General features: G+C 45.2%; 3 protein-coding genes across 6 annotated transcripts in view; all 3 read right to left on the bottom strand.

Annotated features, from left to right (window-relative positions):
* LOC104678805 (cTAGE family member 2-like) overlaps positions 1-1,388 on the bottom strand; it is a 2,745-nt gene extending 1,357 nt beyond the window's left edge. For 2 of the 4 annotated variants that reach the window (XM_030915395.1, XM_030915393.1), the window contains exons 1-2: positions 908-1,209; positions 1-835 (exon numbers count right to left, since the gene is read on the bottom strand). The exon at positions 1-835 is cut by the window's left edge. In XM_030915395.1, coding sequence (XP_030771255.1) covers positions 1-835; positions 908-1,209 — 1,137 coding nt within the window. The other 2 variants (XM_010384170.2, XM_030915394.1) reach the window with 2 other exon arrangements.
* Positions 1,389-7,880: 6,492 nt separating this feature from the next.
* On the bottom strand, positions 7,881-16,927 carry OCSTAMP (osteoclast stimulatory transmembrane protein). Its single transcript, XM_010384169.2, is given in 5 exon segments — positions 7,881-8,352; positions 8,354-8,415; positions 8,418-8,772; positions 11,689-12,682; positions 16,880-16,927. Coding segments are annotated over 5 exon segments (1,689 nt in total). The 5' UTR covers positions 16,924-16,927; the 3' UTR covers positions 7,881-8,118.
* A 7,303-nt stretch (positions 16,928-24,230) lies between these two features.
* On the bottom strand, positions 24,231-116,862 carry SLC13A3 (solute carrier family 13 member 3). Its single transcript, XM_010384168.2, has 13 exons — positions 116,717-116,862; positions 79,041-79,306; positions 76,061-76,224; positions 64,806-64,872; positions 61,979-62,164; positions 58,297-58,422; positions 54,858-54,953; positions 53,748-53,852; positions 49,281-49,378; positions 41,509-41,621; positions 32,633-32,794; positions 29,838-29,975; positions 24,231-26,604 (listed from the first exon to the last, which is right to left on the bottom strand). The coding sequence occupies exons 1-13, from the start codon at positions 116,825-116,827 to the stop codon at positions 26,428-26,430; spliced, it is 1,809 nt and encodes a 602-aa protein (XP_010382470.1). The 5' UTR covers positions 116,828-116,862; the 3' UTR covers positions 24,231-26,427.
* Between the last annotated feature and the right edge of the window lie 27,317 nt (positions 116,863-144,179).

Below are 144,179 nucleotides of genomic sequence, written 5' to 3' on the forward strand. Positions count from 1 at the left end.
TTCCTCTACTAGTAATTTCCTGTATAGCTTCATTCCATTTTCTTGATATAATTCTGTCATTACCTTAAGTTTCTGTTGAAGCTTCTGATTCTCACTTTCAAAATGTGTGTTTTCCGACTGCAAAGATGCTTGCTCCATCTGAAGATTTTTAATATGCTCTCTGAGCTCTTTCTTGGTTTCATCAACTTCAGATAACTGAATATGATTTTGGTTTCTTTCTCCTTCTAAGGTTGTTAAAGAAGCATTTAACTTAGCTGCAAGAATCAGTTTCTTCAAAGCTCCTTTTGGAGGATTATCTAAGTTAGCATCATCTTCCAATTCACTGTTCACGTCTAATTCCAAGTTACCATCATCCATTATGTCTTCTCCAAGCCTAGCAGCCCGATCTTTCATCTTTAGCAAGTGTTCAGTCAGAGTCTCGATGTGATTTTCTTTATCATTTAGAACTTGTTCTGCGTGTACTTTGGAGTCTTCAAATGTTATTTTCTGTTTATTAAGTTCACTCACTTGTTCTTTCCATACTTCAGCTTCTTGAAAAAGCTGTTGCTGGCTTTCCTGAAGTTGACAATTTTCATTCAAAGCATCTTGTATTGCTATCTTCAGTGGTTCTTCATTCATTTGAAATCTCTTGAAGGTCATTTTGGCTTCAGCTACTTGTGATTCGAGGGGTTTTGACTCATCTTCTAGCGACTGTACCCTTTTGGAAATATCTGCCATCAATTCATTTTGTTCAGAATGTTTAGATTTCTCTTCTTTTAATTCTTTTTCTAGACAGAGTATATCATGCTGAAGTTCAGAATTGAACCTGTTCAGCTTTTCACAGGTTGCCTCCAAACTTTGTGCTTCTGTTGCCTCCTTCTCAAAGCTGGCATCCTCTAAAGATGACTCTACTTCATAGGCTTCATACTCTTTTTGAATAAGGCTAAATTTTTCAAGTAGTCTACATTTTTCTTCAATTAGTCCAGAAAGTGCTACAGCAAGCTTTTTCTCTCTTCCCACATAAAGCCAACTCCTAACCGATCTAAAACTTCTCCACAAGAAAAGAACAGCAAAAAATCCAACGACAGCTGCACATATCACCAATTCCCATGGAAAACCATAAGGAGTCAAATCTGGTCTCCTGCCTTCAGGCAGTGCTGCTGCAACCCTGCGTGGCTCCTCCAGGACCAGCCCCCAGTAAGGCTGAGGGGTAGCCCTGGGCTCTTTCATAGCGCCAAGGCTGCTCTGGCTGCGGCCACCGCAGTAACCCAGGCCTGTCCGGGCCACAGTTAGCCGCGAAGAACACACAGGCTTAGGTTAGGAACAGAATCCGCACCTGGCAACCGGAGCGGACCACTGGGGAGCCGGCTGCCGGGGGAGCTGGTGGACGCGGGAACCCACAGGCCTCACAGGCCCGTAGAAAAGGTACAGTAAAAATATAGTATAAAAGATTTTTTAAAAATATATATACTTCTATAGAGTACTGACCATAAATAAATGGAGCTTGCAAGATTGAAAATTGCTGTGGGTGAGTTAGTAAGTGGTGAGTGAATGTGAAGGCCTAGGGCATTACTGTGCACTACTGCAGCCTTCACAAGCACTGCACACGTAAGCCACACTAATTAATTAAAATTGTTTTCTTCAATATAAATTAACCTTAGCTTACTGTAACTTTTTTACTTTATAAATGTTTAAATTTTTTTCACTTTTTTACTTTTTTGTAATAACACTTCACTTACAACACACATTGTATAGCTGTACAAAAATATTTTCTTTCTATCCTTACTTTATAAGCTTTTATCAATCTTTTTTATTTTTTAATAGTTTTGTGTTAAAAATCAAGACATAGACACACACATCAGCCTCGGTCTACACAGGGTCAGGATCATCAATATCACTGTCTTCCACCTCCACATCTTGTCCCACTGGAAAGTCTTCAGGGGCAATAACCGCATGGAGCTGTGGCCTCCTATGATAACAATGCTCTCTTTTGGATACCTCCTGAAGGACCTGCCTGAGGCTGTTTTATGGTTAACTTCTAACCGTACACTCTAAAATAATGACAAAAATTATAGTACAGGTTGGTCCAGTGATAGTGGGTTATCAGGACTTATTAGCATTTAGTGTCACTAAAGTTGGTATAAAACCCTCCACTGCTAAATTTAAATGGTTTACAGTTTTTGTGTTTTTTTTTGTTTTGTTTTGTTTTGCTTTTGAGAAAGATAGGCTGGGCGCGGTAGCTTATGACTGTAATGTCAGCATTTTGGGAGGCTGAGGCAACCAGATCACTTGAGGTCAGGATTTCAAGACCAGCCTGGCCAATATACTGAAATGTCTCTATTAAAAGCACAAAATTATTTGGGCATGGTGGTGCACACCTGTAATCCCAGCTACTCAGGAGGCTGAGGCAGAAGAATCACTTGGACCAGGAGGCAGAGGTTGCAGTGAGCCAAAATAGCACCACTGCATTCCAGCCTAGGCAATAGAGCGAGACCCCATCTTAAAAAAAGAATAATATAGTATATACATAAATATCAATTCCTCATTCATGAGGAATCTTGTTGATCATTCCAGCTGCTTCATATTGAGGAGGGGCATCCTGGGCAGCCGCATACCGTGGGTAACTATGTGGTCCCCCAGGAATTATAGGTTAATCGAATACTGTCCTTTTCTTCTGAAACAATCTTTCTTTTTCCAGTCCCCTACTTCCACCAAAGACAAATCTCAGCAAGACAAACCCACCTGCAAAATAAGTTGCAGTCCCATAAATGTGGCCTGATTATCCCACAAAGTACAGCAAGAATTACTGTCCACATAGGCTCTCCTAAATTGGCCTTGCTGGAACCTCTCACAAGGCCATTTCAGTCAAAGACCTGGGAAAATAGCCAGTTCATCCACCTGTGTCACAGTATAAAATAAAATAGATTCTTACTGAATGTATGCAAACAAACACATTGCCATGAATTAAGAACATTCACAAATAATTCACAAATTATGAAGAAATTAGGCATAGAGAGAACTATGCCTCAAATTCTGTTTGAGGAAAGCACCTTGTATTCAAGATACTTAAAGTATACTCACAGGCAATAAAGGCTCCAAAGAAAAATAATTATCCAGGCTCTGAAAAACAAAACAAAAAAAAATCAGCAATATTTCAAAAGAAAAAACCATAAAAAATTATTTCAGTCTCCATTAATTCAGTCCATGCAATCAACTTCTGGTATGCTTCATACTGAGTTAGCAATCTTTATGAACATATCAGCATTTCAGTTAGTGCCCTGGAAGTTTTCTCTCTAATCCAATGGCACAGTCTACAAAGTTATCAGAAACTTGCATTCAAGAGGTTGAATTTTTCATAAACTTCCCCAAAGAAGAAAGCCCTGGACTGCAGCTGATTATAAGTCACTTTTTGAGAAGGATCAAAGCAAAACTACAATTGTGGATGACGAAAGTTTTAAGACAGCCATAGTTAAAGGCACAGTTAGCAAGGGTATTTTGTTATTCCTGTGGCATACAAGTTAACACAATAATAATAATTACTGTGACAACATATATTAAGACATATCAGAATTTTAGAATTCTCATATCATCCCGGAACTTCAGAAGGCCAAAGCGGGTGGATCACCTGAGGTCAGGAGTTCAAGACCAGCCTGGCCAACATGGCAAAACCTTACGTCCACTAAACATACAAAAATCAGTTGGATGTCGTGATGCATGCCTGTAAGCCCAGCTACTTCGAAGCTTGAGGCACAAAAATCACTTGAACCTGGGAGGCACAGGCTGCAGTGAGCTGAGATTGTGCCACTGCACTCCAGCCTGGGCAACAGAGCAAGACCCATCTAATAAATAAATAAATAAATAAATAAATAAATAAATAAATAAATCCCAAAGGAAGCTGAATACCACCTCTGATTGACAATGCTTCCTGCATAATTCTAACATAACAAACAACCCAAATAAACCTAATATGCCTCTCTTGGACTTCAGGGAACCTTATACCCAAAAAAGTTATTTTGAGGTCAAAAAGACTGAATTTAGAACTTGAAATTTTGCCATTGGAAAGTTTGTCAGAGATCAAAGTTTTGAGACACCTGACATCACAAAATAGGATTATACAGGTCACTATAAAATAGCCATTCATTTAGCAAAAATGATAATACAAAACAGCTTACCCTTTGATAGTGAGGGACTCAGCTTCCCAAACAATAAGCCCTAATAAAGACAGCATGAGGCCAACTAAGAGGGAGAGACTCTCTTTTTCTGTAGTTTTACTAAAAAATCTCTTATCTCTTACATGAATATTTTGTTCAAGAGAAAACCAAATTTTACCTTTATATGGTATATTATTAATGTTAAAACTAATTTTAATAAAACCTTATAAACAAATCTATCCAATTGTAATCAGTTTCATCGTAAGGTAAGATTTCCATAAACTTTTTATAATCTTTTACAATTTTCTGTTAAGGAGTAGATTAATGCTCCAGGAAGGCCCAGATGCTGGCCTTGCATCAGTGTGGTTTTGGTGTTAATGTTTAATTTATAGAAAAATTGAAATAATTTTTTTTTGAGACAAAGTCTCACTCTGTCACCCAGGCTGAAGTGCAGTGGCATGATCTTGGCTCACTGCAAGCTCCGCCTCCCGGATTCATGCCATTCTCCTGCCTCAGCCTCCCGAGTAGCTGGGACTACAGGTGCCCGTCACCACGCCCAGCTAATTTTTTTGTATTTTTAGTAGAGATGAGGTTTCACAGTGTTAGCCAGGATGGTATCGATTTCTTGACCTTGTGATCCACCTGCCTCAGCTTCCCAAAGTGGTGGGATTAGAAGCATGAGCCACTGATCCTGGCCCTGAACTAATCTTATCCCTCAAAACCGGCCCTTACAATCTCATGTGCCTACCTCTTCTGCAGCAGTCCCTGAGCCCAGAGGGATTGAATAGTTTTAATTTCTGGCCCTGTGTCTTTTTTTTTTTTTTTTTTTTTTTTTCCTGAGATGGATTGTGGCTCTGTCACCCAGGCTGGAGTGCAATGGCGCAATCTCGTCTCACTGCAAACTCCACCTCCCAGGTCCAAGCGATTCTCCTGCCTCAGCCTCCCGAGTAGCTGGGATTGCAGGTGTCTGCCACCATGCCCAGCTAATTTTTGTATTTTCAGTAGAGGTGGAGTTTCACCATTTTGGTCAGGCTGGTCTTGAACTCCTGACCTCAGGTGATCCACCTACCTCGGCCTCCCAAAGTGCTGGGATTATAGGCGTGAGCCACTGTACCCAGCCAGCCCTGTGTCTTTTGAAAGCAGATCACGGCTGGGCACAGTAGCTCATGCTGGCAGATCACGTTAGGTCAGGAATTTAAAACCAGCCTGACCAACATGGCGAAACCCCGTCTCTGCTAAAAGTACAAAAAGTAGCCGGGCATGGTGGTGCGTGCCTGTAAGCCCAGGTACTCAGAGGCTGGAAGCAGGAGAATTGCTTGAGCCCAAGAGGTAGAGGTTGCAGTGAGCCAAGATTGCACCACTGCACTCCAACCTGGGTGACAGAGTGAGGCTCCATCTCAAAAAAAAAACAAAAACAAAAACAAAAAAAAACCCCAATCATTTTGATTGTCAGCTTCTCCCAGGTCTGATGACAGGGCTTTGACTGGTGTCAATGCTCAGGATTAAGCAGGAGCCAGTGCCTTCTTCAGACCCAAGAGTCAAAGCCCTGTAATTTAACAGCACAAGGATTAGTTAATAGATTTTTTACTCCAGAAAATCCTATCATTCTAACACGTCACAAATTAAAACACTGTGATTTGGTGTTTAGGAGCTACGGCCTGCAGCACTTCAAACCACAGTATTAAAGTAGTTAGGTTATTCCTTGCATATGTCTCATTGCTAGCATTCTAGAGACAGAATTGTGGCTAAAAGCATAAAAAATGTGATAGGTCCTATGCTGAACTTATCAAAGTAAGACAACTAACATTTCTCTCCATCACTAAAATATGGTAAATACAAATATCAGTTTTGGAAGTTCAGTATGAGGATAAATAATCTCCTTTCACTTAAATGCTATACAACAAAACAAGGACAAAGTAAGAACAAGCACACAGTAATTTCTTTTCAGCTATTTAAAAGAGCATCATTGTCGGGTACGGTGGCTCACACCTGTAATCCCAGCACTTTGGGAGGCTGAGGAGGGCATATCACTTGAGGCCAGGAGTTCAAGACCAGCCTGGTAAGAATTGTGAAATCCCGTCTTTACTAAAAAATATTTAAAAATTAGTGAAGCATGGTGGCATGCACCTGTAATCTCTGCTACTTGGGAGGCTGAGGCACGAGAATCATTTGAACCCGGGAGGTGAAAGTTGCAGTGAACCCAGATCACCCAACTGCACTCCTGCACTCCAGCCTGGACAACAGAGTAAGGTTCCATCTCAAAAATAAAATAAAATAAATAAATAAATAAGCATCATCATACATGTCCAAGATTGGTTTCTAGATACAGTACTGTCAACTGACCAGGTAACTTTCACCACTAAAATTTTCAAACCAGTGCAACACTTGTGTATATTTTGTTTTCAAGTACACATATGAAGGCCCATCAGTGATAAACACCTTGGGATCAAAAATCACTAGAAAGTCTCATACTTGTTTTTGTTACTACTTAATCCAAGTCAATGCCACTTAATGTTTTTTTGTTGTTGTTGTTGTTGTTTTTGAGACGGAGTCTCACTCTGTCGCCCAGGCTGGAGTGCACTGGCGCAATCTTGGCTCACTGCAAGCTCTGCCTCCTGGGTTCATGCCATTCTGCCTCAGTATCCCGAGTAACTGGGACTACAGGCACCTGCTACCATGCCTGGCTAATTTTTAGTATTTTAGTTGAGTCGGGGTTTCACCGTGTTAGCCAGGATGGTCTCGATCTCCTGTCCTTGTGATCCGCCCACCTCGGCCTCCCAAAGTGCTGGGATTACAGGTGTGAGCCACTGCGCCTGGCACTTAATGTTAATAATAGTAAACACAACTAAAGTAGTTTGAAAAAAATCTCAATCAATATAATTTCCATAAGGACTAGGCCAATTTTTCCTGAGCATTAAAATTTTGTGCCCATATTACAGTTGTTCCTCATTAAAGAAAAAGATCTGAAACCAACTCAAACTATTGATTTCATTGAATTACCTTGGAAATAGGCTAGACATGGTGGCTCATGCGTGTAATCTCAGCACTTTGGGAGGCCAAAACAGGCGGATCATTTGAGGTCAGGAGTTCAAGACCAGCCTGGCCAACATGGCAAAACCCCGTCCCTACTAAAAATAAAAAATTAGCGGTAGTGGTGCACGCCTATAATCCCAGCTACTCAAGAGGCTGAGGCACGAGAATCGATGGAACCCAAGAGGGCAAGTTGCAACAAGCCGAGATTGTGCCACTGCAGTCCAGTCCAGCCTGGGAGACTAAGCAAGACAATGTCTCTAATAATAATAATAATAACAATATGAAAAGAATCACCTTGGAAGTAAACACCATTTAAACATTTTAATTCTCACCTGTCTTTTCAAACAACAAAATAAATGTACTATCTGCTCAAACCTTATAAAAAATGGTATTTATTTATTTATGTATTTATTTGCCAAGAACCTTAAGGCTCTCATAGATCTCAAGATCATCAGAGGTAAGCAAAGTCAATCAAAAAATTATCTGACCATGTTGCAACCCCCAGAGTTGCTCTGAACCTATGCTGGCTCTGGGGGCTGCATTCTTTGCTCAGTTAAACTCTGCTACATTTCATTTAAGTTTTTAATTAAACAAGTATTTGTTGTTTATCTGAAATTCAAGTTGAACTGAGTGTCCTATATTTTAATTTGACAATCTAATCCTGGCAATGGAAAGACCCTGAAGGAATTTGAGGCAGAGGAATAACATAATCTAAGATTTAATAAATACATTTATTTATAAAATTAAAACTGTGGGTGACTATAAATGAGTTTAGAGGATTTTGAGGCATATAAATAAGTTCCAGGAGCATTTCTAGAAATTCATGATGCAAGCTCTCCATCTAACAGGTAGAGCAGTTGGTGCAGATGAGATAAGCCTGATCTCCAGCAGGCCTGGAGGAACCACGAGCTGTCTCTGCACCCCTTGTCTTCGCCTTTGCGTGGTTCTTTACCGGTTATCCAGGTCTGTCATGCCCAGTATTTCCTTCCATCCTGACCACATCCCTGCGTGGGAAGTAGGTCCCATCAATGGTAAATATGTGGTCGTTATGCAGAGGTGGAAGCCGAGGCTCAGAGCGGTGAAGTGACCTACCCAAGGTCACACAGGGAGGCGGCACAGGACCGAGGTTACAATTCAGGTCTCTGCAACTCCAAAGCTCTTTCCCCTCTCCCTCTCTGCTCTCGGTTCTTCAAGGCATCCAGCCTGCAGTCTATCCATGCCGGAGGCTTGCAGGCAGGTCTGGATGTGGGGCGCAGGAAGGAGCCCCCAGGGACAGCTGCTGGCCTTGGTGCCTGTCGTGTCTTCGCTGAAGGCGGGCGTGCAGGTGGAGGACTCGCCTCGCCTCCTGGGCTGTGAAGAAGGAAGCGGCGATGGCGTGCCGCAGTCGGCGGGCGTAGGCCTCCAGGAGCACCGTGGAGCACGCCAGGAGCTGCAGGGCCCCCGCTGCCAGCGGGACAGCCGCGCGGGGACACCGGGCGGGTAGCAGTGGGCAGCGGGCGGAGGTGAGGCTGAGCTCCCATTGGTAGGAGCTGTGGACAGAGAGGAAGGGGCTCTCCGGGGACGGCTGGTTGAAGAGGAAAGGGATGAAGCCCAGGACAGTGTATGCCACCTTGAGAAAGGAGAAAAAGACAGCGTCAACTGAGGGCCCCTCTGGCCACTCCCCACCTCTAGAGGAGGCTTGTCCAGCTTTCCCTGCCTTCATCTGCAAAATGGGTACCGAAATAACCCCATTTCTGTGAAGGAAGAAATGGATGGAATAAGACATCTAAAGTATTCACTAAGGACTCAGCAAGGAGCAAACATCCATAGACAATTTGTTTTCTCTAAAATATTCTGCTCAAAGATACTAACGATAGTAACATTTGTATGGTGATTTTTATTTGGCAAAAGAATCTGTTTCAGACTCCTAGTCTCATTGGGTCCTCCTCAAACCCTCAAACCCTCCTCAAAATGCTACCAATTCAACTTTGATTGAAATTCTACATGATAAGAAAGCATTGTGTCAAAGTTGAATTGGTAGTGTTTTGAGGAGGGTTTGAGGGTTTGAGAGGGACCTCAAGCCCAGGGTTTGAGGACCACCCAATGAGACTAGGAGTCTGAAACAGGTTCTTTTGCCAAACCATGTTGTTGGCCAGGCTGGTCTTGAACTCTTGACCTCAGGTGATCCACCCACCTCAGCCTCGCAAAGTGCTGGGATTATAGGCATGAGCCACCATGCCCAGCCCCCTATTTTTTCTTTTTTATGTATGCACGAGAAATATATGACAAAATAAACCTATGTTAAATCATAAGTGAACTATTTTATACAAATACAATTAAAATTCTAAATGATAAGAAAGCATTGTGTCAAAGTTGAATTGGTAGCATTTTCTGCCCTAAGGATACATAAAACAATGATGTGACTTGCAATTGATGACTATCTGAGATTTGGTGAAAAACAGTAAATCAGGGAACATACTTAGAACATTGCCTGACACATTTCTTTACTGTGACCTATAGTAAGAAACGCATTTTACAGGCCAGGCATGGTGGCTTATGCCGGTAATCCCAACACTTTGGGAGGCTGACGTGAGAAGAATGCCTGAGCCCAGGAGTCCGAGACCAGCCTGGGCAACATAGTGAGACACCATCTCTAAAAACATATTAAAAATTAACTGGGTGGTGGTGCATGCCTGTAGTCTCAGCTACTTGGAAGGCCAAGGTAGGTGAAGTGGGAAGCTCATTTGAGCCCAGGAGGTCAAGGTTACAGTGAGCTGTGATTGCACCATTGCACCACTGCATTCCGGCCTGGGCAACAGACAGAAACCCTGTCTCAAAAAAGGAAAGAAAAGAAATGCATTTTACAGCACCTTGAAAGCACAGATTGTATTGTAATTGAAGAAAATATTCACAAAACCATACACTTCCTTATTGTTTAAGATATAATCTTATAATTTTCCAGTCGATTCTATTTCATTAAAAAAACTGTCTATGACTTCTTAAATTGATTAAATTGATTTTGTGCAGTTTGAAAAGCACGTTCTTAGTATGTAATAAATACTTGATAAATATAAGCTGTTAATATTATTAGCTCAGAGTCTGACACTTTGATATGTTTTATGCAGTGGACTTTTGTGTGAGACCTCTCTACTCAAAATTAAAAATAAAAAGATCTCTGGTGAAAGAAAGGATCGAAAAATGCGACTCTCGATCTGATAGTAATATATCCGATTATAAGTCAATAGTAAATATTTTCTATATCATTTTTATTTTTTTATATATTTATTTTATTTTATTTTTATTTTTTGAGACGGAGTCTCGCTCTGTCGCCCAGGCTGGAGTGCAGTGGCGCGATCTCGGCTCACTGCAAGCTCCGCCTCCCGGGTTTACGCCATTCTCCCGCCTCAGCCTCCGAGTAGCTGGGACTACAGGCGCCCGCCACCACGCCCGGCTAGTTTTTTGTATTTTTAGTAGAGATGGGGTTTCACCATGTTAGCCAGGATGGTCTCGATCTCATGACCTCGTGATCCACCCGCCTCGGCCTCCCAAAGTGCTGGGATTACAGGCTTGAGCCACCGCGCCCGGCCTCTCTATCATTTTTAAAATAGTAAATATGGCCGGGCGTAGTGGCTCAAGCCTGTAATCCCAGCACTTTGGGAGGCCGAGACGGGCGGATCACGAGGTCAGGAGATCGAGACCATCCTGGCTAACACGGTGAAACCCCGTCTCTACTAAAAAAATACAAAAATCTAGCCGGGCGAGGTGGCGGGCGCCTGTAGTCCCAGCTACTGCGGAGGCTGAGGCAGGAGAATGGCATAAACCCGGGAGGCGGAGCTTGCAGTGAGCTGAGATCCGGCCGCTGCACTCCAGCCCGGACGACAGAGCGAGACTCCGTCTCAAAAAAAAAAAAAAAAAAAAAAGTAAATATTTCAGGCTTTGCAGGCCATACAGTCTCTGTTGCAATTACTCAACTTTGCCTTTGTAGGGCAACCACAGACAATATATCGACAAATGGCATGGCTGTGTTCTAAAAAAAACCTTATTTACAAAGACTCTGGAAGGCTATAGTTGGCTGCCTTCTGATCAAGCCCATTCCAAAGTCCTCTTCCAGTCCGATATAGACAGATGTGAGCTATTAATAACAGCCACTCTTTATTAAATATCTCTTATGTGCCATGGAGCTTACTAGGTACTTTAGGACAATATCACACTGTAAGACACAATAGCCTCGTAGGATTAGGATTGATTTGATTTGTACCAATGAGGAAAATGAGGCTAGGACATCCTGCCACTTGTGAAGGGTGACCTTGGACGCAAGTTATTTCAAGGTGTCTGGGTTTCAGCATCCTCATCTGCAATAGGAAGTGGAAATGGAACCCACTTCCTAGGGCTGTTGTGGGTATCCGATGAGTCCCACTACCCGTGGTGCAGGGCCCCATGGCTATTTCTTGGAGGCAAGTCAAATTTAATCACAAGTCAAGGGTTTAACAGACCGCCCCCCTCTCAAAACAACAACTCCCTTCCTTCTTCTCATCATCATACTTACATCGTACTTCACCGTGAGCGTGATAGGCACAGTTGGCAACTTCTGAGCCCAGTCCACGGTCGCCTGTGCCAGGAGGAAGGCTACATGGTCTGTGGCCACTGCCACAGCTGTGGCCACCAGGAGGAGGGCAAGCAGCCCCAGCCTTAGAAGACAGCTCATCAGCTCCTCCTGCGACAGCCTCAGCCGAGCCGCCTGGAGCAGCCAGGTGGGTTGAGGGGTCACCAGGTGTGTAGCCTGGGCCTGTGCCAATCGCTGGGTGAGCTGTTGTGTGGCATAGATATTGTCAAACCGCAGGTCTGTCAGATAGCAATGGAGGTAATATGCCGACTCCACCAGGAGGCCCAGCATAAACAGCACTGTGACCACTCGCTGGGTCCCTAGCGCTGCTGCCCGGGCCAGGGACTCCAGGCCAGAAAAATCCTCCAGGACCTGCTGAGTGACCCTGAGCATGTGAAGGTAGAAGGCAGAGCCATTGTCCTGGGCCTCAAATGTCAAGCCCCGGCTGCCTGCCTGGCCTGTGGAGCCCAGAGTCCTGGATGCTGCATGCAGCTGGTGAGTGGTGTTGAGCAGACTCTCCAGGGAGCCCTCGGTGACACACCTCAGCACCTGCCCGGCTGCACCCACGTTGGCCAGGATGTTGGGCACCACAGCAACGGCCAGGGTGGCAGTGCTGTAGGACAGGAGCAGCCGGCGTCCCTGCTCTGTGCCCAGGGTGGGCACGCTGAGTGCAAGCAGGCAGCGGACTGGGGGCACCAGGCCCAGGCTCAGGAAGACCAGGAGGCCACAGACAGTGGCCACCATGGCTGAATGTCCGGGAGGATAAAGCAGCAAGAATGCCAGCCAGTGATAAACCAGACCTGCAGCAGCAGCGGCCAGGGAGGCACACAGGAAGAGCTGGGTCAGCAGCTGGCCACAGCTGGCTGGAACAGGCTGGGAGAAGGCGTCCCAGGCAGCCTGCAGTGGGGCAAGGGCCTTCCAGAGCCAGGACCTCCACCTGCATGCAAGGAAATTGAAGGGCATCTCTATCAGGAGGTGGATGGGTGTCTGTCCACTGCCCCTGCCCCACAAACCCATCAGCAGGCTCTGCTAACAGACTCCACCCTTTTAGTTAGCCACGTGGACCCATCAGAGTAACTCACTGTATACCCACGTGACACAAGCTGAACCAATCAGAGCCTTCCCCAGGATTATTCTTGCTAGAACTGTCAGGGAAGAGCCCAACTCAGATGCAGTTCCTGAGGATGTGAGGATGAAAGTCTGTCCTGTTTGAGTCCACCATTACAGTTTTGTGAAGGCAACTAACTGGTCCAAGAGAATGAAAGAGCACAGGTGAAAGAGAGAGAATGAGTAAGAGGAGAGGGAAGAGAAACAATTTCACTTGAATTCATAGTCTTGGTGGCTTGCTGTATGATTCTGGACCTTCTATTCTTTCTGGACTTCAGGGTCTCATCTATAATTTAGGGGTGAGGAGGGTGGACTAGTTGACCTGTGAGGGACTTTTATATTCTGTTATCCTTATATTTATTCATTCAACAAGCGTTTATCAAGCAACGACTTTGTGCTAACCATTGGAGAAACAGGAATGAAAAAAACGAAGTCGCTACCTTCATGGGCTTGCACTATATTAAGAGCGATGGCAGAGGAATAGTAAGGAAAGCTTGGATTCTGAACACATTTTATTGGCAGAGATTTGCAAGATTTGCAGAGGCCGATTGGTTGTGGGTTATGAGAGAAAGAGGGAAGTCAAGGATGATGAGGAGCTTTTGTGTCTGAGTAACTGGAAGTACTGAGGTGTCATTTCTTGAGATGAGAACTCTGTGGTCAAAACAGGTTTGAGTGGAGGGGGAGAGAGGAGGAATTCAGTTCAGAACTCTTGAGTTGGAGATTCAGTTGAGCCATTCTGTGGAGGTTTTGAGAAGGTGGTTGGAAATAGAAGTCAGGAATTCAGAGGGGAGGTCAGGCTGGAGTTATAACATTGGAAGTCATTGATTTATAGATGTCTCCCAACTTTATATCCCTACCTAAAGCCACGGTGCACGATGAGATTCCTCAAGAGAGTGTGTCACTGGGGAGGAAAGACATCCAAGGATATGCCTCAGGGCACCCCAAGGTTAGGGGCTCTTAGATGAGAAGGAACCAGCAAAGGAGACTGGAAAACCAATGTGGTGCTTAGGAAGCCAAGTAAACAAAATGTTTCAAGGAGAAGGGAGTGATCAAGTACGTCAAATGCAGCCAACAGGCCAAGAAAGATGAGGACTGAGCAATGCCTGTTAGCTGCTTAGAGGTCACTGCTGACCTTGGCAGGGACAGTTTGGTGGCCTTTTGGGCCAAAACCCAACTATATTGGGTCCAGGAGAGACAGGAAGGAGAAGAATAGGAAACACAGATATAGACAACTCTTTCCAGTAATTTCTGCAGTAAAACAGCAGAGAAATGAAGCAGTGGCTGGTCACTATGGGAAACTGGACCAAGAGGATTCATGTAAGGTGAGGAAATCTATAGCATGTTTACAGGTGGGAGATCTCACCAAGAGGGGAGACATTGACAAAGGGGAGACTCCCTGGAATGACACCTGTAGGGGTGGGGGCAGAGGGTGAGACTGAGAACATGCAAGGTGGGACTGGTCTTAGAATGGAGCAGGGGTCGTTCATTCTTAATAGCAGGTGGGGAAGCACAGGAAATAGGTACAGATGATGGTGAATGAACAGGCAACATGTGTGCACTTGTGAAAAGTATCCTCTGATATACGCAGAACAGAGTAATGCTTAGGGCATGACCTCTGGACTGCCTGGGCTCAAATTCCTGCTCCACCACTTGCCAGCTTTGTGACCTTGGGTACATATCATTACCTCTCAGCCGTCTCATCTGTAAAATGGTACAATCAAAGCAGGTACCTCCTGGGGTCACTTTGTTTCTGGCACATGGTAAGCATCACATTAGCTGTTATCTACCACTAGAGTCAACTCCACTGGGGCAGGGACTTTGTCCCTTTTGATCACTGATATGTTCCAAGTGCCTACAATAGTGTCTGCCGTGTTGTGAGCCCTCCAAAAATATTCACTGGGAGTAGCATGACCGATTGCTTCTGTTTGCTCAGGCTGGCAGGAAGCAAGCTCAGCAGAGAAGGTAAGATGCTGGAGGAGGTGATGGATGCTTGAAGAGGAAGAAGAAAGTACAAAATTGTTGCCCAGGAAAGTGGGAGAACAAATGAACTAGGGCAATAACATATGTGCTGGGCAACCATGAGGCCCAGCTGAGGTTAGAGATCATACATTCTCTTAAGTGAGAGCAGGCAGAAAGGTTATACAGGAATATGATGATAAAGGGCAGGGAGGGTGGTGGGGAGGCTATCGCTGTGTTGGTTACAGGCAAAGCCGCTGACTTGCTCCACCATCGTCAGCTTGAAGGATAAGCATGTGACTGGGTCTAGTTGATCCAAGTACCTCTGATCCCCTGGCCACAGTGACTGGTGCAGGGATTGCACCTGCCTGGAGGTGGACCAAGAGAGCTTTCCTCAGGGCTTTGCTGCAATGACAAAACAAAACAAACCAAAAAAACCAAAAAAACTGCTCCTTGTCACCTTGAAAGCTAAGCTGGTAGGAGGGATGCCTCAAGCCTTGGGGACCACCATGTAGTGTGGATTGGCCTGGGATGAAGGCAACTCAAGGAAAACAGTGTTAGGAAAGAGAGAGTCCCAGTAGCCTTGCTGGAGTACCTGGAACCAGACATGCCTGAAGCCCAAATCTGTGCCGGACCACACACTAGAAAATGTCTGTTTTTCTCAAGGCAGTGCAAGATCAACCTGTCACTTGCAACTCAGTGATTCCAGACTAATACAGAAACCTTTGTCAAAGGGCTTCTGGGACAATAAAATGAAATAATGCATGTAAAGCACTTTATACAGGGTCTGACACAGAAGAAGGATCCTATAAAACTGCACCACTTGTTACTCTGACGATACTTATGTCAACGATGTAAATGTTCACTCGAGTCTCCTCTGTGCCAAGCTCTGTGCTGACCCCTGTGGACCCCAAGAATTAAGTCCTGGTCCCACTAAAGGAGTTCACAGTCTAATTGAGGAGACTTAAATAGATCATTAGCGTTTAAGTTCATTAAAAAGGAATTCTGAGCATGGTATGCCTGGGCCTGGACTGGGGTGGGATAGATGGAGAGTGACCCAGTTTTACCTGGGAGTCAGGAAGGCTTCCTGGAAGAGGTGACATTCCAGCTGGGGGTGGAAGGACAAGTATCAGTTTGTAGGTGAAGAAGGGAGTTGGACATCCTTGACAGAAGGAACAGTGTGTGCAAAGGTTCTGTGCTCTGAGTATTGGGAAACAGGCAGTTGGGAGAACCAGAACAGTGGGAAGCAGAGATGTAGTAAGGCCTGTGGGGCTGGAGTGGAGGTCACAATCTTGAAGCCCTGAAGGCTGAATCATATGCAAATGTGTTTTATTGTGGCCAACTGTGTGTGTGTGTGTGTGTGTGTGTGTGTGTGTGTGTGTGTGTGTGTAAGCTGCGCCCGTTTGGAAATAAGGAAGTTTCACATTAAAATCTGGGTTTCCAGCTTTTCTTGAGAAATGAGATCTGGGTTAGAGCTCCCAGCTTTGCAACAGGTAACTGGAGCTGAGTATCCACTACCTGCCTTCGACAGGGGAGCAACCCTGCAGACTGCATCCCGCTGATCAACGAACGGTCTGTCTGCACATGCAGGTGGCCTCCCACGGGCGCATCTCCTTCCCAGCTCCTGAAGGCATTTGAATTTGGGACTAAACACCCCCTTCTACTATATAATTAATATTTGGAACACAGTAGCTTTTGGAATAATAGCTAATAATAAAAACCATTGAAAGGGTTGAAAGCCAGTCCTAAGTCATACTGGATGACAATTCCTGCACGGGGTATTGAAAATGGCAAGGAAACCAGCTGCTGTTTAGTGAGTGCTTACTCTGAGCCAAGTATGTGGCAAGTCCTAAGGATGCGTTTTCTCATTCAATTCTGGCAACAGTCTCGTAGATGTCATTATTACTTACATTTCACAGATGGGGAACTGAGGCTCAGAGAAGTGAGGATTTGCCTAAGATCACACAGCCAGGGAATGGCAGAGCTGAAGATTTGGGTTCATATCCATCACCCCCAACGGCTGACTGTTTTCTCACCTGTAGCCCTCAGTGTCCAAAGTTCCCAGACCTACCTGGTCTTGACAAGGTGCTCAGCTGCTCCTGGGTGGCCTGGCATGCTGCCCGAACAGCAGTGGTTTCAGGCGGGCGGTCGCTGGCCGCCGTGGCAGGTGGAGAGGAAGTGAGGGAATCGCTGGGACTTGGGAATCCCTGTCACTTCTGCTTTTCCACTCTTTAATGAAGCTCTCCTGGCTGCCTTGTCCCGCCCTCTTCGGGGTCCACCTCCCAGAGGCTTGGGCAAGCTGCCTCATCCTCTGCCCACAAGCAGGAGCGGGTGGAAGGTGTGGGAAGAGAAAAAGACAGCCTTTTCCAAGCAATGTCTCTAATCTTGGTAGCAGGATGGTAGAATTAGCCCCATTTTACAGAGAAGGAAACTGAGGCACAGAGAAACCACATAGCTCCCCTTTCCCTCCCACTCCACAGTTGTGTGCCCCAAGGGGAGCCTGATCCCTGCTCTTGGGACTCAGGTGATAATCAGATCCCTGCCAAGTTCTGGGAGCAGTGGCTCTGGTCTCCTTCCCTAGCCCCCTTTAGCCTGACTTGACCTGACTTCACATTTCAGCTCTGTCCCTTGCTAGCTATGAGAGCTTGGGCTGGTGACCTAATATCTCTCTGCCTGTTTTCTCCCCTTAAAAAAAGGTTAATGAGGCCGGGCGCAGTGGCTCACACCTGTAATCCCAGTACTTTGGGAGGCTGAGGCGGGTGGATCACCTGAGGTCAGGAGTTTGAGATCAGCCCGGCCAACATGGTGAAACCCTATCTCTACTAAAAATATAAAAATTCACTGGTTTGTGGTGGTGCTTACCTGTAGTCCCAGCTACTCAGGAGGCTGAGGCAGGAGAATCGCTTGAACCCAGGAGGCAAGGTTGCAGTGAGCTGAGATCATGCCACTGTTCTCCAGCCTGGGTACAGAGTGAGACTCTATCTCAAAAAAAAAAAAAAAAAAAAAAAAAAAAAAAAAAATGGTTAATGAAAATAACAGTTAACATTTATTGAGCACTTACTATGTATCAGGCACTCTTCTAAACAATTTCTCTTCAAATTCACTGAACCCTTACTTTGAATATCTCTTTATGGTAAGGATGTTATTTTCATTCTTCAGCTCAGAAAACTGAGACTCAGAGAGCTACGTCGCCAACCACACCGCTCAGCTATTAATGGCACTGCCATGATTTCTAACCAGCAGGCTGGCTTCAGGGTATACCAGTTAGCCACTGGGCTCTGCTGCTGTGGAGGGGATAATTCACAGACCTTGTGATTACCTCATAGTGCAGCTGGTACTGCAAATAGTAGGTACTCAATAATGTAAATTCCCCATGCACACCCTCTGCAGTTATTGCCATGCAGGTCTGCCTTCAGGCTGTTCTGAAAGCCAGTTCCTATCTGAAATGCAGACATCTCTCCAGCATCTCTGTGCCTCATCACTCCCAGCAGGCCTACCCTGAGCCCCCCAGGTTCCCCCTCTGTGGGATGGACCAGTAGGGGCACAGCCATTTTCCCTTATAAGGACATGTTGCCTGGGTCACTCTCAGGCCAGAAGGGGAATGTCCTGTGGCCTGGATAGGGGAAGTGACATTCTCCTAGTCACACAGTGATTGAATGGAATACCTGTGGCCAGAACCCTAACACACTTCCCAGACCACGTATCCCTCCAGGATGTTAGGCCAGCCACCAGGTCTGCAAAGAACTAGGTACGTGAGGCAGATTAGCAGCAGTAAACTTGTGTACCTGCAGTGACCAGCCTGCTCAGGTCATGAACAAAGCAGGATGAATGCAAATAGCAGTGAGCTGCAAAGTGTAGCCCCCTGGCTCCCTCCTGTCTGGCCAGCTGTTACTCATCTCAAATTGAGGATCAAAGCCCCTTGAAAATGAGATCCACCATGACCAGATTTTCCAGCTTTTCTAAAGACGCCAGTCATTCTCTTTTTAATGTAAATGTCAGCATTTTTTTTTTTTTTTAATGAAAGACTACCATGCAGACCAATCTTAACAGGTCTATAGGCCAAAGCCAGCATGAGGACCATCAATTTTCACCTTCTGCAGGAGGCCTTAGTCAGGCCTGCTGTTAGCTGTCGCTGCAAGGAGGTGTCTAGCTATTCTCTCAAACTGCAGGGGCCCTGGACTGGAGGCAGCAGACCTGAACTCAAATGCCAACTTTGCCACTTACTGTGCTGTGTGACCTTGGGCAAGACACTGTCCCTCTCTGAAGTTGTGCATCCTCTGCAATAATGAGGGTAATACAGTATCTACTTTAAGGACTGTTTGAGGATTTAATGAGATAATGCATATAGAGTGTTCAATAAGCAATAGGTAAATGCTCACACCTCGCTCCCTCCTACCTGGGGTGACAGCTCTGCCGAGTGAGCCCCTGTCTGCTCACATCTGATTGTTGAGACTTCTGATGCTCACCAGGCCACCCTGGCCTGGATCCCATCACATAGCAAACTTCAGGGTGTTGTGCTGGTCAGACAGAAACAGTCCTAGAAGGCAGCCACCAGCATCTGTCCAGTTTCTGCACAGGCACTAGGGAGCTGGTCGGATAAGGACCAGGCAGTTTGTTTCCAGAAGGCCTCGGGTGGATATGTAGGATTTGGGAGCATGGGGACATAGGGAATGAACAGGCAAAAGATATTTTTGGCTTTTCTTGGTACATGTAGGCAGTTACCTCTGTCTATATAAGGCTAGCCTGACCTCAAGGCCCACAGCATCCGGAAGGTGCTTCTGAATCATCAAAAATAGAATCAGCGTTGTTTAGGGGAATTTGTGGGTGGAGGATTCAGAGCCATAAGACAGAAGAGGAAGAGGAAGAGGTAAGCCTTCAGATCTTCCTGGAGAGCCTGGCCTGGGATCAGAATCAGAGATCCACAGAGTATTATTTTCAGGAGAGATGGACTTTTGCCATGTTGCCCAGGCTGGTCTCAAACTCCTGGGCTCAAGTAATCTGCCCACCTCAGCCTCCCAAAGTGCTGGGATTACAGGCGTCAGCTACTGCACCCAGCTGCATAGAATATTAGAGTCATTGAATTCTTCAGCCTTCTTCAATGTTGCCACTGTCCAGATGGTTTGAGAATATAGAGAAGCAGTCAAAATTTTCCTATACTGCTGATGCTATCCAATAGCAACAGTATGCGAGCCAACTCGAACCGTATGCACAATTTAAACTTTTCTAGTAGCCCTACTCAAAGTCCACTGATTCAAATGTTAGTCTCATCTAAAAACATTCTCACAGAAATATCCAGAATAATGCTTGACCAAATATCTGAGCACTAGGCCCAGCCAAGTTGATGCATAACATTTTTAAAATTTAAAATATTGAATTTTTAAAAACAGAAATTAATCTTAACAAAATATTTTACTCAATGTAACATGTCATAAATATCCTTTTAACATGTAAATAATATAAAAATTGACAGGATATTTTACACTTATTTTCTCATATTACAATTTTCTACTATGACAAATCTCAATTTGAACTAGCCACATTACAAATGTTCAATAGCCACACATAGCAAGTGGCTACTGTGTTGCACAGGGCAGTTATAGACCATTTCCACCATTACAGAAAGTTCAGTGGGTAGTGCTGCTCTAGGTCATTAGAACCCATGACCACTAATGCTGAAACAGACCTCCCACATCACGCAATTCAAAGGTCATAGATTCAAATACTTTCACAAGCTAGGAAAGTGACAGAGTTGAACAAAGAGAGCCAGTATAAGACATTAAAGAGTGGTGGGGACTGAGGCTGATGAATGCTTATGTTCCAACTTAAGATTTCCTCCACAAACTACTCAGCTCCAAACAATTGTTGCCAGATGCCAGTGAGGGTCTCATATTGTTAGATCTGGTATTTTCCTTTCCAAGAGAAGCAGAAATCCAGGTTTTTATGTGAAATCTCCTAAATTTTAATGACTAGCAAATAATAATTTAAAATTCACCAGGGGTCGGGCATAGTGGCTCACCCTTGTAATTTCAGCACTTTGGGAGGCCAAGGCAGGCGGACCACTTGAGGCTCAAGAGTCTAAGACCAGCCTGGGCAACATGGAAAAACACCATCTCTACTAAGAATAGAAAAATTAGTTGGGCGTGATGGTGTGCACTTCCAGCTACTCTGCAGGCTGAGGTGGGAGGATCACCTGAGCCTGGGACATGGGGGTTATAGTGAGCTGAGATCACACCAGGCCAGTGCACTCCAGCCTGGGCCGCAGAGCGAGACCTTGTCTCAAAAAAAACAAAAAACAAAAACAAAAAAAAAAAAACAAAAACAAAAAACATAAAAAAAAACTCATTGGGGAGAGGACAAACAAAACTTAGCTGAGGGCTGGCCCCAGATTTGAAGCTCTGATGTGTCAACCCTTTGTGCCGTACTCTTCTCAAAGCTTGTTTCTCCAGACCCCTCCCCATGCTCCTCCTCCCTGCCTTGCACCCGGGAGGTGGACCTGGACAGGCTGCATCAAAGCCCCTCTTGCATTCTGGCTCCTGTTGGTGCAACACGTAAAATCTCATGTGTCAACTTGGCTGGGCCGTGGTGCCCAGAAATTTAGTTATGCATCACTCTTGATGTTTCTGTGAGTATGCTTTGAGATGAGATTAACATTTGAGTAAGTGGGTTTTGAGTAGGGCGGATCACCCTTCAGAACATGAGTGGGTCTCATCCATTAATAGGAGGCCTGAATACTGCAACAGACTGACCCTCCCTGAGCAAGAGGACTCTCTGCAGCAGACAGCCTTTAGGTTCCAACTGCAGCACTTTCTTGGCTCTCCAGCCTACTGCTCTCTCCATCAGATTTTGAACTCACTAAGCCTCCACAATGGTGTGAGCCAATTCCTGAAAGAAATCTTTCTCCTTCTGTCTTGATGAGAAACACACACACACACACACACACATGCATGCACACCCTGTTTGTTGGTTTCTCTAAGGAGCCCTGACTCCCTAGAAGAGCTGAGGGATGGAGGAGAGGAAGAGCCCTCCCCTTCCTGCAGTCACCAAGAGCCAGCTGTGTCCCTGGACCCAGATCCCATCAGGGAGCTTGCTCCCTTAAGGCCTTGGGCTGGGAGGTGCTCTTCTACTTCTCGCTCCCTGATTTCTCAGCACTGGAGTCCCATATTTTTCCTGTGGTCCCCCTACTCTCTGCTCACCTTGTAACTTGACCTTTCACTGAACTCTCCACAAATTCGCTAGTTTGCATGCTTTCTACTTCCTCTTGAGATCCCACCTATGTGCTCTCATTTCTCAGATGAAAAAATCGAAATCCAAAATAGGCCAGGTGCGGTGGCTCGTGCCTATAATCCCAGTGTTTTGGGAGGCAAAAGCAGGAGGACTGCTTGAGGCCAGGAGTTTGAGACCAGCCTAGGCAACATAGCAAGACCCTGTCTCCAGAAAAAATAAGAAAATAAGTCAGGCATGGTGGTGCACACCTGTAGTCCTTTTTACTCAGTAGGCTAAGGTGGGAGGATCACTTGAGCCCAGGAGTTCAGGTTACAGTGAGCTATAATTGTACCCCACACTCCAGCCTGGGCTACAGAGCAAGATCCAGTCTCAAAAAAAAAAAAAAAAAAAAAAAAAAAAAAAAAAAAAAAAAAAAAAAAAAAAGTAAAGAGATCTGCTCAAGGTCACACAGCATGTTACGGATGGAGCCAAGATTCCAATAAGGCTTATTGAACTCCTTAATGACTTTCATTTCATCTCTTTTTTACAACTACCATGACCCCCTCCATTTCTCCACCTACTTGACTCTGTATCTGTTTGACACCCATACTGGAATATGTCTGTGTGTACCTGTCACTCTGTGTATCTGTAGTTCATCACTTCTATGTGTCCTGTGTTTTCCTTACTGTATTTCCTTTATATTTTATTTCAATACTCCCCCGGTGATGGTCACCTTGGTGGCCTCAAACAACCGTGGCACAAATATCCTTTGACACTGTCTCCTTAGGACCCATGGGGTAGTTTTCTGGGTCATAGGAAATACAGATAATGAATACCCCTAATTATTTCCAAGTTGCTGGCCGGGCTGACAGGGTTTCTGTTTCCTTATATCCTACCAGGACTTATTGTCTGCTTTTCTTATTTTTCCCAGTCTGATTGGCATGTTGTTGAATTTCTTTTAATTTGCATTTCCCTGCAAATTATAAACATGTCGGTTTGGGTATCTCTTCATAATCCTGTTGGCCAGGTAGATATCTCTTTTCAGGATGACATGTCACAACTTTTGTCCACTTTTCCCTTGGGACCTATGGTAAGTGGCTTCCAAACATGGCAGCCCACTGTCCCTCCCCTCCCTGGTGGATGCTGCCCCTACCATCAAGGGCTGGAGTCTGTTTCCCTCCCCTTGAACCAGGGCAGTCCTGTGGGCTACTTTGACCAATAGAATTTCAGAATTGACATCCTTAGACTTCCACATCCTGCCCTTAGAGGCCTTTTAGCTTCGATTTTTGTCGTTCTTGAAGGCCACTATCATGTAAAGAGGTCCAGGATAGACTCCTGGAGAAGCCACGTGAAGAGAGACCCTGAAGTGTCAGCGGCCATTGCAGACCTTCCAGGCCTAGCAAAACTCCCAGCTCATGGGGCACAGACAATGCCACCCCTGCAGAGCTCTGTCCAAACGCAGAAACGTGAGCCGAGAAGTTGCTGTTTCAAAGTTCTAAGTTTGGGGATGGTTTGTGATGCAGTCACAGATAACAAAAGCAAGGTTTTGTTCATTTTGTTTGTCTTTTCTGAGTTGGGGTGCTCCGCATATCTTCTGGACATGAGCCCTTGGTGTATTCCAATGACTCTGTACCAGCCCTGCCATCTCCTTGTTCCCACGCTGCCATGAGCACACCATAATGGTGCTGCTGTCTTCTGCCTGCAGATCTTTTTCACTAAGAATGGCAAAGCCCTTCAGGTTTCAAGGACTGAGTAACATCCGGTCAGAGTAAGCTAGGATGCCTTCTCAGGAAAGCTGCAGAGAGGCCTGGTAACCAGCCAGAAGAGGCAGACTCTAGATGTCCAAATGCCACAAAGCTCCAGCTCAGAGCACCTGGCTAAGGGAAGCAATCTGCTCATCTGAACCTCTGCACTTGCAGTCCCCCTGCCTGGAATGTTCTCCCCAGGGACTCCCCATCACTCCCACCTTCACCCTTCCTCCCACATTGCCATGAGCATCTGGCTGACTCCTTCAGGTCTCAATCTAATGCCACCTTCTCAGAGAAGTCCTCCCCAACCACCCTGGCTAAAGTAACCTCTGAGTCACTTTAACATCTTGGCCATTTTCCTCTTAGCCGGCATCATAACCCGTGACTTATTTGTTTATTTTCCTATTGCCTGTCTCCCCTGCCAGCATGTAAGTTCCATATGGGCGGGACAATGAACCAGAACATGACAGGTTCCCAATAAATGTTTATTGAATGAATAAGTGGAAGAAGGAGTGAACAAAGTAATGAACAAAACAGACCCCAGATCAGAGGGCGAGATGGCTTTCTTGTTAATTTTGGTGCAGATTCAAGCAGCAAACATTTACTGAACAATTGCTACGTGCTGGAAATCATTCTAGGAACTGGAGTTATAGCAGTAAAAAAAAAATCATTTGTATTTTCATAAATTTACATTCTAGAGGGAGAAGATAATAAGAAAATAAGTTATACAGTGTCCTAACTATTAAGGAGAAAATATAGCAGAGTAAGGGGGTGGAGAGTAATGAGGGTGATATTTTAGACAGGAGGTCAGGGAAGCCTCTCAGGGAAGGTGACACCTGAGAGGCACTTGAATAAAGTGAGTTGGGGAACCAGACGTATATTTGAGAGCAGAGTGTTCTAGGCAGAGGGAACAGCACATGCAAAGGCCCTGAGGCAGGAGAGTTTGAGTATGTGGCTGGAGAGGGGAGGGGAGAGCAGCTGAACATCTGACAGGTCAACTCTGTGGAATCCCCAGCCCAGGAATCTGGGGTTTTGAAGCTTTCTTAGGTTCAGAAAGGCAGATCATCTCCAGGTCCAATGTTGATTAACATTCTTTATTTCACAGTATTTTTGATCAGAAGTCTTTGAAATCATGATTCATCTGGTTACAAATCCCAGCAGTTTCTCTTTGAATGAACCTCTTGCTTTCAGTCCCATACAACGTACCTCCCACCAGCCCCAGTGGGTTGTAACTGTGATTCAGCACTGAGTGCTCGCTTGGAAAGGAGGTGGAGCTCAACCTCCAACTCAGAGGGCCTCTCCCACTGCTCTCAGGGAAATGCCCATGATTCACTTATGCTGCATCAACAAGTACAGCTGGGTGCTGCCTTCCCAGCTGGCCAAGCACTCCTGGGGGAATCTCCACCCTCAGAGGCTTAGGAAAGGGAAGTGTGACGATTCAGGGCCCTTGGGCTAGTGTCTTTTCTGATACTGGGCTAACGCTGGGCCATTCCATTCAGCAGACACTGAGGGCCTGTGCTCTTCGCTGGGATGCCAGAATGCTTCTGCTTGGAACAAAGAGGGATTAACCCTTGAGGGCAGACACCACTTCCAGCCTCGGGTTCAAGGGGATGTCTCAGTTTTACCCATATGTAGACGGGGACAATCTTTTGCTTGCCTGAGACATTTTACCCCGGCCTTTTACAAGTCCCCAATTTATCTTTTGACTTTTCTCTCACCCCTGACAAATGGGGCCTTTGATAACTAAACATGCTTACCACTTAAGGTGGTGCATGGAGAGACCAAGGCCACCTGCTGGGACAAGCAGCAACTGACGGCCTTGCAGCCACAGACGCCTCTGGGGGCCACATGTAGGAGGGTCCTGGCTGGAGGGGTCATGAGTCACCCCATGGGAGGGCAGGACCCAGGCCTGGCCTGACCCCAGAATTATGGCCAAACTGACCCAGAAGAAACAGGAGAATCCTAAATCTCTCGGGTCGAGATGACAGCTGAGGTTTCTAGAACTTCCCCTGGTATGCTTAGGAGCCCAGAGAAACAGCAAAGAGGCTTTGCACAGTCTGATGTCCTTGGAAAGCTATTTGTCCCTTTCCCTGTCTCCAAGGATTGAAAAAGAATCTCTGACTGCTGGTTACCGGCAGGGGTAAAACAACCGGTGCAGAATGGGCACCAACTAAGCAAAATCACACATTGGTTGTGAGCAGCTGGAACAACTCGGTTGGAACATTGCAGCCCAGGAAAGTGATCTTGAAAGACAAGGTGGTCTCTCCAGTGTAATTGAAAGTGATCACTGGGGGATAATGTCAGCCGTGCCCATGGGAATGAATGGCCTCCCATCCCAACTGTACCAGACAAACACGATGCCAGATTTGCTCACTGTTGATGAAACTGGGCTCTCTTGTATCGTAACGATAAAACAGCTCACTGATAAAGGAGCTTATTTCTCAGGCAGCAGATCTGAGAGATATCTGGGCTTTGAACTGCATGAGAGAGACAGAAAGTGTCCTAGATAATGGCTGGTGGACCCGAGTGGGCCACCGGAGGTCACCCTTGCTTGCCGCATATTGGATTAAAGAAAAGAATTATTTGATTGCTTTGTAGTGTCCTAGCAGCAGGTGATGGTGACAGCCCTTTGAGAGGGTTCAGCCTCCAGGGAGTCCCCCAGGGGGACTCAGAGGGTCCGAAATGTGTCGTTGGCCAAGGTGGGTGGCAATGCTGTGACATTGACCAAGTGCATATCAGCCCAGTCTGGGAAGGTGCCCAGCTGGAAGATGGTCTGTGCCCAGGTATTCATAGCCAAACTGAGCAGCAGGACACCCATCAGGTTCATCAGGAGGCCTGTCCGCACCTGAAATAGAGCCCAGACAGAGGGAGGGGTCAGCACCTGACCCACCATACAGATGCAAACATTCAGACTCAGAGACAGGAAGGCACTCACCCAAGATCGCACAGCCAGGAAGTGATGGAGCCAGGACACAGTCCCAGGTCGGTCAATGCCTGGGACTCTTCAATCTTTACACTACCCTAGGCTGTCACTCAAAGAGCTGCAAATGTCCCCATTCATTGATGGCCTCTAGGTTCCAGGCACTGTGTGCTATGCAGTTGTCATAGGGTTATGCCATTTAACCCAGAAAGCAACCTTACAAAGGTGATTCTTATTAATCCCCATTGTACAGAAGAGGAAAATGAGACCTAGAGAAGTTGACTTGCCCAAGGTCACCTAAAATAATCTTGTCTGATCACTAAATACCCCCATCCCACACACATATACACACACGCATGTACACACACACATGCATGTACACACACACATAAGTACACATATATACAGACACACACACACATACACTTCAGCTCCAGTCCAGTCAGGGAGTCCTAGTCAAGGCTACCCTTGTCCATTGGGAAGCATTTTTCTTCTGTCAGTGGAGGATGTGCCCATCTGCTCCCCACCCTGGCTGGCCTCTTGGATGTGCCCATCTGCTTCCCACCCTGGCTGGCCTCTTAGACCATTCAGTCCACCCTGGGCTGAAAATCCCTATTTTCCCACCTGGGTCTTCTGGCTGCCCCGCCTTCACATAGCCCAGCCTGAATCACGTGCTGAGACAGTTACTTCCTTTCTAATTCTCTTTCTGTCTATTCCTCCCAGAGAAAGTCTCACTTAGGGGGTGATAGAAAAATGAATCTTGGGGCCCCCAAATCACTAAGCTAAAGAAAAAAGTCAGACTGGGAACTACTTAGGGCCAACCTGCCTCCCATTCTATTCAGTCATCCCTCTCCTCACTGAGATGAATGCATATCTGATTGCCTTCTTTGGAAAGGCTCATCAGAGACTTAAAATAATGCAACCATTTGTCTCTTATCTACCTATGACCTGGTAGCCCCCTCCCCTCTTTGAGTTGTCCCGCCTTTCCGGACCAAACCAATGTTCATCTTACATATGTTGATTGATGTCTCATGCCTCCCTAAAATGTGTAAAATCAAGCTGTGCTCCACCCTCCTTGGGCACATGCCGTCAGGACCTCCTGAAGCTGTGTCACGGGCGTGTGTCCTTAACTTAGGCAAAATAAACTTCCTAAATTTACTGAGACCTGTCTCAGATTTTTGGGGTTCACCGGGGCCACCATGGCTTCAGCACTTCTCTGCTTCTGTCAGTTGCCCTTTTAACAAGGAGAGGCCCAGAACCTTCTCCAGTCCGCTGCTATCAGGGAGAGCTTAATTCTTTTGTTTTTGCCGCTTTGCATTTATTTTTATGCCATGGCATATATTAATAATACCGGTTTTCCATTGATGGATGCACTGGAAACATTTCTTCGGGAATATTCTTAAATGAATTTAAGTTTTTTTGTTTTTTTGTTTTTAATGTTAAGCTGATTTAGAAAAGGTGTTAAATAAGTATTACCATGGACGGGTGGGGGACATACTGCGTGTGCTGTCCTGCCTCTCTTCTGAGGGCACAGAGGTGGAAGCCCTGGCACCTTCGGAGGATTAGAGAGAGCCTGGCCGACACGTTGGGGAAACTGGGGGAGGATTGGGTCTCCCTTTGCCAGGGCTTGAAATTCTTTCTAGTCCCATGTTAGCTATTTAATTAACACCTAACTCATCACTCTCAGGAACAAACCTGCAGGTGGGCCATCCCTGCCCGGGACTGACAGACCAGGAGTGCCCCTTGTATCCCTCCACATCTCTTGCAAGTCTCTACCTCTTGGGGACTCTCCATTTCTCTGGCTCTCTTTGTTCTCCAAATCTGTGCTGTTCGCAATGCTGCCCTCTCAGTCTTTTTCTCTAAGGAGCCTCCCTGCTTCCACACTTGTCCCTCCCACCCTAACCATCCACTCCAGCCAGCAGCCAAAATGATCTTCTACAGACAGAAGTGAAATCACATCATTGCCCTGCTTACTGAAGGTCCTCACCGTGGTTTGAATAAGATACCAACTCTGCCCTGCCCCCGCTGTTCCCCAACCTCATCCTTCCCCAACTCCACTGCAGCCACCCCAGTCTCCCAGCCCTGAATTTCTGGAGCACTCATTGCTATTCCTCACTTCCAGGCCTTTGCACTTGCTATGCCCTCCGTTGGGACTGCTCTTCCCCTTTTTCTTTGGGAGGCTGGCTGCTTCCCATGATCAGCTCCCATGTCACCTTCCTGGAGAGGGCTTCCCTGCCACCCCTCTCCCCCGTCTCTTACACTTCCTCATGTTTTATTTCCTTCTGAGCACCTAGCAATATTGAAATTTACATAATTTAAGAAAATCTGCTGCACTTGTTGACGCCTGTCTCTACCAATAGAAAGCACCCTCCTTGGAGGCAGATCGGTGTCTCTCCCACTCTGCAGTGCCCCCAGTGGCTGGAACATGAATGCACTCAGTAAATACTGCTGCAATCAATAAACAAATTAATGAGCGTCTCTGTCTCCTGTCTTCTCTGTCTGCTCTGTGTCTCCCTTTCTGCCTCACTCCCACTCTTGCTCTCTCTCTCCCCATGTGTCCTGCAGGGGTCTTGTGCCTGGAGGGCCTGCATCGTGAATGGGTTAAGCAGGTCGCCCTTCTTGGCTTTGACAGCTTTGGAAGGGTTATTTGCAAAGCCAGTGGGAAGGGAAAAGGCTGCAGGAGTCAGGAGTGGGAAGGGAGGAGCTGGTTCAGCAGGGACCTTCCGGGAGAGGAAACGTATTGCCAATGACTGGGCCCTGCTGAAAGCTGGTGGGGTCCTCCCACTGCTGCAGTCCTCAGCTCCTGTCTCCTTCCCAGCTGGCTGAGCACTGAGGCCCACCCAAGTCCCAGGGTGTGCCTGCTGCTTCTCTCTCCTAAAGATCGTGAGCATGAAGTGGGGTTCAGAGGGAGGGGGGAGTCCCTTGTCCCTGGAGCAAATTTTTGAAACCAGTCACTAAGGCAGTGTTTCCTGAGATTGTCTAAGTGCAAGAATCATCCCAGAGTCTCTGCTAAAATGTATGTTCCTGGTCCCACTCAGAAAGACCTTTCAGAGACTGGGGAGTGGGGTCAGGGTGCAGGAATCCTGCATAGAGGCCTTGCCCACCCCCTGCTGCCCACCCACCTCCCGTGGCCTCTGCTGGGAAATGCCCAGACTCACCATGTCTTTGACCAGCAAGTGTCCAGAGGCGAAGGCGATGGAGTTGGGGGGCGTCGAGACCGGGAGCATGAAGGCAAAGGAGCAGCCGACTGTGCCCGGAATCATCAGGTACAGGGGGTGCACTCTCAGGCGGATGGCCTGGGCCCAGAAAAGGTGGGAGAGACCCGGAGAGAGAGAGAGAGAGAGAGAGAGAGAGAGAGAGAGAGAGGCAGCTGGAAAGAGAGACACAAAGACGTAGAGACAGAGAGACAAAGACATCCACAGATTGGCAGAGTGGCAGAGAACAACAGGGACAAGTGCGAAGAGAGAGTTACAGAGACAGAGAGAGAAAGGCAGTCAGAAAGATACATGCACAGGAAGAAACAGACACAAGCAGGTATGAAGAGAACCAGATTGAGAGAGAGGTGGAGAGAACATTCCCAGGGTTAGTGACATTCAAGGGCCACACTGTGGTTTGATCAGGGATGGGCTGCGGGGATGTACCTAGAACGCTCCTTCTCCAATGTGAGAGTGCAGAAAAGCACTTGGAGGGCTGGTTAAAGCCCACAGGGCTGGCCCCACCTCACCTGGAATTGCTGATTCAGCAGGTCTGGGGTGGGACCCAAGGATCTGCATTCCTGACATGTTCCCCTGGTGCTGCTGGTGTAAGGACTGTGCACTGAGAACCAGGGCTTTATAACACTTCCCCTGCTTGCTCCTTCCCTCAGCCAAACAGTCTCAACCCAGAGTTGGCCTCTGGGTACCTCTTGTTGGGGACATCCCTGGATTTCAGTGTGAAAGAGCTCATGAGAGCATCTGTTGGCAGCTCTTCCAAATTTCTAAGACTGTGTGCATCAAACCCCCCTGCGAGCTGGCCGCAGCTACTGGGCCACTAGTTTGTCACCTCTCCCGCCTACAATTCATGTTGATCACTTCTCTGGCATTTTACTTAAATGGGATGTTTTTGGGCCTTCTAGGGAATTTTTGCAACCCAAAGCATATTTATTTTCTCAAAAAGCTCTAAAATCACCCCCTTGCATGTAAAATGTTTTTTGATTGTGATGATAAGCAAAGTTTACAAGAATGAGTCATTTGCAAGTGTATTTTCCAGCAAAAGCTGCCCCTTATAGACCTGGCTGGGTTCTACACTCCCTCATCTTCCCCATACCCCCTTTAGCACTCCCATTTCTCTCAGTCACCAGGTTTCCCTGAGGACCCCCATCCCATATTGCTGTAAAATGGTGAGCCACTTTGGAGGGCAATTTCCTCATCTCTAACAACATTTCAAATGCACATGCTCTTTGACCCAGGAATCTCAGTTGTAGGAATTTCTCTAGATGTAATCAATGACGCATAGAGAAGGCTCACGTGACGCGTCATTGTTGAATAACAGCAAAGTCTGGAAATACCTATATTTCCACTGGGCAGAGAGATTGCTTAAATAAACCAACAACTGTCCATTTATAATGGAATATTCTCCAGTCATTGAAAAATAACACAGTGTCTATCTGTGTGCTAACATAGATAAATTGATGCATGAAATAAGCAAACAGAAAGCAAAGACAAAGTGCTGCAGGTGTGTGTGCTGGGGCATCACTGTTTGCATACAAAGCATTTACTTGCATCATTGATTTAATTTTACTAGCATGGGTTATATTAACATAATTATATGGTCTGGTCTTTAATCTGTTTAAATATAAAACTATCTTGATAGTTTCCTTTTTAAGACTCCTAGTATAAAAGCTACCTGATCATGTATATATTGTTCTTTTCATACAATCATGGTTTCATTTTGGTATTTGCATCTCTTTTTACAGGTGAGATTGAATTACAGCTTTTTCTTCCCTTGCTCTCCTTATCTGGTTTTGGGGCCAGGGTTTTGCTAGCTATAAATTGAGTGATCTTGTCTATTTTTCTCTGCTGGTGAACAGTTCAGCTGAGTTGGAAACTCTCTGTTCCTTGCAAATTTGCTAGCTCTCACCCAGCAAACCACCTGGGGCTGGTGATTTTGTTTTTGATTTTGAGACCGGATCTGGCTCTGTTGCCCAGGCACCTGCCACTAAACCTGGCTACTTTTTGTACTTTTTGCAGAGATGGGGTCTCACCATGTTGCCCAGGCTAGTCTGGAACTCCTGAGCTCAAGCAATCTGCCTGCTTCAGCCTCCAAAAGTGCTGGGATTACAGGCATGAGCTGCAGAGCCCAGCCTGGGGCTGGTGATTTTTAGCTCAGTAGTTATCAGTTGGGTGGGGGGAAGGAAATTGTTCCCCCGACAGGGAATATTTGGGAATGCTAGGAGACATTTGATTGTCATGATTTACGAAGGCGCCACTTGTCTGTAGTGAGCAGAGCCCAGGGACGCCGCTGCACACCCTGTAGTGCATGGGACAGCCCCATACAGAGAACGATCAAGCCCCAAATATCAACAGTGTTGAAACCCCTGCTTTAGACGGAGGCTACTGCTTTGCTTACCATTAGAGTTTCTCCTATGGCCATTTGTTTACTCAGATTTTATACTTCTTCTTAATCCAAATTTGGTAATTCACCTGTTCTAGAAAACTCTCCATGTCACCATGGGTTAATTTTCCCAAAAGAGAGAATTGGGAGCACTTTGAAAATACTTGCTCTATGTATGCATTTTTTGAACAAAAACATCCAGTATTTTAAAAAATTGTACTGTGGTTCTGACACCCTTTCATGTATTTTGTAAGACAGCAATGGCAACTGTAGACCCCAGTGAAGCTCCCTTGGCAGGTGGAAGATTTCTGAATGTGTGTTGGGGGAGGGGTGCTCCCCTCTTCCCCAGAAGGACCCTCACCAGCTCTGCCAGGACCGGCAGGAAGATGATGATGGTGGCTGTGTTGCTGGCAAACTCAGTGAAGAAGGCGATGACCACAGTGATGAGCAGCACAGCCAGGGCAGGGGGCACATTCTCCAGCGGGTGCAGCTGCCCGCCAATCCATACAGACAGCCCTGATTCCTGCAGAGGGAAAGGCATTCCTTCATACCCCAGCCTGTCCCCAGCTGCTGCCCCCAGAGAGGGTTAGGATAGATCACAACAATGACAACTGTACCCCTTCCCAGATGGGGAGACTGAGGTGCAGAGAGGGCAGGTGACGTGTCTGATGTCACACATTTGAGCTAAGGTCGCACATCTGAGCCAGCAGCCTCTCTGCTTCTTGAACTGCTCTCCACTCTATCTCGTACAGGCCAGGGACCCAAATCCCTGGGTCTCCAATAATCCATTTGGTTTTAGCACCCCTAAGCGCCAGTTTAAGTGGGAGAGGGAAATCAAACCAGACCCTCAGTAGTAAAACTTTTCATCCCTCCAATGAAGGTTATTAATTACCCAAATAGTAGTAGTCACTTATATAAAATAGTCATTATTTTTATAATTATTATTTAATAATATATTAATATGTATGAAATATATATACAAGATTTACTATATATCATATATAAAACAGGTATCAGATATACATCAAGTGTAACACAATCAATGTAATTATCAATAATGGTATTTATACGCCTGTAATCCCAGCACTTTGAGAGGCTGAGGTAGGCAGATCACTTGAGGCCAGGAGTTTGAGACCAGCCCAACCAACATGGTGAAACCCCGCCTCTACTAAAAATACAAAAATTACATATGCGCCTGTAATCCCAGCTACTCGGGAGACTAAGGCACAAGAATCACTTGAACCTGGGAGGGAGAGGTTTCAGTGAGCCAAGATCACACCACTGCACTCCAGTCTGGGAGACAGGAACTCTGTCTCAAAAGCAATATATATATATGTATATATATATGATACACATATATATGAACATATATGTATATATACACACATATATGAAGTATATATGAACATATATATGAACAGTAATAAGGATAATTATTACAATGATAATACAAATATTAACGTTGCATTATTATTCATTCTCATAAGAATCACCATTATTGAGACTTTACAGGGGACCAGGCACCTGCCAGCATTAGCTCCTTGACTCCTCCCAACCATCCTGAAAGGAAAATATTATTGGTCCCTGTTTTACTGATGAGGAACTTTAGCCTGAAAAAGTTTTTGTGACTTACCCAGGGTCCCTAAAAGTAGTGCCTGAGACACCCATCTACCTCCATAAGATGATGTGATTCTGCAAAGCTCCCTGCGAATCAGCATCTTCATCTGGACACACCAATCCATCACCTTGCCTCTAAATTAAGAGCAATGCCCAGTGCTGACTCCAGTCCTCCAGGGCAGAGATGGGTAGAGAAGTTCACCGAGACTCCACTCCCCTGTCAGTGCTGCAGAATTATTTGGGTGCTCTCTCTGCTGACTTCTCCAGAAGTTACCCACTTACCAGTGTATAACATCTATAATACTCTTCCACACCTCTGTCCTCTCACCATCAAATGCATCCTTAAATAACTGACCCAACACATCATTATAACCACAAAGCTGCAAAGCAGAGGATGTCAAAATATGCTCAATGCTGCCCCCTGGTGGAACTGTGATGCAGTAAGAGCACAATAAAGCGACCGTTTGCTTAGACCTAGAACAAAGCTGTAGGTTTTGGAGCTGAACTAGGGCAGAGCTGGGTTAGTTCGTTAACATTCAGAATCCAATGTATTGCTACCATAGCCCTTTTATCAACCCAGTATACCAAAGACACTTTATATATATACTTTTACGTTTAATAGAAAAGTCTTTGTTTACTCAGAACTTAAAAATTTCATAATCAATTCTAGAAGACAGCATACAGGGCCAGGCATCATGGCTCATGCCTGTAACCCAGCACTTTTAGAGGCCAAGGCGGGCAGGTCGCTTGAGGTCAGGAGTGTGAGATCAGCCTGGCCAACATGGTGAAACCCCATCTGTACTAAAAAAATACAAAAATTAGCCAGGCGTGGTGGTGCACGCCTGTAATCCTAGCTAGCCGGGAGGCTGAGGCAGGATAATCGCTTAAACCAGGGAAGCAGAGGTTGCAGTGAGCTGAGATCATGCCACTGCACTCCAGTCTGGGTGACAGAGTGAGCGAGACTCCATCTAAAAAATAAATAAATAAATAAATAAAATAGAATACGGCAGTTTTTACATAAATAAAATAGTACACTTGCCCCTACAATTTGACTTAAAAGTTAGCTTCAATGGAAGAATAATAAATGCTTAAAAATATTTTTCCCCAGAAGAGTCCTCGTAAGACTAAGGTGTTTCTGGTACATCTGCAGTTTGTCTGCTAGCCTGGGGAATACGGTAAGTGGCAGCGTGGAGGCCACAGCCCCTCCCCTAGCTGCAAAGAGTGCTGCAGGGAGAAAATGGGACCTCTGGTTTTTCCTGTAGGCCACAGCTCTAACAAAGAGTCTGACCTGACAGCTCTGTGCGCAATCAAATGGAGAGGGGCTAGAGAGAGGGAATATTAATGACTCGGGCAAGTGAGAAGCCAGGAGCTGCCCCGTAGCTAGGCCTCTGAGTGACCGGGCTTCCAGCCAGCGTCCCCGCAGCCACACAGGCCTTGGTGCAGCTCCAGCACTGGAGGGAGGTCTGGCAGCTTCCTAAGAGAGGAAACCCCTGTTGCGTAGGGTTCTACTGGGGACTCTAAAGGGACTTCACCTGCCCTTTCCCATTTTATTTGTTTTTTTGAGACAGAGCCTCACATTGTCACCCAGGCTGTAGTGCAGTGACACAATCATAGCTCACTGCAGCCTCTATCTCCTGGGCTCAAGCAAGCCTCCACCTCAGTGTCCTGAGTAGCTGAGACTACAGGCACACACCACCACGCTTGGCTAAATTTTTTAAAGTAATTTTTTTATAGAGACAGGGTCTTACTATGTTGCCCAGGCTGGTTTTGAACCTCTGGGCTTAAGCGATCCTCCTGCCTAGGCCTCCCAAAGTGCTGGGATTACAGGCATGAGCCCCCATGCCCCAGCCTCTTTCCCATATTCTTAGGAATTGGAACCTTTGTTTCCTTGGAAACACACAGCCCCACAGTGTTCCCAGGGACTCCAGGGACCAGCAACAGCCAAGGTCAGAGGTGGCATGGCCAGAAGGTGAAGAGAAGGGGCTCTGGAGTCAGTCTGAGTTTGCTTCCCAGCTTAATCCTTTCTAGCTGTCACTTAACTTCCTAGGCAAGTCACTTAACCTCTCTGTGCTAAAATTTCCTTATCTGGAAACCAGGGATAATGATAGTGCCTGTCCCAGAGGGTTATTGTTGGGAGAAAAGGAGTGAATCTATAAAGGGCCTAGGAAAGTGGCTGGGTGCTTGGTTAGTGCCTGCCATAACTAGTAGCATGAAGTCACAAGATGCCTGAAGTGGTGGAACTCAGAAATTGCCCAGTGCAGTGGTTGTCAAATTAATGTTCCTTATTGGCCTTGAAGATGACCAGAAGTACCCAAGGCCACCTTGCAAAGATGGGAGGTGGGGAGACTGAGTTGGCAGGGGTGTTTCCCTCTTCCTCCTGTTTTCTTACTTCAACCAGGTCCTCTCTTCTTGGTGTCTTTGATATAGAGTAGAGGAGCATCTTATAAGGAGGTTTGTTATGCATAAGTTCAATATTCATAACTTAGCCCAGCCTACTACCTTCAGTGTGCTCAGGACACAGACATTAGCCTACATTGGGGCAAAATCATCTGGCAATGCTGTACACTGTAGAATCTCTGTTGTTTACCCTCATAATTGTTCAGCATCTACAAGAGAGTATCCTACCACATATCATAGCCTGGGAAAAGATCAAAATTCAAGATTCTAAGTACCTTTTCTACTGAATGCATATCACTCTTTCACCATTGCAAAGTTGAAAAATCATAAGTCGAATCATTGTGAAGTCAGGAACCATCTGTACAATTATCTCCATTTTATGGTTGAAGAAACTGAAGCACAAAAAAGCTCAGTGATTTGCCCAAATAAATAATATGATGTGCCCTAGTAAGATTCAGAATCTGGATCTTAGTCATGTCGTCAGGCTTGTCTGTCCAATAAAATGAGGGTAATAATAATTGTATTAGTCCACTCTCACTCTACTAATAAAGACATACCCAAGTGTGGGTAATTTATAAAGGAAAGAGGCTCAATTGACTCAATTCAGCATGGCTGGGGAGGCCTCAGGAAACTTACAATCATGGTGGAAGTGGAAGCAAACACATCCTTCTTCACATGGTGGCAGCAAGAAGTGCCAAGCAAAAGGGGGAAAAGCCCCTTACAAAAAAATCATCAGATCTCTTGAGAACTCACTCATTGTCACAAGAACAGCATGAGGGTAACTGCCCCCACGATTAATTACTTCCCACCAGATCCCATGACATATGGGGATTATGGGAACTACACAATTCAGGATGAGATTTGGGTGGGGACACAGCGAAACTGTATCAATAATAAAGATGACAGATTTCTGGCAGAAAATGAGAAATGGGGAGAATACACATTTTCTCCTTACCTCTATCACCACAATATATTTGTAAGTTTGTTGTGCCAACAGAATAAGATCAACCTTTCATCAATGAGTTAATGCAATAATAACAGTAATAATAATAGTGAAGATGAGCATGGCTCCTAGTTTGAGCACCTGGGGTATATCACCACTCTTCTGGGTACTTTCCATACATTATGTTAGCAATTTTCAAAGCAGCCCATCTTGTAGGTCATAGCAACAACGATGTGTTAAGCACCATTATGCACCCAGTGTCTTCTAGGTGACTAGAACAGTGGTGGATAAAACAGACACGATCTCTGCCTGCCTCATGGAGCTTCCATTCTAGTAAGAGACACAATCAATAAACATGCCCACAGGATCATTTGGGGGGTAGATGTGGTATACAGGAATAGGCAGGGTCATGAGAGGAAGAGGGACTGGGGTGGGAGGCTATTCTAGACGTAGGGGCTTGGGAGGGCATTTCTGAGGGGCTGAGACCTGAAGAGTGAGGACTCAGAGCTCTCAGGATGAAAATTCAACAGAGAAAGGGAAGACGCAAAGGCTGTGGGGTGCATGTGAGTCTGATGTGGCTGAGGAAGGGGCCAAGGAGACTGGAGGGGTGTTAGGAGGGAAGAGAGGTAGGTGCCAGTGTTGGGACTTACATTATCCCATACAACTTTCCATGTTGGCCAAGGGAAACCTTGGACTTGAGTTTAAGTCTATGCAGAGTCATGATTATATGGTTTTGCGGCAGAAGAAAACTGCAGTGAGGACCCTAAGTGGGCTTAAGCGAGTTGCCGAGGCTCAGAGTAAGCACTAGGATACGCTTCCTGCCCTTCAGAACCAGCGCTGGGAGTCAGCACACCCAGGCTCACCCTGGATTGCATCCAGGGACCTCCGATCCTCAGGAGGCTGCCAGGCTGTGGTCTGATGAGAGCGTGGGGCAGGGGCCAGGAACCAGGATGTGCCATAAGCATTCTGGTCGCTCCTGGGCCAGGCTGCGGCTGCCTGGGGAGGGGATGGTACGGCAGAGGCTGGGGAAAGGAACAGCTACTACACAAAGCCCCTGTTGAAGAGAAACTCCGGCCAGCTGCCCAGGGCTGGGCTCAGAGCCAGGGTGGCCTCTTAGCATGCCCAGCATCCCGCAGCCCAGCCTCCACTGAGAGCCAGTGCCCCCCACACCACTCCTGGAGCTTAGGGAAACCTCTGGATCAGGGTCATCTCATCCAGCCTCCTTCCTCTAGTCCAGGCTGGGTTCAGATCACCGAGGTAAATGGCACCATTTCCACCAAGTTGCTCAAGCCATGAACCTCCACATGATTCTTGATTTTGATTTTCCCTTTCCTCAGTGTCTAACCATAATAACCAACTGTGCTGGGCTGTGTTCTCATTTCTCTGCATATATTGACTCACTTAATAATCATGACAACTTTACCAGGTGGGTGCCATTGTGATTCCAATTTTACAGATGAGGAAACTGAGGCCCAGAGAGGTTTAGTAACTTGACAAAGATCACACACCTAAGAAGAGGGAAATCTGTGATTCCAATCCAGATGGTCTGGTTCCATCGTACAGCACACTTCTTCAAGATCTGGATAACATGTCACTTCCTTTAGAAAACCTTCCCTAAGACACCCCCAGCAGGAGGCAATAGCGTAAGTCAGATAGACATGAGTTCAAATCTTAGCCCTGCTACTAATGAGCTGTGTTACCAAGAACCAGTTACTTAACTTCTCTGGGTCTCAGGAGTCCTAAAATGGAGACAAATAACAGTACTTTTACTCATCTATTCCTTTGTTCCCTTTGAAGTCTGTACTGTTATTTATGTGTTTTTTTAATAAACAAAGTAAAACATATTTTATTTTAAAATGGGCACCCGTGCAGAGCGCCTGAATGTGCCACCCAGATCCCCGTCAGTGGAGGTCTTGTTGCCCCCACTAAGGGAGTGCAGTCAGCTGTCTCAGACCCCAAAAGCAGCCTCACTTGAGGCCATATCTGCACCTGGGGCAGCTTGTGTCCCCAGACAGATGCATGCTGGGATACAAAGGCCTGGCTGTCTCTGATTACTTGTACTGCTGGTGAGGGCCATCTCAGCTCCAGTGGTCCTGTGGGGTTGGGTCTGCCTCCAGCTGCATTTCTCCCTCTGCCCTCTCCTGCTTCCTTCCTCTCCCTACCACAGTGACCCCAAGGGCACAACCCTAATGATGCCCACACTTGCGAATCTCCACCCTGGAGTCTACTTCCTGAAAGCCCAACCTGTAGAAACCATGGCATAAGGATTTATGAGCTGGTGTGCTGCAGTTTTTAGCACTTCTTATCAGCTATATGTATCAGGCAGTTATTCTTTAAATTTTCTCCAGCAACCCTGTAGAGTAACAGCTTTGAGCCTCAATCTATGGATGAGAAAAATAGGAACCCAGAGAGGTTAAGAAACCTGCCCAAAGTGTCCCAGCATGGAGTGGTAGAGCCTAGATTGACCAGATACTGAGATTCCCAAGCCTGGGCTTCCGACCAGTATACACGGTTAACAGGTGTCCAACATTGTAACTTCATTTGAAACTGAAAATTAAAATTGAATTAACAAGAGAAGGCAATAAAAGAAGTAATTTCAGCTTCCCTTATCCTTAATTGCAGACTGACTCTTAACTGGCTGTGGTTTTGAATGCCTCGGTTTATGAGGCGTTCAGGGATGGGACGGAGCTCAGCCACACGAGCTGTGGTTTCAGATCCTGGCTCCACCATCTCCTGGCTGTGCAAATGTAGGCGAGCTATTTAGCCTCCTTTTGCCTCCGATTCCTCATTTTTAAAATGGAGACAGTGATAGTATCTGATTCAGTGGTGTTTATAAAGATCAACTGAGTCATATTTGATTCACAAAGCACTTCGAACAACGGCTGGCATGTGCAAAATTCTGGAGTGAACAATTTGGAGTCTGGACTGTGAAATCAGGGAGAATTTGAACCCCAGCTCCCAAGCAGAGTGCAATTGTAAGAATTTAAGAGAGTTGTTTAATTTTTCATGTCTCAGTTTTCGTATCTGTAAAAGAGGCAGAAAACCATTACCCAGCTCTTAGAGCTGGTGCGGCGATTCAGTGAGATAATCCATGGAGACAGAAGCTGGATGCCGACATCACACTGCCTCCGAGCTGGGCTGGCTGACCCGCACTGGCACACCCTGGAGAGTGAGCACTCCCTGAAATTCTGCACTCCCTGTGCCTCATTTGCTCCACCCTGGTCCCAGTCCCGACTTTTCAGCTCACAAAGCCCTCTGGAATAACATTAATAATAACATCCATGAACTAATTAATATTACTATCTAGTACTTATATGAGAGTGGTTGAGCATAGACTCCAGAGCCAAACTGCCTGGATTCTAATCCTGACTCCATAGCTGTGTGACATTAGGGAAAAGGTATTTTTTCTCCCTGTGTCTCAAGTTCCTTATCTAGAGAATGGGCATAATAATGGTATCTACCTTATAGCATTGTTGGGAGGTTTAAATGAGTTAATGTGTAAAGCATGTTTTTTTCTTTTTCTTTTTTTTGCGGGGGGTGGGGAAGATGAGGTCTTGCTCTGTCACCCAGGCTGGAGTGTAGCATTATCATCATGACTCCACTGGGATCACCACACCCGGCTAATTTTTTTTTTTTTTTTAAATCCCATCTCTACAAAAAAATACAAAAGGAAATTAGCTGAGCATGGTGAGGCATCCCTGTAGTCCCAGCTACCTGGGGGGCTGAGGTGAGGGAACTGATTAAGCCCGGCAGGTTGAGGCTGCAGTGAGCTGTGATGGTACCACTGCACTCCAACCTAGGTGACAGAGCGAAACTCTGTCCCAAAAAAAAGAGAGAGAGAGAAAAAAGAGAGAGGGTCTCACTATACTGCCCAGGCTGATTTTAGACTCCTGGACTCAAGCCATCCTTCTGCCTCCACAAGCATGTTGAACAGTGTCTGGCATTGGGTGAGCACAATATGTTATTATTCCTCTTAAGTCACAGAGCCCTCGAGTCTTAATATTATTAGTATTAGTATTATATTAATATTTTGTCCATCATGAGTTCCTTAAGGATCCAGGTCGTAACTCATTCCTTTCTTTCTCTGTAGCACCTGGTCCTGAGTGTGGACCTGTGAGGAATGAACTATGATCATCTCAGTTTGGCAGGTGAGGAAACCGGCTGTGCCCCCAGGGCGCGTGCAGCTCACCTGCTCTGATCCTGGTGCTGCAGCCAGCACTGGGACCCGCCCACACCTGCCTCCCGCTGTTCCTGCTGGCTGGGGGGGCCGGGGATCTTACCTCACAGCCTTTGGCCATGGCGAAGCCCCCTCCCAGGAGAAGGATGATGTTCCAGGGCACTGTCTCCTGGGCCTTCTTCCAGGTCAGCAAGGGCTCTGTCTCTGTGTTGGGAGCTGGGCAGAGAGAGGGATTCAGAACACACTCAGGGCCGCTCAGCCTGAGGCAGAGGCCACCAGCTCTGCAGCCCCATCTTACTGGGGACACTCAGGGGTCCCCAGGAAGCCAAGTGGTGGATCCAGCATCTGGCTTGGAGCTTGAGGGACAGAGTGCACAGGCATTGTGATAGGGGAGCTGCTCTATTCCCAGTGAAAACAATTTTCTCCCACAGCTTGAGAGTTTTAAAAAACTTCACATGCAGGACATAACTTAACTCTCCCAACAGCCCTTCGGCACAAGAGCTATTTTTACCCTCATTTATAAGAGAAAAGGTTTTCTTTGTACTGGAACATGCACAGAGAGGAAAGAAAAAGAGGAAGGACATTTAGAAAAATAGAAACAAAGGGTATTTTTGAGCCCTGAAATGATGGGATGATTTTTATTTCCTCGAAAGCGGCAGTGCTGCAGCGGTGAGGACAGTGGGCGGGGGAGTCAACAGACTTTCTGCAAGGGGTTAGCGAGTGAATCATTGAGGCTTTGCAGGCCACACAGACAGGCTCTGTTGTCACTACTCCGTCACTGTGGCATGAAAACAGCCAGAGACCATACCTAAACATGTGGGCCTGGTTGTAAATAAAACTCTATCTACAAAAGCAAGTGGTGGGTTGGACCTGGCATGTGGCTGGTAGTGTGACATCCCTGGGTTGGGGGCATAGGCTTGGAGACAGACCGTCCTCAGTCTTGGCTCACTGCGTGCCCTTGACAAGTGACTTTGCCTCCCTGAGCCCCATTTCCTCAGCCGGCACATGGCACATTACAGAACCAGGGGGTTTCCTGTGAACACCAACCAGGACAATGATGGATCTGCAGGGAGATGAGGCATTTCCAGTTAGCTGATAGTTGCATCCCCAGGGTCTAGAACAGTGCCTGACACCTGATGGTTACTCTGTAAATATTTGTCAAATAATGTATATGACACACTTAGACCCATGCCTGGTGCGGGGTAATCACTCCTGAAATAGGACTTTTCTTGGCAGACTGTGACCAGGGAAGCAGGGAAGATGGGTCTGACTCCTTTAAGGCAGTTTGCCATCTTCCAGGACAGTTCCTGGTCAAGCAGTTATGGACATTTTGCTTCTCCTTTTGAGCTTTTTCCAAATGTTACACAGTGGTTTACCTAAAACAAGATTTTATAGTCAGGAAATAAAGATAATAAAAGCTACTTAATAAAATCCCTCTACCAGCAAGCATGCAGTCCACAGGTGTATGCAGCCCACAGGTGTATGCCGCCCACAGGTGCATGTTGCCCACAGGTGTATGCGGTCCACAGGTGTATGCAGCCCACAAGTGTATGCAGCCCACAGGTGTATGCAGCCCACAGGTGTATGGAGTCCACAGGTCTATGAAACCCACAGGTGTATGAAACCCACAGGTGTATGCAGTCCACGGGTGCATGCAGCCCACAGGTGTATGTGGCCACAGGTGTATGAAGCCCACAGGTATATGAAGCCCACAGGTGTATGCAGCCCACAGGTGTATATGGCCACAGGTGTATGAAGCCCACGAGTGTATGCAGTCCACAGGTGTATGTAGCCCACAGATGTATGAAGCCCACAGGTATATGCAGCCCACAGGTTTATGCAGCCCACAGGTATACGCAGCCCACAGGTTTATGCAGCCCACAGGTGCATGCAGCCCATGGTATCTACATGCGGTGCAGGTATCATATACCTTGAGGGGATTCTTGGGCCAAATGCAACATACACTTAAGCCCAGAACTGGACAAGGCAACCAGACATGGCAGGTGGCCCAACCCTCTGCCTTCAGGTGATAAAATATTTCATTAAAGAAGTACAAAAGGTCTGAAAAAGTGAAGGGACAGAGGAAGGAAGAAGGCCTTGAGCAGGGTCCCATGTAATGCAGATTAAATGGCGAGTGCGTATCAGACTGTCTGTCACATGCCAAGCGCTCAGTTAACGTTAGCTACCATGGTTTTTATTGTTTTCCCATCCAACCATGCCTTTGCTGCTATTTCTCATAAGCACAATCTCTGACTATGTGGATTTCCCACTGTAGCTCAACCTGATATTCGCTGGCTGTCTACAGCAGTAGCTAAAGGCACAAGCTTTAAACTAGACTTGAATCCTGGCTCTGCTGTGCCCCAACTGTGTGATTTGGGCCAGTGTCACTACCTTTCTGAGCCTCAATTTCCTCTTCTGCAAAATGGGGTAACAGCACTTCCCTCAGAGACTTACTGGAAAGATGAAATGATCCCTCTGTGCAAAGGACTCATCCCAGGGCCTTGCCCAGAGCAAGTCCTTGGCTATTTATTTAGCAAATATATAATGAGTACCTGCCATGTGTCAAACACTCTTCTGGGCTCTCAGGATACAGAAATGGCCAAAACAGAGAAAATTCATCTCCTTGGAGAACTTATATTCCAGGGGGGAAGTCAGGTGATAAACAAATAAATATACTGGCCGGGCATGGTGGCTCATGCCTATAATTCCAGCACTTTAGGAGGATGAGGTGGGTGAATCACCTGAGGTCAGGAGTTCAAGACCAGCCTGGCCAACATGGTGAAACCCCATCTCTACTAAAAATACAAAAATTAGTTGGGCCTGGTGGTGGGTGCCTATGATCCCAGCTACTTGGGAGATTGAGGCATGAGAATCGCTTGAACCCAGGAGGCAGAGGTTGCAGTGAGCTGAGACTGTGTGGGTGCACTCCAGCCTGGGTAACAGAGCAAGACTCTGTCTTAAAAAATAAATAAATAATGCCAAGAAATTTCATGTGGTATGAAGAAAAATAAAATAAGGTAAACAAATAAAGAGTAACACAGGAGGGAGATTAAGTGCAGGAGGGAGATTAGAAGGTGCAGTCAGGGAAGGTTTCTCAGGAGGTGGCATTTGGACAGAGCCCTGAATGAAGTGATGGAGTGAGTCACGAAGATCTCTAGAGGAACAGCTAGTTGACAAAGAGGAAAGAGAAGTAGTCGTCATCCTCATCATCACCATCATCATCAACTACTTTTCCACCACAAGCACAGTGCCTAGCACATAGTAGGCACTCGATCAATACTTGAATGACCACAAACGCTGAGAAGCGCAAGTGCAACTCAGACCCATAAAAGAACAGTGGGGTGAGTATAAGAAGAAAATCAAGGCTGGCTTGAACGTCTGGTTCTAGGTCCTATCTCTCTCTTTCTCTCTGTCTCTCTCTCCCCCTCTTTTTTTTTTTTTTTTTCTTGAGGCAGGGTCTCACTCTGTTGCCCAGGCTGGAGTGCAGTGGCGCCATCACAGCTCACTGCAACCTTGAACTTCTCAAGCAATCTTCCTGCGTCAGCCTCCCAAGTAGCTGGAACTACAGCACACACAGGCTAATTTCATAATTTTTTGTAGTCAGGTTCTTGTTATGTGGCCCAGGCTCTTCTTGAACTCCCGACCTCAAGCAATCCTCCCACCTCAGCCTCCCACAGTACTGGGACTACAGGTATGAGCCACCACACCTGGCCCTGACTCTTTTTAATGAGCAGTGTGACCTTGAACAAGTCACTTACTCTCTTTGGAAACTTACTAACCACAATATAAGACTCCACAAAAGTCTTTAGTGTTAAATAGCAGAAAGTATCGCATCAGCCAAGTCTGCACAGGGTCACTGGTGGCCAAAGGACAGGCAGTGCTCATGGAGTTCCCTCCCCACCCGCTGGGCAATGCTGGAAACTCCAGTTCAAAGACCCCTGGCTAAGGGCACACATTGGCATTCCATGGAACAGACTCAACACACGTGTTTTAGTGCTACTGTGGTTGGCCCACATAGTATTTGTTTTTCAACTTGAATGAGTTGCCAATATTTAAAACCAGGGAGATTCCACATAAAAATCTAGATTTTTGGCTTCTTTTGAAAAATCAGCAAATCTGACGAAACTAATTCTGTTTTCCTGCATGGGTACAATCAGTGGAAACTAAGTAATATCTGCCCCCTTTAATTTAAGTGGGGATTGGCTCACCAGTTTTCCACAGACCCTGCCTTGCCACGAGACTGAGGCTGTCATTACTTCCTTTTTTTTTTTTTTTTTTTTTTTGAGACCGACTTATTCTTTCACCCAGGCTGGAGTGCAGTGGCACGATCTTGGCTCACTGCAACCTCCACCTCCCAGGTTCAAGCAATTCTCCTGCCTCAGTCTCCCGAGTAGCTGGGGTTACGGGCATGCGCCACCACACTCAGATAATTTTTGTATTTTTTGTTAGAGACAGGGTTTCGCCATGTTGGCCAGGCTGCTCTCAAACTCGTGACCTCAGGTGATGCACCCACCTCAGCCTCTCAGAGTGCTGGGATTACAGGTATGAGCCACCACACCCAGCCTCTCACCACTTCTTACTGACCTCAGCTGTTGTCTCCCATTGTATAACAAGGAAACTGTTCTTTGTTTCAAAAATGGGAAAGGAAAGACTGACAAGGAGGGTCATGTGTTTCTTGAGACACATTTTCCTGAACTCAATCTGCTGCATATAAACGTTACCTTCCATCTGGAGACAAACATAGGTCAAATATATATATATAGAGAGAGAGCATATAATCTATATTATATATTATATAATATGTTTTATAGATGATATATTTATAAAACATATGAATATATGTCTTACATATAAAATAAGTGTTACCTCCCTGTAGGCAGTTGAGTTTGCAACCCCTGATCTATAAAGCCAGTAAAAGCCAGAGGTGGAAGGCATCTAAGGGACTCCCTCATTTTCTAAGTGAGAAAGCAAGGCTCGGAGAATATAGGAGCCTCCCTGAGGTCACCCAGAAAATTAGTAGCAGAGCTGGGATGCCAGTCAGCTATGTCATAGTGAAGTAGGAGACGGGACTCACTCCAGGGGTGGGGCTTGGGCACCAGACCAAATTGAGGACCAGCTAAAACAGGTCCTGGGTGGAAGCAGCTTTCCATAAGACAGACATGCCCACCAGTATACCATGTCAGTTTACCATTGCCATAGCAACACCCAGAAGTTACCATCCCTTTTCATGGCAATGACTCAACAACCTAAAAGTTAACACCCTTATCCTAGAAATTTCTGCATAAACTACCCCTTAATTTGCACATAATTAAAAGTGCATATAAATATGACTGCAGCACTGCCTTTGAGCTACTACTCTGGGCACACTGCCTATGGGGTAGCCCCACTCCACAAGGAGCAGAACCTCTGCTCATGCTGTGCACTGCTGCTTCAATAAAAGTTGCTGTCTAACACCACTGGCTTGCCCTGGAATTCTTTCCTGGATGAAGATGCCAAGAACCCTTCCAGACTAAGCCCCAATTTGGGGGCTCCCTGCCCTGTAACAATAGGGCCTTCCCCATGGCCCCAGCTGAGAGAAAGCCCTGGGCATTGTGAGTTCACCCCCAGGTGCCAGAACCATGGATGGGCACCTGACCAAGGGCAGCTGATCCATAGGCTGGCCAGGGATCTATGAGGCTGTGAAGTAGCCTTGTGAGAGGAAATCTGCCCAAAGAACAACAAGCTGGACCAACCCGACTCTTACATCTTACAGATGCATCAATGGGAAACAGAGACCCACTGGGTGAAGAGAAGTGATACCTGAAGGTGAAAGAATGAACAGAGAGGCCACATGACACACAGGGGGCATGACTGGGCTGAAGTTGGGTGAGGAAGCAGAAGCCAAGAGGAAACAGATACTGTGAGGACACAGAGGCTCGGGAGAAGCAGAGGCTCAAGGGAGCAGATGGATACCATGAGGAAGTGGCCGCCACCATGGGGAAGAAGCTAGGAAGGGGCAGAAAGTGTGAGGGGTGATGCCACAGGGAATAGAAAACATGAGGAAGTGGAGCTAGCAGAAGCCACGGGGATCAGACACTACAAGGGAACAAAAGTAGAGACTAAAATGAAGCAGAAACTATAAAGGTACAAAACCTAACAAGCAGCAGAAACTAGGAAAAGGTTAAGAAATTATATACAGAGGGAATGATGAGAATAGCCAGTTGGAAGACTGACTGGAAGAGAAGCAGAAATGGAGAAAAGCTGAATCCTGTTCAACTGCAGAGTACGCAGGCCCACAGCTCAGCCTCCTTAGACCCAGTTCCAGCCTCCCTGAGGTCCGGCTATGCTACAGGAACTGACTATGGGTCACACATGGTAGCTCATGCCTGTAGTCCCAACACTTCAGGAGGCAGAGATGGGAGGGTCACTTGAGGCCAGGAGTTCAAGACCAGCCTGGGTAATGTAGCGAGACCCCTGTTACTACAAAAAAAAAAAAAAATTTTTTTTGAGACAGGGTTTCACTCTGTCACCCAGGCTAGAGTGCAGTGGGTGCCATCACAGCTCATTGCAGCCCTGACCTGCCAGGCTCAATCAATTCACCCACCTCAGCCTTGCAAGTAGCTGGGACTACAGGCATGCCTTACCATGCCCAGCTATTTTTTTTTTTTTTTGTATTTTTTGTAGAGATGGGGTTTCTCCATGTTGCCCAGGCTAGTCTCAAACTCTTGGACTCAAGCAGTCCACCCGCCTCAGCCTCCCAAAGTGCTGGGATTACAGGTGTGAGCTACCATGCCCAGCTGCTACAATTTTTTTTTTTTTTAATTAGCCAAACAAGGTGGCTCACACCTGTAATCCCAGCTTCTTGGGAGTTTGAGGTGGGAGGTTCACTGGAGCCCAAGAATTCAAGACTGCACTGAGCTGTGATGGCGCTACTGTACCCCAGCCTGGGTGACAGAGTGAGACCCCACTAAAAAAAAAGAAGAAGAAAGAAAGAACTGTTTATGGAGCCTGTAAAATCCTCATCTTCCTACAGGACACGTACACTATACTACTCCCCACACTCAAACCCTGACTTTTCCATGGCTGGGGCTATCCTGAGTGACACTATTTTTCTCAACAATAGATAATAGTTTGATTATGGTCCCTATTTCCTGACTCCGGAGGAGTTCATCCAACTGCCCCAGGTGGCAGCCTCAGGTGTTGGCGTCACCTTCTGGCAGACATCTGCTGGACACCAGAGGGAGTCGCAAGCTGGCAATCTGAAGGCCACAGTCTACGACATTTTGTTTAGAGGTACTCAGCGATTTTTAAAAAATGGAATCTGAATGCCTTCAGGCAGTTTTTTCTCAGTGCCCAACACTTCCTATACAGTTGAAACCCAGCTTGTGTTTTCCATGCATGGCCAAGGTGCAACTCCTGCTTTGGGCCAAGGGGTCATTTTTCTGCAAAGGGCAAGAAAACTAAACATTTTTTGCTTCGTGAGCCAAGAGGCAAAATTGAGGCTATTGTGTAGGTACTAATATAGCTAAAGAAAATAAATTTCCACAGGTTCCTTAGGGGAAAGCAAAATTTGATACGTGGACACTGAAATTTAGATTTCATGTAACTTTCACATGTCCTGAAATGTTTTTCTTTTGATTTTTTTTTCAACCAGTTAAAAATCTGAAAACTGTGCTTAGCTCACAGGCTGTTCAAAAACAGACAGCCGGCTGGATTTAGTCTGAAGACTGTAGTTACTAACCCCTGTCCCCAGACAAGGCAATGGCTCAGACAGTGAAAGGAGAAGCAGGAAGGACCATGTGGTTAGTGCAGTGGGGGGCTCCAGGCCCTTGATGACCACACTCCACGCCGCAGTCCTCACTGAGCCCACCAAGATCCCAGCCTTGACCACCTTACCTTTGAAGTCAAACCACCACTTGAGAGAGGGCCTTTGGGATGGGAAGAAGAACAAGATGGTGACAATAGCCACGCCGGTGACGGCATCAGAAAGAAACCTACAATGAGAAGGCCCCAAAGCATGTGACCCTGGGCATCTCAGTGAGCCAAGGTTTGGCAGATTTGTAACGGAGGATTTGTGGAAGGGAATTAGGCCTGCTGTGAAGGGGCCATTGTTGGAGGCTGGGCCACTGGATTCTGTCCTGCAATGCACTAAGCACGGTGCAAAGCTCTTCATTCACAGCTCCCCGGGGCCATTTAGATGCTGCTTGTGCCCAAGCAAATGCTTATCCTCCCAACTCAAGGACCCTAGGAAGAGGGACTCGACCAAAGAGGGGAGAATCTGAGGGCTGCAGAATATTGGAATCCTTGGAACCCCCATAAATCACCCTCCCCAGGACTCCTGTAAGAACCCTGCCTTTGTTCAGCTTGTGCTTGAATCCCTGCTGGGATGGGCAGCTGACCACATTGAGATACAGCCCACTCACACCAGTGGAACCCAGATTGACCCAGCCTCATGGCCCCTCAAAACCTAACTGTCACCTTTCAAGCCTCCACAATGTGTCCTTTAGGGGAGACATTAAGCCCTCAGGGCAGGCACTTTCCATTTCAGGTGGAGAATCAGAGGGTCAAAGAGCAGAAATAACCTGTTCAAGGCCAGACCCTGAGCAAGTCATTTTGTTAAACTGACATACAAATACAACCAAGATACCCTGTAAATTTTATTTTTAAAGTTTTTATTTTCAGCATTGGACACAATTCAATAAGGAATTGGTTAAATACATCGAAGTGTTCCCATTCTGTAGACCCTGGCCTTAAACTCAAATTGTTCTGGCTCCAAGTTCAACGAAGCCTAGAGCTCATTGCTAACCAGAGCTCTTTCCACTCACACATTTGGAAAGGAGAGTATTCAAACAGACAAGAAGTTGGAAGAGATGGTCAATACCATTATAATCAGAGAAATGCAGATCAAAACACTAATGGTATACCATTCATCTGCCAACAGGCAAGACTTGAAAAGGGGAGTAAAACTGGTGAGGGCACTGGGAACATACGCCCTTAGTGAAAGAATAAACCAGTTTAACCTCCTGGGGCATTTAGTAACATGTTTCCAATTTTACATGTAAATACCCTTTGATCCAGTTATCCTACTTCTAGGTATTTAACCTTGAGAAATAGTCGTACTTTTGTACACAGATTATGTGCAAGGATGTTCATTATTGATAAGAGTAAAAAAATTGGAAGATTTTTGATAGACACATTTAAAGAAATTGTGTTCCATTCATATTATGAAGTACATTGCATCTGTTTAAAAAAAGATAAAAGATAATGTCAATCTCTATGTATTGACATAGAAATACAACCAAGATACCCTGTAAATTTTATTTTGAAAGTTTGTATTTGAAGCATTGAACACAATCTAATAAGGAATTGGTTAAATAAATCAAAGTGCTCCCATTCTGTAGAGTCCTATGCAGTGTTTTAAAAGAATGAACTTGTGACCTGAGTCCAAGAAAATAAAATTAAAAAAAAAGAATGAAGTAAGTTCAAAATGGCAAGTTGTCCATGATCATATTATCATATTTTACAGTCTTTTGTTATATGTATACATATTTGTATGTGTGTATGTATGAAGATATGTGTGCATATCTGGAATGTCACACACCAAACTGCTCATTGCGATCATCTCTGGGCAGTGGGACATAAAGTGGATAAAGAGCCACTAACTTATTCTTTTTCAATTCAGCATTGTTTGAATTTTCATGAGTATGCATAACTTTTGAAATTCTATACAAAATTAAAAAGCAGATTGCAAATAATATGTCGACGTGATCATGTTTCTGTTAAAAAATACCTTCTTTTTAATAGAGTTCTAAAAGCCAATTGGCATATGTTTCATTGAGGTGTAATTAACATGCAATAAAAAGCACCCATTTTAAGGGTATAGTTTAACAAGTTTTGACAAATGTATACAGTCTGATAACAGCGTGATCACAATGTAGAACAGTACTCAGATAGGCATTTTTTAAAAGTCAGGAAAGATGTGTATCAGAATTAGAGACTGAGATTTGGCTGATTTTCACATTTTCTGTATTGTTGAAATGCTTATAATGCTCATTTTGCATCTGAAAAAAATAAAGCATCTACATTTTGGAAAAATAAAAAAATGGTAAGAGCAATGGCAGCTTCATGGCTTTATGAAATTATATTGTTTCTTGCTTATGACAACCTTCAGGAGATCAGAATTTATGTCATCCATTTTACCAGGGAAGAGGTTGAGGCCCAGAGGGTGAGATATCGCACTGTCCAGTATGGTAGCCACAAGCCACATGTGGACTAGTGGGCATTTGAAATGTGGTAAGACCAAACTGACATGTGCTTTAAATGTAAAATACACACCAGATTTTGATGATTTCACATAAAAAAAGTCAAATATCTCACTAATAATTTATACATAAAATATATCATTCATATTAGTTTCACCTGTTTTTCACCTTTTTAATGTAGCTACCAAAAAATTTAAAATATATATGTGGCTCACATTATATCTCTCTTGGATGGGACTAATTGAAATAATCAGATTTCACCAAATCCAGCAGATACATCTCTATTTAATCATGTTCCCACCCACACCAGAATTTGACATGGTGCCCACTCACACTTCTTAAAACACTCCCCTCTCTTGGCTTTTACTGGTCCATAGCTCTAAGTTTTCCTTCTACCTCACTCACCACCTCTCTGTTTCTCTAGTAAACTCCTTTTCCTCTCCCCAGCTCCCAAGTGCTGGGGTTCCTCATGGTCTTCTATACTCTCCTTAAACACTTTCCATAGCTGAGCCCATTGATTCCTATGGATTTAACTCCCAAATGTATACAGTAACTCCCAGATCTATGTATGCAACCTAAACATCTCTTCTAAGCTCCAGTCCTGCATATCCAACTGGCTATTGAGCTTGACAAGTCTAAACCAAGTCCAAAATAGAATTATGAATAAGCCATTCCCAGCCCTCTAAAAAATATTCTTCTCCAACTAACCACCATTCATGCAGGCACTCCTTTCATTCACACCCCCCAAACCAACCCAGCGCAAGTTCCACATTTAACTTTGAATGATATCTTGACTGCTACATTGCCATTGCTACCACCCTCACTCAAGCCATCCCCCAGACCAGGGGTCAGCAAATGTCTCCTGTAAAAAACCACACAGTAAGTATTTCAGCTTTGCAGGCCACATGGTGTTTGTCTGGACTCACATTTGACATTGGAGTGTGAAAGCAGCCATAGACAATATGTAATTGAATAGGTGTGGCTGTGTGTCAATAAAACTTTATTTGCAGACACTGAAATTTGAATTTCATATAATTTTCGTGCATTACAAGACATTGTCTTTTGATTTTTCCACAGCCATTTAAAAAACGTAAAAGTCATTCAAAATCAAGTGGCAGATCAGATTTGGCCCAAAAAGACAGGGGCCATCTAGATGGTGTTATAACTCCTAACTATTCTCCTCATCTATATTTTTGCCCCCACTACCTATTTCCTAATGAATACAGCTAACAGTTATTGAGTTCTTTCTATGAGCCATTTTAACCACTTGATATATATTAACTCATTTATCTTTACAACAAGTCAATGAGAAATGTACTATTATAATATCATTTTACAGATTAGGAAACTGAGGCACAGAGAGGTTGAGTAGCTTACAACCCTCCAATGGCTGCCAACTGCTCACAGAAAAAAAAAAAAATCAAAATGCATAACATGCCCGAAAATACACTCTAATCTGGCCCTCCCCTACTCTTCCTCACCCACTTCCTTCCCACCAGGCTTTCGGTCCCACTGGGCTTTTCTCAGTTTCTCAAACATGCTACGTTTGTTCTGACTCAGGATTCAGTAGACATTCCCAGTGTATTTCCACTGCTTTCACCTGCAGTCTTCCTAAGCTTTGGCTCTTCTCAGAACTGTCCAAAGTCAATGCCCCTGCTCTATTATTTTATAGCATAACCCTCTCACTCTTTCCTTCATAGTACTCATTGCAATGCAGTTATTTTGTTGTCTAACTACTTGCTTTTGTCTGTGTTGCAGCACCCAGCATGCAGCTTAGCACATAATAAGTTCTCAATCAATGTTGATTGAATGAATGAACGATTTGCTCAGTGACGCAGCTCATAAGTGGCAGAGCTAGAATTCTAACCCAGTTTAGTCTGACTCCAAATCCGGAGCTCCCAACACATGAGAAGTCATATTTTATCACCCAAACCTAAACTCTTTTGAGAGTGAAAGAGGGAGCTATTAATAATCATATGGGACAAGAGATGGAAACTTGGATGCAGGTCTCCCCAGCTACAATGCTGCCTCTCCAGCTCCAGGTGGCCCAGCCCAGAATCCTCCCTGTTGGACTCCTCCCTGTGGGTCCCCAGAGTCTCACCCAGGAGTGAAGAGGCTGGCCCAGCCAGGGATGAACTTCGGGTCCCTGGAGAAGAGGAGGATGGCAAACATGCAGAAAAGGACGAAAACGGCCTGTTCGGCAAACCTGTGGCACAGACATGCAGGCATGATGGTGACCCTGGGTTTCAGGCAGACTGCAGCAGGCACAGGCTCAGGCAGCTGCCCACTGGGAGTGACTAGGCCCGGGATCTGCCTCTGAGAAAGCTGAAGTCATCCACTCCCCAGGGAGTGCCCAGAACAAGGGGAGGGGCACCAATGGACTGTAAATGATTCCTGTCCTAGGACTTCCACGCTCCCTCAGGATCCTTCCTGAGCCTCAAGTCACCCCCTCCCCGAAACCACATGCTTCATTATCACCAGGAGTTTCCCAGGATCCTACAGAAAATCAAGAAAGTGAGAAACAGAGACAGAATCCAAAAAGCAGAAAGAAAAACAGACAGAAATGCAGTAGGCAAAGAGAAAGAGGAGCATTCATACGGAGAGAGAGAGAGAGAGAGAGAGAGAGACATAAAAACACACAGTCTGTCTACACTGAGAGGAGAAGACACAGAGAGGGGACAGACCTGGAGAGAGGGTGGATGGAGGTGGAAAGAGAGGATTCCCAAGAGTTGGAGGAGCTAGTTACCCAATGTACCCATTTCAAAGACTGGAGAGCAGGGCCCAGAGAGGGTTAGTGCCATGCCCAAAGCCGACAGGACATGAGTGGCACGGCTGGTCCTTGAACACAGGCCTACTGAACCCATTATTTTCACCATATGGAAATGTGAATTAAACAAGGTCCTGGAAGCCACCTGAGATAGTGTCACGTATTCTGTGTACCGGGAGGGAAATGGTGCCTTGGGTGGAAGATAGCAGATCCCACTGTAAATACATTCTGAGGGGCTTCTTGGTCCTCAGGTTTCTACCCCAGCACCAGGGCAAAAGGTTGACTGTGTAAACCACCTCCCATCCTCCACCTCTAGGCTCCCAGGCCATGGGTCCTGGAATTCCCCTGGAGCTCAGCCCCCATGGGCCCAAGGCCAGGCCAGGAGGAAGCTTTCCTGAGCATTGAAGACTCAGCTCTTTCCTCAACCCAAGGACCCCCATATACCTGATGGGCCCCAGGTTCTGGTATTCTTCCCGAATTACAGCTCGAGCCCTGTTTTCTGCAGTGGTTCTTATCTCAGATTTATTCTTCCTCCAGCCCCTGAAACAGAAAGTGGGAGGTTAGGAGTGTCCACTGCAGGTATAACTAACTTCTCACCTACAACCACCACCACCACCTGACCAAGTCACATCCTCTCTGTCCGGGAGGCTGCAACTACCTGATGGCTGGTCTCCCTGCAACTGTCTTCCTTTGCTACAGTTTTTCTCCCCACGTACAGCCTGGTTGATCTTTAAAAATGTGAATCTGATCATATGACTCCCAGGCTTAAAATCCATGAGTGGGTCAAACAGGCACATGAATAAACAGAGGAATCAATGGAACAAAGCAGAAAGTCTAGACACAGACTTAGTCACAAGTGAGAATTTAGTCTATGATAAAGTTGCTATCTCAGATTGGTGTAGAAAAGATGGACTATTCAGTAAATGGCATCAGACATATAGATCAATGGAACAGAACTGAGAGCCAAGAAATAAACCCATCCACCTATGGCCAATTGATTTTTGACAGGGGTACCAAGACTGAATAATGGGGGAAGGAATAGCCTTTCAACAAATGGTGCTAGGAAAACTGGATAGCCAAGTGGAAAAGAATGAATCTGGACTCCTACCTCACACCATATACAAAATTAAACCCAAAATGGATTGAAGACCTAAATGTTGGAGCTAAAGCCATAAAACTCTCAGAAGAAAAGGCAGGGGTAAATTTCCATGCCCTTGGAATAGGAAACAGTTTCTTCAATATGACGTCAAAGCACAAGCCACCAAAGATAGATAAATTTGACTTCATCAAAATAGTAAAATATTGTGTGTCCATAAATGGTGTTAGGACACTGGGTGACCATTTGGGACAAAAAAAAAAAATGAAGTTGAATCCAAACTTCACACTGTACTATAAGGATGAACTCCAAATAGATCAGAAGTTTAAATGTAAAAAATATAACACTAGAAGAAAACGTGATTATTCTTTTATAAGTCCTGTATTAGGAAAACCTTTCTAAGCTGTAACTGAAATTTCAGAAACTATGTGAGAAAAGATTGAAAAAAAATTAAAACAATTCTTTAGAGAGAAAAGCACCATAAGCAAAGCCAAAAGACAAATCAGGAAGAAAATGTAGCTTCTATTGCAGAATAAGCACTCATCTTTCCAAAATATAAAGCGTACCAGAAACTAGTAAGAACAGGACCAACAACCCACTTGAAAAAATGTATAAAAATATGAACACACGGTTTCACAATTCACAGGAAAGAAAATACCGATGAACAAACTTTTCATATGCTTCCAAACCTATGAGAAGTTTCCTAAAGTTACTCTTCATAAAATAAACACAAGTTATTTTTCTCTTATCAGATTGGCAAAAATCCACTTTGCTGCAAGGAAGCAGACACTCTCATATATTGTGCATGGGAGAGGAAACATGTAAAATTTTTATGAAGAATGATTTGACAATATCTATTAAAATAAAAATGTGTTTATTCTCTGACCCAGAAATCCCACTTCTGGAAATGTATCTTATAAAAATGCTTGTTTCCTTTGAGCTAGAGTTGCAAGGTAAAAGAGAAAAAATAAAATAAAAATAAAAAAACAGCTGGGCATGGGTGGCTCATGCCTGTAATCCCAGCTCTTTGGGGGGCCGAGGTGAGTGGATCACTTGAGGTCAGGAGTTTGAGACCAGCCTGGCCAACACAGCAAACCCCTATCTCTACCAAAAAAAAAAGCACAAAAAATTAGCCAGGCAAGGTGGCAAGAGCCTGTAGTCCCAGCTACTCTGGAGGCTGAGGTAGGAGAATGGCCTGAACCTGGGAGGTGGAGGTTGCACTCCGAGATGGTGCCACTGCACTCCAGCCTGGGTGACAGAATGAGACTTTGTCTAAATAAATAAATAAGTAAATAAATAAAATAGAAAACCAAAATCTGTCAGGGAGGCCTGTCACCAGAAAAAGATATCTATCTCTGCTCATATTTGCTTAAGAAAACTGAAAGATTACACAAGAAAGCAATAAAAGTGGATGCTTGTTTGGGAGGATATCGTGGGTGAAGAGGCCCATGGTTGGGAAAAGGGGTTCTCACTGCATACCTCTTAGTGTTGTTTTGATTTTTGAGAACCATATGTATGTGTTACCTATCCAAATTAACGTAGCCATATTAAAAAGTAATTGAAGTAACCAAAATAAATAAAGGAAAACAAAGTGCCAGTATTATATTTTGGCTAGACATCGTTTCTGGCTCAAGTCTCTGGGTCTGAAGCTTGCTCTTTGTTTAGAGGTTGATTTGAAAATGTTAGATATTATGGTTTCTTTAGCACCCAACTGAGACTTTCTCCTTAATGTAAGTAGACTGAGTGATGAGAGTTGATAAAGACATATTGCCCATAATATGATTTGGTGTTATTTAATATTTTGTCCTCATGCCTCCCCAAATTATCTTCTGTATTAGGGCCCCATAAAATGGGAAATAGTGCACTCCCCTCGTCTCTGGTCAAGAGTGTTTACCTTAAAGACAATACGATTAATAATTAGTAATAATATGTGACATCAACAAAGGGTCTGGGTGTGGCAGGCAGGTTACACCTCTCACTTAATCCTCACATCCCTGGGAGGTCAAGAAAAGAGAATATGGCTAGCATGGTGGCTCACACCTATTATCCCAGAGCTTTGAGAGGCCAAGACAGTAAGGATCGCTTCAGGCCAGAAGTTTGAGACCAGCCTGGGCAATATAGTGAGACCCTGTCTCTACAAAAGATTAAAAAAAAAAAAAAAATGGCTGGGTGCGGTGGCTCAAGCCTGTAATCCCAGCACTTTGGGAGGCCGAGACGGGCAGATCACGAGGTCAGGAGATCGAGACCATCCTGGCTAACACGATGAAACCCCGTCTCTACTAAAAAATACAAAAAACTAGCTGGGCGACGTGGCGGCCGCCTGTAGTCCCAGCTACTCAGGAGGCTGAGGCAGGAGAATGGCCTAAACCCAGGAGGTGGAGCTTGCAGTGAGCTGAGATCCGGCCACTGCACTCCAGCCTGGGTGGCAGAGCGAGACTCCGTCTCAAAAAAAAAAAAAAAAAAAATTATCCAGGCACAGTAGTACTCGCCTGTAGTCCCAGCTACTTGGGAGTCTGAGGCCAGAGGAACACTTGAACTTGGGAGATTGAGGCTGCAATGAGCTATGATTGTGCCACTGTACCCCAGCCCGGGCGTCAGAGCAAGACCCTGTGTGTAAAACTAAATACATACATACATACATACATACATACATACATACATACATAAAAGAAATGAGAATACGACATGAAATAAAAATCATCCTCAGTTTTCATAGGCAGATGCTGAGGTTAGAAAGGCCACTCCCTGCTTCCCCACTCTACCTGCCAAGAAGAAAATGAGAGGTACCTGAAGCTCAGTCCCCCGTACAGGAAGGAGATCCAGAGCCAGCCTGCCAACAGGAACAACAGCATAAGAGGGAAGGCGAAAATGAACCAGGAGCCGAAATTCACCACGTCACACTGTGGAAAGAAACTGGAGAACAGTGGGAGATGAGAACAGGCCAAGGGCAGCCATGCCCATTTGGGGAGTGGCAGAGGAGACCAGGTGGTACTAGTAGTAGTGGGTCAAGAGGGGAATGAGAGGGTCCCATGGAAGTCTTGGGAACATTGTTTTCCACCTATTCTAATAGAAGCACTCTTTTTTCCTCTTCTTTGGAAGCTGCTGGCTTCTGACCTAATGTGACCAATGGGTGCCCTACAGTCAAAATCTCTGCCCCCTGGAGGCCAGACAGGTACGTGAGTGAGTGAAACAGGACAGGCCGGGCCATGGTGAATTGAAGAGAGCTGTGCTCATTAAAGGGGTAAGCTACTATTTGCTTCCCCAGGGTTGCCGTGCAAGAGTGCAGGGCCAGTAAGCCCAGGTTTGGGTTTTACTTGAAATTATGTGATGTTTAAATGTTGGCAATTCATGAAAATGTTTTTAATGAATGTGGGAGTCAAGCATAACACATCTGCAGGCTGAAACCTTTGCCCTCCTTATTATACATGCTCAAAGACCCTGGGCATTTTGTCCAGGCAATGGTGATGTCGATGAGTTCTTTCTCTGCTGAATGGTGTCCAATCCTTTTATTAAGACATCATCAAGCCTGAAAGGATGAAGGGCAATAACACTCAGTGCTGGTGAAGATGTGGAAAAACAGGCAGATTCTTGATGTTTGTTCATCGGAATACTCTTTTCTGGAGAGGGATATGGTAAAATGCAGTAAGAGTCTTAAAAATGTGCATATCCTTTTATCCAGAAATTCTACTACTAGAAATAAACTTTAAAACAAAAAACCAGAAATTTGGTCAGGAATATAAGTGCTAGATTGAAAAGAGGAAAAGTAAGTTATAGAATGATGTATACCAAAGTATGTGGACACTCACGGACATTTCTAGGTAAATAAATAAGTAAATAAACCAAAACATTAACAGTTATTATATAATAAATAAGCAAACAAAAATATTAATAAACTCTATATAGTGGGATTCTAAGAGGTTTTTATTTCCTCCTTTTTCTCTACTTGTATTTTCTACAATGAATAAGTATACCACTATAATTAGACAAAATAAAAATATTGTTTTAAAAATATTAAAATATCAGCAAGTGTGTGGTCAGTTACATAATTTGTAATAGCAAAATAATAATTATCATAAAATGAAAACAATCTAAATGCTTAAGATTAAAGTATATACACCCAAAATAAGATAATACATAGTCACTAAAAATTATGTTTTCTAAAAATTTTTAATAATAAAATCAGACTATAAAACTGTATTAAGAGCATAGTGGCAAAAACATTAAATATATACACATTTAATATATGGACATAGAAAAGTCTAGAAGAAAGTCTTAAAATATCGACAGTGGGATTGAAGGTATTTCAAACTTCTTCTACATTTTCCAAATGTTCTTTAATGTGCCAATATCATTTTATAATCAGAATAAACCAATAAAATGTATTTTGGCAACACGGGCTAAAGGACCACTCAGGGCAATCACTTCTCCTGTCTCCCAAGTCTTCTCCTGTTCTCAGCTGGAGAATCAAAATCACGTATTACCTAGCATTCCTTTTAAATCCCCTTTTCCTACACCAGAGGGTCTACATTTGAGCCCTTGCATTGCATAAGATTTGCATGTAATTAACTTGAAATCCTACATTTGATATTTTTACTGTATATATAGTTAATATTACATATTGTATGTATTATATGTTAATATATACTTAAATATACATAAGATATGTTTTAGAAAATATAAATATGAAATAAACATATAAAAAACATATAATTTCCCCAATTTCATTTCAGGTTGGAACAAAGTCCTACTCATATCAGGGCAGGCAGGTAGCCTGAAAACTCTTTGACAACAACTGCTCCCCTTCAATTCTCCACATCCCCAACCTAGGCTCTGCTCTCCATCCCCAGAGCCCACATCTTCCTGTCCAGCCCTGGGGATGGGTCCCGGCAAACCCTAACACCAAATGCCTACCTTCCCCCTCCGCAGAACACTAAAGGGCTGAGCCTAGATCCTCCCCACACCGGAAGCAGGATCATCTTTGCTTCTGGTTTTTCTGTCAGTGAGCTAAAACCAGAAGGCACAGCCAGCCTTCTTTAAAGGATAGCGATAAACAGACATCTAAGGTTTGCAGTAAAACTCAGCGGGCTTAAATCAATTGGTGAAACACACCTACGACTTCTTTTTTTTTTTTTTTGGTTGTTTTTCACCTCTCCCAGTTCATGGTTGACAATCACTGGTTTCCATCATCAAATCTTAAAATCAAAGCATTTTGGAATCTGAGAATGTATTGGCAATTCATCTCATCCAGGGGTTAAGTTTTTAAAATCAGCACAAGGCCAAACATGGGTGTACTAAAATCTCTTATGAAAATACCTGTAATTACTCACTTGTATGTTACTGAGGGTTGCACACATAGCAAACCTCTCTCGGGGAGATGAGCAGGGCCTTCCTTCATCCCCACATGTTTTTGATTCTTTGGTTGGGCAACAGGTAAAGAAGTCAGCTAGTATTTGCGGCCATGTTGAATATCAAATACTTTTTGGTGCCCTTTGTTGGCCAAATGCTTACATTTGCATTTATGTAAATTAAATGAAACTATGCTACATCTCCACTGCAAGGAATCTTAGAAACCCTGCCTTGGAATCCTGGAACCTAAAAGTCTTAGAGATAGGATCTTGAAATACTGAAGTTTTAAAATCTTGGAAACCAGAGGCTTAAAATAATGGGAGCGGCAAGTTGTTTAGTTAGAGCATCTTTCTCTTATCCTCATGTCCTGACCGGCCACCCAGTCACTGCTGACCACTTCCAGGGGTGGGAGACTTTAGCTCCCAGCAGAGACCACTCCACTGGGGGACTCTGCTTATGGCTGGAAGGCTTCTCTCGGGCCATGACAGCCACAGACCCATGCTTCCTACTGGGTTACTCCTCTGCTGTCACCTTTCCAATAACCCCCATCTCACTTGGAGGAAAAGCTGGAGTCCTTAGACAACACTTACCACTATTACCTTATGTCTTCTCACCTTCCCGTCGCCCCAGGCTCTTCGCCTCCTTGGTATTCCTGCTGGTCCCTGAACCTCCCCAGGAACAGCTCCACCTCCAAGCCCTGTAGGAGCTACTCCCCGCTGTCGCTGTCGGCAATGCCTTTCCCTCCTGTGTCCACATGGCTCATTCCCTTCTAGGTCTCTACTCAAATGTCAGCCAATCAGAGAGAACCGGTGTCCCTGACCAACCTATATAAACTTGCACCCCACTCTCCTCACTTCTACTCTCTTTCCCTGCTGTATTTTTTTCCTAACTTATCACACAGATACGTTTTATATTCATTTGCTTTTTCACTTATTGCCTGTCTCTCCCGCCAGAATGGAAGTTCCCCAAGGGCAGGGATCTCACTGGATTTTGTGTATTGCTGTGTTCCCAGAGCCTGGCCCAGAGAAGGCCCTCAATACACATTCCCTGGATGTTGAATGAAGGAGGAAAGAGGAGGGGAGGAGCAGAACCCTCCCTGCTGGTGGGGACTCTTGCTTTCTACCTCTTGAGCTGGCCAAGCAGGATGAGGTTAGGGGCTGTGCCTGTGAGTGTGGCTGTGCCCCCAATGCTGGCTGAGTAGGGGATAGAGATGAGGAAGCCCTTCCAGATGTTCCCACGATATTCATCCTCCTTCCTGGAGTCCGCCAGCAGATCCAGTGGAACCTCCGTCTCCCCAGGGTGGTCTTTGCTTTAAACAAATCCAAAGAGAAGCCATTCAGAACACATGGAGAACACGCCACAGACTGCCCAGGGGCTGGGGAGCCGAGTGATCTTTCTAGAAGGTAATTTGGCACAGGTATCAAAAAGCTGTAACAAGGTGCAACTCTACAGTTCAGATATTCTAGTCTAAGAACGTATCCTAAAGAAATAGACAAGTGTCTCAGGTGTGGGCACAAGGGAACTCACCGTGCCATTAAATACAATTTAAATGAAGAACAGTCTAAATGCCCATCAAAAAGGGGCTGATAATAAAGATGACTCTCTTCCTGGATGGAACACCAATGCAGCTATTAAATGGATGCTTATTAAGATGCAAGCTGTCCATTCACAAACTACGGTGAAAAGGTATGTCACAGTACCACTTAGTTTTTTATTGTATAAATACTCATGGGCGTGGTGGCTCACTCCTATAACTCCAACACTTTGGGAGACCAAGGCAAAGGATTGCTTGAGGACAGGAGTTTGAGACCAGCCTGGGCAATATAGTGAGATCCCATCTCTATAAAAAAATTAAAAAATCAGCTGGGCATGGTGGCATGCACCTGTAGTTCCAGCTACCTGGGAGGCTGAGGCAGAAGGGTTGATTGAGCCCAAAAGTTTGAGGCTGTAGTGAGCTATGATTGCCCCACTGCCCTCCAGCCTGGGTGACAGAGTGAGACACTGACTCTGAAAAAAATTAATAAGTAATAAATAAAAATAAAGAAATAGGCCGGGCACGGTGGCTCAAGCCTGTAATCCCAGCACTTTGGGAGGCTGACATGGGTGGATCACGAGGTCAGGAGATTGAGACCATCCTGGCTAACACAGTGAAACCCCGTCTCTACTAAAAAATACAAAAAACTAGCCGGGCGAGGTGGCGGGCACCTATAGTCCCAGCTACCAGGGAGGCTGAGGCAGGAGAATGGCATAAACCCAGGAGGCGGAGCTTGCAGTGAGCTGAGATCCGGCCATTGCAGTCCAGCCTGGGAGACAGAGCGAGACTCCGTCTCAAAAAAAAAAAAAATAGCTATGTTTCATAAATATAAAAATATTTAAAGTCTAGAAATACATGCAAGTTATTTTGATATCTTTCCCAGGAGCGGAATTATGTATTTTTTTTCTTTTTTATTTTCTGGGTTGTTTTCCTTGTACAGTTAAAGAGTTTTGGGAAATAATGACATTAAGAATTTTTAAGTATATAATTAAAAGATCATAATGTTGGCATTATTGAGGCCAACATTATGGCATTATATGATGTCCACTATTCTCCATTAAGTAAAATAGGCATTTGGAAACAGACTGAAATGAAGGAAAAAAAGTGAAATAGCAGGTTACAAAACAGCATATATAACATTATCAATTTTATTTTATTTTGTTTATATTTATTTATTTATTTGAGACAGAGCTTCACTCTTGTCACCCAGGCTAGAGTGCAATGGCGTGATCTCAGCTCACTGCTACCTCTGCCTCCCGGGTTCAAGCGATTCTCCTGCCTCAGCCTCCCGAGTAACTGAGATTCTCCAGCCACACTGGCTTCCTGGCTGCTCTTTGACTTCTCAGGAGCTTTGCATGTGCTGGTCCACATGCTGAGAACACTCTTCCCATGGATACCCTCACCACTCCCCACCTCTTGCAGAGATTTGCTAAAGCACAACCTTCTTGTGAGGACTTCCCTGACTACTCACATTCAAACTGCCCCTTCCCACTTACCAGCTCGCCTCCCCTACCCTCTTTCCTGCTTTGATCTCTCTCCAAAGCTTATCCACCACCCAACAAACCATGGATTATATTCACTTATCCGTTTCTTGCCACTAAAATGTAAACCCATAAGGGCTGGGCTTTCTGTCTGTTCCTTGCTGTATCTCCATCCCTAGAATAGTGCCTGGCTCATCGTAAGCTCTGAATAAATATTTGCTGAATGAATGAAATAGACCGGATCAATGCCCAGCACTGTCTTGAGCAGATTGCTTGGCTCCCACTTGTGTCATCACTGTTAAATTGAGATCACAATGCCATAATAACAAGTGCTAACATCTGGACATGTAAGGTCCAGCCAACCTGCTCTATCTACATTATCTCATTATCTCACACAGCCAGTATGGAGCAGAGCCAGAGTTCCAAGTCAGGTGTTTGCGACTCCAAATCCTATGATCTTAACTACATTGCCATAATGCAAAGGATACTCTAGACTAAATGCGATTTCAACACCAATGTGAAGATGCTTTCTAAGTCATGTAGGGTGAAGGGCTGTTATTGTTTTATAAGGTATTTTTTTGTCTGTATGGACTGTTAACCCCACCTGCATCCCTCTCCTCCTTGTGTCATGCAGTTTGTGCTATCTTGCTCTTCCGGATCTCTTCTTTCAAGAGGAAAGTACCTGTGATCCTCAATCTCACCAGATCTTTAGGGATTTAATATATTGCCCTACCCTTTCCATGTCTGCATTTTTTTTAAAGGAGGCTGTTGAGGTTAATGTTTAAGCCACAGAGATGAATGGTGGAAACTTAGGCATTAGGTCATTTGGAGAAAAATTCAGGGATGGGAGGAAAATGATTTGCAGCATTGAATTTTTGTTCATTGTCTCCTTGAATCAAGCACTGTCTCCTCTACAAATTTCACCAATAACTTACGCTTCTGTGCTGGCGAGAAACTGCATCTCCGTGGGCACAGTGTGTAGGCCGTTTCTCCGCACAGCAGCTAGGAGGAAAGAGCATGATGTCTTTAGCGTAATGTAGTGAATGGAACAGGAGTATCCCAAATCTCGTGAAGTTAGTCAAGAATGCTTTCTTTGCCAAGGATCCTATACTATTCACTGAATCAAAAGACAAAGACAGAGAGAGGAAGAAGAGAGAGAGGAAGGAGAGAGAGGAAGGGAGGAAGAGGGAGGGAGGGAGAGAGAGAGGGAGGGAGGAGGGAGGAGAGAGAGGGAGGGAGGGAGGGGAGAGAGGAAGGAGGAAGGAAGGAAGTAGTAAGGAAGGGAAGGAAGGGAAGGAAGGAAGGAAGGAAGGAAGAAGGGAAGGGAAAGAGAGAAAGAGAGAGAAAGAGAAGAAAGAGAAGAATAAGAAAGAAAGAAAGAAAGAAAGGAAAGAAAGAAATAGAAAGAAAGAAAGAAAAGAAGAAAGCACAGAAGATGCAGGAAGGATGGGAAGGAGGAGGAAAAGAAGGAGGAAGGACTGGAAGCGAGGGAAGATAGGAGGGAAGAAAGAAAGAAGAAGCAGAAAGAAAAGAAGAAAGAAGAAACGCAACAGAAAGAACGAAAAAAGAAGGAAAAGGAAGAAAAGAAGGAAGGAAGGAAGGAGAAGGAAGGAATTTCTTTCCCTTTCGTTCCCTCTCGGGCTTTCATCTTCCTTTCTCGTCTTTCTTGGGACTTTCTCCTGACCTGGAGGAAGGGTCAGGGAGCACCCCTATACCCAAAGAAAAGGGAAAGGAAAAAATCATTCAGCATTTTATCCTCCTGTCCTACCATCCATATGTGAAGATGTGCCCAGGCCTGTTGGTAGGGGTTTAGCTGCAGGGCTGCTTGACAATCCATAACTCAAGCCTAGGCTTACCTGAGCAGCCATTGCCAAAGTTGTGAAAGGCCAGCTATGAATGGTAATGAATCATCAATGTGTTGGATGACCCCAATTGTCCATTCATTCATTCATTCATTCATCCAAAAAGTATTTATTGAGCACCTACTATGCGTTATTGACTATGTTCTCAGGGTACTCTGTAAACAATATAGCACAAGGCCCCTGGCTTCCATGGAGGTCATACTCTAGAAGGGGAGACAGGCAATTTTCTTTTGAATTTTTCGTTTGAATAAAGAAAATTTTAGGTAGGGACAAATGTATGGAGGAAATAGAACTGGGCAATCTGACTGGAATGTAGAGAGGCGAGTAGGTGGGCTCTCTCTTCAACAGAGAAGACACTGTGTGCTGATGGCATCAGATCTGAGACCTCAAGGATAAAATGGAATCTATCCTATGAAGAGCCCTGGGAAGAGGGTGCAGGAAACAGGAACAACAAGCACAAAGGCCTGGCAGTAAGGAGGCGCTTGGCTGAGATGAAGAACTGAGGAAGCCCCACGTGCTGGGAAAGAGGTGTATAGGAAAAGCCTAGGGGAGATGGGAGATGGGGACGGAGTGGGCAAAGGCCAATGGGAACTAAATCAGGGATGGGGACCTGCTGCAGGATTTAATGCCCAAGACAATATGATTTACATTTTGCAAACATCTCTGGGCCTGGTCCGAGAGAATGGATGTAGGGGAAGGGGCAAAAATAGAAATTGGGAGCCCAGTTCTGGATCTCTTACATTTTCCATCTAAGATGATGGTGGCTGGATTTGGCTGGTGATCACAGAGACCCTGAGAGTAATAAGTGGTGGATGTGTTTCAGCTATTTTGAGATAAGAGCTTGGTGCAACTTGGAACCCAGAGCCCAACTGGGGCACATGAACCCTAGCCAACTGATCCATCAGCAATCGCTGTGGAGCACCTCCCATGTACCTGGTGCTGAGTGACGAAACATGAAAGTCCATGTCCTCATGGAGCTGATATCCAGTGGGGGAGACAGACCACACATGACTAAGTAACATACGCAGTATGTCAAATGAAGATGCATGCCATGTGAGGCAGGGAAGGAGCCAGGCATCCTTGGGTAAGACACCAAGGCTCAAAGAGAGTCTGATGGAGAAGGAAAATTTGACTTTGAACCAAGACCTGAAGGTGAGGGGGTGAGCCATGCAAACATCTGGGGCAAGAAAGAACAGGTGCAAAGGCCCTGGGGTGGGAGCACACCCAGGAAGCAAAGGGGAGGCCAGTGGGGCTGCAGGGGCCTAAGGGAGGAGAAGAGTAAGAGGAGGCAAGGTAAGAGAAGTGGCAGGGGGTAGAGGTGGTAGGAAGTGGGTGGGATCATGCAGGGATCTCAGAGCTCACAGGAAGGACTATGGCTTCTCCTCTGAGTCATGTGGGAACTAGGGTAGCATTTGAGCAGAGGAGGCTCAGGACAGGAACTGACTTTGTTTTTAAAGTTATTTCTCTGGTCGAGTGTGGTGGTTCATGCCTATGATCCCAGTTACTCAGGAGGCTGAGGCAGGAGGATTGCTTGAGCCCAGGAGTTTGAAACCAGCCTGGGCCAGATAGTGAGACCCCATCTCTAAAAATCATTTTCTAAGAAGTTAGCTGGGCGTGGTGGTGCATGCCTGTAGTCCCAACTACTCCAGAGGCTGAGGTGGAGGATCAGTTGAGCCCAGGAGTTGGAGGCTGCAGTGAGGTATAATCATGTCACTGCACTCCAGCTTGGGTGACAGAGAAAGACCTTGTCTCTTAAAACAAACACACAAAAATAATAAAGTTATTGCTCTGTTTGATAGACCAGACTCCCCAGCAGCCTTAGACAGTGTTTTGGGGAAAAGAAAATTAGAATGAATTAAATGTTCTTGCAGCTAGAACCACCACTAAGAGTAAAATAAACCACCCCTGGAAGTTGGGTGTGTGGCTGGTGGCCAAACACATCAGTCTTGGGTTCAAATCCTAGTTCCATCACTCACTATCTGACTTTGGGTCAGTGGTTCCCAGCGAGGGCCAATTCTGTACCCAAAGGATGTTGGGCAATGTCTGGGGGCATTTTTGGTTATCACAACTTGGGTGGAAGGGCAAAGTACTACTGGCATCTATTAGTTAGAGACCAGAAATGCTGCTAAACATCTTGCAATACACAGGTCAGCCCACCCCAGCAAAGAATTATCCCACCCAAATGTCACTGGTAATGAAGTTGAGAAACCCTGGTTAGGGTATATCACTTAATCTCCCTATACCTCAGTTCTTTAATTTATAAGATGGAAGTAACTGCTCTAGGATTGTCATGAGGATTAAAGAGTTAATCTACTGCCGGGTGCAGTGGCTCACGCCTGTAATCCCAGCACTTTGGGAAGCTGAGATGGGCGGATCACCTGAGGCTGGGAGTTCAAGACCAGCCTGACCAACATGGAGAAACCCTGTCTCTACCAAAAATGCAAAATTAGCTGGGCATGGTGGTGCATGGGTGTTATCCCAGCTACTGGGGAGGCTGAGACAGGAGAATTGCTTGAACCTGGGAGGCGGAGGTTGCAGTGAGCCGAGATAGCACCACTGCACTCTAGCCTAGGCAACAAGAGCGAAACTCCGTTTCAAAACAAACAAACAAAAAAACAAAACAAAACAAAAAACAAGAGTTAACCTATTAAAAGCAGGGATCAGCAAAATTCTGTAAAAAGCCAGATAGTAAACTCTTTAGGTTTTGGGGGGCCATGAGGTCTCTGTCATAACAACATATCTCTGCCATAGGAGCAGAAAATCAGCCACAGACAACACATCAATGCTTGATTGTGGCTAAACTTTTATTTGAGGGACATCAAAAAACAATTTTTTTTTTTTTTCTGAGACAGGGTCTCGCTCTGTTGCCCAGGCTGGAAGGCAGTGGCACGATTTCAGCTCACAACAGCCTCGATATCCTGGGCTCAAGTGATCCTCCCACCTCAGTCTCCCAAGTAGCTGGGGCCACAGGCGTGTGCCACCATGCCCAGCTAATTGTTGTGGGGTTTTTTTTTTGTTTTTGTTTTTGTTTTTGTAAAAGGGAGGTCTTGCTCTGTTGCCCAGGCTGGTCTCTAACTCTGGGGCTCAAGCGATCCTCTCACCTCGGCCTCCCAAAGTGCTGAGATTACAGACGTGAGCAACCACGCCTGGGCTGAAATTTGAATATCATATAATTTTTCACGTCACAAAATATTTTTCTTCTTTTGATTTATTTCAACCACGTAAAAATACGAAAACGATTCTTAGCTCCCAGGCTGTATAAAAAACAAGCAGTAGGCTGGATGTGAAGGGCCACAGTTTACCAATCTTGATATAAAGACTTCAACAGAGCTGGGTAGTCCCAGCTACTCAAGAGGCTGAGCGGGGAGGATTGCTTGAGCTGGGGAGGTCAAGGCTGCAGTGAGCCGTGATCATGCCACTGCACTCCATCTTGGGTGACAGAGCAAGACTCCATCTCAAAAAAATAAAATAAAATAAAATAAAATAAAATAAAATAAAATAAAATAATATAATATAAAATAAAATAAAATAATAAAAAAAGACAGAAAGAATTTAACAGGAAGCTGAGTACTAGCAAAAGTTCAGTAAATGTGGGTTACCATTGAAAAAGAAGAAAACAGAGCGTACGGAATGATTCTGATACTCAGAGCCAGGTTACTTTGTTCTCCTGTTGGACTTCCACAATCTAACAGAACACTGACCTCAGACAAAGGCACTCTGAGACTATGCAAGTCCACTTCATAATCTTGTCTAAGGGCAAGGTGGTTGTGACACCCTCAAAATCCCAACATCCCCCTCTCTTGCTAAATGAGTTACTTCTCCTTCCTTACCCAGCTCAGAATTGCCTCTGGTCTCTCTCAGTGCCCAACCTCCAGCCCAGATCTTGTCCTGGGTTCCTTTTAATACCCTCTTCCTGAGACACTCAGGGTAGCTCATGGCATGTGCGCCCCACCCCCTCACTGCTGCTGTAAATGATAACTCAGCTTGTTTCATTACTGGTGTATTCCTGGGGTCTTTGGTGAAGGCCATTGACACTCTTTAGGAACCCAAGCAAGACACAAAAGAAGTTTGATTTTTTTTCTTTTTCACATGGGATTTTCCTTCACATGGAAGTCAGGCCACATACACAGCCATGTGGACATTCCTTGTCTCGCCTGTGGCTTGGGGAGGTCTCTTCCCCACCGCAGGCTGCTGTAGCCCGTTGGTACTGTGTCATTTTTCTTGTGCCTGGAGCTGGCCCTGTGGACCTCCTGCAGGGGCCTGAAGGTGAAAGTTGAGTCAGCTGCCCTGGGCCATAGGAATAAGGGCCAATGGGCACAAGTGCTGGGAACAGGTCCACATGCCACGCACGAGGCCAGGGTCCGGGGCACTGAAGTAGGAAGCGAGGGACTATTAATAGCACACTAAGGTTGGGGGCAAAGTTGTTCCCAGGGGATGGCCAGAGAGTAAGAACTCTGACTTGGTGACCCTAGCCCCCACCATCTCTAGCTCACTCTACCCTCTTCCCACCTGGGTGCTGTGCAGGTGATTCCTTTATGCAGCCAGGGTGGACAGCAACTTGTCTGAGGTTACAGATAGGGAAACTGAGCTCACCAGTGTGCCACAGCCCCCATCTGACCCCGTTTGCTCTGCATCTGAGTTGAAGAGCCCTGATAAGAGATTGTATGTGCTATAAATAAGGCAGTGAAGGGTATTTGTACACGCAGAACTCTAGACAGTAATTTGCTTTATCATGTAAGATCAGGAAGGAGTTTTGCTTTTTCCTTACGGAGATTAGCAATGTAAAAAATGTTAATACCAGGGATTTTCTGATGATGATGATGATGACGATGATGATGGTAAAGTCAAGAAGATGAAACTGGAAAACCTGGTGCTGAGTGGCGCTCTTAAGCATTTACACAGGATCCACCCCTGTGCTTCCTGTGACCTCAGTGACCCAAAAGACCACGTGGAAACAGGCCAGTGGGGCAAAGTCCCCAGAGAGACTTCTCTGGGTTCAGAAATTGCCAGTTGATTAGAAGCTTGATGCTTCTGTAGGGTCCTATTCACATCATACCGACCCTTGAGTTTGTGTCAGGCCAGGGGACTGAGAACTTTCACATTTATGATCTTACAGCTGTCTCCAAGCAGCCTTAGAGAGCTATGCAAAGTTTATTACCTTCCTCTTGACAACTGGGGAAACTGAGGCCCAGAGAGATGGGCTAAAGTTGGGATCAAGAGGACCCAATGGGTCAGTGGCAGAGTCAGGATTATACCCAGAACTTTGGATCTCCCACCCCCTGAACCTTGGTCCATTTCCAAGGCACCCACCTGGCACTTAGCAGGTCTGACGTGAAACTGATAACTCTAGTCTAGCCTCCCTGGTATGACTAAGATGTTCTTAAAGTTTGACACGAAGAGGGCCCTCAGGAAAGAGTTCTTGTGTCAAATTAGGTAAACAGCACTCCAGGGAAGGTCAAAAGCCCCCAAGTGAAGCAGGCTTATGTCCATTTATTCATTTAGCACTCATGCCAGCCTAGGTAGTGAGGATTATTATCCCCGTTTTAGGTTTGAGGAAACTGAGGCATAGAACAGTTAGTTCAATGGTCTATTTGTGTATCCATTAATTCTACACATTTACTGAACATCTACTATGTACCAACAGTGTCTTAGGTGCACAAGACTGCACTAGTGAAGATTCACGACAATGAGAAAGATTGATAGGCCTTTCACGGAGCTTGGAGTCTATGGAGGAGACAGATTGTAAACCAGGAAGCAAATCAATCCTGCTCAAGTAGGAGTGGAAATGCCAAGGTGCATCGAGGTAGAAGGTCTTATTACCTGTGCCTCCAATGCCTGGAAGTCTCATAGGTAGTTTTTAATACAACTGCCATATATTAACCACTTCCTATGTACCTGGCTCTTGTTTCTCAAGTAAGAGGCAGTGTTCTTGTTTTATAGATGAGGAAAGTTGCAGAAGGTGGGTTAGCTTATGGATGAAGACAACGCTTCACCCAACATTAAAGACCCTTGTGTTGTGAAGGGTGGTATCCTGGGCCTCCTATAAAAGAAAGATGTAGATGGCAAGCTAGCTGTCTATGGACAGAAAAAAGGAGGCGAAAGAGTTTAGATTCAAAAGCCAGGTGGAGGGCCAGAAGTAGTGGTTCATGCCTGTAATCCCAGTGCTCTGGGAGGCCAAGGCTAGAGGATCACTTGAGCCCGCGAGTTTGAGGCTGCAGCGAGCTGATTGCACCACTGCACTCCAGCCTAGGAGACAGAGGAAGACCCTGTCTCTAAAAAACAAAAACAAAATCCAGGTGGGTCCCTTACTGGCCAAGGGACATTGGGCCAATCATGGCTGTGAGCTTCAGTTTCCTCCTCTGTAAAATGGGCATGCTAATAGTGCCTCCCCACAGGGCTGTGGTGGAGGACCTAATGAGAGCGTGCATGCAGAGGGACATTGGCAAAGCCACCACTCACATGGCCCCTGGGTCCCCCAGATAGTGCAGGGCACAGAACTGGGTAAAGGAACTGGAGAAAGGCAAAGGGGCTGCCCTCCAAGTCTGAGGACCTCTGGAGTCTTATCCAGATAGACCCACCCTGCCCTAGGTTCTGCCTCCTCTGTACCAGGCACCATGGCAAGGTGCTTATAAGCACAGATTCTGGATCAGACAGAGCTCAGCAAATCACCATGTTACTTTGGGCAAATCATTTTGCTTCTCTGAGCCTCAGTTTCCTCATCTATAAAACGGGCATCATTACCTCCCAGTACAATTACGAAGATCAGATGAGCTAATGAGTATAAAAAAATCAGTATGGTATCTGGCATGTGGTGTTTGCTCAGAAAATGAGAACTCAGCTCACATGATGTTTATGGTTGCTGCTGGTGCTACAGATGTCCCTCACAAACCTGTAGCTCCTAGAACTTCCTGGTGCCTCTCCTAGCCCACTGGCAGAATCTCTACTCCCTCCACCCCTGTCCTCGTCTCCTGCCACCTGGTCAAAGCTCAGAACTGGATGAAAGGGAATAGCTCTCTTTGCACTGGAATTAGCCTTGTTTTAGGTCTTAGAGGCTGATCATTAACCAATTCCTTCTCCCTGATCCCATGGCCTGTAAAGGCAGGTATCTATCCCAACCCCCAGGGTCCCCTCCCTCCTGACATCCCGCAGCATGGAAAAAGACTGGACTTCACTGCATGGCCAGCACTGTGTGTGGCCTTGGGCAAGTCCCTTCTCCTTCCTGAGTCTCAGATTTTTCATTCTCATAATGAGGGACTTGGCTTTCAATCATTTGCTTTGCCACTTCGTAAAAAGTCTCATGTGGGAAGCAGAATAATGGAGCCTGAGAGTGCAGGCTCTGAAGTCAGCCAGCCTGGATTCAAAATAGCAGAGCCATTGTTTGGAAACTGGGTAACGGGGGGTGGGGGGACTCTTCTTAACTCCTTCCTCAATTTCCATTTCTCTAAATGAGGTCGATGCTTGTTCCATCTCATTCAGATATAAGGCCCCCCTAAGAGTCCGCACATAAACTAAGTGCACAGTAAACATTGGTTATCATTGCTTAGAAGCCCAGTGTACAAAATGAATAAACTGAGTCTAACTAGGGTTGAAATGGGGGAAAGGGCAGAGTCCCAGGTGCTTGCTGCCACCCCAGGGTGACCATCAGGCAGTTCTCTTAAGGGAAACAGTTGGAAAGTCAAGAAAGCCAATATTGTACAGCTGGGGTCAGTGACCAAACTATGCAGACCCAATCCAGCCCGCCGCCTGTTTTTATGTGGCCTGCCAACTTAGGAATGGCTTTTACATTTTGAAATGGTTGAAAAAAATCTATAGAAGAATATTTCCCGTTATGAAAATTATATGGAATTTTCATTTCAGCACCCATAAATACAATTTTATTGGCACATTGCCACACCTGCTCATTTGTTTTATCTGTGGCTGCTTTCTGACTGCAGGGGCAGCGTTGAGTAGTTGCAACAGAGTGGCCTACAAAGTCTGCAGTATTTATTATTTGGTCATTTGTAGATAGAATTTGTTAATCCATGCTATAAAGTTTCTCTTCCCTTCCTCATGGAAGACCCCATCCTTGCGTAGAGCTGACTCTGCCACTTTGCCAATGCTATCATCCTGAACACATCATCTCACCTCTCTGAACTTCATCTGTAAAGTACATATAATCATTTCTAGCATCCAGAGCTGCCGTGAAAATAAAATAAGCAAGATCCCTTAGTGTATGACAGGGAAATACTCATGTGACCGTCAGTGAGGTTAACTTAGATGGTACATGGATAAACATTTAAGTTTTAACAGATATATATTTAATTTAATTCATATTTTAAAAACTAGAACTAGCACACAAAACCTATGGTTTCATGGATAATGCTTGTTGTGTTCACTGAGGTAAATGATCCAAAGCCACAGGGGCAGATCTGCCATCTATCTCTCAAGATGTGGCTCCTGTCTTTGGGTTTCGGGTCATCCTGGGGATGGGTCTTTGGGTCATATTCACATTCCACCTGGCAGAAAGGGCAGAACCTGGAAGTTGCACACATCACTTCCACTCACATTCCATTGACCAGACTCAGTTACCTGACCAAGTCTTATCACAAGGGGAGCTGGTAGTTTCAGCCTTTCCTCAGAGAGGAAAGCATTGGGTTCTATTCCTAAAAGAACAAAGGAAGAATCCATGCTGGAGTTCAACTAGCCATTTCTGCCCACATATATATCAATTCAAATCTTCCTTTTAAAATAGTTATATAAATTAAAAGTAAGACATTTTAAAGTGACATGATGTGGCAGCCACTTTGCAACCATAAGACCAGGGGAACCACAGAGTCGCCAATGAAAAGTCATGACATCATTGTGCCTCTGAATTGATCCTGGACTTCTTTAACTTCACTATGTGATTTGGGAAAGTCATTTCCCTCTTGGAGCCTGAATATAGTCATCTAGAAATACAATGGCTGTGTACGTTTCATTTTGTTAAGAACATAGGTTCAGAGGATTGAGGGAATCAAATCCCTCTGTTCATAATACGTTATCACTATTTACTGCACAAAGCTTCTATTTTCTATAATTGATTGGGTCTTTTTGGTCCTTTCTCTCCCCATTTCCCACTCTCACCCTTTCCATAGCAACCATTCTGATATGTTTAATGTGTAGCTTTTCATTATACATTTCTTACACAATGTTTTGTCGTTCATGTGTATTTTCAGCTTACATATGGAGGGTGTATTATAGATCTCATTCTGGTTTTTACCCGCAATCATAACTGCTCTATGAGATCCATTTATAGAAGTGTATGGTTCACTAATTCTTCTCTCTTTTAAAAGCAGCATAATGCTCAGTGGCATGTACCCACCATTTTTGACTTTGCCTGTATTGCTACATGCCTAGCGATAAAGCCCATGTAGCCACCAACTCTCCACACCACAGAGGGCGCTACAGTGAATATCACTATGTGTATTCCCTCCTGGACCCAAGAGAGAATTTCTTTGGTGTCTGGGAGCAAAACTGCTGGGTTACAGAGTATAAACACATTTAATGTGATTAAATCCTTGCACAAGATCCTTAAGAAACTCTAACCCAGTCCACACTCTTTCTAGCAGTGCACAAGAGTTCCTGTGGCCCCCATTCCTGCCAACATGGGGATTCACCAGCTTTCTTATTTCTGCCTGTCTCATTGATTAAAATGTCATTCTTTCAATTTGCATTTCTCTGAATACTGGTGATGCTAAGCATCTCTTTGGATGCTGTAAAACAAGGTTTAATTACAGTACCTACTTCATAGAGCTGTTTTGAGAGTTAAGGGAGATAATGTATGTAAAGAGGTCAACTCACTGCTCAGTATACAGTATGTGCTTAAAAAAAGCAAATTTTAAAAAACCAAGGTACCATGATTTCTTATCTAATTATCAGTCATTGTCATAATTAAAACACCTGACACATAGCAGGTGCTCAATAAGTGTGCATGCCCTTGGCCTTCCCTGACATCCTTTGGACATCCCATTCCCACTTCCAAATCTTTTTTTTTTTTTTTTTTTTTGAGACGGAGTCTCGCTCTGTGGCCCAGGCTGGAGCGCAGTGGCCGGATCTCAGCTCACTGCAAGCTCCACCTCCCGGGTTTACGCCATTCTCCTGCCTCAGCCTCCCAAGTAGCTGGGACTACAGGCGCCCGCCACCTCGCCCGGCTAGTTTTTTGTATTTTTTTTAGTAGAGACGGGGTTTCACTGTGTTAGCCAGGATGGTCTCGATCTCCTGACCTCATGATCCGCCCGTCTCGGCCTCCCAAAGTGCTCCCACTTCCAAATCTTGGTGGAGTTGGCCCCGATTCCTTTGTACAGCCTCACCTGTATTCTCTTCACTCTCCTGGCCGGGGTCCTTTCGAACCTCCTTCTCACCAAAGAGACTTTTCAGGATGGCATTGGCAATGGGAAGCATCATGGCAGTGGAAGCAGTGTTGCTCAGCCACATGGACAGGAACGAGGTGGTCACCATCATCCCCAGGATGAGCCTGCAGAGCAGATGGCATTAGAGACAAATCCAGAGCCCAGGGCCCAGGAGATCCTCTGGTCCCAGTTTGCCATCCCTAAGGAATCTAATCCATCCATTTTACAGATGGAAATTTGAGACTCAAAGCAGAAACCAAATCCACTCACCAGGTTTATTTTAGATCTAAGAAAACTGTGGTTCAAAGTGTTTAAGTGAACTGTCCACAGGTACCCAGGTTATAAAGATATCTCAAGCCTGACGTTTTCTCTTTCTTGCCCCCAAATCCTCAATGACAGCCATTTCAGAAAAAAGTTGCCAGGGCACCAAGACACTCCACTATCTTTCCCTCATGGCCTTCTCAGCTTCCTCCCCCTTTTCGCTTCCTATTCTTCCCCTGCTGAGACTCTGCTGAACCTCTTACCAGCACCCAACGCCTTTACTCCTCTGCCTCCCTCCCTTTGCTTGGTCCATTCCCACCAACAGAATTTAAGTCTCAGGATTTTTTCTCTTTATATTGAACTCTGAATCCACCTGGAATTTACTTAGATGCATAATACAAAGTAAGATGTAAATCCATTTTTTAATAGAATAAACCAATTATCCCAGCTCCCACCATTTATTGGATAATCCTTCCTTCAGATCTGGATTTCCTTTAGATTTATTCTGTTTCAAAAATCCGTTTTCAGACTTGTGACTTACTGTTTTAGTTATTGTAACTTTAGAATATATTTAAGAGCAGCCCTGCTCATTCTTCAAAGTTAAGCTCAAACGTGACCTCCTCCAGGAAGTTCCCCCCATCCCCCTACCTCTCATGCGGGCTCTCACACCATGGTGTGCCCCTTGGAGATCAAATTCTACTTGGCATTGGAATCAGTTCCATAGATGGAGTCTGTCCCACAGGACTGGCAGCTCCTCTAGGAGGAGGTGCAGCTACAGAGCCTAGCAGAGCAGCTGGCACAGAGATGATGCTAGAAACCTAGGAGTCATCCAGAACCATTTTTTTCCTACGCTCTCCCCTGTGTCAATTTTATCACCCAAATTGCTCTCAAATTTTTCCAATCTGTTCATCTCCACTGCCACCTCCTAGTCCAAGCTGCTACTGTCTCTTGTTGGGACACTCTAAATGGCCTTCCAACTGGGATGTATCAGCTTCTCATTCTGGTACTCTCCTATCTGATCTCTACAAGGCAACTAAGAGGAATCTTAAAAAATGCAAATCTGAAGGAAATGAGATGTATTTGAAAAAACAAAATGCAAATCTGGCCATGTCACTCCTCAGCTTATAACCCTTAAAAGAACAGATTTATAACTATAAGTCTATGGATATAATTCAGAACTGGATTGGCGGAAAATGTGTATCTTCATTTTGCTAACATCTGATCAAATTAAGCATTTCCGTCAGTGATAAACAGTCAACAAAGTTCAGGTGTATGAGCAGTGCCTGAGGCTCTGTCACCCCCCAAAAAAAATCCCTGACATTTTCTCTTTCTCTCTCTCTTTCTTTTCTCTCTCTCTTTCTTTCTCTCTCTCTTTTCTTTTTTGAGACAGGGTCTCACTGTCACTGAGGCTGGAGTACAGTATCGTGATCTTGGCTCACTGCAACCTCTGCCTCCTGGGGTCAAGCGATCCGCCCACCTCAGCTTTCTGAGTAGCTAGGATCACAGGCATGCACCACCACGCCCAGTGAATTTTTTGTATTTTTGGTAGAGACGGGGGTTTTGCCATGTTAGTCAGACTGGTCTTGAACTCCTGGCCTCAAGCTACCCACTTGCCTCAGCCTCCCAAAGTGCTGGGATTACAGGAGGGAGCCACTGCGCCTGGTAAGATCCCTGATATTTTAAAATGACATTATAATCACTGTAGACATCTTGAAATATCAACACTCAAAGCTGCTCAACATGATGGCTGTGATCAGGCCCATTGCTCGGTCTTGCCAGTTGCTGTGTTAATAAAACGGTACCTACCTGTACCAGGGTGCAGGTGTCTGTGTTTACAAAAAAAATTATCGATAATTGCATTTTGCTGTAGTTGTTGTTTCAAACTCTGTTGTGCTTTATGCCTTTAAAAAACATTATTCTGGGAAGATCCTTAAGATTCACCAAATTGCCAAAGGGGTTCATGGAACAAAAAATAAGATGGAAATAACGCCCCTATTTTAAAGGCCACCCAATCCTCTAAGAATAAAAGTCCAAATCCCAACCAGAGGGCCTGAGGCTCTCTAGGATTGTGACCCTGACTCCCCTTCCTTTCCAGTCCATCTTCCCATATCCTCTGCATCCCCCCGACCTTCAACTCCCACCTGATCTTCATCACCTAGGCAGGTAAATAGCAAACAAGAATGCTAACAGCCAGCATTATCTGCTCAGGTGTAGGGGATTTACCTGCATTTGCTCATCTAATCCTCACTCTATGAGGTGGGTGCCACTACATCACTATTTCACAGGCAGACAGAGGTTAAGTCATTTTTCAGAGCAGGTTATCTGGGATTCAGCCCTGAGCAGTCGGGGTCAAACTGCCAGTGTAGCCCCCTCCAAAACTATGGGACTGGAATCCCTGGGGGTGGGGCCTGGGGGTCAGCATCTCATCTCCCCAGGTGGTTCTTCTGCACCTTTGAGAACAGCTTCCCATGATGGGCCTAGTGCTGTGTCTAGCATGCAGCGGGTGCTTGCTAAATAGTTGAGAAATAAATAAATAAATAAATAAATAAATAAATAATAAATGGTGGGAACCGATGAGTTTCTGGCCTGGACGAGTAAACCAAGAAGAGCAGGTATAGGCTCCAGAGGTGTGGTCCCTCTGCCTCTCCACTGTAGGGCTGGAACCGTTACCTGTTCTTACCTTGCCGGCTGGACTCCAACAAGCATCAGGATCTTGAGGGCGATTCGCCGGTGCAGATTCCACTCCTCAATGGCGCTGGCCATGATCAGGCCACTGAGGAAGAGGAAGTTGGTGTCGAGGAAGTACTGGGGGCAGACCTTGTTGGAGGGCAAGATGCCCATGAAGGGGAAGAGGACGATGGGCAGCAGCGCTGTCACTGAGAGCGGCAGGGCCTCCGTGCACCAGTACACCGCCATGAGCAGGATGATAAACAAGCAGCGGCCTTCCTGCAGGAGGAGATGCATGCTCAGAGGGTCAGTGGGGCTCAGGGCAGAGGGGGAAGGAGGCCCAGGGCTCAGGGCAGAGGAGGAAGGAGGCCGGGGGCTGGGGCAGAAGGGGAAGGAGGCCTGCAGCAGGGCCTGCCCCAGCTCGTTCTCAGGGCAGCAGTGGAGCAGGTGTGTGCCTAAGGCGTTGACTTTAAGCAGGTGGCGTCACCTTTCTAAGCGTCATTTTGCTCTACTATAAAATGAAGAAGCTATTTTGGTCCACCTCATAGGACTATTTGAGAATGAAGTGAAATACACTGTTGTCTTAGAGATAAAGATGAGAATGAAAATAGTTTAATTGATAGGGGATCCCAGGAGGTTCTGGAAGGACAGAGGGGAAGTGAAACAGAAGGAAGCCAATCCAGAGAGTGTCCCACGAGAAGGTTACCACTGTGAACACCTGGATCTCAATTCTGATGGGGAACCCTGGGGACAGGCCAGACCGTGCTTCAGAGTGTGTCCCATGAGAAGGTTACCACTGTGGACACCTGAAGCTCAATTCTGATGGGGAACCCTGGGGAAAGGGCAAATCATGCCTTAGAGTTGTCTCAACTGGAGGCAAGCAAGTTGGAGCATTTATTTGCCAACTCCTGGCCATCATTGGTTGAGGGCTGATACTGGGAGCATTAACTTTCAGCACTTCCGGCATCCTTATGTGCAGACTGAGCACGCTCCTGCAGCCAGAGGAAATGCTCATGCAGACCATATCAGAGGCAGTAAGAAGCTACCGGTGTATGGGGAAATGGTGAGCACCAGTGGGGGTGTAGAGGGGGCACAGGGAGCAACTGCCACATCCTTACGCAGTACTCAGCACAATGCCCAACACACAATGCATACTCCATAAACAATAACAATAGCTGATATCTGTTGGGCTGTTAAGTACCAGGTGCTATTTATTCCTAACAAAATCCTAGTGAAGTAGGTATGATTATTATCCCCATTTGATGGATTAGGAAACTGAGGTGCAAGGAGGTCATTAGCAAGGTAATGGCTGTGCAGACCAGGGTAGACCAAGGCAATCTACCTCTATAGCCAGACCTTCATACAAGTGCCCTGCTGCTGTTCTCAGCTGAATATTAGAACCAATGAAGGGCAGACAAAGTAATTTAAGTCTAATCAGTGGTTGCCAGGGTTAGGGTGGAAGGTCTATGTTGTGGGGGCATAGGTAGGGGATGCAGAGGAGCACAGAGGAAACTTTTGGGCTGATGGCAATGTTCTATAACTAGATTGGAGTGGTAGCTACATTGGTGTGCACATTTGTCAAAACCTGTCAAACTACACACCTGTTCTCATCATGAGAGTGATAATGACAATGACTTCACATCTAATGCATCCGTGTCCCACAGGATTCGTAATACTTAATGTCCTATTATTCGCGTGGTCACTGTTGGAATGAAACTATTCCTCCCCTGCCCTTGCTTTCTTATGTCCTCTCAAGGCAATGATCTTGCATGTTCTAGGAAACATGAACTTCTTCTTGGATTTGCTCCTGTCTGGAGCCATCTTATGGCTCTTACTTCCTACTTACAGTAAGTTTTGTTAACTTTATTCCATGTCCATAGGACATCGAACAGAGCACCATTCTAAGGGAACATATCCTCAGCGAAACAGGACAGGTATCTGGTTACATGGGGGACGCTATGATTAGTTAATCCATCTTAGAGGGAGGCCAGGGAGGGACCACGGAGACCCATCAGACAGCTGTGGCAACAATCCAGGCAAAAGACACTGGCCAGTAGGGCCCATTGCCGGCAGTTGTTGGTAGTGAGAAGCAGTTGAATTCTCGATCTATTTCCAAGGTCACGTCTGACAGCTTGGCTGATAGATCTGTTCTGATATGTGAGCAAAGACAGAAGTCAAGGGCAATTCCAAGTTGTAGGTCTCGGCAGTGGGAAGATGGGGTTGTCATTTACTGAGATGGGGGAGACACACTGTCACCAGTTTCCATACCTTGAAACACACATCCCGAGACTCTGCTTAACACACCCTACATTGGAAAATGTCCAGATTCCCAAGTCCCTTAGCTTTTCTATCAGTTGCTCACATTCACCCATGAAATATATAGATGTGCAAAAAGTCTCCCACAGGGAGAATTTCTGTACAGCTCATCCCATTTTCCTATTGACTTAAGATACATTGTTTTATTTTTATTTTTATTTTTTTTTTATTTTTGAGACGGAGTCTCGCTCTGTCACCCAGGCTGGAGTGCAGTGGCCGGATCTCAGCTCACTGCAAGCTCCGCCTCCCAGGTTTACGCCATTCTCCTGCCTCAGCCTCCCCAGTAGCTGGGACTACAGGCGCCCGCCACCTCGCCCAGCTAGTTTTTTGAAGATACATTGTTTTAGAGAAAAAAATTAAATAAGCTGCCACAGTTAATACAAAGTTATCCTTCAGGATACCTAAAATTTATTTCTTGGGGGCCAGAGAAGAACAACTGTAAAACAAATTAACTCAACTTGGAATGAATATCCCAAGAACCCAGGTTATTGGACACACCCATTAAAGGTTGAAAGTAAAAGGACTAATACAGAATCAAACTTTACAACTAAAAATTCTCTAAGTTTTGATTTGTCACCATCCTTTCAGTTTCTCAAATCAGGCAGATCCATGCATCTCAGAGGTAAGATATCTTTGAGAATCACAAGACCAGAGTCCACAAATACTAATAACCCCCAGCCCTTTGTTCAAGCAAAATTGTATGTTGAATCCCAATATATAAAACAGACAAACTTTGAATATAAAAATCAGGGGAAAAAAAGGCACTTTTCTGGACAAGTGGGATAAGGAGCTGGTCATGGGCTTCTCTGTTCTCTGCCTCCCTTCCACCTACCCTGGCAGCCCCTTAACCTCCCCGATTTGGGGGTTCAGTGGCAGATCATCAGATCATCACCAAGCCCCTCTCATTTCCCTGGCTCTACAGATGTGGAGACTCGGATCAGAGAGGGAAAGAGTGAGTCAGCAGGTGGATGTCAGAGCTGTTTCCAGAACCCCAAAGCTCCCCCAACAAGAAGCTGAGACCCTTTTGTGGAAAAGGCGCCCTTTTGTGGAAAAGCCTCAATGTGTGCTTGGAGTCAAAAGGCATCATCCCAAAATTCCACAGAGATAGAGGGCAGGCCCGTCCCAGGTATACAGCACAGCAAACAAGGATGTGGGAAACCAGTGGCACAATAAACAGCACCCCATTTAGAGAAGATCCTGGAATCCCAACATTCTGCCTACAGAGCTTTGGTAACCACCTGGGGAGCCGGTGTACCCAAGGTTTCAGACTTGGCCAAGGCCACCTCAGCCTTCTTAGGCTGGGAACCTGAATATCACCTGGGGACGATTGGTTTCCACAGCTCAGAGAGCCAAAGGGGCCTTCCTGAAGACACACAACTTTGGAGAGATGGAGCCACCTCTCCTCCTGAGTCTTGGCTGCCAGTACAAAAGCAGCACGAAACCCTGTCTCCAGCCCCTTATCCTGCTTCATGTTCTTTCATGTAACTGGTTACCACCTGAAAGCAGATTTTATAGCTCTATATGTTTTCTCCTCTATTAGAATGCAAGCTCTAGGAGGGCAGGGATTGTGTTCCCAATGCCAAGAACAGTTCCTGGCATATAGTAGGCACCCAAAATATCTGTTGAATGATGAATACATGCTTCTACAACCTAGAGAAAAAGCTCAAGCCAAGTTATCATTCATTCATCTATCCATTTAGCAAACTTTATTCCTGACCACATGCTATGCCCTGGGCTGGAAGCTGGCACAAGGAAAATGACTAAGACATAGTCTCTAAATTTTTAACAAGCAAATCTGACCACGCCAATCAATAAATGATTCTTAGCCAGGTGCCTATAGTCCCAGCTACTTGGGAGGCTTAGGAAAGATGATTGCTTGAGGCCAGGAGTTCAAGTCCAGCCTGGGCAACACAGTGAAACCTGGTCTCTAAAAACCAAACAAACAAAAACTACAGTGCTTCTCAAGCCCAAATCACCTTCCCAGCCTCTTTCTGCCAAATATCCCTCAAACAACAGATGTGTGTTGGTAAATGTTGAACAATTGGCTCTTGAAAACTGTGTGTGTGTGTGTGTGTGTGTGTGTGTGTGTGTGTGTGAAGGTCTGTATTTAATAAGTGGCTATTAGAATTCCTAAAAACTTGACAATCACATTTCCCAAGCCAGCATAAGCTGGCTGCAGCACACCACTGTGGGCCTCCAGGCAGAAGAACATCCATGTATCATCCCCTGGGCCAGGAAATCTGCATCACAGTCTGCTGCAAAACTGTCTTTCTTCCACCCATGCTTGGTATCCTGCTCCACAATGAATTCATGCTTTTTAAAATATACAATTACTTTCTGTCAGATCTTCCTGCTGACCCAAGAAGGAATGCCCCATGTATCCTGTTCTGCGTACCACTTGCCAGACCAACAGGTATCCCAATTTGTAAATATGAGTCCTTGGTGGAGATTATAATCTCCAATTCCCACAGGAGCCCAGACATACCATAAATGAACTCTTGCACCCCTTCAGACAATCCTCATCTTTGCGTTTTAAAAATGATATGACTATAAGATGTTTCACTTTCATCTTAGGTCTATTATGAGACACTTAGACTCCTAGACTGTAGTCCACCCCTCTACTTGGCATTCAAGATTTAGTGCCTAGCCCATCCCTGGCCCTAGACTCCTAGACTGTAGTCCACACCCCTACTTGGCATTCAAGATTTGGTGCCTAGCCCATCCCTGGTCCTAGATTCCTAGACTGTAGTCCACACCTTTACTTGGTATACAAGGTTTGGTGCCTAGCCCATCCCTGGTTCATCTGCTTCCACTGCTCAAGGAGACAGACATGAAGACAAATCATTCATCCCCCAGAGAGACAAGTGCTAAAACAGAGTTTAAGACAGTGAGCTATGGAGCAAAGGAGAAAGGGAGCTGTGTCAGGCAGTGGGGTCTGAGAAGGGCAGACACCTCAGCACCTCCTTGCTATGGTCTCAATGTTTCTGTCCCCCCAGATTCATATATGGAATCCTCATCCCCATTGTAGTGGTGATAAGAGGCAGGGCCTTTGGGAAGTGATTAGGTCATAAGGGTTCTGCTCTCACTAATAGGATTAGTGTCCTCATAAAAGGGGCCTAAGGGCCTTCCTTCTGCAATGTGAGGACATAGCAATAAGGAACTGTCTGTGAAGAAAAGAGCAAGGCCCCACCAGGCACTGAATCCGCCAGTGCCTTGATCTTGAACTTCCCAGCCCCCAGAACTGTAAGCAATATATTTCTATTGTTTAAATATCACTCAGTCTAAGGTATTTTGTTATAGTAGCCCAAATGGACTAAGACAGTCCTCCATCTCTCCCTTTGGTGCCCACCATTCCTGTTTACACCAGTGATGTCTTCAGATTTCTCTGGCTTTAGAAGCACACTTGGCCAAGACTGCAAAGAAATAACACTGCTAGGAATAGTTCCCAGCCACGAAGTTCAGTTGCCTTTCAGTGGGATAACTGAGGCATGTTGAAAACCATTTCCCAGAAGTCCCCAGTAAGGCTGAATCCCTGCTGCTGGCAGGAACCTCTTCATTAACACACCCGTATTTCTTCCATGCTCTTCACTGTTTCCCTTGTCCACTGCCCCCAAATTCCTTGCAGTCAAATCATTGTCTCAGGATCCTTCTGAAGACCCAATCTAACACAGAGGGCTTCTCAGAGAGGGTGACATGTTTCTGAGCTACGATTGGAGAGGTGTTTGGCACAGAGAAGGAGAGGGACTGCCTTCTTGCCTACACTGGAAGCCTCTTTTGTATTTCAGTCAAAAAGAAGGGTCATGTCCTCCAGCTGGATTTGGGGTTTATCTGAGCCAAACCCAGTTGAGAGAGGTCCCAGGCATGATCTGATACAAGAGAGTCCAAGCTCTGTCATTAGAGCCTGAGCATTTAGGTCTCTCCCCTCCATCTGCCCTGCTCTTGACCAAGGTCAAACTTCATCGGCTTTCACTGAGACTATTTCTTAACCTTTGCACTTGTCTTTATGCATCCTCCACATGAACAGTCAAAGGAATACTTCTAAAACGCCCTTCAGATCATGCCACTCCCCTGCTCAAACACCTCCTCTGGCTCCCCATGGCCCCCAGACTCACAGTCATGGCATTCGAAGCTTATCAGGGTGTCCCAGTACAGGCTTCCCACATTCCCCACTTTCTCTGTTCTCTTGGACACAGTTCTCTCAGCAGTCTACACTGCTTGTCAATCTCTGGGCCTTTGCACATGCTTTTCCTTTTGCCAGGAATATTCTTCTACTTCTTCATCTAGTGAATTATGACTCATCTTGTAGAGGCCATTTTTATCCTGTGACCCCCACCCTAAAGTCCTGGTCAGTTCCAATATCTGTGCTCTCACAGCACTCGGTTCACAGAAGAGCAGAACAGCACAGCGGTCAAGAACCTGGGCTTGTTGCAAGACTTCCTGGATTTGAACTATAGCTTGACTACACCATGACTTTTGTGACCTTGGATAGGTGACTTCAAGTCTCTGTGATTCAAGTTTCTGTCATTTGCAACTCAGACTCCTGACTAAAACACTCACCTTCTCCATTCTCCTAACAATAAATAATACCTGACATTTTAATAGAACTTAATGTGTGTGCTTTCATCTTTGCTATTGCAAAATTCAGAATATCTCTATCACACAGCGATGGAAAAAATAAGAACTAACATTTATTGAATGTGACTATATGCCCGGGACTGTTCTAAGTATGTTATATCTATTTGTTCATTAAACAACCTTATGAAAGGAAGGTTAGTATCATTTTCATTTACATTTAGCAAATGAGAAAATTGAGGCACAGAGAGGTTAAGACAAGGGATCTTCAAAAAGTTCATGAAAAATATGTATTATTTAAAAACTATACAGGGATTTCAAATTTTTGCACCAAAATAAACTCATACTAACTTATTATCACATGTCTGAACAGAATCTAGTTTGAGGCACTAAAAAGGATAGTTTGAAAACCGCCCCTATCAGAGTTCTATGAATTCTGCTAAAATTGAAGTAAAAACAAACATCAAATTGATGGTGAAGCTTGACGCTTTATGAACAGTTTATGGGGACAATGCCCCAAAGAAATTCTAATTTACAAATGGATAATTTGTTTTAGAAGGGATGAGACTATGTTGAAGATGAAGCCTGCAGTGGCAGAGCATCCACATGGATCTGCAAGGAAAAAAAAATTAATCTTGTTCATGCCCTAATTAAAAAGGACCAAAAATTAACAGCAGAAACAATAGCCAACACCACAGATGTCTCAATTGGTTCTGCATACACAATTCTGACCGGAAAATTAAAGTTGGACAAACTTTCCACTTGATGGGTACCAAGACCACTGCACCGAGATCAGCTGCAGATAAGAACAGGACTTTCAATGGAAATTTTAAACAAATGCGATCAAGATCCTGAAGCATTTCTTCTAAGAATTGTAACAGGAGTCAAAACATGGCTTTGCCAGTACAATCCTGAAGACAAAGCACAATCAAGGCAATGGCCATCAAGAGTTGGAAGTGGTCCGGTCAAAGCAAAAGTGAACTGATCAAGAGCAAAGGTCATGGCAACATTTTTGGGGGGATGCTCAAGGCATTTTCCTTGTTGACTTTCTGGAGGGCCAAAGAACAATAACATCTGCTCATTATGAGAGTTTTATGAGGATTAGCCAAAGCTTTAGCAGAAAAATGCTAGGGAAAGCTTCCCCAGAGAGTCCTTCACCACAGCAATGCTCCTGCTCCTTCCTCTCTTCAAACAAGGACAGTTTTGTGGGAGTTTTAACGGGAAATCATTAGGCATCTGTCTTATGGTCCTGATTTGGCTTCTTCTGACTTCTTTTTGTTTCCTAATCTTCAAAACTCTTTAAAGAGCACCCATTTTTCTTCAGCTAATAATGTAAAAGAAGATGACATTGACATGGTTAAATTCCCTAGACTCTTAGTTCTTTAAGGATGGATTAAATAGCTGGTATCATCATTACAAAAGTGTCTAGAACTTGATGGAGCTTATGTTGAGAAACAAAGTTTATATTTTTATTTTTGTCTTTTAATTCTACTTTCTTATGAACTTTTTGAAGTCTTCTCATCTTATAGATGGTTCTGGAATAAAAAAATTTGTGGCTCCAAATCAAGAAAAATACATTGAGTACCCAGGGGGTCTTAAGCAATCTCTATGTGGAACTTCCCAGCACATAACATCCAAGGTCACATGATATCTTCCCAAGAAAGGGTTCTAAAACCAAATAAGTTTTTCAGGAACTGCTCTCCCAACTACTCCGCTAAAAATTCATAATTAGTACACTGAAAGGGCTGACAAATCATGTAGTACACACATTTTATTTGGCCTTGTCTAACCCAAAGTTTCCAAAATATATTTGACCACAGACTGAAATATTTCTTAAAATCCTCCACAACTTATGCTCCACGGAAAATAAGGTGGTAAATGCTGCCAAATTGTAACCTGCAAAGGTTCATCCATTCAAAACGATTTACTGACTCTGTCTCCTTAACTACTAAGAAAGTTCCCTGAGAAGAGGGACTCTGTTTCTTTTGTCTTGTTCCCTTCTGTGTCCCCAGCACTTGGCACAGTCCCCAACACATTGAGGGAATTGGTATCAGAGAGTGTGGAATGAGTGAAAGAATAAATGGATTGTGACCCTGACTCTTTGCTGGCCACCATGCTGAAAGTTCAGCAGGTAGAGATGAGTAAGTGAACATCTGCCCTCGAGTTGCTCAGAGTATAGGGATCAGGCAGGTGGATGCCGGGTCAAATAACTACACTGGGACCAACATGTGGTTCTCAGTAAGCCAGGGATACCTAGGGGAAAGTAATTAACTTAGCTTAGAGGACAAAGAAAGATAGCAGGGAACATTTCTCTTAGGAAGAGCTATTTAAACTAAATCTTAGAGAATAAAAGCTTTTGCAGATTCCTAAGGTCAGAGCCTCCCCTTTGTCCAGCAGGCACTTGAGCATTATTTGCCTATTGTACTTTAAAATATGAGGGCGGATTTCCGGAGCAGTAGGAGATCCTTGCAAATTTACTCCTCTAACTCAACAGGAATTGGTGTATGGTGTGTGCGTGTGTGTGTGTTTGTGTGTGTGTGTGTGATACTCATGAGTAGCATCAAAGTTACAAATTTAAGAAGGCAATATAGCTTCCCTGTTAGGGACACTCTAAGGTCAGAACTTAATAGATGACAAGAATTTTAAAAAGACATGACTCAGATCTTACAATATGAAAGGGGTACAAAAGGGATAGTTTGAACAACTTTTTACCAATAACTTTGATAATTTCAAGTAACCAGAGAAACTTCCTGATAAAACATACCTTTCTCAACTATCAGAAAAAGAAATTAAAAAGCTGAATATTTCAGTGTCTATTGAAGAAACTGAATCAATCATTACAAACCTCCCCACAAAAAAGCTCCAAGCCCTTCTGGCTTCAATGGTAATTCTACCAAACATTGAAGGAATAAATAATACCATCTTGCAGAAACTCTTTTGAGAGCAGAGAAAAACGGAACACTTCCTAATTCACTTTATGAGGACAGGATAACCCTGTTACCTGGGTGATCCTGACAACGGCATTAAAAGAAAAGAAAATGGAATATAATGGTTGAGAACAGTGACATGCAGTCACCTGGAAAATTTCAATTCTGAGGAGCTCTGGTGAGAGTTTCCTTTTCTATGCAGCTTCACATCTCTATGCAGAAGAATAACTACAGTATAATGACAATCACAACCACCAACATTTTTTGAGTATTCTCTAAGTTTCAGGCATCTTCTATGTATTAACTCATTTAACGCCCCTAACAATCTTTTCAAGGAGGCATCTTTTTTTCTTTTCTTTTCTTTCTTTCTTTTTTCTTTTTCTTTTACTTTTCTTTTCTTTTTTCTTTTCTTTTTTTTTTTTGAACCAAGGTCTCACTGTGTTGCCCAGGCTGGTCTTGAATTCCCAGGCTCAAGTGAACTTCCCATCTCAGCCTCCCAAGTAGCTGGGATGACAGGCATACACTGACACACCTGGATTCAGGAAGGTACTATTACTTTCCCCCTCTGTTTTGGGGGAAATTACAAAAGGACATTGATTTAGGTCATGCATAACACTGTGGCCCAGGTAATTCAGTCCCAGGGTAGTGTTGCAGCTTACAAACTGCATAGTCTAAACAGGAATTCTAATTTTTAAACTCCTTTCTCTTAAACATTTAAGGGACTCAAAGTACAATAATCACTAGCAATTAATTAGCAAGCAATTAATTTCCAAGTAATTGCACTTATCAACTCATTTTATTTTCACAACAATCCTTTGAGACAGATATTATTAGCTCTGTTTTACTGATGGGACAACTGAGGCAGACAGGAAAAGTCAGGTAACTTGCCCACAGCTGCTGAGGCAGTCAGGATTTGAACCCAGGTGGTCTGACCAGAGTTTTCTCTTTATCACTATGTATTTCTGCACAATCTGTGGGTGTTCTTGTCAAATGCCCACATCCTCTCTATTCTCTAGCATGCCTGAAAATCTCTCATATTCCTAAACCAAGAGAACCTCTCTCAAGCTTCCTGGCTTGTCCTTGCCATCCCTGCCCCTCCATCACTCCCCATCTCAGCCTCACTGTCTCCCACAAGGCATGCTCATAATAACCATCCTGTTCCCTCCCAATTCCTCATTCCCAGGAACTCCATCCTTCTAGTTCTGGCTCCTTTCTCCAGAAAATAGCCTATCTGGAGGCTTTAGTTCTTCCTCTCTTCATGTAATAGCAACAACAATCACTATCACCATAATAATACTAATAACAGTAAATACCTATTGAGAATTTGCTATGTGGCAGACATGGCCCAAACAACTGTACCTGTGTATTATCTCAGTTTAATTGTGATTGTCACAACAGCCCTATGAAGTAGGTTCCATGATTATCTCTATTTAGCAGATAATGCAACTGAAGCACAGCATGAATAAGTAACCTGGCCAGGGTCACAGAGATGAAAGTAGTAGACAGCCTGCTGGGCAGACACAAGGCAACCTGCTCATAGCATTATGCTGTTACACAAGGGGGAGATGGTGAGACCTAGACAAGCTGTTCCCAAATATTCAATCAGTATTAGGATGAATAGCAGCAAATAATTGTTTAGCATAAGTATATCCCACACACTATTTGGGATATACTTATAGTTTAAAAACGACTCCTTGTTCATCTGAAATTCAAAGTGAACTTAGAACCCTGTGTTTTATCCTTCAATCCTAGCTGGGCCAACATTCCAAAGATGTGAGGAGGGAAAGCTCAAGTATTTCTAAAGACCAGATGTGGTTATGAAATAAGAATTTCAGCCCAGGGCCTCTTTAAAATCCTGCCTAAGAGGTCCACTTCTAAGTGATATAGGACCCCTGAGGGAGTTCCCATGTATAGGAAACCAGGAACTAGAGGGGTAGAAGCCAGGGAGAAAAGCCCAACGGAAGGGCTGTGAAGTGTTCTGAGAAGGGTGAGACCGTCTAGTCTCCTGACCCTGTAAGACTCACTAGAGAAGTGTCTGCTGTAAAGGGAAACTGAGGGGCAGGAGTCATGCACCTGCCAGGCTTCTTGCCTCTTCCTACCCCCTGGCTTCTTTCACTGTGGCTGTCACAAACCTTGCTTAAGAAAATAAGGAAGAAGAGGTGAAACCATAAAGAGGAACTCAGCAGACAATTATCTCTCTTTCCTCTTTCTTTCCCAGCTTCCAGCCTGTAGAGCCCCCAGGAAGGGGAGGGGAAAGAATTTCACTTCAAATCAAGTTCCACATTTTGATGATCACCTGGAACTGACCATTGTAATTTCTGAATTGAGACCATGTTTGTGTATTAAAGTAATTGGAGGATTTTAATTACATCTCAAGAGTGATAGGAAATGGCATGTGTCTGCAGGGGTTTTTGTCCAAGTAATAGGAAAAGAACTGAAAATATTTTAGAGCACTAGCTGGAGAGAAAAATAAACATGACTTCAAAAAAAGAGCTTCATTGAGCTATAATTTACATAAAATAAAAGTTCTGACAAATGGTCATATTCATATAGCCACCATCCCAATCAAGATATAGGACATTTACATCTTCCTAGAAAGTTCCTGCATGCCCCTTTCAGGTCAATTCCCACATCCCTTGCAAAATAGTGCTGCAATTTCTATCACTATAGATTGGTTTTTGCCTGTTCTGGGACATAATGGAATCATATAGGATGTACTTCTCTGTCTCTGGCTGTTTTTTAATTTTAATTTTAATTTTACCAACAAGAATGAGCTTGAAGTATGTCTGGCTGTTTTGCTCAGCATAATGTCTGTGAGATTCCTCCATGCAGTTGTGTTTGTCAGTAGCCTATTCTTTTTCACTGCTGAGTAGTATTCTATTCTGTGAATAGATGGGAATTTATTTGTACATTTTCCTGCTGGTGGACATTTGGATTATTTCCAGTTTCAGGCTATTATGGAAAAAGTTGTTGTGAACACTAGCATACATCTGCTTTGGAGGTGACATTCTGTGACTCCTCTTGTGCGATGTATTCAGATGTATTCATTCTGTACATGACATAAATGGGAGGAAAGGTTGTTGTTTAAATTCTGGCTGCAAGGGTTGCTTTTCAAAGCTATATTCTCTCTCTCTCTCTCTCTCTCTCTCTCCACTCTCTTCTTTTTCTCTCCCCTCCCTCCCTCCTTCCTCCCACTCCCTCTGTCCTTCCTCTCTGTCCCTCCCCCTCCCTTTCTCTTTCCTTCCTCTCTCTCTCCTCCCTTTCTCTCTCTTCCGCCTCCTCCCTTTCTCTCTCTCCCGCCTCCCCTCTTTCTCTCTCTCCCCCTCCCTCTCTTTTCTTCCTCTCTCCCTCCCCTTTCTTTCTCTCCCTCCCTCTTTCTCCTCTCTCTGTCTCTGGATGCTCCTGTCAGGATGTGAACTCAGCCCTCTGTGAAGGAATGACTCCAGATACAGCACATGTCAGCTGGAGAGGTGACCCAAGGGAAATGGCAGGAGTTGGGAAGTCCATCTTTAGCCCACTTGGGGCTTTGGCAGCAAGTGGGTCAAGAGTGTGTTTTATTACCTTGCTGGAGAGGGACTGGAGCAGAGCCAGAGTGACCCTGAATGCCTGCCCTGCCTCAGCTGAGCTTCCTGTGGGCAAATGGATTCAGATTTGCCAGCTGTATGCCAGACATCTGGTGGAGAATTAGTAAGAAGTGCTGCTGGCCCTCATCCCCCCACCTTCTCACTCTGCCAGGCCTTAAGAACAAAACTAACTTCCAGAGAGCAAAAATCTTCCAGGGGACTTGGAGGCAGGGACTAGAGCACCGAGGCCTGTAAAATGCTAAGTGGTGGGCTCTCAGAACAAGCAGCCCAGGCCTGTTCCCACGTCCAGGTCTTTGCACCTGCTCTTCCCTCTGCCTGGCCCTCTTGACCCCACCCACCCCCCTTCTATCTCTGGCTGGCTGGCTCCTTGCTGTTCAGCCCTCACTTCAAAGGTCTCCCCTCCAGGGAGTCCACCTCTGATCACACTGCTCATTATGGTCTGCTGTACATTATCTGGCTCCATTCTTGTGGAGCCACTTATCACTAGCTGGAGTTTATTTTTTTGTTCATTCACTTATTATTTCTCTCTCTCCTCCCTGCAGATCATGAGCACCATGCAAACAGGGCCTTCTCTGTCTTTATTCACCTCTATCCTCAGTGCCTCAACAGGTATTTTTGTTAAAAGAATGAATAAATGATATAAAGTCCAGCATTTCAAACTCATATGCAGGGGACAATTTAATGGGTAATGTGGGATGGTGTAATCAAAGTCACGTTTTCTCAAGTCTGATTTGCACTTCCAACAGTGCTGTGGTGACAGAATACTGTTATTTTAGCAGGGGATAAAAGTGCCCAAGCTTAATGGTAACTTACAGCTGGCATTGGACTTCGGTATCATGAGTGCAATAGGGAGGGGTGGGGACTGTGGTGAAGTGGGGAACATAGGGGCCCCCCCCCACCACGAGGACAACAACTGCTGCTCAGCTCCCCTGATTGTTGTGATACAGGAATGTGGGTCCTGTGATGCCAGCTCTCCTGATGTTTCAAGAGAAGCTTGAAATTTTGCTTCTATGTGAAATCTCACAGTTTTAAAAGATTTTCTCATTAAAAGGAAACTGTGGGCCAATTAAAAAAAAAACAAAAAACTACATCTGCAGGTGGTATTCAACCCACAGTCACCAATTTATGACCTCTCATCTAAGCGATGTGAATTGGTAGAAGGATGGAGCCCTGTGGTAATTAATGAAAACCCCACATAGTGTGTATGGGCCCACACATGTACAATACTGAATGTAATGTCAAGATGTTGACAGATTAGTAGGGATCACCGAACTCTGTACTGAAAATCCCTGCTCCATTTTAAAATCCCCATTTTACAGATATAAACTGAGGTCTGGAGAGGAGGTGTGGTGTCTTCAGGACCATGCAGAGCCTAAGAGTAGATCTCATCACTCCCAGCCCCGGATACTTTTGAAACAGTGGAACTGTAGAGGGGAGTCCAGGTGGATCCGTGATTTTACTCCACCCAACAGCAACTCCAGTCAACCTCTGCCTCTGGGCTTCCTGTTTCATAAACTCACACCAGCCACATGGCCACACTGAGGTTCAGTCTGTGTGTCTGCAAAATAGAGGCTTCCCTTGGGTCCTCAAGGGCAGATCCAGGTAGGAAGGAGTGTGGGGCCACATGATCCCGAGGCACTGTTCCTTTCAATTTTAACTTCTGGAGTTCAGAGGTCGGGAGAGGTGTCTGATTTTGCAGACTCATTTTCTGGGTCAACTCAGGGTGAGCAGTTTGCCTTCTTGCCACTTGTTTCTGTCCAGCAGCTGCATTTTGGGAGGGAGAATCTTGCTGAGCAGGCCCAGGAAAGAAGGATTAGCAGCTTCGGGTAACACATTGCTCAACTTCCAGCCTATTCCTCTGCCATCAGAAGCCAGTGGGACTCAGCTACAATCTCTAGGGCTGAAGAAACTGACAGCAAGGCCTAACAGAGTCTGCACCTGGAGAAGACAGGTGCCACAGGGAAGGAGCCTAGTCCTAATGGTCAAGGCTGACCCCAGAGGCCAGATTCTGGGTGAACTTGATATGGATGAGGTTGGGAGGATGGCTGAAAAGGAAAGTGGTCAGCTGCCTTTGAAGGGGAAAGAGTGCCAAGGAACTCTCTAGTGCTGGCCTGTCTAAACAGTGGAGCCCTGGGCCACATGTGGAATTTAAGTTCAAGCTCATTAAAATCAAACGAAATTTAAAATTCCAGTTTCTTAGTAACACTAGCCACATTTCAAGTGCTCAACAGCCACATGAGACTAGGGGCTGTCATTCTCGACAGAGCAGATATGGAACATCTCCATCATCAAAGAAAGTTTTATAGGACAGAGCTGTTCTAGAGAACTCGGGCCCAAGGGCCAGGAAGCCTGGGCGTAGGTGGTTTTGCTGCTGAATTCTTACAGCAAATCACTGAACACTCTGAGCCTAAATTTGTTCATCTTCTAATTGGGAATAATAATATTGGGATGCCTACATCACAGAGGATTCCATTAGGACAAATGTCTGTGAAAGCATTTTGAAGTGTGTGATTGACATTTCTATCTTAGGGATGAGATTATGAATAAATTTGGATTTCTTTCTTCTATGCTCTATTTTCCAAACTTTAACAATAAGTATGCACACTTTTTTTTAAAAAAAGAAGGCATCCTCTGAATACAAAAGTGATATATCTGTAAAATTATTGGGTTACATGTTCTTTCTCTGAGAATTAGTAGATATTTAATTATTGCAGAAATTTGAGTCCAGCCTGATTTCTCCCACCCCTTACAGCTCACTTGAAGTTTTTGCCTGGATATCCATAAGGTTTTTTCTATTAAGTTTCAAGTCTATTAATGTTACCACAATTTGTCTTGATGAGTGTCCATAAGCTTTTTCTGGAAGACAGTAAACTCTTTCAACCTGCATATGTTTTAGTTTTGTTTTGGAGAAATGTTCTTCTATTAAAGATCCCAACATTGTTTTCTGTTTTATTTTCTTCTTTAGGATCACCAATTATGCTGATGTTGGATTTCCTTTGTCTTCCATATTGATTGTTTTCCATTCATCCTTTCTTACTTTTCTTTTCCACTTCATTTTGTTCAGTCTTTTTAGCCTGCATATCATGTCTCTGATTATATTTTTAATATTTCCCCATTTTGCTCTGATACAGCATTTATAAGAGAATAGCTTTATTTTTCTCTTCCACTTACTTCCTGAGTGCTGTTTTTTCACCCCCCTCTGCTTCTTAATATCTCTTCTTTGCCCTTTTTGTTTCTTATTTTGAGATTTGTTTTAGGCAGGCATTTTAAAAAATATGCATTTCACAGAAAAACATCTGTCCAATAGTTTCTCCCACTTTATAAAACAAATCTTCTAGTATTTATTCTTTTTTTATCCCTTTTATTTTATGTTTCTTTGCTTTTTATTTCTCATGCTCTCTTTTCGGCAGATCTCATGTTGGCTCCTTATTACAGAATTCTTTTAAGACCAGTCATTCTTTTAAGACCAGTTCTTTGTTGGAGGAAAGTGTGGGGAAAGGGGCTGGCCCACAGGTATCCAAACACTGGCTCTGTTGACTATCTCAGAATGCTTTCTCACCAACATGGACCCAGAACATGCCTCTCCTCTAAGCAAGCTGGAGCCCCTTACTCAGTGTGAAGTCCCAAGAAGGTCACAGTTCTTTGATGTCTCTTTAGCATTTATGTCTCTTTGACTAAGAGAGAAAACTAGAAACCTTACAGCCATACGGGTGATCAGTATACGCAATCTCTCTCCCACGTGCCATTCCAACATCCCACTTCTTGACAAGAGTCTTGGAGCCTCTTCAATCAGTTCGTCTGAATGCTGTGCTGTCACGTCCATCTCAGGAACTCTCCCTTCTCCCACATGCATGCTCCAGGCTTTGCCAGTATTAGGAAGTGTCAGAGTTCAAAAACACTTCTGGAGAACTCCTCGTGCTGCCCATGATCTGCAGAAGCACACACCGCTCTTGATTTCCTTCTGCAATTTGGTCAAAGTTTCCTGCCATTGTCAGCTCTTCTTCATATGCTGGTGAGGTGGGACTGTGGCCTTCCCTTCTTTCATCAAAGGTGGCACATTCTTCTCCTTTTGTTGCTTTTGTGGCTGCTTTGAGGCTGCTTCAGAAAGGTGAATGGAATAAAAAGGTCTTTGTTCTACTAACTTAAACCATAACTGCCTCCCACCTAGTAATTCTGTGATCAGAAAGTGCTGTTGATCCTGGGCCTGTTAACTCTCTTCACCTTCAGTTTCCTTGTGTGCCGCAGACATATGATCATAGCACCTTCCTTGGAGAGATAGTTATTCATCTAAGGTAACCACTGACTCAGTAATTGATACATACAGTAGCTCAATAAATATGGTATATTGTTACATTGTATTAAATAACATTATTATTAATAATACAATTAGATCAATTTCATAAAGCTAGCCTTCAAAAATATTGTTCTTCAATCTTGAAATATGAGAGTCAGAATGAAGCTGAGATCATTTAATCCAGTGGTTCTCGACAGGGGGTGATTTTGTCCCCCAGGGGACATGTTTTATTGTCATGACTGGTGGAGGGTGCTCCTGGCATCTAGTGAGTACAGAGCAGGGATGCTGCTAAACATCCTGCAGTGTCCAGAACAACCTCCTACAGTAAAGAATTATTTGTTCCAATAGGGTCAATGTCCACAGTGCTGATAAAGTGGAGAAACCCTGCTCTAATCTAACTTTTAGTCCATACAATGGAGGAAATGATTGTCCCGAAAAGGAAAGTGGCTTCCTTGAGGTCACACGGTGAGTCAGAGGTAGATTGTGCAAGTTAAGGCCATGCTTTCTCTTAGTTCATTGAAAGGCCATTGTGCCCTGGGCTTTATCAGGCAGCGGGAGTTGGGAGCAGGGCTGCCACGTGGGCGAGGCTCATGCATGACCCGGAGTGAGCTCCTCCTTCAATCTTGCTCTCCAAATGCTTCATGTGGCCCACCCTAGTCCTAGCCTTGGTCCCCAACTCAGCCCTGCTCACACCCGCCCAACTCATACTCTCCAAGGTCTGGCTTTCTTAGAGGAAGGCTTATAATCCCCCCTCCCCAAAGAAATCCCAGCTTCTCAGGCTTAGCCAATACATGACCACGGGGATTAACGCCTGCAAGCAAAACACGCAGGGGTGAGAGGAGGGTGGAGAGAGAGAAAAAATGCCATGTCAGGTGGTTAATTTTTGAGCTGGGAAATGATTTCCAGGCATACACAAGGCAACTTTTCTCCTACTGCCCCCCAACTTGCCCTCTTCGTGTAGGAAAGGAAAGAAAGAGAAATGGTCTGTTTTCCGGGACCCAGGGGTAGGAATTTTCAGGACACTGTCTCCACCACCACTGTCCCCTTCCCCCTGCCCCAGCTCCTGCTGGGCTGCAGCTGGCATTTTTGTCAGGGCACTGGGCAGTGACCAGGCTCTTGGCAGGTACTGGTAGCTCCATGCCAGGCAGAGAGCTGGCTGGCCCAAACTTTGGGGACAGGACTGAGGCCAGCTGCCCACAGCAGTGCCCTCCTGCTGCCTACTAGGGTCCCACTCCTCAGGAGTGTCCAGGGTTGGGACTGTGAAGTGCTGAACTTTGAACTCTAGCAAGGCAGAGCCTTAAATTTCATGGTATCCCCTTGCCCAGGACTGAGCCTGCACAGTGCCAGACCCTCTGGAGCCACATAGGGTCTGAAGCATCATGGCTCAGGCACTCAGGACTGGGGTCGCTTCACCACTCTGAGCCTATCCATGAGTAAACATGGATAACATGGGAATGACAGCATCACAGAATCACCACAGTGGGACATTGCCTGGACGAAGGCCAGCCCCAAGGGGGAAAAAAAAAAAGCTGTCAGGATCAGGGAAAAGAGCCATGGACAGGGAGCTGGGAGCTGAGAGATGGAGGTTGAAATCCAGACCTGATGCCAAGAAGTAGAGAAGACTATGGGTTATGAGCTTGGCATCCAGTGCCAGAGTGCCTGAGTTCCAATCCTGCATCTATAGCTTCCAGAGCAAATGACTTAACTTTGCTCCTTGGTTTCCTCATCTGTAAAATGGGGGTGATGATAATAATGATGATAAGAATTTCAACCTCAGAGAGTTATTGTTGGAAGGATTAAATAAGTTCATGTAGGTAAAATGCTGGGTGCAATGCATGGCCCAGAGTAATCTCTCTCTCTCTCTCTCTCTCTCTCTCTCTCTCTCTCTCTCTCTCTCTCTCTCTCTCTCTTTCTTTCTCTCACTCACTCTCTCCCTTCCTTCCTCCCTCCCTTTCTCTCTTTCAATAGATAGACAGACAGATAGCTCTTTATCCACCCAGATCTATCTATCTATCTATCTATCTATCTATCTATCTATCTATCATCTATCTATTTATCATCTATCTCTCTATCTATCATCTATCTATCTATCATCTATCATCTATCTATCTATCATCCATCTATCTATCTATCTATCTATCTATCTGGAGATTTACATATCTAATGTTACCTACTACTAGCAGCTGTTACTTTGTTACATTCCTTGCCCTCTTTATATTAGAAGGTTCATCCCAATGATCCATAAGCCACTTCAAGTCCACCATTTGGGGATAAAGGTAATGATTCCAGCTGCCACATATATACGGACCCCAAAGGGAAAGAAATTTGGAGCACATACAGTAGGCCCAGGGAAAGGACCCAACTTGGAAAGAAGCGAGAGAACCCAAGAGAAACCCTCTCTGCTAAGGCCAAGAAGAACATTGGCATGAGACCTCCACTTAGAAGGAGGAGGTTAAAGCAGGCAGGTGAAGGCTCAGGGGAACAAGGCCACCAGAAGACACATAGCTTGGGTGCAAATCTCAGCTCCACCACTTGGAAGCCACCAGCTTCAGGCTGACTTATTGGCTTTTTGGAGCCTCCCTGTCTCCATCTGTAATTTCAGATGCATATTAGGCCATCCTCAGAGAATGCCCAGGGAAGATCAAAAGGCAGGTGGACATGGCTGTGCTTTGACAGCCCCGCAATACGGGCATTTCTCCCCCAGCCTCCAGGGCAACTCTCCCTCATGGCCTCAGTGCCACACCACTCCTATCCGAGATAGCTACATGTGTTGAGCTCTTACTACACGCCAGGCACTGTTCTGCAATTCCCTTGTTAAACTCTACCCACTGCCCCAAGAGGCAGCAGCAACTACTGTTCATGGGTGGCTTGGTTTATTGTGGCTCAGAGAGCTCAAGTGACTTGTTCAAGGCCCTCTGCCTCGATGCAAACCACAGACAAGAAGAACAAAGCAACTATTGATTGAGGGCTCACTATGCTTTAGGCACCAAGCCATACTTTTTGGGGTGCATTAGCTCGCCTGTGTGTCCCAATGACCCTGTTTAGAAATGATAAAGCACACAGAGGTTCGGCAACTTCTCTGCCCACGTGGGTACATCTAGCAAGGGATAGAGCCACGATCCTACCATGATGGTCTAGCCCAGGACCCTGGTCCTGATCTTATGGGCCCTAGCCCCAGGGCTCTGCGATGAAGATGACGGTGAAGGGAGCGGCTGGCATTCACTGAGCACTTACTATGTGTGGGTGCTGATTAAAGCCCTTTGTAGTAATTGTGTCTTTAGCTCTTCCCAGGCTCTGGTAGGTTCTATTAGAGGAAATGAAAGAACAGGCACTCAACAAAAGGTGCTTGACAGGCATTTTCACATCCTCTCTGGGGGCTAATTCAGTCTTGAGGGTGAGCAGAACTGATTTTCGTCCACTTTCCAGAGGGAGAGACTGAGGTGTGGAGGGTTAATCCAGCAGTGATGCAGACGGAAGTTGAGGCCATCCAGAAGTCTTGTCTCTGGTTGCCAACCAAGGCTCCCTTTTACCTTGTCCCATGCCCCAAAACACTCTGAGAAGGCAGCTAGGGGCCACTTGTGTCCATCTGGGCACAAGACTCAACGGGGTAAACAGAAAGGGCAGCAAACTTGCCCCAGGAGATGTCTGAGCCCCACCCCTCACCCCTCCCCTAGAGTGGACTCTGTTAGACCCCTGGACTCATTAGCGGATGTTGTGACAAGTTCAAGTTCCTGGAGCCATTCATTAAAAGTGTTCCTGCAGTGGCTCACACCCTGTGGCTGCCCAGGCCTCACTAATCATTCACGACACAGACAGGAGGGTGGTTGTGGGAGTGCTGCCCTGGATGCAGGAGCTCCTGGTGGCCTCACTCAGCCTGAGGAGGGTAGAACACGTTGTTCTGAGAAAAGAAGCTGATTCACGGTGTGACCTTGGGCAGCTCCATCCTCTCTCTTTGCCTCATTCTTCCCAACTGTCCAGCTGGTTCTTTCATCTCCCAACATGGAGCAGGGTGGTGGGGTGCACTGAAAGCTCCCCTCAGGGCCCCTCTACCTCCCTTTTCCGCTGTCATCCTCTCCCACACCTTTGCAGCTGGTGCTAATGGGAGGACTTTCTCCATGTGAAGTGAAACCCTTCCTGAAGGCACTGGGGTGGGACAAACCTTTAAATCCCATCTGGGCTCTTCAGTTTAGTTTTTGTGTGACCAGGGGACCAAGGATCAGTCTCCTAAAAAGGCTGTTATGAGGACCAAGGAAGGCCACTTGTTGTTTCTTGGACACTCGCCATGCTCCCACCCTTCTTTATGTTAGAAGGTTATTCCCAATGATCTGTAAATCACTTCGGGTCTGCCATTTGGAGATAAAGGTAATGATTCCAGGTACCACATATATATGGGCCCCAAAGGGAAAGGAATTTGGAGCACACATGGCAGGCCCAGGGAAAGGACCCAGCCTGGTTAGATGAGAGAGAATACAAGAGAAATCCTCTACCAAGGCTAAGAAGCACATCCAGGTCCATGCAAAGGGACCTTTGCACTTGCTGTTCCCTATGCCTGGAATGTTCTTCCTTTATAGAGGCTCAGGGCTTGCTCCTTCACCTTCTTCAGGTCTTTGCTCAGATGTCGCCTCCTTTTGATTTGTGTTCCAATGCTCCCTTTTCCAGGACACCTTTCGGACTCTACAACTGCACTACCTTCATCCCCAACTCCCTCCCTACCCTGCTTTTGTTCTCCATAGCAGTTATCATCACGGGACCTACTGTCAGAGGCGTCTGAACCAGAGCAATTCCATCTTGAACAGGGGCTGGGGAAAATGAGGCTGAGACCTGCTGGGCTGCATTCCCAGGAGGTTAGGCAGCCTAAGACACAGAATGAGATAGGAGGTCAGCAGGACTGGTTTCACAAGATACAGGTCACAAAGATCCAACTCATGACACAGGACACAGCAAAGAAGCCAGCCAAAACCAAGATGGCAAGGAAAGCGACCTCTAGTTGTCCTCACTGCTCATTATATGCTAATTCTAATGCATTAGCATGCTAAAAGACACTCCCACCAATGTCATGACAGTTTATCAACGCCATGGCAGCATCCAGAAGTTACCCTATATGGTCTAAAAAGGGGAGGAACCCTCAGTTCCAGGAACTTCCCACCCATTTCCCAGAAAACTCATGAATAACCCACCCCTTGTTTAGCAGATGATCGAAAATAACCACAAGGATGCTCAGTTGAGCAGCCCATGCCACTGCTCTGCCTGTGCAGTAGCCATTCTTTTGTTTTTTTTCACTTCTCTAATAAATTCACTTTACTCTGTGAACTCACCCCTAATTCTTACTTGCACAAGATCCAAGGACCCTCTCTTGGGGTCTGGATTGGGACCCCTTTCTGGTAACAATACTATAGATCTTGCTTATTTATCCCTCTCTAGAATGTCAGCTGCGTAGCTGAAAGGATTTGTGATGGTCTGGTTCACTGTGACTGTCTGCCACGTCCCCCTAGAATAGTAGCTGGTACCTAGCAGGCGCCCAGTTGAAATTGTTTGACTGATTGTATTAGTCACTTGTGGGTAGCACCTGGCACACAGGGAACATTGAGGAAATATCCCTTTTGATTCCATAATCATTCAGGACACAGGGATTAAGCACCTGTTGTGCAACAGGTACTGGGGTGCATTGGTGGACAAGATGGACAAGGTCCCTATTAATCTCTCACTATTTGGAGGTCACCTTTTTGGTTGACAGAGTGCCTGGTTTCCCTGGCTCCTCATCACAGCCCCATGAGGCTGGTGGGACCATGGGACAGATGAGAAAACCGAGGCTGGCAAGGGAAGTGCCTGGCTTTCACTTGCAGGGAAGTTCTTGGCCAAACTCGGCTCTGTCCTGGATCATCCGAGCCCACATTCTGTGCTCCCACTTGTCCTGGGCCCTGGGCTCTGCTCCAACCTTGACAATTTTTTTATTTTTATTTTTTTGAGACAGACTCTGTCACCCAGGCCGGAGTGCAGTAGCACAATCTCGGCTCACTGCAACCTCTGCCTCCCGGGTTCAAGTGATTCTCCTGCCTCAGCCTCCTGAGTATCTGGGATTACAGGTGCCCACCACCATGCCTGGCTAATTTTTGTATTTTTAGTAGAGATGCGGTTTCACCATGTTGGCCAGGATGGTCTCGATCTCCTGACCTTGTGATCGGCCCACCTCGGCCTGCCAAAGTGCTAGGATTACAGGCGTGAGCCACCATGCCTGGCCTGACATTTTCAATTCTCTTATGTTTACCATCATCCCAGCTCCACCTGGGTCCAGCTGGTCCTGCCCCAGGCATCCTGGGAGGGGGCGCAGTTGGGAAACCAGTGAGTGAAGGGGAAGCTGGTCCTGGGGGAAGCCATCCCTGCTGGAAAGGCCCAGCCTGTTTCCAAGCCCTTTTTGACAATGCGCCTCCACGCTCACAGTCCCTCACTTCTCAGGCATCTGAGAATTTGGGATTTTGGCCAAGAATAAGAATGACAAGGGAACCCTCACTGAGATTTTTCTCTGAATAAGCATTATCTCAGTTAATCCCACAGCCCCTAGGAGATGAGCTTTATTCCATTTTATAGGGGAGGAAATGGAGGCTCAGAGAACCCAGTAACCCACACAGTGAGTAAAAGGAGGATGTCAAGAGGATTCAAGAACAAACCTCATCCCCTATAATGCCCTTCCAGACCCCAGAGCCAAGAGCTCATTTGTAAGGCAAGTAACACCACTACCACTACTACTAACGATAGCAAACACTGACCCAGCACCTGTTCTGGGCCAGGTACACCCCTAAGTACTCTGGGCATATGAACCCATCATCACAACATTCCTATGAGGTAGGCCCGATCAGTATTCTCATTTTACAGAAGAGGAGACTGAGGCACAGAGAGGCTAAGTAACTTGCCCAAGGTCACACAGCCAGGAAGTGGGAGAGCAAAGCTGGAGTCCAGGAAGGCTGGTGCTAGGGTTCATGCTCTCATGGTGCTGTCCCTCCTCCTCCACCCCCAGGAGGTGATTCTGGGGACATACCACCCCAGGTGAGGCAGGCTCCTTCTCCAGGAAGGGGAAGCCAAGGTCTGGAGAAGTACAGGTTCCACAGCAAGAAAAAAGTCAAAAGCAGGAAGCAGTTGATGTGTGGTTTAGTGGGGGTGAGAATGTCCTCGGAACAGGCCTCAGTCTCCCCTATCAACCCCAATGAAAGGTGAGAGCCGAGCCTTGGCAGGGCTCCCCAGGCCTGGACGTCCCATGATTCTGATCCCAGACCCTGGCAGAGCAGGACTGGCTGCCCAGTGAGCTGCCCACACTTGCAGTGGGGCACTCTGCAGTGTAAAATGCCCAACTCAGGCACCATGAGAAGTTTTGCTGACTGGTTCCAGCCCTTTCCGGAGAAGTCTGAGTGGGGCTGCAGGCTGGGGCAGGGATTGGTTAATAAGAGGAGCTGGAGGAATGTTCCTTTGCTCTGCTCCTCACCCCTAAGCCCCTAGAGCCAGCGCTTTCAGCTTGTCAAGAGAGAAAGGTGCGGGAGGCATGGTAAAACGCAGGGCAGAAGCAGGGCTGTGGGTGGCGGCAAACAAGGGCCTCTTTTGTTATTTCGCTAGCAAGGGAAAGGCGGCTGTCCTGACTGCTGCGGACAGAGGAGCCGTCAGCTCCGTCCAGTGAAGCCTGGAGCTGGCCTCTGAGAGGCCCTGAGGGCAGGAGTGCCTTTCTCCTGCCTGGAACGCCCCCCATTTCCAAATTCTCTCCTTCCTGCCGGGCCCTCTGCTTCCAGGCTGTGTGCTCATAGGCTAGCATGCCCCTCTTTAGGCCTCAGTTTCCTCATCAGCAAAATGGAACTCTGGACCATGCCTGCCTCCGCATGTCAGACAGATCAAAGGAATGAATGCATTTGGGGCAGGGGTTCTCAGCCGTGGCACTGCTGACATTTGGGGTCTGAGGATTCTCTGTGGGTGGCTGTCCTGTGCATGGAAGGGTGTTTAGCAGCATCCCTGGCCTCTACCCATCAGCTGCCAGTAGCACCCTACTCCCACTGTGAGAATCAAAATTGCCTCCAGACATTGCCACATGTCTCCTGGGAGCAAATTAGCTGAAAGACTCACTGATTTAAAGCATATCCTCTAAGGACTGAGACACAGTAGGTGCTTTGTCCCTGAAGCTAGCCAACTTTTTATTTTTTAGCTCTTTACAAGCATCGGCTATTATTATTATACCCATTTTACAGATGAAGAAACTGAGGCACAAAGAGGTTAAGTAACTGGTCCAAGGTCACACAGTTGGTTAAAAAGCCAGGACTGGGGCCAGGGGTGGTGGCTCATGCCTGTAATCCTAGCACTTTGGGATGTCAAGTGGGGGACGGATCACCTGAGGTCAAGAGTACGAGACCAGTCTGGCCAACATGGTGAAACCCCGTCTCTACTAAAAATACAAAAATTAGCCTGGCGTGGTGGTGGGTGCCTGTAATCCCATCTACTTGGGAGGCTGAGGCAGGAGAATTGCTTGAACCCGGGAGGCGGAGGTTGCAGTGAACTGCACTCCAGCCTGGGCAACAGAGCGAGACTGTGTCTCAAAAAAAAAAAAAAGCCAGGGTTGGAACCAAGCAACCGAACCCAAGCTCCTACCCACCACTGCCTGATCACTTGTGTTAGTTCTTGTCTCCATAAACTCCAATCTTCAGAAAGCCCCTGAGACTTCCAAACTTTCACTCCAGTGTCTGGATGACGTCACCATCCTCTGGGAAGCCTGTCTTGATGTCCCACCTTCCCCATCCAGCACAACTGCTCCCTTCCCTGCTGGCCTCCACTGAACCACAAAGGAGTGTGGGTTTTCAACAAGGCAGACCTAGGCTCAAGCGCCAACCTGACTACTCTGTCAATGGCTATGAGACGCTGGGCAAATGGCTTAATCTCTCTGAGCCTCAACCTCCTCATCTGTAAAATGGGTCCATCACCCCTGGGTCATACTGCATGGCTGAGAACACAGACCCTGGAGCCAGAATGGTGAGGTCTGAATCTTACCTCAGCCACTTCCCAGCTGTGGGAATTCGGGCAAGTGACGGAACTCAGTTTCCGTTACTTGCCCGAATTCCCACAGTTTCTTTTATGTTTACCATCATCCCAGCTCCACCTGGGTCCTCAGTTTCTTCATCTGCAAATGTGGATAATAACAATAACAGCCCACAGAGCCACAATGAACATAAAAAAGCTCACCAGCATATCATGAATGCTTAGAACCATGCCTGGCACTTAGTAGATGCTAGAGAGGTGCTGGCTGTGGCTCTTTTGAAGTCTCCTCGGGGGACAGAGGAGAGTGCAAGAATAAGGCATGTGATGTGGCCCAGGAAATCAACAAAGCTGAGGTCACATCCTACAACCTCCCAGGTATCGGCACTTTCCTGTAGGGGAGCTGAGTACAGTGGAAATCAAAGTCCTCTGTCTGCGAAGAGGGCTGGTAAGGTCCCGCAGGAGAGTAGAGCTAAAAGGGTGGGGAAGGGACTTCGCCAGGCTGACTGGCAAGGTAGGGGCTTCCCGGCCTCCCCGGCTCTGCTCCAATGTCTTTTTCTAGCTGGGGCTGACTGTTGTGTTCTGCCTATGGGTGCTCCACCAGCACCACAGGCACCTTCCCATGGCTGTCCCTCATCATATGAGTTCCAAGGACAAGCAGACACAGCAGAGAGCCTGGACTCTCTGCAGATAATAGCAACAGCAGCAATCCTTTATTAAGCACCTACTATGTGTCAGCACCTTTGAGTCTTCCCAGCAGGTGAGTATCATTATGCCCACTTTGCAGATGAAGAAATTGAGGCTCAGGGGAGGGAAATGACTTGCCAGGAAGTGGTGTGACCTCATGTGGCTCTTCCAAAGTCTCCGGTGCATCTCAGCTGAAGACAGCAGTTTGGACACACGTGTCTGACTTGTTCTAGGCCGTGGCCAGGTCTGCCCCTAGCTAGGGTGCTGACTTCATGTCTTCAAGGTCTGGCGGTGTCAGAGAATTCTGCTCATCAGTCCAGAGGGCACTGTCCTGTTGAGTTGGGTCAGGAAACACGATCTTGCTCTCTGCTGCATCACTGGAAGTCACGCCAGCCTGTTTACACAACTGGCAGGAGCTCCGGGAAAGTGGAAAGTTGGCTGGACCTCAGAGGAATTGTTGTGGGATCAGCGGGTCTATGTGCCCACTTGAGGGATGGGGCAATGGGTCAAACCATGTAGGGAGAGCATAGAGGGACACAGATGAGGGATCTTGGTCCACTAGGCTTGGAGAGGTTAGCAAAGTCTCTCTAGTCCCCTTCTGGGCCTCAGTCTTCCCAGCTCAAAATAGAAAGGGCTGGAAACCCTGATTCCTGCTCGAATGTTACGCAAACTGGGAGGCAGTCTGGGGTTTTAGACCCTGTACAGGTTCTGATTTCAGAACCTGTGTTCAAATCCAAATTCATGGAATGAATACTTTTTTACTGAGCACCTACTATATGTCAGGCACTAATCAGGGTACAGGGCTGCTGTAGAGCACACCATAGACATAAACCTGCTCTGAGGTCACTCACAGTCAAGGGGGAGAGGAAGTCGCTAGACAAAGAAATGATCGTTTCAGACCAGGATGAATGCCATGAAGGAAACAACACAGCAAGCTGTTTTAAAGAGCAATTTGTGGGATGAAGAGGGCAGGTGTGCTTGAGAAGCAGGAATCAAGGAGGACTCCTAGGAGGAGGTATCATTGCAGCCGAGACCTAAATGACCAGAAGCACCCAGCTGTGGAAGATCTGGGGCAAGAGTGGTCCAGGGAAGAAAGTGCAAAGGGCCTGAGGCAGGAGCGAGCCTGGCAGCTTTGAAGAACCAAAAGAAGGCCCCTGAGGCTGGGACACAGTGAGAAAAGAGAAGGGCATGGGAAGCTGTAAAATCATGTTTTCTAATTTCTATATTTGAGGCTCTGAGACCCCGGAGGGACTGCCCCTTCCCAGGGCTAGCACATTCCTAGAAATAACGAACTACTAGCCTACAAGCGTTCCTTCATACGCGAAACAACCAGTCCAGACCCCATACTCCCTACCACCTCTTTTTGAGGGCTCTCACATGAATCCACCTGCCGTAATCACCCCAGAGCCAGGTACAAGACAACTAGGGGAAGCCCCTATGCCCCAGAGCCACTGAAATGATTCAAACTAACTAGCCAATCCTAAACCTGCCCACCCTGCCTTGCCCGAACATATGGCCCACAGTAAAGGCTCATGCCCATGTTTCCTCTTATTCCCCTGCCTCCCAACGGACGCTGCTGCTTCCCTGTGTGGCCCTGTGTGGCCTGGTATGCCTCCTGCTTCTAGGGCCGTGTGAGTAGAAAAACTTTAATGATGTTGATTCCTGTGTCTGTGTGTTTATCATACCTGATTAAAACAAATTTCATTACCATTAAAACAGACACAAGGGGACAGGTGGGCAGCAGCTGGATGACCCAGGGCCCTGGGGCCACAGCTGTGAACGTGCGTGTCATTTTAAATTCTACTCACCAGCTGGGGACCTTGGGGTACAACACTGCACTGTGCTGACCTTTGGTTGCCTCCTCATAGGCCTCCCTTGTCTGGATGTTCTAAGCATTGGCTGCAATGTATGTGAAGTACTCAGCACAACACCTGGCGCTTAGTAGGTTCTCAGTCTATGGTTGCTTTTGCCAGTTTCTGCCCTCCTGGGTCGCTGTGCACTGGAAGTCTGCATCTAAAGAGTTGGGAAGATGAACTCCTTGCCCTCAGGACTCTTCCTGCTCCTGGCCTCTTGCTCTTCCCATTATCCAGGAGCACCCTTCTTTCCTCTCTTCATCTCACCACGTCCAGTCCAAGTGCAAAGCCAGTCAGAGACAAGAAGCCTTCCCAGCTAGCCAGCCTGACCCCAGAGCTTTATGGTGAGTCGCAGCCTGTCCCTGTCCCTGGATTAAGGAGCAGTAAGAAAGCCAGAGTGGTGGGAGCAGAGGGCGTGAGAGGTGGAGTGGGGTTGGAAGATGGGATCAGCAAGGAAATGGGGACCAGAGCTCCTAATAAACACAGAGTAAACATGAACTGTCCTTACCCTTTTTGAGAGCTAGCTATGATCTGAATAGAAATAAGTGAGCTTGACCTCTGACCCCTCTCACTTGTCATCTAGAAGTTAGCCATCAGAGATGAAATGAAATGTCTTTAGCATAAAACATTGATGAGGCCAGATACGGTTGCTCGTGCCTCTAATCCCAGAATTCTAGGAGGCTGAGGGGGCAGATAGCTTGAGCCCAGGAGTTTGAGACCCGTTGAATGGCATCACTCCATCTCTACAAAAAATACAAAAATGAGCCAGGCGTAGTGATGTATGCGTGTAGTCCCAGCCACTTGGGAGGCTGATGTGAGAGGATCACTTGAGCCCAGGAGGCAGAAGCTGCAGTGAGCCGGGATCACGCCACTGCACGCCAGCCTGGGCGACAGAGAAAGACCCTGTCTCAACAATAATTAATTAATCAATTAGAATAAAAACATTGATGACCGATGCCTGAGACAAGGTACTCCCTGGAGAAGGGGATGGAAGTGCTCATCCCTGCCCTGCCCCTCACTGAAGCCTTTGGAAAATTAACTTCCTTTTCTGGGCCTCAGTTTCCTTTTTGTGGGGGTTAAACTAGAATGCTCACCAGCTCTGAAATGTTACGATGGCAACTGTAACAATAATAGCTGACAGTTACTGAGTGCTAGCTACATACAAGTCAGCACTCTACTAAGTGCCTCAAACATATGAACCCATTTCCTCCCCACAACACTATGAGGTTGAAAAATGATCAGACCCAATCTCCAGATGAGAAAACTGAGGCACGGGACTGACAATTTCAACACAGTCCTTCGCACCAAATGCTACCAGCATCTCCTTTTCTTTTTCCAAATCAGTTTCAAAGATCCCACCCAGAAAAGCATGTGTAAAGGTTAAATTGCCAAAAAATAAAATAAAATTTACATGTCCTCTGAGACACGTTTTGCATCTATGAACTTATTTATTCATTGTAAAATCCTGTGAGGAAAAGACTGTGGACATTTCCATCTTTCAGCTGGGAAACTGGGTTCAGAGAGGTGAAGACACTCTTCCTGCATCACACAGCTCATCAGGGCAGAGGCCAGGGATGAATTCGTATCCAAATGAACCAAAAGCCTGGAACCTTTTTGACGAAGCCAGGCTCTCTCCTGAACACCAGGGTTTGCACCCCAGGAACACGGGGTCCACATGATGGGACACATCTGGGAATTATGGGCAATAGATGTATCAAAATTGAGAGGCAGACAAGGGGCTAAACTTCCCAACCGCTCCTAGGAGAACCAGTCTGGTGGGGTGGTTTTGCCATGTATTCATCTTTTCTTGCTGCTCTAACAAATGACCCCAAATGGAATGGCTTAAGAAACACAAATGTATTCTTTTAGAGTTTTGGAGGCCAGAATTCTGAAATCATTTTCACTAGGCTAAAGTCAAGGTGTCGGCCAGGCTGGTTCCTCCTGGAAGCGCCAGGAGAGAGAATCCATTCCTTGCCTGTTCCAGCTTCTGGAGACCACCTGCATTCCTTAGCTCACAGCCCCACATCACATTGCTTTTTCTCCCTCTGCTTCCATCATGCTATTACCTTCTGACTCCAAATTCTCCTGCCTGCCTCTCAGAAAGCCCCTTGTGGATCACATCAGGTCCACCTGGATACTGCACGATCATCTCCCTGTTTCAAGATCCTTTACCTAATCACATCTGCAAAGCCCTTTTTTTCCATAGAAAGTAACATTCAGTGGTTCAGGGGATTCGGACACCGACATCTTTGGTGGGTCACTGTTCAGCTGGCCACGTGCCACAGACTTCCTTTACTTAACAGCTCACCAAGCTTCATGGTGGCAAGAAGGCCATCTGTGTACAGATGAGGAAACTGAGGAGCTGGGCCTGTGAGTCAACTTCAGCATCCCCAGACAAGGCACATTTCCAGGCTATGGGTCCAATATTTCTTGAAACATAAAAAGCCAACTCCAGAAGACTTTGGGTGGAACAGTGAGGTTACCTCCCTTCTAATCCCTCTCATTATTTCTAAAGCAAAGTCTCAGTTTGGTACTAGTTTGTCTTTAATGCCTCACTTGATGATATCCCTCCCTTTGCAACAAAGAGAGGGCAGGTCGCAGGCCCACAGCTTCAACCAGGCAGTATGTACCCAGTATTAATCAGCATTAAATATTTACCTATTTATTCTTAGTTTTCTTCTCCTAATCATCCATGATGATCCTGGTTTTCCATATCTGATACCCACATAAAATCTTTTTTTTTTCTTTTTTTTTTTTTTTTGAGACGGAGTCTCGCTCTGTCGCCCAAACTGGAGTGCAGTGGCTGGATCTCAGCTCACTGCAAGCTCCGCCTTTCGGGTTCACGCCATTCTCCTGCCTCAGCCTCCCCAGTAGCTGGGACTATAGGCGCCCACCACCTCGCCTGGCTAGTTTTTTGTATTTTTTAGTAGAGACGGGGTTTCACATAGTTAGCCAGGATGGTCTTGATCTCCTGACCTCGTGATCCGCCTGTCTCAGCCTCCCAAAGTGCTGGGATTACAGGCTTGAGCTACCGCGCCCGGCCCGCATAAAATCTTTTAAAGTCATTGCATTTAAGTTTTTTTTTTAAAGGTGAGGGCAGTAAGACATTAATGTAAAAAGAATAAATAACAGGAATGTAATTAAGTAAATAATATTGAGTGGTGAGGGACTCTGGCAAAAATTATGTGAATGGTATTTGGATGATGGAAAGCAAACCAGACTCACTCCATTCCGGGGTGCATGTGGGAAAACTCCCTGTCTGAGCTCCCTGAGGCTCAAATGAGATGACAGAAGTTAAAAGCAGCAGGCAGTGTCTGGCCAGAGAAGGTGCTCAATCCGCAGAGCTGGACTTACAGTTTTTTTCTGGAAAACCTCTACTGGGGAAAACTCAAGGGCCTCTCTGAACCCTGGCCACCCTCACTTCCAAAATCCAGGACCAAGAGAGAAGGAGGAGGAGTGACCGAAGTAGTGTTTAGTAGCTGCGTGACCTTGGGAATTTAACCTTTCTGTGCCTCACCTTCCTCATCTCTAAAAATGGGGATAATTATTGTTTGAACCTCCTACATCTGATGTGAAGAGTAAGTGAGTTGAAATTTGAGACGCATGTAAAACAGCATTTGGTAAATGTGAGAAAAATGTGTGGCTACTGCTCTAATTATAAACTCCCACTATATGCTGGGCACTGCTCTGGACACCTCCTGTATCTTCCCCCAATTCTCGTAACAGAATGAGAGGGTGTGAGTCCTCCCCACTTCGCAAATGAGACTCAGGCTCAGAAAATCAAGGTCTCCAGCCCAGGTTCCCCTCTTTCATGGTTTCAGAGCCATGACACAAATCCAGGTCTTCTCAACTCTAACGTCCATGTTCCCTCCATCATTTAACCTATCTGAGCCTCAATTTCATCATCTGCAAAATGGGAGAACTGAAACATATTTTCAGCATTACATAAAAAACTAAGAATTTATAGTACAGGCACAATGTATTAACTCATTGAGGCCAGAAAATAACTGAGAAGGAATATAACATTATGGCTCTGTTATAAATGAAGAAACTAAGGCCAGAAATATAAAATGACTTGCCCAGCAAGTATGTGGAATGCGAATGCAGTTCTGATTCCAAAGCCTTAAAACTGGGAATGAAAGGACCATCTTCCTGGTCATCTACCTGCCCACAAATTAGGCAAACGCAAGAAACGGGGCCTCTGGCCTTACAGGTGTACTACCATCCCCCCAAAAGATCCCTACCCCAGCAAGTCTGTTGTTGGCCAACGTGACATCTTTGTGCAAATTAGAATAAAAGGCCCTTCCTCAGGTGGAACCAAGCTTTGCACCAGGATGCACAGCTTGGCATGTGGAATGCAGGTTGGTTCAGCCTCACTTGCCTCCTCAAGCACCTTGTGCAGTGCACAACCTGTACAACACTCTGCAGCAGCCTTGCCAAGAACATCCCTAAACTCTTCCTTCTTAGAGCATCTTTAGAACCACCTGTGAGTCCCCAGTGTTAAGAACTCCTCTTGGACAGGTGGTCAGTATCATTTAATTTGCTCTCAGGGGGCATAAGGCAAGAAAGGGGGCAAGGCTTTTCTGCAAACGTGGGGCTGGAGCTTATTTGCAAGCCTGTTTTATTAATAACAGTCCCATCTGTGTCCGCTAGCTAAGATCGCTCCCCAAACCTCTAACTCCCAGGATGGCCATTCTTGGAAAACGTTGATGTAGTCCCTGGAGTAGCATCCCCACTTCCTGAGCCCCCAGCACTCTTCATAGCAAGAGCTAGGATCCCCAGTGTTGCTGGAAGTGGCAGCCATGCATTCCAGAGCTCATCCCACTCCTTTTCACCCCTGCTGACAGCATTTCTGAGCCAGAGGACATAATGTAAGAATTGTTCCCTTTCAGCGCTGCTCTGCAGATTGACTCCAGCCTTCCCAAAGACAAGCTCACCAGTCACCAGGGCAGGTGCATGAGGACCAATCCTCTCGACTACACAGACTCCTAGAACAGCAAAGCAGCAGTGGATAGGAGACGTCATCAAGCTGGAAACCCAGGCCCCAAAGAGGGGTTGTCTCCTACTCCACACTGCCTGGTAAGTGACAAATGACCAAGCACCTCCAACTTCTTTCCTGATCTGATATCTGCAATTTTGCAATTTGTTAGTAACCCATGTGTACAATACAGTCTGCATTCGTGGCACCAGAATATCCATGTGGAAGAGGCTAAGTGGCAATCTGATGTTGGAGTGGACGCTGAGGATGCCTGTCTTGAACTGCCCAGCAAGCATGTTTTGAAGTTAGTCCACCAGCCTCTGTCTGAGGAGGCTCTCACAGGGAGTGACTGGTTAAGATGACCAGAATTGTCTTGAAGCTCCGTGTGCATAGCAAACCTACTGTGCTTGCTTTAACCCATTTCCCGTTTTGCCCCGAGAATACTGCACTGGCAGTGAGCTGCACATTTTTTTTTTTTTCTAAATGGGAAATGGGTTAAATATATGTCCCAGATCAATAAAGACAGTGGTGTTTTCTAAGGATACTTTTTATTCACATTGTATATTAGATTGAGAAACACGTCTGTTCTTAATGTCAGAGAATCTAATAATGATAGTCATATAAATATTGTTATATGGGAGAGGGGGCTTCAGGCATGCCAATAGAAATTTTGAGGGAGGCTAAGGTCCTCCAAAGAGCCAGACCTGCCTCCTGGGAGGAGGCCCTGGTTCATCAACCACTTAAAGAGGCAGTGACATCTAGAGCCATATAAAGGGTCCCCACAAGGGAACTGTAGGGAACAAAGGAGTGGTTTGTATTGAATTATCACTAAGAAGAGCATGTAAGGCACAGCAGTTAGAAAGAAGTACAGACTCTTGCCTGTAATCCCAGCGCTTTAGGAGGCCGAGGCTGGTGGATCGCTTGAGTCTAGGAGTTTGAGACCAGCCTGGGTGACATAGTGAAACCCCATCTCTACTAAAAATATAAAAATTAGCCAGGTGTGGTGGCAGGAGCTGGTAGTCCCAGCCTTCTAGGAGGCTGAGACAGGAGGATGGCTTAAGCCTGGGAGGTGGAGATTGCAGTGAGCCGAGACTGTGCCACTGCACTCCAGCTTGGGTGACAGAGCAAGACCCTATCTCACACACACACACACACACACACACACACACAAAGTACAGACTCAACATGCTGGTTTTGTAGCACCTATGTGCCCTTAGGCAAGTCACCTAACCCTGCTGAGCTTCTGTTTCTTCACCTGTCAAATAGGGATGCAAATAACAGCTACCTCTCTGGTTGTTGTGGGCCTTACATGGGACAAGCCTGACAAGCTCCTAGCATGGCCCCTAGCACATTGTAAGAGCTAAGCATTCAATAAAACACTTTCCTCATCAGGCTTAGCACCATCATGGGGGGTTACATCCCAGGGGCTCTCCCTGTTATCTCTCCCTGCCTTCCATTCAATTGTGCATGTTGGGGTTCAGACAGGAAGAGGATACTTTGTGAAGCTCAAGCTTCAGAGCCTCTCCCAAGCCTTGTGCTGAATCTTGTATTTGTAAATCTGTATTCATTTTCTTAAAGAGACCCCCTCAAGTCTATGCTCCAGGCCCCATAACCCTTGGATCTGCTCCTGGGCTCATGCTCTTGCTAGAGAACAGAGCAGAGAGAAGCTATCGTGACCCCTGCTGAGAATAGAGACTCCGTGTTTTGTCTCTTCTTGCCAGAGGGCTCTGCCTAGGGCCTTGCAGACAGCAACCAGTCAAGGCTCAGCCAGCTACACTTACACCAAAGATGTTTCACAAAGCCTTACTCAACCTCTCACATCAATCCCAGAAGCTAGCGGTGTAATTGCTCCAGTTTATGGGGAAGCAAAACCCAAAGAGGAAAAGAGATTGGTCCAGGATGTTAAGATCCACAGGTCAGAAAGTGGCCTGGGGTGGGCTGGTTTTTGAAAAGGTGACCTCATCTTTATTCCATCATTTATTGTGTTTTTCTCTTCCATGTCGAGAAAGTCTAATAGCTTAGATAATTCCACACTATTGAACTTGCTATGTGTTAGCCCTGGGTCTCCTTGGAACCACCTGGTGTCATCTTCTTACTGCATGTGCCCACGGAGAGCTCCTTCTTCCAGGAGAACCTCCCTGGTCTCAGCTGATCAGTGCTGGGTAATGCACCCTAAATTACACCTTCTCTTTACTTTTATTTTTGTGAACATTTAATATCTCACTGAGAGATGGTGAAGCAACTCCCTGGAGGTAGAAGCCTTATGTTACAAGCCCAGTGCCCTCTCATGATGCCCTGGCTGGGGTGGGCACAGGTGAAGGACCCAAAAGGGACCTGTGATACCATCTTCTTCCAGCCCCTACTAGTGTTGATTTCAGTTATGACTCCTGACCTCCACCTGCGGTCTTTGATCTTATAGGTGCTACTTCCTTAGGGAGACTGAAAACAGCTAGGGTTCTGGATTCCAACAAGCTGGGGACTGAATACCGACACAGTCAGTTGCTGTGTGACTCTGAGCAAGTCACTTTCTCTCTCTGAGCCTTGGTTTTCTCCTCTGGAAAATGGGTCAAATAATCTTTCCCCTCTGAGAGGCACTGAAATGATTAAATAAAGTTATGAGCAAAAGGCAAATCCTCAACCCTAGTAAGCACTCATGAATCTTACCGTCCTCATCATGTAAGGACCTGGTGCAGAAAAAGACCAGCCACTGCTTATTAGACCTTTATTCTGTACCAGGTTTAGTTACAAGAGATTTACATATATTGCTCTATTGGTGGGCATTACCATTTCTCCCATTTTTACACATGAGTAAACTGAAGTTCAGAGAGGTTAAGTGACTTGCCCCAGGTCAAACAGCGTGGCACACAGTAAGTGTTCACTGTGACTGTCAAGTGAAATGTGCAACACAGCACCAAGCACAGAATTAGACCTCAGGAAAGAAAGAATTCTGTTAGACACAGTGGCTCACGCCTGTAATCCCAGCATATGGGAGACCAAGGTGGGAGAATGTCTTGATTCCAGGAGATCGAGACCAGCCTGGACAACATAGCGAGACCCTATCTCTATTTAAAAAAAAAAAAAATTAGCTGGGCATGCACCTGTAGTTCTAGCCACTAGGGAGGCTGCGGAAGGAGGATCGCTTGAGTCCAGAAGTTGGAGGCTGCAGTGAGCTATGATCACACCACCGCACTCCAGCCTGGGTGACAGGCGAGAACCTGTCTCTGAAACAAAATGAAATTATTTCCAAGGAAGTGAGATCCAGACGGCAGAGTGGGACTCAAGCTCTAAGGAGCAGCTGGGAAGAGGGAAGAGGCGTTAGGAGCGTTCACAGCGGTCCGCGGCAGGTACAAGGGAGGGAGGTCGAGGGGGTCTGCTGGAGCCTGTCTACACTGGGACCTCAGCGGTCTCCCAACTTGGAGGCTTGGGAGAAGATCCCGCCTGTGGCGGACCCAGGGCGCACAGGCGGAGGAGGCGTTACCTTGGGCGGGAGGGCGAAGACCACCGGCAGCAGCGCGAGCGGCGTGAACAGCAGCACCAGCAGCCGCCGCGCGCTCCACACCTTCTTGGCCGCTGCCGCTAGCGCCGCCATCAGCGCGATCTCCGGGCGGAGCGGGCTGGCCCGGGACTGCCCCGCCTGGCCCCTGCGCCGGCTTAAAGCCTGGGGGAGGGTCGGGGAGGGGACTGCGCTGGGGAACCCGCCCTCTCCCTGCTCCTCCTGGAAGAAAAGGGTGGTGCCTGCGCCCCTGGGACGGGGTGAAAGAGGCCTGGGAATGTTGGAGAAAGGTAGGCACGAGAACTAGCAACTGGGACCCTAGCCGCAGGGCAGCGTGGCCTTGGATCTCAGCCTCTCGGCTTCCCAGCAATGTGGCCTGAGGCAGCTGGCTTATCCTCGCCTCGCCTCTGTTTACTCGCTTGTGAGATGGCTGAGGATGACAAGGCGAGGATTAAGGTGCGTACTCCTTTTACCTGGGTTCAAATCCTGGCACTGCCACTTACTAACTGCGTGGCCTTGAACAACAGCCTCTGAGCCTGAAAGTGGAGTGTTGATAATAATAGTCTACACCATGGAATACTATGCAGCCACCAAAAAGAAGGACATCATGTTTTTTTGCAGGAACATGGATGGAGCTGGAGGCCATTATCCTCAGCAAACCAACACAGGAACAGAAAACCAAATGCCTCATGTTTTCACTCATAAGGGGGAGCTAAATGATGAGAACACATGGACACATAGAGGGGAGCAACTGACACTGAAGCCTTTCGGAGGCTGGAGGGTGGGAGAAGACAGAGGATCAGGAAAAATAACTAATGGGCACTAGGCTTAATACCTGGATGATGAAATAATCTGTACAACAAATCCCCACGACACAAGTTTACCTATACAACAAACCTGCGCCTGTACCCCTGAACTTAAGATAAAAGTTAAATTTTAAAAAATAGTCTACACCAGACAAGAAGGTTGTTAGGAAGTTTAAATGAGATAACACAGGTAATGTGATGAGTGCAGTGTCTGGCAGAGCATGTGCTCAACGGGAGTTACTGCTGTTGATGAGTTTTTTTTTGAGATGGAGTCTCACTCTGTCACCCAGGCTGGGGTGCAGTGGAGCGATCTCGGCTCCCTGCAACCTCTGCCTCCCAGGTTCAAGCAATTCTTCTGCCTCAGCCTCCTGAGTAGCTGGGATTACAGGCGTGTGCCACCATGTCCAGCTAATTTTTTTTTTTTTTTTTTGTATTTTTAGTAGAGACAGGGTTTCACCATTTTTGACCAGGCTGGTCTTGAACTCCTGGCCTCGTAATCCACCCACCTCAGCCTCCCAGAGTTCTGGGATCACAGGTGTGAGTCACCATACCCAGCTGAGTTATTCTTTTTTTTTTTTTTTAAGCTGGGTGAGTCACTTCTATTCACTTCTATTTACTCTCAGGTAACCATACAGGAGTGCAACTTCTGGGTTGCCCAGTATTTGCAATGCTTAGCTTTTTAAGACACTGTCAACCTGTCTTCCAAAGTGATTGTACTATTTTGCATTTCCATCAACAATGTATGAATCATCCAATTTCTCCACATCTTTGCCAACGTTTGGTGGTGTCAGTTTATTTTATTTTAACCATTCTGACGGGGATGTAGTGATAGCTCATTGTGGTTTTAATTTATATTTCCCTAATGGTTAGTGATGTTTAACATCTTTTCACATGCGAATTTGCCATCTCTATATCCTCTTTGGTGAACTATCTTTCCCTGTCATTTGCCCATTTTCTACTTGTATTATTTGGTTTTTTACTGTTGAGTTTTGAGGGTTCTTTGCAAATTCTAGATGTCAGTCCTTTGTCAGTCATGTTGTTTGCAAATATTTCTCCCCATCTGTAGCTTGTCTTTTCAGTCTCTTAACTATATATCACCAAGCAAACATTTCTAATTTTGATGTAGTTAAATTTATCAAATTGTTCCTTTGGATCATCGGGTTAAGCTCTCTGCATAGCCTTAGATCCCAAAGAGTTTCTCATGTGTTTAGCTTGTTTTGTTCTCACAGAGATGTCCAAAGGAGAGAATACAGTCATGGGTTCTCAGTTTCTGTTTCTGGATGGGCCAGTAAAGCCCCTTCCTCATCCCTCTTTTCCACTCAACACTAGAGACAGAAACTAAAAACCATGGCTTCAGGCTGCTAAAAGCCTAAAACAAGTAAACAAACAAAAAAAGAACAACAACAACAAAATAAGGCAGGTTGGACAAGTTTGTCAGAAGTTTTACAGTTTTGAGGCCGGGCACCGTGGCTCACGCCTGTAATCCCAGCACTTTGGGAGGCTGAGGCGGGCAGATCACGAGGTCAGGAGATGGAGACCATCCTGGCTAACATGGTGAAACCCCGTCTCTACCAAAAATACAAAAAATTAGCCGGGTGTGGTGGCGGGCGCCTGTAGTCCCAGCCACTCGGGAGACTGAGGCAGGAGAATGGCGTGAATCCGGGAGGCGGAGCTTGCAGTGAGCCAAGATAGTGCCACTCACTCCAGCCTGGGTGATAGAGACAGACTCCGTCTCAAAAAAAAAAAAAAAGAAAGAAAGAAAGAAATCGTTTTACAGTTTGGAAACACTGTATTCATTACAAAATAACTTCATTCTCTCCTCCCACAGCCTCTGGAAACCATCATTCTGCTTTCTGTCTCTAAATTTGATTAATCTGGATAACTCATACAAGTGGTATCATGGAATATTTATCCTTTTGTCACTAGCTTTGTGTCCTTAAGGCTCATCCATGTTGTAGCATGTGTCATAATTCCTTTTTAAGGCTGAATAATGTTCCATTGTATGGATATACCATATCGTGTTTATCCATTCATTTGTTGACAGACATTAGGTTGTTTCTACCTTTTGGCTATTGTGAGTAATGCAGCTATAAACATGGGTGTACAAAGAGTATCTGTCTGAATCCCTGCTTTCAGTTCTTTTGGGTATATACCCAGAAGTGGAATTGCTGGATCATAAGGTAATTCTGTGCTTTTTAAAAATTATTATTGAGAAATGGCCATACTGTTTTTCACAAAGGCTGCAGTTTTTTACATTCGCATAAACAGTGCGCAAGGCTTCCGGTTTCACCACATCTTCACCAACACTTATTTTCGGTGATTTTTTAAATAATAGCCATCCTAATAGGTGTGAAGTGGTATCTCATTCTGATTTTGTTGTACGTTTCTCTAATGATTATTGATGTTGAACATCTTTCCATGTGTTTACTGGTCATCTATATCTTGTTTAGAGAAATGTCTATCCAGGGCCTTGGTCCGTTTTTTTAGCGTTTTGTTTTTTTTTGTGATTTGCATGTTTTTTTTTAGTAATTGTTCTAGGTATTACATTGTATGTACATAACTTATAAGTTATAATCCACTGGTATTGCCATTTTACCAATTCCAGTGAAGTATAGAAATCTTACTTCATGCCCCTTTGCCTTACCCAGTTTAAAATACTGCTTTCAATATTTTCTCTACATACATTTTCTAAATATATGGTTCTACCACATCAAAGTTTTAACATTTGCTTCAACTATCAGATATAATTTTTTTTTTTTTTTTTTTTGACGTGGAGTTTTGCTCTTGTTGCCTAGACTGGAATGCAATGGCGCCATCTCAGCTCACTGCAACCTCCGCCTCCTGGGTTCAAGTGATTCTCCTGCCTCAGCCTCCTGAGTAGCTGGGATTACAGGCACCCACCATCATGCCCGGCTAATTTTTTGTACTTTTAGTAGAGACGGGGTTATACCATGTTGGCCAGGCTGGTCTCAAACTCCTGAACTCAGGTGATCAAGCAGCCTAGGCCTCCCAAATTGTTGGGATTATAGGCATGAGCCAGCACACCTGGCCAAGAACTTCCTTGCATCATTCTTTCAAACTAGGTCTGCCAGCAACAAATTCTCTTAGTTTTCCATCATCTGAGAAGGTCTTGATTGCCCCTTGGTTCTTATTTCAGTGGATATAGAATTCTGTTATTTTCTTTCAGTACTTGAGAAATGTTATGTACATACTTTCTGGCCTCCATAGTCTCTGGTGAAAACTCTGATATCATTTGAATTATTTCTTCTCCATAGGTAAGGTTCATTTCTCTTTCTCTTGAAAAAATCTTTTTCAATATTTTTTTTTTGTCTTTTGTTTTGAGAAGTTTGGCCATGATATGTCTTGGTGTGGATTTATTTGGTTTATCCTAGTAATATTTGGAGTTCACTCAGCTTCTTGGTTCTGTAGATTTATATATATACGTGTATATATACACACACACACGTATATATATACACACATACACACACGTATATATATATACACATATGTATATATATGTATACACACATATACAGAAATAATGGCTGAAAACTTCCCAAATTTGGCTATATATATGTGTGTGTGTGTGTGTGTGTGTATACATGTGTATATATACACACATATACAGCCATATAGATACATATATTTGTACATACATATATATACACATGCACACACACACACACACACATATATATATATAGCCAAATTTGGGAAGTTTTCAGCCATTATTTTTTTGAATAATTGTATGCCCCACCCTCTTTTTCATCTCCTTCCATAATTCCGGTGACACATCCCAGTGACACAGATGTTAGATATTTTGCTGTAATTCCCCCATCCCTGCAGCTCTATTTACCTTTTCAGTCTATTCTCTCTCTGTTGTTCACATCGGGTAATTTGCATTGTTCCACATCCCAGTTCACTGATCCTTCTGCCCTCTCCATATGCTGTTGAACGCATCTGTTGTATAATATTTCTCAGTTATACAATTTTCATTTGATTCTTCTTTGTATCTTCTATTACTTTGCTAAGTCTTCTGGATCTTTGCTGAGGTTTTCTACTTTTTTCATTTGTTTCCATTGTGACACCATCACTGTCATCTTGACATTAAGCATCAAAAGTCAGTTTGACCAGCCTGGTCAATAAGGCAAAACCTCATCTCTACTAAAAACAACAACAACAACAACAACAACAAAAAGCTTTTGAGAAAAAGTTTGAAAAAAAACTTTTATCATGATCCGAGACATCATCAGAGGACACTGAGCTTGTAAGATACGGCTTCTACCTCCAGGAAGTAGCTGGGTGGGATGGCATGCTTGTAATCCCAGCTACTCAGGAGGCCGAGGCATGAAAATCATTTGAACCCGGGAGGCAGAAGTTACACTGAGCCAAGATTGCACTACTGCATTCCAGCCTGGATGACAGAGTGCGACACTGTCTCAAAAAATAAAAAAAGGCAGTTTAAGACCTTCCACTTATACAAGTGACTTTCGTTTGGGACCTGGACATTTTGGGTATTGTATTACAAGATTTGGGCTCTTATTTAAACCTTCTGTTTTTACTGACTTCTTTCAGTGCTCTTGCAAAGGAAATGGGGATGTCACCTCATTACCACCAGATGAAAGTAGAAGTCCAGTTCCCCACCTCATCCTCCATTAGTATCTGAGGTGGGGGGAGGTGTTAGGCCATTTTTGCATTGCTATAAAGAAATATGTGAGGCTGAGTAATTCATAAAGAAAAGAGGTTTAATTAGCTTATCGTTCTGCAAGGCTGTACAAGAAGCATGGCGCTATCATCTGCTTGGCTTCTGGGAAGGCCTCGGGGAGATTTGCTCGTGGCAGAAGGCGAAGCAGGAGCAGGCATGTCACATGGCCAGAGCAGGAGCAAGGAGGTGGGCGAGGTGGGGGATGGGGGAGCGGTGCCACATACTTTTAAACAACCAGATTTCCTGAGAACTCACTCACATCTCAAGGACAGCACAAAGTCATGAGGGATCCAACCCATGACCCAAACACCTCCCACCAGGCCCCACCTCCAACACTGGGGATTAGATTTCTTTTTTCTTTTTCAAGACAGTCTAGCTGTGTCGCCCAGGCTGGAATGCAGTGGCGCGATCTCAGCTCACTGCAAGCTCCGCCCCCCGGGTTCACGCCATTCTCCTGCCTCAGCCTTCCGAGTAGCTGGGACTACAAGTGCCCGCCACCACGCCCGGCTAATTTTTTTTTGTATTTTTAGTAGAGACGGGGTGTCACTGTGGTCTCGATCTCCTGACCTCGTGATCCACCAGCCTCGGCCTCCCAAAGTGCTGGGATTACAGGCGTGAGCCACCGCGCCCGGCCAGGGGATTATATTTCAACATGAGATTTGGACAGGACAAACATTGAAACCATCTCAGGGGGGTTCATTACTGCTGGGGAATGCTGGGAGTTCTAGCTCCCATCAGCCCTCTCCTGATACCTCCCTGGCTGGAGGAGTAGGAGTGCCTTGTTTTTGTTCCCCCTGTGGCTTCCATTGACACTGAAGGAGGGTGGTGTCCTTGTTACTGCTGGGTGGTGGTTGCTTTGGAATACCAATACATGCAACACTATAGATAAATATCAAAAAAAATACGCTATATGAAAGAAGCTGCACACATAAAAAAACTACATTCTGCATAATTATATTTATATGAAGAGTTAAAAGAGGCAAACTTTAGTTATAGAAATCAGTGATTGCTAAACAATGGGGGTTAAAAGGATCAGTTGGAAACAGCATGAGGAAATGTATAGGGTGATAGATGTATTCTGTTGACTGTGGTGGTGGTAATACAGTCGTATATAATTATTAAATTCCATCAAACTGATCATTTAAAATGGGTGAATTTTATTATATATAGTTATACTTCAATAAAGCCAGAAGTGCATTGAGGCCAGCTGCGGTGGCTCACACCTGTAATCCCGGTACGTTGGGAGGCCAAGGCAGGAGGACCGCTTGAGCTCAGGAGTTCGACACCAGCCTAGGTAACACAGTGAGATCCTGTCTCTAAATTTTTTCATAAAAAATTTTTTTAAAAAGTGATTGAGTATATTTAACGATAGAAAATATTCATTGGGTCAAGTTGGCTGATCGTGTTTTTCAAATTTAGATTCTTAAAATCTCCAATTTAATTGTGGATATGTCTATTTCTCACTTTAGTTCTGTCAGTTTTCACTTCATAGATTTTGAAGCTCTGTTGTTAAATGTGTACACACTTAAGATTGTTATGTCTTATTGGTGGATTCACCTTTCTATCATTCTAAAATCTTCCTCTTTATCACCATAGATGCCCTCTGTCTTGAAGTCCACTTTATCTGATATTTAAATAGCCACAGTAGCTTTCTTATGCTCAATGTTTGTATTATGTATCTTTTCCACATTTTTTAACTGTCAACCTGTTTCTATATGTACAATGTGTTTATTGTATTCAGTGTATTGATGAACTTTGCTTTTTTATCTAGTCTAACATTCTCTGATACTTTGAGTGTCTAATCAATTTACATTTAATGTAATTATCTGGTTGGATTTAAGTGTCTCATTTTGCTATTTGTTTTCTATTTATCTTATTTGTTCTTTGTTACTCTCTTCCCTTTTTCTTTTGTATCAATTGATTATATTTTGGTGTATTTTATTTTATTTCCTCTATTAATTTTTTAGTTTTTTTGTTTTATTAATTTAGTGGTTTCTCTAGAGATTATGATATGCATCTTTATCACAGTCTACCTTCAAATAATGATATATTATTTTAGGAACAATATAAGAGCCATACAATAATAGTGGTCAAGTATAGTTGCTCATGCCTGTAATCCCAGCAATCTGGGAGGCTGAGGAGGGTGTCGCTTGAGTCCAGGAGTTCTAGACCAGCCTGGCCAACATGGTAAAACCCCATCTCTACAAAAAATACAAAACTTAGCCGATTGTGGTAGCAGGCACCTGTAGTCCCAGCTGCTTGGGAGGCTGAGGTGGGTGGGAGGATAGCATGAGCCTGGGAGGTAGAGGTTGCAGTGAGCTGAGATCATAGCACTGCACTCCAGCCTGGGTAACAGAGTGAGACACTGCCTAAAAAAAAAAAAAGAAAAGTAAAGTAAAAAGAAAGAAGAAAGAAAGCCTTACAATAATGGAAATAATGTAAAAAATTCCATTTACCACCTTCTTCTCTTCCTTGGTACTTTTATTGTCTTTTTAAATCTGTGTATTCTATAAACCCAAGTATGTGCTGAAGATAACTCGTGCTAGCTTATGAAAAATGACTGTTACTCTTTCAGAAAATTTGTAAGCCAGCTGTAGAACATGATGGTAGTATGAAATCACCCATAGCAAGACTATTTACACCATGAAATTAATAAAATTCATAAATAAGGGCTTTTTTTCCAACAGCCAATTGTTAAACATTTACCAGAACACCAGTTTGAATTGCACAATATATTGTTTTAATTTTTTAAACAATCAATAGTCTTTAAAAGACATGTATAAATTATATAAATAAAAGATAAATGTACTTCAAAAAGTATTTCGTATTTTCCCAAATACTTACCCTATCTCTTCATTTCTTCCTCCAGATCCAGGATCATTTCTCTTTCAGGTGCTAGCATTTCTTTTACCATTTTTTTATAGTGCTGGTTTGTTGAAAGGAAATTCTCTCAGCTTCTGTTTATCTGAAAGTATCTTTATTTTTGCCTTTGTTTTTGAAGTTACTTTCACTGGATATAGAAGTCAAGACTGACAATTTTTTTCTTTCAGCACTTAAAGATCTCATTCCACTGTGTTCAAGTTTATATTGTTTTTGGTAAGAAATTAGCCACCATTCATATCATCGTTCCTCTGTAAGTAATGTCCCATTTTTACTCCGGCTACTTGTAAGATCTCTTTATCCTTTGCTTTTCAGCAGTTTGGCTGAAACGCTTAGGTGTAGTGTATGCCTTATATTTATTTACCTGGAATTTGCTGAGCTGCTTGGATCTGTGCACTGATGTCTTTGATCAATTTTGGTATATTTCCAGTCATTATCTCTTCAAATACCTCTTTTGCCCCATTCTCTCTCTCCTTTCCTTCTAGAATCCCGGTAACATTTATGTTAGAGCATTTGGTATCATCTTACAAATTTCAGACTCTTTGTTCTCTATTTTTTTTTTCCACTTTTCTTCACTTTTTCACTTTTCTTCTCTATGTGTTTCAAACAGACGTTTTCTATTACCTGTCTTTACGGATTCCTGTCTTGGTTGTGTACAGTCTCTTATAGATCTAAGAGTCTCTTATAGATCTCTTATAGATCTTCATTTCTGATGTTGTATTTTTCATCTCCAAAATTTTCACTAGTTCTTTTAATAGTTTATAGGTCTCTGCGGAAGTTTTCCATTTGTTTATGCATGTTGTTCTTTAGATTCCTTCATTTTTAGCATTTTTATTGTAGATTTTTTAAGTCTCTGGGAATTCCAAAATCTAGGCCAAATCTGAATCTGCTTCTATTAATCTGCTTTTATCATTGTCGGTGTGTTTGCTAATCTTTGAATGTATTGTTGACATTTTTGTAAGAAAGAATAGTAGAGAATGAAGTAAATAATATTTACCTCCAGAAGGGGGTACTCCCCTTTTCGGGTAAAACTGATAGAGTATGGAGTTAACCAGTTTTACCTGCAGTATGGAGTTAATTGGTTTTACCTGTAGTATGGAGGTTAACTAGTCTTACCTGTGGTTGAACTGGGTTTCAGCTTTGGTGCAGTTTTAGTTTGTTTCAGTTCATCACTGGCTCCAAATGTTTTGAGGGTAGATTTAGAACTTTTACTTCAGCAGGATCTGAGACCTGAGCACTGGTGAGATTTTAGGAATCTGCCTTTGCTTCCCAGTAGAGTTGCTCAATTTGGAAATGCTGGGAGTTCTCTCTCTTGTGTAGAGCCAAGTTACCATGGGGCTTTTTGGTCATTGGTGCGTTATCTTTGTTCTCAAATCCTGCCCCCCATTTCCTGCACCTGGGAGGATTTTTTCAGCCTAGTTGTTCATCTGGCCTTTGGAGGGGGTTCTACACATTTTGAAGGCCTGGAATAACTGGTAGGGGTGTCTTTTCACTATCAGCTTCTGATAGTCAAAAGCCAGGCATGCCTGGGAGGTGAGGGAATCTCTCAATTCTTCTACCTCAGGTTTTCTCTCTGTTCTCCTGACCTGCTCCCCTGTGCCTACTTTTGAGAGTGTCTTATACTTAAGAGAGGCCCTCTTGCTCTCAGGGGAATCCTTCTTAGCCCTCCTCTTATCATCTGTTTTGGTGTAATATCCCCGCACTTGATAAATCCCATGGAAAGACTTGGTGGGCAGATTCAGACCTATTCGGTGAGTAGAATTCATCTCCATTATAATCTACAGAGAAGCTCTCATGTTATTGAAAATTTAGCTAGTTTCTTCCTGCCCATCCATGGCAGGCTCCTCTTTCTCCAGCAGTTGTGCTAGGATTCGGAGCAGTTATGAGTCTCTTCTCCCCATGATGATCTTGGCATTTCCTCTTGGAGGTTAGCTCCTTCAGGTTTCTTTGTGTCCTCAGCTTTCCATGAAGTTTTTAAAACTATGATTTTATAGCCAATAAAGCCTATTTTGATGGGGTGATGTTAGAGTGGAAGCAACAGTCTCTTATCATTTCCTATACTAGAACCAGAAGTGGAACTCTTTCCAAAAAAATAGTAATAAAAACATGTTTCTAATAATGCCATCAGTCATTGTTGTAGTCTATCAAAACACCAGAATCATTGGGTCATTTCTGCCTATCAAGAGAAACGTAAAGAATATTTCATTTGGGGGAAAAACTCAGGTCTTTCAAGATTAAACTCCACATAAAATACAGAGACTTATGGGTACCCGATGTAGCAGAGGAAAATGGTATTACAAAAAGGAAGGAAGCACCTGCTATAGCAGGGCAAAGTTATATTACCAAAAGGAACTAAGCACACTGCTCAAACACTCTGGATCAGTCAAGATGAACCTGAATCATCTTGAAATATAAAACAAGATCCAAAATGTTCTGATCAGAAGTCAGCCAGTTTGGTAACTCAGCTCCTATAGGCATAGCATGTTTGAGACAGCACTCTTTTGCTTTTGAGTCTGGGTGAGATTACCAAATGCCGATTAATAATTTTTTCTTTGTTGTTGTATCTAGGAAGGGGTAAAAATTAGAACCTTGCAAAGTTCTGAAAATATACATAAGAAACAAAGTAAATTCTATGAGTTCAGCACTTTTGTAACTGACCTTGGTATAAAGATATGAATTTATAAGTCTTATCAGCAATGAATTCGTGTATATTTGATCTGCTGTTTAATATGCTTGAACCATTTGAAATAATCTGCCTGGGGGCCGGGCACGGTGGCTCACACCTGTAATCCCAGCACTTTGGGAGGCTGAGGTAGGATTGCTTGAGACCAGGAGTTTGATATCAGCCTGGGCAACATAGTGAGATATCATCGCTATTTTTAAAAATAAAATAAAATAAAAAAGAATCATCTTAGCTGGGTGCAGTGGCTCACACCTGTAATTTCAGCACTCTGGGAGGCCGAGGCAGGAGAATCATTTGAGCTCAGGAGTCTGAGAACAGCCTGAGCAACATAATGAGACCCTGTCTCTACAAAAAAAAAAAAAAAAAAAAAAAAAAAATTAGCAGGGCATGGTGGTGCATGCCTGTAGTCTCAGCTACTTGAGAGGCTGAAGTGGGAGGACTGATTAAGCCCCAGAGGTGAGGGCTACAGCGAGCTATAATTGTGCCACTATACTCCAGCCTAGGTGACAGATCGAGACCCTGTCAAAAAAAAAAAAAAAAAAAAAGTTGGGGGGGTCTTTACTAAGATTTGTAATTGCAGTTTATATTCTACAAGGGAATTTAATCAAGTTTGTGATCTATGTCAAATGCAAGGAATGTTGGCTTTCCAGCTTATTTATCCATGAATAATAATGGCCACACTCACTACATGTTTACTCTAGTTCAGGTCCTATTCTAAGAGCTTTACATGATTTAATTCATTGAACATTATATAACCCTATGAAATAGGTTCTATTATATTCCCATTTTGCAGAGGAGGAAACTGAGGTACAGGGAAATTGAGTAACTTATCCAAGGACACACAGCTGTTGAGTGGGGATTCAAACCCAAGCAATTTCACTGCAGAGTCCCCATGCATAACCAACACTACACCGTAATAACTCCAGTAGAGGTGTTTATTAGATCTGGGCAATATGACTTTAATACTGAGCATTGAACAAAGTAAAGCAGCAGTGAGTATTCTCCATGCACCAAATCCCTGAAAGTATTAATATTAAAGGAGTTGTCAACAATTTGAGTGTATTCACTCAAGAGACTGTTTCCCAATACTCATTCCCCTCAGACAACAAGGGTGCTACCTGCACTTCTTTAAACTTCTAGCACGTGGTTCTCAACCCCGGCTGCACATTGGAATCACCTGAGGAGCATTAACAGTGCTGATGCTCCATCCTCAGAGAGTCTGATTTCATTGTCTAGGATGTGGCTTGGGCATCAGGATTTTTTTTAAGCTCCAAGCAGATTCTAAAGGGTAGCTTGGATTCAGAACCACCGTCCCTAAAAATCTAATTCATGCTTTGCCAGATTCTGGTGAAACCTGGGAAATGTGAACTGGCTTTTTATCATATCACATCTAAAGGCTGAAGCAACCCTCCTGAGTTAGTACAGAATCTTGACACCCAACAGCTCTGGGGCCTGGGCATGGTCTATGCTAGATGCCTTGTCAATGTTTACTTAACTATTAATAATATTTGAATACCCACCAGACTTGGTTTTGCTCATTAGTAAACTTGGGATTAATGAGACATACCTTTCATCATGTGTTTTATTCAATACTTGCTATATGGCAACTATACACCAGGCTGTATATACAGTAATGAATAAGACTAAAAAGTTAAAATCCCTGACCTCACGGAACTTACATGATGGCAGATGCAAATAATAAACAAATAAATGAGTAAAATGTATTATAATCAAAAGATGAAAATATGACAAATCTGGGAAGAAAACACAAGGAAGCAGCAAAGGGAAGTTGACAGTGATGCTTTGCAGGTGCTCTTATAGATAAGGTGGTCAGGGAAGCTGTCCACGAAGAGGACCCTAAGTTAAACTGAGACCTAAAGAAAGTGAACAAATGAAATGCTGGGTATGCAAAGGAAGCATTCCAGGAAGAAGGAGAAGTCAAATGCAATGGCTTTGAGGCAGCAGCCAACATGACAGGTCTTAGCATCATCAAGGAAATGGAGTGCAGAGACAGGGTCACAGCCAGCCAGCAAGGACTCAAAGTAGGATCCCGAAAGCCCAAGTAAGGACTTTCACACTCAGTGACCAGGGCAGCCATTGTAGAGATTTGAGAAGAATGGCATATTCTGCTTTCTTTTTTTTAAAAAAAGTCAGTGTTACTGAGTTACAGTTCATATAGCATATAATTCACCTATTTAAAAGTGAGTATGTCAATTAGCCAGGCATGGTAGCATGTGCCTGTGGTCCCAGCTACTTGGGAGGCTAAGACAGGAGGATCACTTGAGCCCAGGATGTCAAGGCTGCAGTGAGTGGTGTTTGCATCGCTGCACTCCAGCCTGGGCAATACAGCAAGCGCTGTCTCAAAAAAAAAAAAAAAAAAATGTGTAATTTAATGATTTTTCAGGACACTGACAATGCAACCATCACTACAATCAATTTAAAACATTTTCATCACCCCAAAGGAAACCTCATGCCCACTAACGGTCACTCCCTATCTCCCCGCAACCTCCCCAGTCCCAGGCAACTACTAAGATACTTTCTGTCTGTATAGATTTGCCTATTCTGGACATTTCATACAAATGGAATCATATAATATGTGGTCCTTTTGTGTCTGGCTTCGCTGACTTAACATAATGCTTTCAAGTTGTATCTCTGTCATAGCATGCATTGGTACTACATTCCTTTTCATTGCTGAATAATATTGTATGGGTGTATCCTACTTTATTATTCATCCATCAGCTAATACACATTTGGACTGTTTGAACTTTCTGGCTATTATGAATAATGCTGCCTTGACCATTAGTGTACAAGTTTTTGGACATGTTTATATTTTTCTTAGGTACATACCTAGGAGTGAAATTTCTGGGTCATATGGTAAGTAACTCTATGTCTAAACTTTTGAGGAACTGCCTGGCTGTTTTCCAAGGTGTCTGCACCATTTCACAATCCCACCAGCAGTGTATGAAGATTCCAGTTACTCTACATTTTCCCAGCACTTGTCATTATTTACCTTTTTAATGATAGCCATCCTAGTACATGTGTTTTTTTTTTCAAAGATACCTCAGGCTAAGACGATGGTGGCTTGGACCAGATTAGTAACAGCAGAGGTGGTAGGAAAGAATTCAATTCTGGATATACTTTGCCAGCAGAGCTGGCAGGTCTTGCTGAAACTCTGATGAGGCTATGAGAGACAGGAACTGGTACTGGGATCAAATATGAGATGGTGGGATATTTCGCAAAGTGTGAGAGGAATACTAGTGAGGAAACACAGATAATTTCATGTCAGACATTTAAATAACATTGAATCACAGAAAGTGAAAGTTATCCTGTGTAACTTTTCTTATTTATTTATTTTTTATTTATTTATTTTTTGAGACGGAGTCTCGCTCTGTCGCCCAGGCTGGAGTGCAGTGGCCGGATCTCAGCTCACTGCAAGCTTCGCCTCCCAGGTTCACACCATTCTCCTGGCTCAGCCTCCCGAGTAGCTGGGACTACAGGTGCCCGCCACCTCGCCCGGCTAGTTTTTTGTATTTTTTAGTAGAGATGGGGTTTCACCGTGTTCGCCAGGATGGTCTCGATCTCCTGACGTTGTGATCCACCCGTCTCGGCCTCCCAAAGTGCTGGGATTACAGGCTTGAGCCACCACGCCCGGCCTCCTGTGTAACTTTTCTTTAACTCCTTATTATACCATGGAGAGAGTCTCAGTTGGGTGTCAGTATCCCTTTAAGACCTCATCACCTATAAATCTTCCTTTGTAACAGACAGAAAAGGGTTTGGAGTCAGAAACATTGGCCTCTTGCTGAGCCAGGCAATATCGTTTTATTTTTATTTTATTTATTCTTATAATTACTTTTGGCTTAAGGAGAGTGATTTTTGGTTTTGGTTTTGGTTTTGTTGCTTTTGTTGTTGTTGTTGTTGTTGTTGTTGTTGTTGCTTTGAGACAGGGTCTCATTCCGTTACCCAGGCTGGAGTGCAGTTGCGTGATCATGGCTCACTACAGCCTTGACCTCCCTGGCTTAAGCAATCCTCCCACTTCAGCATCCTGAGTAGCTGGAACTACAGGCACACACCACCATACCTGGCTAATTTTTTAAATTTTTTGTAGAGATAGGGCCTTGCTATGTTGCCCAGATTGGTCTCGAACTCCTGGGCTCAAGCGACCCTCCTGCCTCGGCCTCTCAAAATGTTGTGATTATAGGCATGAGCCACCACACCTTTCTGAGATTTTTGGTTTTTATTAAAGCCTATGACTTTTTAAAAAGCTCTCCGTTTAATTTAAATCTATTTAAGTTTACAATGTAAAGCAACTCAAAGAAAAATGCCAAGTAACTTGGAATGCAGGCAGTACATGGCAATGGCAAAATTCCGAAAATTTGAGGCCAAAATCTGAAATTTGGGAGATCACGAGATAGCAAGAGAAAAACCCAGGAAAGGGTGTGGCACTCACTTCCTATCCAGATCATGCCGATGCCGTTCCTATAAACCCTGAGGGCAAGTTATTTCCCAATGGACTCATTCCAAGCTATGATGAAAACTGTCTTCCATGACCTTTCAGGTTGGGACTTGATCCTGAGCCAGCCCAATAACCGGCTTCATCAAAGGCTCCAGACAACATTGTATGGAGGGACAAAGGCCCTCCAGAGAACACTTTGGACCTTCAAGGTCTGGGCATGGGAGTACTCTAAACCGGAAAAGCTGTTTCTAGAGAACTGGACTCACTGACATCAAAGGAACTCTGGTCCATGCCCCAAAGTCTAAGTAGAGGCAGCTGAGACCAGGGCATATTTTACTGGTGGGCCTGGGTTGGGTTCCCTGTTCCAGAACCAGCTAAGATATTAAGAGTACAATATTTGGCATTAGAGCAGAGGTTTCAATCTGGTGACTCAAATGTAGTCATCATCATAACAATATTAATATTAGTGAGAACATATACTCCCACTTATTATTTGCCAGGCTCCGTTTTCAGTACTTTACCTGTTTTAACTCATTCCATCCTTATAAAATCCATCTGCATTACCTATGTGAGTCTGTCACCCCTGCATTAGACAAAGCTACATTCAAATTCTGGCTGGGCCACTTGCTTGTTGCTGGGCAGGAGGTTTCACCCAAACTGAGTTTCCTCATCTGAAACGAGAACTATAATGTGCACAGGCGTATCTCGTCTCATTGTGTTTTACAGATATTGCATTTTTGTGACAACCCTACAGTGAGCAATTATCCTGGCATCATTTTTCCAGCAGCATGTGCTCACTTCATGTTTCTAGGTCACATTTTGGTAATTCTTGCACAATTTCAAACTTTTTTTTATCATATCTGTTATGGTGATCTGTGATCAGTGATCTTTGAAGTTACTATTATAATTGTTTTGAGGTGCCATGAACTGTGCCCATATAAGATGGCAAACTTAGTGGAAAAATGTTGTGTGTGTTCTGATTGCTCCACTGACTGGCTGTTCCCCAATCTCTCTCCCTCTCCTCAAGCCTCCCTATTCTCTGAGATACAATACTATTGAAATTAGTCCAACTAATAATCCTTCAATGGCCTCAAAGTATTCAAATGAAAGAAAGAGTCATACATCTCTCACTTTAAAATCAAAAGCTAGAAATGATTACGCTTAGTGAGGAAGGCACGTCAAAAGTCAACGCAGGCCAAAAACTAGGCCTCTTGTGCCAGTCAACTTGTGAGTGTAAAGGAAAAGTTCTGGAAGGAAATTAAAAGTGCCACTCCAGTGAACACATGGATGATAAGAAAGCAAAACAGCCTTATTGCTGATATGGAGAAAGTTTTAGTAGTCTAACAGAAGATTAAACCAGCCACAACATTCCCAAGCCAAAGCCTAATCCAGAGAAAGACCCTAACTCTCTTTAATTCTATGAAGACTGAGAGAGGTGAGGAAGCTGCAGAAGAAAAGTTTGAAGTTAGCTGAGTTCATGAGGTTTAAGGAAAGAAGCCATCTGCATAACATACAAGTGCGAAGTGAAACAGCAAGTGATGAAGTAGAAGCTACACCAAGTTAACCAGAAGATCAAGCTAAGGTCACTGATGAAGATGACTACACTGAACAACAGATTTTCAACATAGATGAAATACTCTTCTATTGGAAGAAGATGCCATCTAGGACTTTTATAGCTAGAGAGAAGTCGATGCCTGGCTTCAAAGCTTCAAAGGACAAGTTGACTCTCTGGTTAGGGCCTAATGTAGCTGGTAACTCTAAGTTGAAGCTTTGCTCATTTACCATTCTGAAAATCTTAAGGCCCATAAGAATTATGCTAAATCTATGCTGCTTACGCTCTATAAATGGAGCAACAAAGTCTAGATGACAGTACATCTGTTTACAGCGTGTTTTACTGAATATTTTAAGCCTACTGTTGAGATATACTGTTCAGTAGACTGTGGAAGGGAATTCTTAAAGAACTTCCACAGTCAATGAATGGCTTGACCAATATTAATTTTCATTCCTTACTACGTATGTCCATTGGACAGATAAGGAAACTGAGACTCAGAGGGATTAAGACATCTGTCCTAGGTCATACAGCTGGTGCATGATAAGAGCTGAAATTCCAATGATACACACTGCTACTCCCATATTCCCCACACAAATACTGAGCGCTTTTTCTTGTTGGAGTCATCAGAAGATCAAGAAGTTATTATGTGTGTTGAGTGAAGGAATATAACACATGGCCTGAAATCCAGAGACACACTTCAGCTAAAGGAGAAATCTTGTGTTCCACCCCTCTCCCCCGACCCCCTGCCTCACTTAACTTCCTTTTAAAGATTGTCAGAGATAGGTCAAGCCCTTTAATCAAGGCATCCTATACCATTAATTGAGCACTTACTATGCCCCAGACACTATGCTCAGTGCTTCCTCAGCTTTTCTCATTTTATTTTTACAACCACCCTTCCAGATGGGTGTGATTACCTTCGTTACAGAGGAAGAGACTAAAACTCAGAGATGTGTCTTCTGACTCCAAAGTCTGTGTTACTAACCCTCAACTAGACTGTTCCCAAGCCTGCCATCATGCCCACCTTAGGGCAAAGTTAGAAAAACCCCAGGTTGATGGGAGCTATTGGCAAGATACCACATAAGCTGGGTGGGTCTGACCACTGGATACCAAGGCAAATTAGAGAATGTGACTCAAGGTACTCATAATTTTATTATACTACCATTTGTATAAATAATAAATACCATTTTTGAGGGACAATGCCTACAATTTATAAAATTGTTTTCTAAGCACTATGCTAAGAACATTATACAGACATTTCCTGATTGTTGATGGTTAGACTTAGAATTTTTCTACTTTACAATGGATTTACTGAGAGTATTAAGTGCCTTTTTAACTTAAGATATTTTCAACTTACAATGGGTTTATTGAGGGGTAACACCATTGTAAGTTAAGAAGTATCTGTATAGAAATACATATAAAACTTCATACTGCCCAGTGTGTAAAGAAAGAAAAGAAATACATGCATACTTAATAATGCAGACAGATAAATAAAAAATTGGTTACCTTGCTTGTCTCCTAGAAGGTGCACTGGGAGGCTTGGGAGGCTGGTATAGCAGGGATCACTCATATGCAGCTTCCTTTGGACCTTAGTGCCACTTCCCTGGAATACATGACCAGCTTTAAAAACAATTCTCAGGCTTCCCTACAGTTGGTGTATCTATATGATTAAGATCTGGCCAATGGGAAGTTAGTAGAAGTTGTTATGTGGAACATTTAGGACTGTGTCTTTAAAGGAGCATACCCTTTTTTCTTTCCTCTCCCTTCTTCCTTCCTGACTCATGGCTTGAGCTCCAGCAACCATCATTGATCAGGAAGTGTAAGGGATATGTTATCCTGGTGGCCTCCACAGACCCATGCCTCCTGGTATTCACACCATTATGTAGTACCCCCCTACAGTGACTCTGGGCTTGGCTGTGTAACTTGCTTTGGCCAATGAGACATCAGAAAATGTGATGCAAACAAAGGCTTAACAATCACTTGCACATTAGGGCTTGTCTTCTTTAAACATTCCCTCTTGGCAGCCAATGTCACACCATAAAGAAGCATGGACTAGACTACTAAATGATGAAAGACTCCACAGAGAGGGGCCCTGAAAGACAGGAAGCTATTTTGGATGTCTCAACCCCAGCAGAGCTCCCACTAAATGCAGCTCCCTAAGTGATCTCAGCTGCACCATGTGGAGCAGAAGAACCACCCAACTGAGCCCAGTCAATCATGGAATTATGAGAAATAACAAGATAATGTTGTTGCAAGTTGTGAGGTGATTTAATACAGAAATCAACATGAACTGACCTTGAGAATGAAAGGTACACACTAAGTATGCAAAAGCAGAAAGATGGGAGTTGGGATCCTTCATGAATTCATGGAACCACCTCTGCACTTTGTTTACAAGGCAGTAGAAAACCTAGTATGTTGAGCCTTATGTGTCTATGTTTTCAGTTGTGTGTGACTGAAGTTGTTATGCTGGGGACATGAGCAAGTGGAAGACCTGTTTGCACATCATACTCTGTTATGAGTGTTGGAATGCACTGCCTAGTGCCCCTTTAGGAATAAAAAACTCCATCTGCTGGGAATGCTTCCAGTAGTCAATTCTTGGCTATGATCCCATTTGATAATTGCCTCAGCAAACAGTGCCACGTTAGCCAAGGTCATATTTCCTTCCCAGAGTGGCTGACATCCAGTTACTGACTGAAGCAGGAATACAAGTGCCCAGCCTCCTCACCCCAACTTGAGACAACTTTGAGGGCCATCCCCCTTCAGAGCACTCATGCAATTGGTCAAGGCCTCTGTCTAGGTTGCATTTCAGCTCAACATCTCCCTTCACCCTACAGTTGTCCCTCCCCTCCCTTCCCCTTCCCTCCCCTCCCCACCCCTCCCCTCCCTTTCCCTTCCCTTCCCTTTCCTTCCCTGGATGTGGATCCCAAAGGCATGCCCTAATAAATTTCCTGCACACTAATCTCCAAATCCTGGAAAACCCAACCTACAACACAGTGTTTCTCAACCATTTGAATGTTATAGTATATGTCTGTACTGCTCATTAAAAAAAAAAAAAAAAAAGGTATATAAGACAGAGTTCATATGTAGAACCAAATCACAGTGTGGGTTCTCTAGGAAACAGGGGGTTAGGAGTGCGTAAGATTTATTGGGAATAACACCTGTGAAAAGGAAAAGGAACAGGGAGAAGCAGGATTGGGCAGAGGGAGCCACCAGGCAGCATTCAGGCACAAAAAAGTCTCTGCCATCACAATGGAGAGCCCCGAGCAAAGCTCACCCACTGGAGGAGTCTTGCACCAGGTGGGTAGATACTTGTACCCTCATCTTGCTCAACCAGCCTCTGAGCTGAGGGCCTCTCTGAGAAGAGCATTACTTCGACTTGAAAACCAAGGCAGTCCCCAAAGGAGCTAATAATGGCTGGGCAGCAAGTCCCAGTTTGAAGGGGAATCCAAGCTGCACATATCTATGACTCCCACTAGCTAGAGGGGCTTTTTCATGGTCATCCCATCTGATATACCTGTCCCACTTAACAGGTAAACAAACAGGGTCACAGTGTCTGTTCCAATACCACCCAGAGAGTCAGAGTCTGAATTATGGCCAGTTCCCAGTCCAGGGGTCCTTCCACTAGACTTCAAGCCAACTCATGTGAAGAGAAGGAAAGCGTGGCTTTGAAATTCCAGTAGGCAGAGGTCATGCCTGCTCAGAGACAGCTGTCTCTCCACTGCCTGGCACATGGGTGGGAAAGAAATATGAGTTGGGTTGAATTGAATTGATGTGCAAATCTCAACATTTGGTAACCTCTCACCAGAAGGCTGGGCTGTCAGCATTCCTGGTGTTCCTCGTGCTGCACCAACCAGTAGTCATTCATACCCAAGCTCTGCTGAGCCCATGGTAACAGGAGTATGTATTTTGGAATCACCTATTCATTTATTCATTCAGCAAACATTTACTGAATTCAAACCTGCACCAGACACTGTGCTGGACACTGGGGATCTGACATGAAATGAGGCAGGCAGCATCTTCCTTCATGCAGCTCCATATCTAGTGGGCTACGCAGTTCAAACGCCAGTCCATATGTGGTTATAAAACATAGCCACAAATCCTGTGACACCCTTTCCACTGGGAGGCAGTGTCTATGCCCCTTCCTGATGAACCTAGGAGAGCTTCTGACTGCTTTGACCAACAGCTTACCATGGAAGTGACCCAATATGGCTTCCAGGGCATGAATAAGGCCACACAGCTTCTGCCTGATTTCTAGAACACTTGTCCTTGGAGACCTGGACTACTGCCCTGAGGCTGCCATGCTGGAGAGGTCATGAGTATCTGCTCTGGTTGACAGCTGAGCCCAGACTTCCAGCCAGCCCCATCAAGGCACAAGACACATGAGTGAAGCTGTCTTAAGCCCTCCAGATGAGCTCATCTGATGGCTGAGTGACCCTGAGTGACATTCCTCAATGCCATGGAGAACAGAAGAATCACCCAGCTGAGCCCCACTCTAATTCTTGCCCCACAAAATCATGATATATTACTGCATGATTATTGTTTAAGTTTGGGGGGTAGTTTGTCAAGCAGATGTTTAACACTGAAACTGTGTACCTGGTGGGCTCATATCACCCCTCTGAGCCTCCACGGCCTCGTGGAAAATGTAGATAATGGAAACAACTACATTATAGGTTTATGATAAGGCTCAAAGAATGAAAAGCCGGGCACTGTTAAGTGCTTTTCCTGTTTATTCGTTTAGCACAGGACCAGGTACCTATCGACCCGTAATTACAGGAAAGTATGATTTCTAATTGGGAAATAACACGCTATGTGAGGTATGAATAAATATACTAACTATGGTCATCAGCCCAGTTATGGAGGCTTGCTGTGTGCCAAGCACAGTACTAGGCATTTACATGAACAATCAGGTCCTGTCTGGTCCTTCAGCCCTCCCTCCCTTCTCTTCCATTGCTGGGGACTGTCCTCTTTGCAGTCTTCTTTCTGCTCCTTGAGCATAGCAAGTTCTCTGCTTTTACAAATGCTCAGTCTGCCTGGATCTCCCTGTGCACCCTTCCCAAGCTCCCGCCACCATCACCATGACTGGTTCCTTCTACTCACTCAGTCCTCAGCTCAAACGTCACCTCCTCAGAGGGTCCCCACCCCTGACCTCTTGATCTAATGAAACGCAGCCTTCCTCAAGTCCACGTCACTCACCCTGTACAAAATCCCCGAGTTATTCCTTCATAGCATGATTCGTCGTCTGAAAGTGTTTACCACTAGGTTAAACTCCAGGGGAACGAGGGAGTCCCAATCGCCCCCTGCCACTCTCCCAGTGCCTGTAACATGGAGAGAAGCAATAAATATCAAAGGATGAAACACGTTCTACATCATTGGGTTTTATTGTTAGAAATACCAGTAAAAATCATGACTACTGTTCATTCAACAAGGATTAATTGAGCACCTATTGTGTACTAGGCATCATTCTGGGTGCTGCGGATACAACAGTAATCAAGTCAGACACCAGTTTTGTTCTCACAGAGTTTTCATTTTAGTAGCTCTGTGGTAAGATACATGTGTGAAATACACAGCATGTCACGTGGAATTTAGTGCTATGAAGAAAAATAAGGTAGGCAGTGGGAGAGAGTATGAGGGGAATCTTGGCACCAAATTCCATTCTTCCCTCCACAGAAGGGACTTTCGCTTCCCCTCCCCTCCACCTCCGCACCCTGACCCCCATACCCCGTCAACATCTCTCAGTGTGACATTTTGTTTGAGGTCTCTGCAGCTCCAAGAACAATATTGGCTTTGATGCAGGTCCCAGCAGAGAGCCCTCAGACTGGAGTGGGGTTTAGTTCCCCCTTCTTTCCCCTGGAGGGGGAAGTCAAGCAGTTTGGCCTTGCGGGGCCTTTCCTCACTATGGGGAAGGAGGCAGGCCTGGGCCTTCCTGGCTTGGAACGTTGACTAACCCTGGGTTCTGGGCCATCCCCTGGCCTCCTCCATCCCGGGCAAAGAGTTAAGGTTTACAAACACGGAGAGGCCTTTGATCGGCAGCAGACCCCCAGTGTTCTGTTTTTTGTTCCAAACCTCAGGCCAGGACCATACTCTGTTTTGCCTCCAGCAGGGCAGACAATGGGTAGGCGGGGAGCATGCGCGCATGAGTGTGTGTGTGTGTGTGTGTGTGTGTGTGTGTGTGTCTGGGGGAGTGGGCGGAATCAGAGGAAGGCTCACACGGATCCTTGATTTTCTTTCCAACAAGCAGCTAGGTTTGGAAGAGAGAATTCAATTCAATTCAAAATACCTAAGGAGCACCTACTAAATCCCAGGCACCATGGTAGAAACTAGGGCTAGAGCAGTGAACCCAACAGAGCTCCCTGCCCAGAGCCCAGGTTCTAGAGGGGGCCATAGACAGCAAATGAATGAGCAAGTGAATACAGAGGCTATCAGGGGCCATGATGCGCTGGAGAGGAACAAAGCTGGGCAATCGATGGGGGTGGGGTGCGGGTGCTGTGGGGGCTTCCCAGACAAAGTGGCATTTGGTAGAGACCTGAAGGAAATGAGGGAGGCAGCCATGTGGCGATCAGTGGGTAAAGTGTTTCAGGGAAAGGGAATAGCAGCTGTGAGGGCCCTAAGATGTGCGCAACGCTGGCATGTTGGAAGTACAGCAAGGAGCCCAGTGTGGCTGACCCAGGGGAATAGCGGGGAGAGGAACAGCAGAGGGGTCAGAATGGGGACAGGAACAGCAGAGGGGTCAGAATGGGGAGTGCTGGGGTTAGTGGGGGCGAAGTGGAGTGGTTTTCCTTTTTCTTTTTTTTTTTTTTTTTTAGGAGACAGAGTCTCGCTCTGTCACCCAGGCTGGAGTGCAGTGGCACAATCTCGTCTTGCTGCAACCTCCGCCTCCCAGGTTCAAGCAATTCTCCTGCCTCAGCCTCCCAAGTAGCTGGGACTACAGGCACATGTTGCCATGCCCAGCTGATTTTTTTTTTCTTTTTTAGTAGAGACAAGGTTTCACCGTGTTGCCCAGGCTGGTCTCGAACTCCTGCGCTCAGGCAATCCGCCCACCTCAGCCTCCCAAAGCGTTAGGATTACAGGCATGAGCCACCGCACCCGGCCCCCCCCCCGCCCTTTTTTTTTTTTTAAGTTTGTTTTTAACTAAAACTAAACTGTGTCATCCAGGCTGGAGTACAGTGGTGCAATCACAGCTCACTGAAGCCTTGAACTCCAAGCGATCCTTCCCACCTCAGCCTCCCTAGTCGCTGGGACTACAGGCATGTACCACCTTGCCTGGCAGATCTGAACTGAGATTTAATAGAATTCCTGGGCTACGTGGAAACAGTGGGGATGAGGGCAGAAGTGCGGAGAACCATGAAGGGCAACTGCAGGGATTCAGGCAAAATATAACATGGCCTATGCCAGGGTGGCCAGGAGGGGGAACAGATAGTAGTTCCAAATTCATCAGCTTTTTTTTTTTTTTTCCCCCCTGAGACAGTCTCACCCTGTCCAGGCTGGAGTGCAGTGGCGATCTTGGCTCACTGCAACCTCCACCTCCTGGATTCAAGCGATTCTCCTGTCTCAGTCTCCCGAGTAGCTGGGATTACAGGCACCCACCACCATGCCCGGCTAATTTTTGTGTTTTTAGTAGAGACAGGGTTTCGCCATGTTGGCCAGACTGGTCTTGAACTCCTGAGCTCAGGTGATCCGTCCACCTCGGCCTTCCAAAGTGCTGGGATTACAGGCACGTGCCACCACACCTGGCCTCATTAGCTTTTTATTGAAGTATAACATAAATACTGAAAATTACACATATAAACATGCCTGCAGTTTCATGAAGTTTTACAGACTCAATCCACCCACATAACCAGCATCAAGCTCAAGAAATAGAACTTGTCCATCCCCCTAGAAGCCCCCTCCAAATCACTGCCCCTCCCCCAAGGGCAGCCACTCTCCCAACTTTGTAATTATATTTTGAAAGTAAAGCTGGCAGGATCTGCTGCTGGATTGAATGGGGGCGAGGGGAGCCGGTGAAAGATGGGAGTCAAAGAGAGACCGCAGGTTTGGGGTGAAGTTCTGGATTCCTGGGGCTGCCATTGCCTAAGATGGCAAGTTTGTGATGGGGGCAGAGACCATGGGTGAAACCAGGGGTTTGTTTTGGGACCTGTTGAGTTTTGGGATGCCTGTGAGGCCCTGGGGAAGATACACGCCATCTTAACTAAAGGTTGCAAACTCAAATGCCCTCAGGGACAAGTAACAAGAGGAGTAAGACATAACTAACTCTCCTCTTACCTCTGTACAATGGGACCAGTGTGATGATAAACAGTGACTCAGAGCCAAAGAGCAATAGAGAGCAGTGGAGACTGGGGCAAACTGGAAAGCACAGCCCTCTCTAAAAGAAGATGTGTTAGAACAGCGGCCCCGCATGGCAAGATCTCCTGATAATGTTTCCAGAGAAGCCAGATGTCTGGATTTTTACAAATGAAACCATCCATGTGTTTGAAATTGTTTAACACTGGCAAATGAAATTGTTTAACATTGGCAACTAAAAAGCAAACATTACGTGAACCCAAGAAAACTGGCTACAGTTACAGCAACCCACTGGGTCTAGATCAAATCTTCCACTTTACAGGTAGAGAAACTGAGGCCCAGGGAAGTCTAGAATTTTCCCCAAACTCACAGAGGGAGTTGGTGGCAGACTTTCGCCAGGGCTTGAGTAGGCTGGGTCTCAGTGCGGAGTTCTCACCTCCCAGGCCTTGGTAAGAAGGGGTTGGAGTTTGTCTGTCTCCTTGACTTTGATCGAAACAGAGAGGCCCCAACCTGACGGTGAAAGGCAGTAAGATGCTATGAATAAGTATGGCTTTGGGGACCTGGGATCTGTATCTGTGTTGGTTAGGAATGCTTTTGGCTTCAAGTGATGGAAAATCTGATTTACAGTAGCTTCAGCTTTGGAGATGTTTGCCTGTGCATGTAAGTCCAGAAAGCAAGGTCTGAGGTCACTAAGAACAGACTCACACTCTGCCCATCCCTCTACCTCATCATCCATCTTCCTCTCATTGACTCTTTACCATCAGGGGTGGCCTCATGGTCTCCAGACGGCTGCTGAACCTCTGGTTATTGTCATTGCATTGAAAAACAGAAATTGTTGATGGGGATGTGCTGGTGTCTGAGCAGGGAGAGAATTCTCACATCTCCTCACCTTCTAGAAGCAAAATCTTCCACAGAAGGAATCTTCGCAGATTTGCTCTTGTATCTTATTGGCCACTAAAGGGTCACATGCTGATACGGTTTGGAGGTTTGGCCCCTCCAAATCTCAGGTTGAAATGTGACCTCCAGTGTAGGAGGCGGGGCGGGTGGGAGGTACTGGATCATGGGGGCAGATTCCTTGTGAATGGCTTGCTGCCCTCTCTGTGGTAATCTCTGAGTGAGCCCTGGCTCTGTTAGTTCACAAGAGAGCCGTTTGTTTAAAGGAGGCTGCCTCCTCCCCTTCTGTCTTGTTCCTGCTCCCACCATGTGACACTGCCAGCTCCCCCTTTGCCTTCCATGATTGGAAGCTTCCTGAGGTCCTCACCAGAAGTAGATGCTGGAGCCATGCTTGTACAGCCTGCAGAACCATGAGCCAATTAAACCTCTTTTTCCTATAAATTACCCAGCCTCAGGTGTTTCTTTACAGCAATGCAAAAGGCCTAATACACATGCCCATTCCTAATCAGGGACCAATGTGACCTTTCCTGAGGTGAAGTTATCTTCACCTAAAAACATCTATATGAATTGGGGTTCTGTCCAAAAGGAATAAGGAGGGTAGGCTGGGTGCCATGGCTCATGCCTAAAATCCCAGCACTCTGGGAGGCCAAGGCAGGCAGATCACTTGAGGTCAGGAGTTTGAGACTAGCCTGGCCAACATGTCAAAATCCTGTCTCTACTAAAAAATACAAAACTTGAGACGATCCTGGCTAACACAGTGAAACCCCGTCTCTACTAAAAGTACAAAAATTAGCCAGGCGTGGTGGCGGGCACCTGTAGTCCCAGCTACTTGAAAAGCTAAGGCAGGAGAATGGTGTGAACCTGGGAGGTGAAGTTTGCAGTGAGCCAAGATCGCGCCATTGCACTCCAGCCTGGGCGACATAATGAGAGTCCATCTCAAAAAAAAAAAAAAAAAAAAAAGAGGGGATGGGCTCACGCCTGTAATTCCACATTTTGGGAGGCCAAGGCAGGTGGATCATTTGATGTCAGGAGTTCAAGACCAGCTTGGCCAACATGGTGATATCCCCGTCTCTACTAAAAATACAAAAGTTAGCCAGGCGTGGTGGTGGGCACCTGCAATCCCAGCTACTGGGGAGGCTGAGGTGGGAGAATCGCTTGAACCTGGGAGGTGGAGGTTGCGGTGAGCTGAGATCGCACC

This window comes from Rhinopithecus roxellana, chromosome 13 (genome assembly GCF_007565055.1).
Source record: "Rhinopithecus roxellana isolate Shanxi Qingling chromosome 13, ASM756505v1, whole genome shotgun sequence".
In the NCBI taxonomy this organism is placed as follows: domain Eukaryota; kingdom Metazoa; phylum Chordata; class Mammalia; order Primates; family Cercopithecidae; genus Rhinopithecus; species Rhinopithecus roxellana.

Excerpts from the sequence above, each read along its gene's own strand:
- SLC13A3 (XM_010384168.2), bottom strand. The coding sequence starts at position 116,827 with ATGGCGGCGCTAGCGGCAGCGGCCAAGAAGGTGTGGAGCGCGCGGCGG. Across the intron at positions 54,954-58,296 it reads TACGGGGGACTGAGCTTCAG|GGGCTGGAGGAAGAATAAAT; the intron begins GTACCTCTCATT and ends TTTCTGTTTCAG. Across the intron at positions 49,379-53,747 it reads GCCAGCCTCTTCACTCCTGG|GTTTCTTTCTGATGCCGTCA; the intron begins GTGAGACTCTGG and ends TTCTCATTGTAG.